The sequence below is a fragment of the Anomaloglossus baeobatrachus genome, chromosome 9 (assembly GCF_048569485.1).
Source record: "Anomaloglossus baeobatrachus isolate aAnoBae1 chromosome 9, aAnoBae1.hap1, whole genome shotgun sequence".
In the NCBI taxonomy this organism is placed as follows: Eukaryota; Metazoa; Chordata; class Amphibia; order Anura; family Aromobatidae; genus Anomaloglossus; species Anomaloglossus baeobatrachus.
Window position 1 is genome coordinate 59572042 of NC_134361.1, and position 144179 is coordinate 59716220.

At 46.6% G+C, this 144179-nt stretch overlaps 1 protein-coding gene and 1 long non-coding RNA gene across 3 annotated transcripts; one reads left to right on the forward strand and one right to left on the reverse strand.

Annotated features, from left to right (window-relative positions):
- The first annotated feature begins 1270 nt into the window (after nucleotides 1-1270).
- On the forward strand, nucleotides 1271-94593 carry HPRT1 (hypoxanthine phosphoribosyltransferase 1). 2 transcript variants are annotated; one of them, XM_075323732.1, is made up of 9 exons: nucleotides 1271-1386; nucleotides 12779-12885; nucleotides 26135-26318; nucleotides 28234-28299; nucleotides 37661-37678; nucleotides 40850-40932; nucleotides 48219-48265; nucleotides 51156-51232; nucleotides 94397-94593. In XM_075323732.1, the coding sequence occupies exons 1-9, from the start codon at nucleotides 1366-1368 to the stop codon at nucleotides 94457-94459; spliced, it is 666 nt and encodes a 221-aa protein (XP_075179847.1). In that variant the 5' UTR covers nucleotides 1271-1365; the 3' UTR covers nucleotides 94460-94593. The 2 variants fall into 2 exon arrangements, with proteins under 2 accessions (XP_075179847.1, XP_075179848.1); XM_075323733.1 differs by lacking the exon at nucleotides 94397-94593 and adding an exon at nucleotides 69870-71092 and having other exon boundaries at nucleotides 1274-1386.
- LOC142251181 (uncharacterized) lies at nucleotides 92263-98501 on the reverse strand. The gene is made up of 3 exons (XR_012725293.1): nucleotides 98415-98501; nucleotides 94827-95022; nucleotides 92263-92397 (listed from the first exon to the last, which is right to left on the reverse strand). It is a non-coding gene; the product is annotated as an uncharacterized LOC142251181 (long non-coding RNA).
- Between the last annotated feature and the right edge of the window lie 45678 nt (nucleotides 98502-144179).

Below are 144179 nucleotides of genomic sequence, written 5' to 3' on the forward strand. Positions count from 1 at the left end.
ACAGCTATTCACAGCTATACCCATGCACACACACAGCTATTCACAGCTAATACACAGCCAATACACAGCTATACCCATGCACACACACAGCTAATACACAGCTATACCCATGCACACACACAGCTAATACACAGCTATACCCATGCACACACACAGCTAATACACAGCTATACCCATGCACACACACACAGCTAATACACAGCTATACCCATGCGCACACACAGCTAATACACAGCTATACCCATGCACACACACACAGCTAATACACAGCTATACCCATGCACACACACAGCTAATACACAGCTATACCCATGCACACACACACAGCTAATACACAGCTATACCCATGCACACACACAGCTAATACACAGCTATACCCATGCACACACACAGCTAATACACAGCTATACCCATGCACACACACAGCTAATACACAGCTATACCCATGCACACACACAGCTAATACACAGCTATACCCATGCACACACACACAGCTAATACACAGCTATACCCATGCGCACACACAGCTAATACACAGCTATACCCATGCACACACACACAGCTAATACACAGCTATACCCATGCACACACACAGCTAATACACAGCTATACCCATGCACACACAGCTAATACACAGCTATACCCATGCACACACACACAGCTAATACACAGCTATACCCATGCACACACACAGCTAATACACAGCTATACCCATGCACACACACACAGCTAATACACAGCTATACCCATGCACACACACAGCTAATACACAGCTATACCCATGCACACACACAGCTAATACACAGCTATACCCATGCACACACACAGCTATACACAGCTAATGCACAGCTATACCCATGCACACACATAGCTAATACACAGCTAACACACAGCTAATACACAGCTATACACAGCTAAACCCATGCACACACATAGCTAACACACAGCTATACACAGCTAATACACAGCTATACACAGCTAATACACAGCTATATCCATGCACACACACAGCTAATACACAGCTATACCCAGCTAATACACAGCTAATACACAGCTATACACAGCTAAACCCATGCACACACATAGCTAACACACAGCTATACACAGCTAACACACAGCTAATACACAGCTATACACAGCTAATACACAGCTAATACACAGCTATATCCATGCACAAACACAGCTAATACACAGCTTATACACAGCTAATACACAGTGTGTATATGTGCACTGTGTGATCCTCCCGGCCTCTGCCCTGTGCTCCTCCTCCCGGGCGGCCCCGGCCATGTGTGTCTGCAGGCTGCGGCCTGTGAGCAGTGAGCGCGGGGCAGTCACACGCAGCCTGACGCGGCCGGAGCAGCAGACATGGCGAGCCCCTGTGTGGTGGTGAGTCAGGCCGGGCCCGGTGCTCGGCTCCCGGGGACTCCGGTCCTGGTAACGGTTCTGCTCGTGTCTGGAGGGGAAGGAGACACCGGGCGGGGACAGGACGCACCGGGAGCCTCCATGCAGCAGCAGCAGCGCGGGCTGTGACATCAGGCGCCATGGCAACTGCCGGCGCCTCAGCTTCACCTGCTGCACGGGGCGCTATGTCGCGATATGGGGTGGGAGAACGAAGTGTTTTGGGGACGCCCGCAGAGCTGTGTCACCAGGAGAATGCAAGCTGTGATATATAGAAGAGAGTCATTTTGTATCGTGATAGAAGCTGGTAATGTCAGATAATGTGTGACCAGGGACTATCGCTAGTAATGAAGGGGTTGGTTAGAAGTGTGTGTCCTGCCAATTCCCTGCCATAAGGAAGATTAATGAGAGGTTTACAACTATCGGGGCATGTCATGATAAAAAGAGGATAAGACTTTTGTAACTGGAGATATCGGGAAAATATCGTGATAGAGGGAGTAGGTTACAATGGTCGGGGAGCGTTTAGGTTTATTTGTATTGGAAGTCCGTGTTTGGCAGGAGAACAACCAGTGTCAGGTGTGCGGCTGTATCGCGACATAGAGGGTTGGGATATGTGAGCAGTTTGTAGTGTTATATATACAGGGGATTATGGAGAAGCTGTGACCGGAGCCCATACAATGTGTTGGGGCGTAACAGGGACCAAAGCGCGTGTCATGACTGGAGCACGTGCTGCGAGAATGAGGCCTGCCATGATGAGGATGCTCACTAGATGGCGCCACTGTGCTCCTGGGACGCTATACTAGCAGAAGCGTTACCTAGGTCTATGGGGTCTTTCCATGTCTACACTGATCCCGGGGGCTGAATGTGGAACAATCTGGTCATCGACCTGCAGGATCCCGCATGTCTGGGAAAGATGAGTAAGGCTGGTTTCACACTACGTCTTTTTAACATCCGTTGAAAACGTTTTTTTAACGGAAGTACGGATCCTGTGCAAATCCGTTTTGTGTTTAATGCATTTTCAATGGACTCACGTCCACTTCCGTTTGCATTCCTTTGCGTCCGTTAGACGCAGGATCCGTCATTTTGCGTTAATTTAACATCTTTCAAAAACGCAACATGTAGCGTTTTTTGGCTTTGTCAAATTAACGTATGTCACAGGTCGTTCAGTTGCGTTATAACAGGATCCTGATTCTGTACTGAGCATGCCCGGTACAGGGTCTGGGTCTGCCTCTCTCTCTCTCTCTCTCTCTCTCTCTCTCTCTCTCTCTCTCTCTCTCTCTCTCTCTCTCTCTCTCTCTCTCTCTCTCTCTCTCTCTCTCTCTCTCTCTCTCTCCTTCCTTGTTTGCCCCCCCCCCCCCGTGGCGCGCGCCCTCTTCCTTGTTTGCCCCCCCTTCCTGTGGCGTGCGCCCTCTTCTTCCTTGTTTGCCCCCCCCCCCCCCCCCGTGGCGTGCGCCCTCTTCTTCCATGTGAGCCACCTGTGCCGTGTGCCCTCCTTCGTGTGCGGCCCTCGTCTTCTCTGGGCACCCCCCGGGCCGTGTGCCCTCTCTTACGGGTGCGCCTCCTAGGTCCTATGCTGTGTGCCTCCCTCTATCATGTGTAACCCCTGGGCCCTGTGCAAAAAATACATATAGCAAAATAAAAAAATGTATCCACTGCTCCAGTCCATTTTTTGGGTTGTCTCCTCTGATCAGACATAGCAGGTATGTGCCATCTTCTCGTACTGCACACATCACTTTGGTGATGATTATGGAGAGGTGGTGGTCTCTGTACAGCCGAGCACTTCTCCTTAGCCCTCTATACATTATACTGATTATATATATATATATATATATATATATATATATATATATATATATATATATATATTATGGGCCTATTGTCATGGAGAAGTAGCTTTGACTCCCGGAACCTCCAGTTAGTATGTCTCCATTCATTCTGATTTGGCGGAGCGGGGTGACAACTAATATCACTGCGATTACACATTGCTATCCAGCTCTCCTAGACTCGTGAGTGGCTTATTTGAGGTGACATACTGGTGAGCATCAATACACTATTATGTCTTTAAAGGGATTTCTGAGGAATCTACACCAACTTGCATGATCGCTAGGACCCCACTGCTTCCATAATTGGCGGTCTCTTGAAACTGTCTGAGCAGACCGGTGGCTGAGCAGTTTTGCTGCCCCTATGGGACTTAGGGAGACAGCCGAACGCCATACTTACCTGTCTACATCATTCCTATAGACTTATAATGGAGAAGTTAAACAGTACGCTTCACTGCCACAGCATTCAACAGTGGATATGGGACCTTAGGTGGGAAGTGGGGGTCTCAGTGATCAAACACGTATCCTGCGGATACAGTCATATGAAAAAGTTTGGGCACCCCTATTAATGTTAACCTTTTTTCTTTAGAACAATTTGGGTTTTGCAGCAGCTATTTCAGTTTCATATATCTAATAACTGATGGACTGAGTAATATTTCTGGATTGAAATGAGGTTTATTGTACTAACAGAAAATGTGCAATCCGCATTTAAACAAAGTTTGACAGGTGCATAAGTATGGGCACCTCAACATAAAAGGGACATTAATATTTTGTAGATCCTCCTTTTGCAAAAATCACAGCCTCTAGTCGCTTCCTGTAGCTTCTAATGAGATCCTGGATGAAGGTATATTTGACCATTACTGTTTACAAAACAATTCCAGTTCAGTTAAGTTTGATGGTCGCAGAGCATGGACAGCACACTTCAAATCATCCCATAGATGTTCAATGATATTCAGGTCTGGGGACTGGGATGGCCATTCCAGAACATTGGAATTGTTCCTCTGCATGAATGCCTGAGTAGATTTGGAGCGGTGTTTTAAATCATTGTCTTGCTGAAATATCCATTCCCTGTGTAACTTCAACTTCATCACTGATTCTTGCACATTATTGTCAAGAATCTGCTGATACTGAGTTGAATCCATGCGACCCTCAACTGTAACAAGATTCCCGGTGCCGGCATTGGCCACACAGCCCCAAAGCATGATGGAATCTCCACCAAAATTTACTGTGGGTAGCAAGTGCTTTTCTTGGAATGCTGTGTTTATTTGCCTCAATGCATAACGCCTTTTTGTATGACCAAACAACTCAATCTTTGTTTCATCAGTCCACAGGACCTTCTTCCAAAATGTAACTGGCTTGTCCAAATGTGCTTTTGCATACCTCAGGCGACTGTTTGTGGCGTGCTTGCAGAAATGGCTTCTTTCGCATCACTCTCCCATACAGCTTCTCTTTGTGCAATGTGCTCTGTATTGTTGACCGATGCACATTGACACCATCTGCAGCAAGATGATGCTGCAGGTCTTTGGAGGTGGTCTGTGGATTGTCCTTGACTGTTCTCACCATTCTTCTTCTCTGCCTTTCTGATATTTTTCTTGGCCTGCCACTTCTGGGCTTAACAAGAACTGTACCTGTGTTCTTCCATTTCCTTATTATGTTCCTCACAGTGGAAACTGACAGTTTAAATCTCTGAGACAACTTTTTGTATCCTTCCCCTGAACAACTATGTTGAATAATCTTTGTTTTCAGATCATTTGAGAGTTGTTTTGAGGAGCCAATGATGCCACTCTTCATAGGAGATTCAAATAGGAGAACAACTTGCAAGTGGCCACCTTAAATACCTTTTCTCATGATTGGATACACCTGCCTATGAAGTTCAAAAGTCAATGAGGTTACAAAACCAATTTAGTGCTTTAGTAAGTCAGTAAAAAGTAATTAGGAGTGTTCAAATCATGAAATTGATAAGGGTGCCCATACTTATGCACCTGTCAAATTTAGTTTAAATGCGGATTGCACATTTTCTGTTAGTACAATACACCTCATTTCAATACAGAAATATTACTCAGTCCATCAGTTATTAGATATATGAAACTAAAATAGCTGTTGCAAAAACCCAAATTGTTATAAAGAAAAAAGGTTAACATTAATAGGGGTGCCCAAACTTATTCATATGACTGTAGCTAAGGTATGATTCTGAAAGCAATGTGTCATCAGAAAATAATCTAGTGTTTTACGCTAATTTTTTATATACTGTACTTCATTTTTCATATATCTATTTAAAAATAAATCACATCTTGTTCTTTACAGAAGATGTTTCAGGAGTCTCATTATCATCACATACAGGATTACAATAGATAAACTACATACTAAGGCAGCACAGAGGTTAGCTCTGTTACTTTGCAGCACTGGGGTCAAATCTCACCAAAGACAATATCTGCAGAGATTCTGTTCTCCTTTTTGTTTTTGTGGGTTTCCTCTCACACTGCAAAGACATATTAATAGGGGAAGTAAATTGTGAGCCTCAACGGGAAGTAGTGCTCTAATTTTAGGCCTAGTGTGAGAATTGCAAGATTTATTTATTTAAATACAGATATGAAAAACAAAAATTTTGTTAAATAGAAAAAAAATTGAAATAGTAGGTAATTTTGTGATGGCACATAGCTGGAGAAAACCGCAGGAGGCAGAGGTAGTAAGTCCACGACCACCTCTAAACACCGCTGGTGCCAAACATTTGACGTTCATTGAATTTTATTTGAATGTCATCTCTGAAGATGAAGTGTGGGAGTTGCCGCCACTGGTTGTGAGCTCCCAGCATTCTCACATAGTGATAAACGAGCACTACCATGCACGGGTGCTTGTAGTGAGTAGTTGGATACTCAGACGGGCAAAACTCGTGTACCGAATATAATGGAAGTCAATAAGGAATTCGAGCATTGACTTCCATTATACTCGGTAGACAAGTCGTGCCCATCCACGCGTTCGGCTGCTGGTTACGAGTACCGAGCACCCGAGCATGGTAGTGCCTGCTCATCACTAGTTACGAGTACCGAGCACCCGAGCATGGTAGTGCTCGCTCATCACTAGTTACGAGTATTGAGCACCCGAGCATGGTAGTGCCCGCTCATCACTAGTGACCAGTACCAAGCATTTGTAGTGCCCGCTCATCACTAGTTACGAGTACTGAGCACCCAAGCATGGTAGTGTTCGCTCATCACTAGTGACCAGTACCGAGCATGGTAGTGCCCGCTCATCACTAGTTACCAGTACCGAGCATGGTAGTGCTCGCTCATCACTAGTTACCAGTACCGAGCATGGTAGTGCCCGCTCATCACTAGTGACCAGTACCGAGCATGGTAGTGTTCGCTCATCACTAGTGACCAGTACCGAGCATGGTAGTGTTCGCTCATCACTAGTGACCAGTATCGAGCATGGTAGTGCTCGCTCATCACTAGTTACCAGTACCGAGCATGGTAGTGCCCGCTCATCACTAGTTACCAGTACCGAGCATGGTAGTGCCCGCTCATCACTAGTTACCAGTACCGAGCATGGTAGTGCCCGCTCATCACTAGTTACCAGTACCGAGCATGGTAGTGCCCGCTCATCACTAGTTACCAGTACCGAGCATGGTAGTGCTCGCTCATCACTAGTTACCAGTACCAAGCATTTGTAATGCCCGCTCATCACCAGTTATAAGTACTGAGCACCTGAGCATGGTAGTGCTCGCTCATCACTAGTTACGAGTATTGAGCACCCGAGCATGGTAGTGCCCGCTCATCACTAGTGACCAGTACCAAGCATTTGTAGTGCCCGCTCATCACTAGTTACGAGTACTGAGCACCCAAGCATGGTAGTGTTCGCTCATCACTAGTGACCAGTACCGAGCATGGTAGTGCCCGCTCATCACTAGTTACCAGTACCGAGCATGGTAGTGCTCGCTCATCACTAGTTACCAGTACCGAGCATGGTAGTGCCCGCTCATCACTAGTGACCAGTACCGAGCATGGTAGTGTTCGCTCATCACTAGTGACCAGTACCGAGCATGGTAGTGTTCGCTCATCACTAGTGACCAGTACCGAGCATGGTAGTGCTCGCTCATCACTAGTTACCAGTACCGAGCATGGTAGTGCCCGCTCATCACTAGTTACCAGTACCGAGCATGGTAGTGCCCGCTCATCACTAGTTACCAGTACCGAGCATGGTAGTGCTCGCTCATCACTAGTTACCAGTACCGAGCATGGTAGTGCCCGCTCATCACTAGTTACCAGTACCGAGCATGGTAGTGCTCGCTCATCACTAGTTACCAGTACCAAGCATTTGTAATGCCCGCTCATCACCAGTTATAAGTACTGAGCACCTGAGCATGGTAGTGTTCGCTCATCACTAGTTACGAGCACCTGAGCATGGTAGTGCTCGCTCATCACCACTCTTCAGCTTATGATGTGGTCAGTTTTTCTGTGCCCGTCATCTGATGTCCGTAGGTCTCTGTACCTGCGCTGTGCACTAATAGTCCTGGCTCTGGTGAATGCACTCTGCAGTTTGCACTCTCCTTTCCGTACTCTGGTGTTGTACACGGTTCTGCTTTTCTCAAAGCCGTCTCAATTACTCGTGTGTGACTACTGAGCCTGTGCTGTAGGTCCCATGAAAGCTATTTTATGCCTTGAAGAACATGCCGTTCATGTTGTGGACATCAGAGCGGGTCTCCTGACCGGCGGCGGGGGCCCAGCAGTGGGGGGATACTCTGCAGTGCGCACTCAATGGGATATTCTCTATTTATGGAGCACAGGATATACAGATACACATCGTGTGTAACTGGGTTCCTGGAACTGCAGTGTCTCCTATATCAGACCTGTGTGACTGTCCTGCGGCTGCCTTGACTGATTGGTTTTGTTAGTTTTAACTCCTTCCTGCCCCAGTACATGTCACTATGTGTGTCAGGGTGCTTTCACACATCCGGATTTTTGCTCTGCGGCACAATACGGCGTTCTGCAGAAAAACCGCAACCGGCTTTTATAACGCCGGTTGCGGTTTTTTTTTGCATAGACTTACATTAGTGCCGTATTGTGCCGCAGGGGCTTGCCTTCGGTCCGGTTTTGGCCGCATGCGGCAGATTTAGCCGATGCGGCGGCCGGATCGAACGTCCCCTGCAACGTTTTTTGCTCCGGCAAAAAACACCGCATTGCGCCGCATCCGGCCGCTGCGGCGCATTTTTCAATGCATACCTATGGAGGCCGGATGCGGCGCGATGCGGAAAAAAAACGCATCCGGTCGCCGCATGCAGTTTTTTCCACTGCGCATGCTCAGTAGCATGCCGCAACCGGAAAAAACCGGACGGGCCGCATGTAAAAACTTATGCAAAGGATGCGGTGTTTTCGCCGCATCCGTTGCATAGTTTTCACAGCCGGATTGAGCCGCAGGGCTCAAACCGGATGTGTGAAAGTAGCCTAAACGTGCAGTGATTTGCACGGTAGTTGTGAGTGACTACTGCGGTGCAAAATCTGTGACCTCTTCTATTTAACCCCATAGACCTCAGACATGCCGCGTTATATTAGGCTGCTTTCACACATCAGGTTTTTGGCATCAGGCACGATACGGCAAAAAAAACTGATGCGACTGATCCGGCGAAAAAACGGATCAGTTGCATCAGTTTTTTTTCCATCAGTTCCTTCAGTGTTTTGACAGCTCCGGTGTGATACTGAGCATGCTCAGTTAAAAAAAAACGGATACGGCGACCGGATCCGTTTTTTTGCCAGCTTTGGCGTCCATAGGCTTCCATTATAAAACACGCCGTATGGCGCCAGATCCGGCGCAATCCGTTTTTTTTGCCGGACACAAAAACGTTCACTTCAACGTTTCAGCCGGCTGCCGGCAAAAAACGGATGAAACGCAAGGCCATCAGGCACAATCCGGCACTAATCAAAGTCTATGGGGGAAAAAACAGATCCGGCGGCAACAGACGCCGGATCCGTTTTTTCATGTTTTTGCCGGATTGTGCCTGATGGCAAAAAACTGATGTGTGAAAGCGGCCTTAGTAGTATAGTATAGTATAGTATAGTATATAGTAGTGTTAGCTCTCAGAATGAGAGGAGGGTAATCAGTATTATGTCTGAGATGTTGTTAGTGAAGCTATAAGCAGGGCTACCTACTCTCCTATAATAAGGGGTGGCCTTCGGAACAACACGGGAGGACCCGACGCTATGGTCCTATACGTAGAGGGGGCTCCAAAATGCCGCTGTGGTTTACAGTTGGCACAAGGTGGTCCTGTGTGCCCAGGTGGTCAGCCATTGAAGGTGTTGGTGCCCGGGCTCTCCCGTAGGGTGTTTTTCGAGGAATTTCCTATATAGTAGGGGGCAGAGCATATGTGTAAAAATGTGTCATTTTTCACATGTTCCCACTGATTTATCAAGTACGAGTATAAAGCACCTCCACGCCCAGATCATCAATCACATTTGCTATCCTTGCATTGTGCAGTTCTTCCTTTCCTCTAGCCCTGTATTTCTGCTTTTTCCTATAAGCCATAAATTGACACTATTGTGTAGTAGACCATTCAGTATGTGGTGCGTGGTGCAGTGCCCCGTGCCACTTTCTCTCTGGGCTTAGCCCTCTGACAGCTCTACCCGCGCTGGGGCTGAGTTCTCTCGTTTTATTAGTTTGTTCTGTTCCTAATCACTCGGGAGGCGCTCGGTGAAGGTGCTTTGCTGTAGGTATGGAAACTTTCAAGGTTGCATATTTCCCAGAACTTGTCGCAGTGCCCTTGAGAAGAATGGCACGTGATAAAACAAACTTTATATACTGTAGAGACAGAGCTGAGACATTTTAGAAGGTAAGATGTAAGAAAGTGGAGACCATGTAAAGTTAGAGAGCGGGGTCAAGAAAGTCACCAGCGCTGTGCAGAGTCCAAACCTCCTCTGCTATTCACATCATCACAGAAACTGAATGCTAAGTGTTTCATTGCATGGATTTCTACGGCCAAGCAGCTACATGGAAGCCTTACATCACCAAGCACAATGCTAAACATCAGACAGTGGTGTAATTCCGCAGCCACTGGACTCCAGACAGTGGAAATGTGTTCTCTGGAGTGATGGATCACAGTTCTCGGTCACTCCAGCTCTATTCACCACCCAGCACCGCCTCCTCCTGCTTGATTGGCAGCCTCTACGAGGGCTGCTGATAAGTCTTTGGCTTTGTAATCTTTTTGTTTCTATGGTAACGAATGTTCCATCACATGAAAGCCTTATGTGTCTAATATAGGTTTTCAAAATTTTGTGTTTGTTACTTATGGCAACAGTGTTCTATGCACGCGGGAAAACAACATGGTGGAGTCTAATGCGATATTCACAGCTGAGAGCAGAGAAGTGGTAAAATTCTTGTTTCTGCAAGGAAAGTCCGCAAAGGATATTCATGGTGATGTGTCGCAGACATTGCGGGATCAATGCCCTTCATATTCCACAGTTAAGAACAGCGTTGTCAAATTTAAAACCGGCAACTTCAGCACCAATGATGATGACCAAGAGTGATTGTTCTTCCGGGGATCGTCTGCTGTGCACAACCTCATACTAGAGAATCGACAAATTTCAGCTAAAGCAATAACAGACATCATGGGGATTTCCCATGAACGTGTTTGTGTCATTATCCATGAACATTTGGACATGAGGAAGAGATCTGCAAAGTGGGTCCCAAAGTTTTTGACAACAGATCAGAGAAGCATGCGAGTGAAAACTTCCCGGGCCATTTGTCAGCGTTTCCAGACTGATAAGAACTCCCTGGATCGACTGGTCACTATGGATGAGACCTGGATTTATTTATATGACCCTGAAAACAAGGCGCAGTCAAGAGTGGAGGCACAGTGGTTCTTCTCGTCCAAAGAAGTTCAGGGTGCAGGGTGATGGCGTCTGTTCTGGGATAAGGAGCGAGTGCTGCTAGTGGACTACCTTCAAAAGGGTTCCACCATTAATGCAAAGTATTACATTGAACTTTAGGACCAATTGAAGGCAGCTCTGAAGGCCAAAAGGTGCGGCAAGGTGTCAAAAGGAATCTTGTTCCTGCAAGACAACGCCTCCGCTCACACTGCACAAGCAACCACGGCAAAAACTGGCAGAGCTGGGCTTCCAGCTGGTTGACCACCCACTTTATTCACCAGATCTAGCTCCCTCCGACTGTCATCTAGATGTTTCCAAACCTGAAGAAACACCTCAAGGGTACCAAATTTCACACCATTTCTGATGCCATGGCAGCTACGGATGCCTGGTTTGAGGCACAACTGAAATCCTTCTTTTTGCTAGACTTACAGAACTTGGAATACCGATGTAAGAAGTGTGTTGTTGTCATCAGTGGAGAGTATGTGGAATAAATGTAAAGTTTCATCATCCTATCTCGTTTCTTTCTGGGTAAAGCCAAAGACTTTATCAGTTGCCCCTCATATATTGTGCCACTTCTAACTAAGGAACTGTCAGTCAAGCAGGAGGAGGCAATGCTGAGCTGTGAACAGAGCTGGAGTGACAGAGGCGGCTTCAGTTATGCAAATTCAAACTCTCATTTCTCACCAATGGAGGAATGGGCCGGCCATGTAAAGGTCTTGCTGGACTTGTCTTTGAAGGCAAATATGAATAGTTTATTTAGGGGGTGAAATCCTGCTGACACATTCTCCTGACTTTTGATTTTGCCATGAAGTAATAAAGCTGGGTGTCTATCCTAAGCATGGTGATTCTATATATTTTGCCATGTGTTGTAAGGTAAAACAAAATGCATACTGTAAGGGTATGATCACAGCTCAATACAAATCTATGATAACCTCGTTCTGGCCTTGTTCTTGCTCTCATAGACTTTTATTGAGCGCTTGTGACGTAACTTCTGACTTTCAGCCAGTCAGAAGTTACCAGCACAAGATGGCAGTGCGGGACAGGAGTGGAGTTGGTAAAAGGTGAAACCGCCAAAGAGTGAGTAGAATACCTTGGGCAGAGGGCTTAGATTTAAAGCACCACTCCGGCCCTGAAAAATAACCCCAAAAAATCTAAAGCTAGAATTGTACTTTTTCACGCATTTTTAAGACCAGACCTGCTCAAATAGTACTGGGGGGGGAAGGGGGGGACGTAAAGAGCAAAATCCAGTTGGGGTATGTTCACACCACAAGAGACTTTTTTAGAATAAATATATTTATAGCTAAAAAATCAACCTACTTGTGTTTCATAGTCAGTATCTGGTGTCCATATTACAGCTTGTTTTACAACCTTCTGTCTATTATGTCCGTAAACGATAGAGGATGTGGACGGATTCCTGCCTAACTGCTTTCTTAGCTCAAGTCCAGTTTACCATCCGTTATTTAAGACCGACTGGTTGCTATTGACGTGCCGTCCTGGAGCGATGATTAGATTGTTAGAAGTTTTCTAACAATGCTCGCTCATGAAGTAATAAAGCCTTCTGATAATGAAGACGCTTTTGGCAAAGTTCTGCAACATGCCTAGACGTATATGACATTTGCACGCGTTTCAGTATCCGCTGCACCCGCCAGAACGTGGAGGTTTATCGCCAGGATTACTTATTCAAATATATGTTCTTCTCTTCTGCAGCTTGCTGATGATGAACAAGGATACGACCTTGACCTGTTCTGTATTCCTAAGCATTATGCAGCGGATTTGGAAAAGGTCTACATTCCCCACGGATTAATAATGGACAGGTAGGTTGCAATACTTGCCGTGTTTTTAGAGTGTCTTAAAGGGAACCTGTCACCAGATGTTTATAATACTCACCTAATAGATGGGTGTCTCCGTTCTCCAAGGCCGCGCCTCCTCTTTTTCAGCCATCTTTGTGCTCCTTCTGACGCTAGCGTGGATGACGCGTTCTAAGTCATCTACACTAGCCGACATTGAGGTCCCGCGCAGGCGCACTACAATACTTCGATCTGCTCTTCTCGGGGCAGATAAAAATGCGCCTGCGCAGGACCTCAATGTCGGCTAGTGTAGATGACTTAGAACGCGTCATCCACGCTAGCTTCAGATGGCCGAAAGAGGAGACGTGGACCCGGAGGACGGAGACGCCCATCCGACCAGTCTGCAACTCACCGACCATTAGGTGAGTATTATAAACATCCGGTGACAGGTTCCCTGTAAGCCATGTTAAAGATTTTGTGATCTGCATGCAGAATGTTATAGAACAGGAGGAGCTGATCAGATCTACATACATTTTTATAGGAAACGTTTTAGTAAAACTTACATTTTATTGAAGTCCCAGGTGTTTTGAGTCCAGTGGGTAGACTTTGTATGACTTTGCATCAGGGCTGTGGAGTCGGTAAGCCAAACCTTCGACTCCGACTCCGACTCCGACTCCTCAAATTCTCTTGCACCGACTCAGACTCCGGCTCCGACTCCGACTCCGGCTCCTACATATATTGCTTATAGTTAGGTGAAAAATTTATTGTAGTACATGAATATGTGTATGTGAACATTAGACATTTAATAATTTTTACGATACAATAATCAAGATATTTGGATAGAACATAAAATATATTTATTGGATACAACTTTAGAACACAAAAAACTGTAATAAATTGTAAATATGTAATACACTATGTAATATACAGTAGATTACATATATATCTTGTGTGTGTATATACACTGTGTATATATATATAATATTACATATTTACAATTTATTAGTTTTTTGTGTTCTAAAGTTGTATCCAATAAATATTTTATGTTCTATCCAAATATCTTGATTATTGTATCATAAAAACAATTAAATGTCTGATGTTCACATTATACTACAATAAATTTTTCACTTAAATATAAGCATTATACTAAATGTTATTATTTAGTAAAATATTCAGCACATTCTGCATTGCCCTGTCCCCAATTTATTATATATTTTAGGAGTCGGAGTCGGTGCATTTTATACCGACTCCAACTCCGACTCCACCAAAATGAGCTCCGACTCCGACTCCGACTCCACGACTCCGACTCCACAGCCCTGCTTTGCATGCAGGGGGACCGCCCACTGGACTCCTATGTATACAGACAACCGGGATTTCAATGAATAATATAGAAGTTAGAGTGAATCTTCTTCAGCAAATCTATATCATTCTGCTCCGCTTCTCCTTCTTAAAAACATGCTGTCCAAAGTTCAGATTGAATGCACAATGTACCAAGTTCCCTTTTAAACTAGGAGGTACCAGGGTAGCCTTTGTGCCCCTGCTATCTCCCTAACTATCCACCAGAAGTTGTGAGCCATTCCTGCTGCCTCTTCTATATAATATAGTGATATATTGGTGCTTATGGCTTTTAACACTAGAAGTCCCAGAAATTTCGAGCTCCCCCTGAAGTCCCGAAAGAGGGTCAAATGACCCTCAGTCCAAACTGAATAGAACTAACTAGAAACTAAATGGCTAAACTCAATGGAAAACAACAACCTCCTGTGGTGCGACAATAATGGCCTTCATTACAGAACAAAAGACGGTGATTATAGGATGTTAGCTAAAATCCTTCAGGTCATTCGACCCGTCTCTGGGTTCCAAAGGTAGAAATGTTAAATGACCCCTCTCTGGGACTTCTAGTGTTAAGGAGGTAGTCGGCCCCGGTGGTTTGTCCATCCCTGTTTCTGGCAGATCTTCAGACCAGATTAGTACAATGTGTTTATTCAAGGTATGCATGAGTTCTCGCCCCCTCCTCCCACCTTGTCCAGTACCTAAGAAGGAAACCTGTCAAGACTGTTTATTTCTGTACAGAATCCTGTGTAGCAGCTAAATGAGTATGTGTTACCATTGTGGCCAGTTCTTCCAGCCCCATCCATGCCTCGTATTCTAAGAAAGACTGATGGCACAATCTATCTTTCTAATGGGAACAGGTGCAAGCTGAATATGAAACATAGTAACATAAAGGAGGCAGTTGCACTCTGCAAAGCTAAGATTGGGGAACAATGAGTATGGGAATATAGACATTCATTCCTGCTATGAAAAAACATGTAATAATTGAGATACTTGGCACACAAAAATGGCCAGATTTTATGTGAGCCCAACAGCCGACGGCAAGGCAACCTCATTTTTGTTGGGTACCTATCAAACTAATGCCTCTTTTTGGGTTAAAAAAAAACCCTACAATTTATGAGCGGACAGGAACCTGCAAATGGAGACTTAATTGCCTGAGGCTGAAGAGTAGGAGCGCTCAATCAGAATTCTCCATTTGCAGGTTCCTGTCTGATGTTTCATGTTCAGCTTGCACCTGTTCACATTAGAAAGGTAGGTTTTGCCATCAATATTTTTCTTAGATTACAGGGTCATACGTTCTGATTGAGCACTCCTGTTCTTCATCCTCAGGCAATTTTAATTCTCTATTTGCAGGTTCCTGTCCGCCCATAAATTGTAGGGTTTTTTTTTTTTAACCCAAAGAGGGGCATTAGTTTTATAGGGACCCAACAAAAATGAGGTCGCCTTGCCTCTGGTTGTTGGGTTCTCACAAAATTTGGTCAATTTTGTGTGCTAAGTATCTCAATTTATACATACAATCTATTCCTAGCAGTAATGCATGTCTATATTCCCATATTCATTGTTACACATATCTTACACTGCAGTGGGCAACGGTCTCCTATTTCTTTTTCGCTCCTAATTGGGAGACCCAGACAATTGGGTGTATAGCTATTGCCTCCGGAGGCCACACAAAGTATTACACTTAAAAGTGTAAGGCCCCTCCCCTTCTGGCTATACACCCCCAGTGGGATCACTGGCTCACCAGTTTTGTGCTTTGTGCGAAGGAGGCAACACATCCACGCATAGCTCCACTGTTTAGTCAGCAGCAGCTGCTGACTATGTCGGATGGAAGAAAAGAGGGCCCATACAGGGCTCCCAGCATGCTCCCTTCTCACCCCACTTCATGTCGGAGGTGTTTGTTAAGGTTGAGGTACCCATTGCGGGTACGGAGGCTGGAGCCCACATGCTGCTTCCTTCCCCATCCCTTTTTACAGGGCTCTGGGTGAAGTGGGATTCTATCGGTCTCCAGGCACTGAGACCGTGCTCCATCCACAGCCCCTGGTATCTGCTGGACATGGAGCGGAGTATCTTCAGGGACATGGCCCTGCTACATGGAGGTACTCTGTGTCCCTGTGGGGACCGCGCAGACACACGGCAGCACTGCTGGGTGTGTTAGTGCGCCAGGGACAGCGGCGCTGTCCGCACTAGTGCCATCGCACACCACAGCGTTGCTGGGTGTGTTAGTGTATTGGGTGACTACTGCGCTAACCGCCGCTGCCATTTTTATTTAAGGCGCCGCTGGGATTTGTGGTGCGCCGGGGACTTCCGCGCCGGCCAGCACTGATATGCCGGCCGCGCTTATTAACTCGAGTCCCCGGCTTCTGGGCCTAGTCTCCCTTCGTTACCGCCCACAGGCCTGACAGTCAGGGTAGGGGCGTGACGCTGCATAGCACAGCAGCGCTGAGAGCTGGAGTATGTTTTGCATACTCCACCCCTCTCACTGTGTGCACTGTGAAACCGGATTCCCGCACTTTCTCAGGCACGCCCACGGCTTCCTTCTCTACAAGGACGCCGGCAGCCATTAGTGTCAGTTTCTGTACGATACAGAGACAAGTGTGGAAGACCCTGGCATTCTGTTAGTCACACAATCGCTGCAACAGGCGTTAAGCAGCACCTGTGGTGCTAACCCCACTAGTGCAGAAGTGCACTTATAGATATGCTTGTACTATATACATTGCACTGTTTGGTCGCACGTTGTATATACCCTCCTGGATTGTGCGGAGGAGTTATCAGCATATTCTCTGTGTAAAACAAAGGTGCAGAACCACATGTTTTTCTATGCAGCCGGTACAGCATGTACGGCTATACGGCCGGCAGGTTACATAGACCCCCATTATATCCAACTCAGCCGGAGTCTCTGCTAATGGCCAGAGGATGAGGACGGTGTCTGCAGTATTTACTGACAGATTTTCTGAGACTATGGCTATGATACTAGAAGCCTAGCAGTCCGGACATGTCTCTCACAACATGGGCACTGTTGAATCATTGATCCATGGCCCCCCTCAGTGTGAACAACTAACAGCTCCGGGAATGTCACACGCATCCCAGAGTCACGGCTCTGCACAGACGTCAGTCCCCGACAGCCTAAGCGGGCTCACTATGAGCGGCCCTCGGTTTCATCAGGGTCCTAGCAGAAGGACTCTCTGTGTAATGAGGCGGAAGTAGCGGCTCAGGATTCTGATCCTGAGACCGCTCTCAATCTGGATACACCTAATGGTGACGCCATAGTGAATAATCTTATAGCGTCCATCAATAGAATGTTGGTTATTTCTCACCCAGCTCCTCCAGTGGAGGAGTCAGCTTCACGTATTTTTCTGGACCACTCTGCCTTCAGAGAGGCAGTCCAGGAACACCACACTTATCCAGATATGCGCTTCTCCAAACGGCTTAGGATACACGTTATCCCTGCCCCCTGACGTGGTCAAGGACTGGACCCAGTGTCCCAAGCGGCATCCTCCAATCTCCAGGCTTGTAGCTAGATCCATAGTTGCAGTGGGAGATGGAGCTGCACTTAAAGATGCCACTGACAGACAGATGGATCTCTGGTCTAAATCCATCTATGAGACTGTCGGCGCACCGTTGGCTCCAGCATTCTCACCCTTGGGGCACTCCAAGCTATTTCAGCTTGTCTTACACAGATTGACACGGTTACACGTACATCTGTGCCGCGGGTGGCATCCTTAACCTCTCAAATGTCTGCATTTGTTTCTTACGCGATTCAGGTTGCCCTAGACTCTGCGAACCGTACGGCAGTAGCCTCCGCTGCTCCGTGTTTTTAAGCAGAGCCTGGTCTGCTCGTTAAGTGAATGGAAGGCAGATTCTGCTTCCAAAAAAGGTTGCTTAACCAGTTGCCTTTTTCTGCTGACCGACTGTTTGGTGAGCGTTTGGATGTAACCATTAAACAGTCCAGGGGTAAGGATTCATCCTTTCCTCAGCCCGGACACAACAAACCCCAACAGAGCAGGAGGCAGTCGTGGTTTCGGTCTTTTCGAGGCTCGGGCAGGTCCCATTTTTCCTCGTCCAATGTGGACTCAAAAGGATCAGAGGAGCTCAGATTCTTGGCGGGCTCAGTCACGCCCAAAAAAGAGACAGTCTGAAAACCCGCTTCCAAGGCGGCTTCCTCATGACTTGCGGCCTCCTCTCTCCGCATCCTCGGTCGGTAGCAGGCTCACCCGCCTTGGCGATATTTAGCTGCCATAGGTCAATGACCGTTGGGTGTGAGACATTCTGTCTCACGGGTACAGGATAGAGCTCACTTCTCGTCCTCCAACTCGATTCTTCAGAACTTCTCCACCTCCCGGCCGAGCCGCTGCTCTTCTGCAAACAGGGTGCACTCTATAGGCAGAAAGAGTGATGACCCCCGTTCCTCTTCAGGAACAAGGTCACGGTTTTTACCCCAAATTATTTGCGGTGCCTATAAGAACGGGCCGTTCCGTCCCGTTCTGGATCTAAAACTGCTCAGCAAGCTCGTGGACACCAGGCGGTTCCGGATGGAATCCCTCCGCCATGTCATCGCCTCAATGTCCCAAGGAGATTTCCTAGCATCATTAGGCATCAAGGATGCTTATCCACACGTGCCGATTGATCCAGAGCACTAGCGTTTCTACGCTTCGTTATAGGAGACGAACACCTTCTGTTCGTAGCTCTACCTTCCGGCTAGCGACAGTCCCACTGGTCTTCGCCAAGGTCAGGGCAGCAGTAGTCACAGTCCTGCACTCTCAGGGTCACTCTGTGATCCCATATTTAGACGATCTACTTGTCAAGGCACTCTCTTAGGAAACATGCCGACACTGCCCGAACGTTGCGCTGGAGACTCTCTAGAGTTTTGGGTGGATCATCAACTTTTTGAAGTCAGATCCGACCCCGACCCTATCGCTAACATATCTAGGCATGGAGTTTCATACTCTCTCAGCGATAGTGAAGCTTCCGCTAGACAAACAGCATTCACTACGGGCTGCAATCTCTTCTTTAAGAACCAGTCGCACACATTGAGACGCCTCATGCACTTCCTACGTAAGATGGTAGCAATGGAGGCAGTTCTTTTCGCGCAGTTTCATCTGCGTCCACTACAATGTGACATTCTCCGCCAATGGGACGGGGAGTCGACCTCCCTCAACAGAGTCGTCTTTCTTTCTCAGGCGGCCAAGGAATCTCTACGGTGGTGGCTTCTTCCCACCTCATGGTCAAAAAGAAGGTCCTTCCTATCCCCATCCTGGGCGATAGTTACGACAGACGCGAGTCTATCAGGGTGGGGAGCAGTTTTTCTCCACCACAGCGCTCAGGGTACGTGGACTCAGCAAGAGTCCACCCTTCAGATCAATGTTCTTGAACACAGAGCAGTGTATCTTGCCCTACAAACCTTCCAACAGCAGCTGGACAGCAAGCAAATCCGACTTCAGTCGGACAACTCCACAGCGGTGGCATACATCAACCACCAAGGAAGAACGCGCAACCGGCAAGCCTTCCAGGAAGTCCGGCAGGTTCTGATGTGGGTGGAAGACACGGCATCCACCATATCCACAGTTCACATCCCAGGCGTGGAAAACTAGGAAGCTGACTTCCTAAGTCGCCGGGGTGTGGCCGAAAGGGTATGGTCTCTTCACCCGGACGGGTTTCGGGAGATCTGGCGCCGCTGACAGAGGCCGGACGTCGATCTAATGGCGTCACGGCACAACAACAATGTGCCAGCTTCATGGCACGGTTTCACAATCATCGAGCTCTGGCGGCAGACGCCTTAGTTCAGCATTGGTCGCAGTTCCAGCTACCTTATGTGCCACCTCTGGCATTGTTGCCCAGAGTGCTGCGCTAGATCAGGACCGACTGCGGCCGCGCCATCCTCGTCGCTACAGATTGGCCGAGGATGTTGTGGTTCCCGGTTCTGTGGTGCCTCACGGTAGGCTAACCGGGGGCACTACCAGACCAATCAGACTGGCTGTCTCAAGGGCCATTCTTCCATTTGAATTCTACGGCCCTCAACCTGATGGTGTGGCATTGAGTCCTGGAACCTAGTGTCGTCAGGATTACCTCAGGACGTGGTTGCCACCATGAGACAGGCTAGCATACCAACGTCCGCCAAGATTGACCACAGGACGTGGAAGATATTCTTATCTCGGTGCTCGGCGCAGGGTGTTTCTCCCTGGCCGGTTGCATCGTCTATGTTTCCTTCCTTCCTGCAATCTAGGTTGGAAAAAGGGTTGTCGCTCAGTTCCCTTTAGGGACAAGTCTCAGCGCTATCTGTATTTTTTCAGAAACGACTTCCTCAGGTACGCACGTTCCTACGGGGAGTTTGTCGTCTCAGCACTCCGTACAAGCGGCCGTTAGAGCCCTGGGATCTGAACAAGGTTCTAATTGCTCTCCAGATGCCGCCTTTCGAGCCTTTGAAAGAGGTCTCCCTTCCCGCTTTTCTCGGGAAGTGGCCTTCTAGTAACGGTCTCGTCTCTTAGGAGAGTTTCCGAGCTAGCAACGCTCTCATACAAATCTCCCTTCCTGGTCCTTCACCAGGACAGGGTAGTTCTGCGTCCGATTCCGGAATTTCTCCCTAAGGTGGTATCCCACTTTCATATCAATCAGGATATCACCTCACCTTCTTTGTGTCCTCGTCCAGTCCATCAATTTCAGAAGGATTTGCATCTGTTGGTTCTGGTGAGAGCACTCAGGTTCTACTTCCCGCATGGCGCTCCTGCGCCACCCGGATGCACTCTTTGTCCTTGTCGCTGGTCGGCGTAAACAGTCGCAAGCTTCTGAATCCACCCTGGCTCGGGGGATCGAGGAACCAATTCTTGAAACCTACAGTTCTACTGGGCTTCTGGTTCTCTCAAGGCTGAAGGCCCATTCTACCAGAGCCGTGGGTGCATCCTGGGCATTACGGCACCAGGCTACGGCTCAGCAGGTGTGTCAGGCACCTACCTGATTGAGTCTGCATACTTTTACCAAGCATTTTCAGGTGCATACCTACGCTTCGGCAGACGCCAGCCTAGGTAGATAAGTCCTTCAGGCGGCGATTGCCCACCTGTAGGAAAGGGCTGTTTGACGGCCCTATCACGAGGTATTCTTTTACCCACCCAGGGACTGCTTTTGGACGTCCCAATTGTCTGGGTCTCCCAATTAGGAGCGAAAAAGAAGAAGGGAATTTTGTTTACTTACCGTAAATTCCTTTTCTTCTAGCTCCAATTGGGAGACCCAGCACCCGCCCTGTTTTCTCGGGGTTTTTCTGTTTTTTTCGGGTACACATGTTGTTCATGTGGTATGGTTCAGTTCTCCGATGTTTCCTCGGATTGAATTGGTCTTTAAACCAGTTATTGGCTTTCCTCCTTCTTGCTTTGGCACTAAAACTGGTGAGCCAGTGATCCCACTGGGGGTGTATAGCCAGAAGGGGAGGGGCCTTACACTTTTAAGTGTAATACTTTGTGTGGCCTCCGGAGGCAATAGCTATACACCCAATTGTCTGGGTCTCCCAATTGGAGCTAGAAGAAAAGGAATTTACGGTAAGTAAACAAAATTCCCTTCTTGTTACATCCACTCCCCGGCCAGAATTATGGCACAGACATATGGGGGTTATCAGGGAGAATGATAACCCTGTTTTGTAAATGAGCAATGTGATCAGCCAAAAGTCAGGATGCTAAATCCCCTGTTAGCGAGCTAATTGTGTAGGTGGTGGGCAGAAGTAACGGCTGGCGGCCACACATTGTGTTGTATGGCACCATTGAATGAATGGGCTGCCATGTAAAGTGGCATCGTTCCAATCTACCTAGCATTGCCCACACTGGTTATGGCTGCTGTATTCAGAGTCTCCAGTACAATTATGTGCATTGGGCCTTACATTAAAATGAAAGCGAGCAAGGAACATTTTTGCAGCAAGCCCATAAAGGATGTAAAAATCAGGTAAATACTTTATTCCAAAAGATATTAAAAAAAAGTCCACATACAAATAGTAAGTCAGACTGAGAAGAAAAAAATTATCTGCAAGGAGTGAAAATAAGACACATTTCAGCTACGCCTTCACAGATGAAGACAGTCTCTGTGAAGAAGGCGTAGCCGAAACGCGTCTCATTTTCACTCCTTGCACATAATTTTTCCCCTTCGTCTGACTTACTATATGTATGTGGATTTTTTTAATATCTTTTGGAATAAAGTATTTACCTGATTTTTACATCCTCTGCAGGCTCGCTGGAAAATTTTCCTTGGTGTCTTTCATATCAAGTGTGGCTGGAGCTCCTGCCTCTTTTATCTGTTTCTGACCCTTTAATGGGGAGGATGGCATACATCATGGACATTTACTAGCGGTAAGCTGGCAATTCCTGTTTTTTCATTACGGTAAAATGATGCCATCTCATTCTTGTAGTGTGAGTGAGTCATTGCACATTTAGACAAAAGGAGAGATAAGTACCGTAATTTTATTTTTAGCCGTAATTGCTTTTCTCATTATAATCCATTTTCTTTGCATTCTGCACACTTTCTCTGGAATATAAAGCAGCGCATTTGGGTAAAACTGTGGAGAGTGCAATGCCTGATCTGATTACATTGTAATGTACTAATCAGGGGAGCAGCAGGAATTAAAGGGGTGTTTCACTACTCTGCAATAGCGGACACATCTCTGTAACACTGATAGGGAAGGCTTTTTCTAAATACTTTGTGTTGCCAATTCTGCCTGTGAGTGACGCAATGGTGGTCTGCTCATCCCCACTGCGTGACTCCTCCGGGCTCCATGACCTGTGAGATCCGGTGATGTCGCATCAACTTCCATCTCTGTAAAACTTTCCCTATCAGTTTTACAGAGATGTGGTATATTGTAGAGCAGTGGACCACCCCTGAGAGAGAGTGAGAGAGTGAAAAAACAAAAAAACAAACAAACACACACAACCGGATCCGGGTACTGGTTGGACTCTGATCGGAACCTTGAACCGTACGGATCCGGATTTTTCAGATCCGGGTCCGCTCAACACTACTGGTGACATGTCATCCTTAAAACCCATCACTTTCTTACAAGTAGCTGTTGCATTTCTGTAGTAAGATTTCAGAGGGATCTTTTGGCCTATAAGTCTCCTGAGGCTGCACTGAACATATAAGAATGTTTTCTGATCTCCTGCTTAGTGGAAAATGAATGATTTTCCTGCGCGCACATCTCTATTCGGTGAACGTTGCTGCTCGGCTCGTATATGATGTGATGACATGGATGCGCTTTGTGATATTGTGCAGAACGCCGCCGTCATGTGCTCTTCCTGTTTGTGTGACCCTCATCTGTGCTGTACATTAGGAGGTTTCCATATCTTGTGTTACACTGGAGCTTCCTCACTGACTCTTTGCTGTGCAGGCCATCAGACTGGATATGACGAGAGCTGTGGATGGGATTTATGTGACGGTGGATGCTGCTGCTGTTTCTCGATTTGCATTTAAATGTTTTACAGTTATATTTACATAAAATTAAACCTATATTTAGTGCAATATATTAAAGGGCTTTTCTCCTCTTTTGTTCAGAAGCACAGCGCTACTCCGCCTTACAGCTTTCCTCTTGCCAAGAGGTGGTGTACGGGTACGCTCACACCGGCAGAACATCCAATGATTCTCTCATACAGGAAAATTGTATGCTATAAGTAAATGACATTCGGCTCAAACTCTGCAGGGAGCGTGACCCGGGCGTCATTCACTGTGAACCCATTCTATTGCATGTGAAAATAGGAGCACAGGTGCGGAGAAGATGGAGAGTTTAATCTCTGCTTGACGTAACAAATAACGTTTCATTATACTCCCCTATGGGGCGGTTCAGTCCACTGGGGTTGATCCGGCACCTCCTCTCTGCTTGCTTTGTGTGAATGATGCATCCTATGTCATCCACACACTGTCTTCCATTGCACTCCTGTGCAGGCGAACTTTTGTATGCCCTGCCAAGGACAGCTGAAAGTCCTGTATTGAGCTTGCGCTGAGAAAGACCAAAGAGCGCCCGCGCATGCGAAACTACAGCACTTCGCTCTGTTTACGGCAGAGTAGAGAGAAGTACGCCTGCTCAGGTGCTCAATGGGGGACACAGTGTGGATAACGAAGGATGTCATTCACATGAAGCAAGAAGAGAAGGCGGCAAATCAACACCGTCGGACCGGACCGCCCCATTGGTGAGTATAATAAATGCTATTTTTTATGTTATGTAGAGTGGATTGGGGATATACATATATATATATATATATATATATATATATATATATATATATATATATATATATATATATATATATATATATATATATATATATATTACAGCTTTCTAGTATGCTGTAACAGAGGGCTCACTTATGGTGGCCGCACTTTACGTGGGAAAAACCTGGAGACAAGTTCCTTTTTAAGGATAAAAAAATTGTTTAAAAGAACTAAGGGGTACTTTGCACACTACGACATCGCAGGTGCGATGTTGGTGGGGTCATGTCGAAAGTGACGCACTTCCTGCGTCGCTCTCGACATCGTAGTGTGTAAATCCTAGATGATACGATTAACGAGCGCAAAAAAGTCATAATCGTATCATCGGTGTAGCGCCGGCGAATTCCATAATTACACTGACGCGACGGTCCGATGTTGTTCCTCGCTCCAGCGGCAGCACACATCGCTGTGTGTGAAGCCGCAGGAGCGAGGAACTTCTACCTGCGTCACCGCGGCTCCCGTCGGCTATGCAGAAGGAAGGAGGTGGGCGGGATGTTTACATCCTGCTCATCTCCGCCCCTCCGCTCCTATTGGCCGCCTGCTGTGTGACGTCGCAGTGACGCTGCACAACCCGCCCCCTTAATAAGGAGGCGGTTCGCCGGCCAGAGCGATGTCGCACGGCAGGTGAGTGTATGTGAAGCTGCCGTAGCGATAATGTTCGCTACGGCAGCTATCACAATGATATCGCAGCTGCGACGGGGGCGGGGACTATCGCTCTCGGCATCGCAGCATCGGCCTGTGATGTCGTAGCGTGCAAAGTAACCCTAAGAGTCCTAGTGCTAGTGATTGATACTTTTAATGGCTAACAGAAAAGATGGTAATATATAGCAAGCTTTCGAGACTACTCAGGTCTCTTCATCAGGCCAAGTATAACACAAATTCTGAAGAGTCACATATTTATACACAACAGGATATAGAATGGAGCAGTAAATAAGACAATTTATGTGTAGCAGAACTATCAGTATGGCAAGAGGACAAACTGTTGTGGCAGTAAATATTGCAGCAGTTCATAGATAAGGAGTGTAAAAGTTTTATTGACCTCTCATTGAGGTCTTATCCAGAGTTGTGATGCCCCCCGATGGTCTGAGGAACACATTTCTTAATTGATGTAAAAAGACATAAATCCATGTGACACATTCATTCCTGCTCCGAATGTGTCAAAGGTCAGAATTTTTTTTTTTATCTCTCCTGGCTAACACAGTACAAAGATATATATTTTTCCTTTTAAAGATTGATTTTTGCAAATCTGTTTACAGGACCCGGTCCAGGGCAACATCAGTGATCTGTGACTATCGGGCAGGAGCCCTGAGAAGCGGCTCTCCTCTCTCACCATCAGCGGCTCTTATTTTGGTTAGTCGTCCTGGTGTGACATGACATGTGCTTCACACGCCAATAGTGACAGCACACTAATCAAAATAAAAGCCGCTGACACTGTACGATAGAAGACAGTTCTCACAGCTCCCGTCTAGTATCCACAGATTACTGCCACACAACTCTTCTTGTGGACATTGTGTAGCTGCTCTGATGGAGATGATTAGCTGCAGTCACTGAGGAATTTGTCACAATGTTGGAAGTTTCCCTTTACTTGATATGTATTTGTATGTGCTGTCATCATGGAAATGTTCCTTATTTTGTTTTAAAGTTTCCTCTTACATTCCTTTAAAAGAACCTGTATAAAATTGCTTGTATACATGTTTTTTTGTCTCCTTCTCCCCTTGCCCAGGACTGAAAGATTAGCTCGAGACATAATGAAAGATATGGGGGGTCACCACATAGTTGCACTCTGCGTTTTAAAGGGTGGATACAAGTTCTTTGCAGATCTTCTTGACTACATCAAGGCACTGAATAGAAACAGCGACCGATCGATCCCCATGACTGTAGACTTCATTAGATTGAAAAGTTACTGTGTAAGTAACGACAAGGGCCTCGTGGTGGCAGCGCCATCTAGTGAGCAAAAAGCTAATTACAAGATTATAAAACAAATGGCAAGTATAAATTTACAATGTCTAAGGCCCTGTGCGCACACTGCGTTTTTTGCCGTGGTTTTTACTGCAGAATTGGTGCGGTTTTTGTTCATAAGCTTCAAGCAGTCCTTCCCCAGCAAAGTCTATGAGAAATCCAAAATGCTGTGCGCACACTGCGTTTTTTTTTTTTTTCCTTACAGGTTTTGCTGCAGAATTTCTGCAGCAAAAAGTAATAGCATGTCACTTATTTTCTGCGTTTTTCGTTTAAAAAACCACAGGGACGATACCATAGACAAAAACACCAAAAACGCTCCAAACTGCGGTAAAACCGCATGCTTTTTTGGTGCGGTTTTTCCACAGGTTGGTGCGTTTTTCTCTGGAGAAACAATTTTGCAGTGTGCGCACATAGCTTTACTATTGGGTGCTTTACATCTGCAACATCGCTAATGATATATCGTTGGAGTCACGCCGTTAGTGACGCACGTCCGGCGTCGTTAGCGACATCGCAGCGTGTGACACAAAGGAGCAACGATCGCAAAAACGTCAAAAATCGTTGATCGTTGACACGTCGCTCCTTTTCATATCGTCGTTGGTGCGTCGTTCCTGCGGCATCACACATCGCTATGTGTGACACCGCAAGAACCACGAACATCTCCTTACCTGCGTCCACCGGAAATGCGGAAGGAAGGAGGTGGGCGGGATGTTCTTGCCGCTCATCTCCGCCCCTCCTCTGCTATTGGGCGGCCGCTTAGTGACGCCGCTATGACGCCGAATGCACCTCCCCCTTGAAGAAGAGATTGTTCGGCTGTCACAGCGACGTCACTGAAAAGGTATGTGCGTGTGACGCTGCCGTAGCGATAATGTTCACTATGGCAGTGATCACCAAATGTCGCACGAACGACGGGGGCGGGTGCTATCGCGCACGCTATCGCTAGCGATGTCGCAGCGTGTAAAGCACCCTTATGTCTATCTGTGAATGCTGATATTCTTTCTTCTCAGTATGTTATTGTCATTTATTTTCATGCCTAATTATTCTGCATTGATGACTTGGATAACAAGGTCATTGCACTTGACTGATGTATGTGTTTAAGGCAATGCCATATTATTAAAGCGGTTGTCCCACTAAGTATGAATGAAAATGGTAGTGCACATATTGGCCATTGTGTTATTCACTGCTATGGGACTGCTGGAAGGGAGGTCAGTCCTATAGATGTGAATGGAGTTGTGTATCTCTATGCAGGTGCATTTGGCACTTATCGGCATCAATGGGGGTCCTAGCAGTCTTATTCTCACCAAACATACATTTATTTGTGGGACAACTTTTTTAAGGGCTTGTTTGCACGTACATGCTGAAATTTCAGCAGCGATTTAGCACATTTGCGCTTCAAATCGCTGCAGAAACACTGCGTAATGGATGCAGTGTTTCAGCAGAATAAATGCCGAATTCATGCGCTCGGGATGCTGCCCCTACCATAGACAGAGTGGGAGCTGCATCCAAAGCGCACAAATTAATTGACATGCTCCTTTTTTGTATGCATGGATTTGGGTTAAAATTTTACCACCCAAATCGCTGCGTTCAAAAAAGCAACATGCGCACGGATTATACACAATCTACATAGCTTGTGCTGGGGATGCAGGACGCATGCATTTAGGCTGCAGTGCAATACGCAGCGTAAATGCATGCAATTATGCAACATGCGCATGAGCCCTAAGATGGATAGCAGCCTGGTCTTTCAGAGGAAAACAGAATTGAACTTCCCTGTTTGAGTAGCCTTCATTGTCTCCTATTATGTGAAAGCCAAGTCTCAGTGTAATAATAAACCGGCTTCTATCAAATGGTTATTTATTTTTCTTACAGAATGATCAGTCTACAGGAGACATTAAAGTTATAGGTGGAGATGATCTTTCAACTTTGACCGGCAAGGTATGTGTTTATTTATGTTTGTTTTTTTAATACTGAAGAGTCCATTTAGTAGGAGCTTAGATTTCAGAAATGAGGTAGCGCAGTGTATTTTATTGCAAACTGCACAAAAAAACCTAATCAGCTCACATTTTGGGCTGTTCCTCCCCACTTGCTATGCACTGATTGATCTGGGCGGAGTGCTTAGTAAACCAGGTTTGCAAAACCATCGATGCAAGTGAAGCGACCCAGTCCGAGGATATCCATAAGACGTCACATTTATTGTTTGTGGTTAAAAAGCTTTACATCGATACATAAAAGCAGTCTCTGATCCTATCCCTAGAGGGGCAAAAACCTACACGTTTCAGCTACTGCGCCATACTCACGGTACTGTGTATTTTATTCACCATGTGAGTAGTCCCTTACACGAACAGCTGCTCTGTGTTACATATAATAAAGGCAGTATTCTATGTTTGTGTGAAAGTAGCTTAATGCATTAATTTTCTGCATTTCACAGTATTTATACACACACCAGATTTTGAACATTAGGGGGTATGATTGCACACTACAGATATACTGCACATTTCTTATATGAAGAAAAAACAAAAAGCCAGCACCAAATGTGCACTACAGCACTAAACATTCCAAACTGTACTTATTTTAAAAATTTTGAGATTTTTGGCAAAAAATTGCAATTTCTTGAGCTGCTTCGCCACGTCACGGCAAATCTCATTTGAAGCAGTCCTACACTAAAATATTTTTATAAAATGTGCCATACGGCCTCACATATGAATAGTAGAACTGCTCTCAGCAGCACTCACCTGGTCTATTTCAATCCCGTACCCATGACTGAGTCATGGCTGTGGGCGGGACAGGTCCAAGCAAATGCTGCATGAAGTAAATAGCCTGTGGACAAAGCCTGATGACTTAATGTGAACAGTCACCAACCGCCAAAATCTAGACAGATGGAATACATCCCATTTCTTATATGGACTATATATATATATATATATAATAATATAATATAAAAATTTATTTCTGTATCTATTTTGTTTATCGTTGCTATGAGAGACCCAGACATTGGGTGTATAGCTTCTGCCTCCGGAGGACACACAAAGTACTACACTCAAAAGTGTAGCTCCTCCCTCTGAGCTTATACACCCCCTGGAGAACCAGATCTAGCCAGTTCATTGCTTTGTGTTCAGGAGGCATACATCCACACATGCATTCTCATCTGATTTTTCATTTTTGGAAAGAGTTTGAAGAAAAGCGGGTCCAAGCCTGGACCCCCGGCATGTCCCTTCTCACCCCACTGTGTCGGCGGTGCTGTTAAGGTTGATTCCAAGGCTGGAGCCTTACATGCCGTGCTCCTTCACCATCCCTCTGGGCTCTGGCTTGAAGTGGGAGCCAGCACGGTTCTCCATGCTTGGCAGGAGACCGGTCTCCATCCGCGGCCCTTCAGGATCCTGCTGGACCGGAGCACTCGCTCCCAGGGACTTGGAACCCTGCGTCTCAGCAAGCTAAGTACCTGAGACGTTTATATATGGGGGTCCCTTGTACTTTATTGTTGGGGAGAGTGTGCTGAGTGTTTTTTGTGACATTTCCGGCGGGTTCTCTGGCTGTCGCCTGAGAACCGCGCCGATGGTGCCTGCGCGCCGGCCGCACCGCTCAAATTTAAGCCCAGGCTTCGCCGGAGGCCTACTTTCGGTTTCACTGCCCTCGCATGTCATTCATGCAGAGGGACAGTGCGACCCCGCCCAGCGGCCGTTCTACATAGTGGAGAGACACTCCTCACTGAGTTCATGTCTCCTCCCCTGTAGGTCTCTATGGCCCTCCAGATCCCGCTCTCAGAGTGAGTCCCGCCCCCTCTCTTCACTCCGGCGCCATTTTCTCAGCGTTCTTCCCTGCGATCAGCGCTGGCTGCAGCATCCCTGCTGAGGTGCTTGGGAGTCCGGGCTTTGGGATCTGGAGGGCACACAAACCGCTCCAGCGGTCTGGTAAGCCACAACCTCCGGTTGTAGACCTTCTGATATACTCTCTAGGGGTCATTCTGGCAGAGCCCCCACTTCAGCAGCATGTCTCACATGAGGAGCAAGGCTCCAAAGCTGTATTCAGTATGCACTGCATGTAAGCTCCTACTGCCTGAACCGAGCACCTATCCACATTGTGATGCCTGCTCTAACCTGACGATGCCTCAGCCTGGAATCGCCCCCCCAGTGGTCTCTCAGGCTGCTCCTGTCCCTGTGGCTGAACCCCCGACTTGGGTAGAATCCTTTTCTAGGTCTATCTCCCAGTCTTTTGCCGACTCCATGGGACAGCTGTCCAGGACTTTGCTGAACCTGCATCAGCCCCCTTCACAGGGTGCCTCTGCTGCTAGGGCTCTCTCAGCGGAGCTCACAGAGGATTCATCATCTGGTCCCAGACCCCGTCCTCCTAAAAGGAGACGTAGGGCTCCCTCTCCTTCCTCGTCCCGCGGCTCTGATTCAGGAGCTGACTCGCAGGACGAGGAGGATGCCTTTACAGGGGGCTCGGAGGCTAACTCCATGTGCCCCATTGATCTGTCTGAAAGTGACTCAGATGTTAGTGATTTGATTGCGTCCATTAATTCTGTACTGGATCTCAATCCGCCAGTATCAGAGGAGCAACCCTCTCTGGCAGAAAAGCACCAGTTTACCTCGCCTAAGAGGACAAAGAGTGTGTTCTTTAACCACTCCAGTTTTCAGGCCGCTGTGACCAAACCTAGGGCCTGTCCTGACAAACGCTTCCCAAAGCGTGGTTCTGATGACCGGTTTCCATTTCCACCTGAGGTGGTCAAGGAGTGGGCTCATTCACCAAAGGTAGACCCTCCGGTGTCTAGACTCTCAGCCCGGACCGTTGTATCAGTGGCTGATGGCACCTCACTTAAGGATTCCACTGACCGCCAGGTTGACCTTCTGGCCAAATCTGTATATGAGGCGGCAGGGGCCTCGTTCTCCCCAACTTTTGCAGCAGTGTGGGCTCTCAAAGCCATCTCTGCTTCTCTAGAGGAGATGCATTCCCTCACCAGGGAATCTATGCCCGAAATGGTTGCTTTAACTTCCCAAGCTTCAGCTTTTTCATCTTATGCCATGTCTGCCATGCTGGAGGCTTCTCACCGCACTGCGGTGGCTTCGGCTAATTCCCTCGCTATCCGCAGGATATTGTGGCTTCGAGAGTGGAAGGCAGATGCTTCTTCAAAGAAGTACCTTGCTGGACTCCATTTTGCTGGGTCCAGGCTGTTCGGTGAACAGCTGGATGAAATTATTAAGGAGGCTACTGGCGGGAAGAGTACTTCCATGCCACAAACCAAAACCAGGAAACCTATCCAGGGTAGGAATCAGTCGAGGTTTCGTTCCTTTCGTTCCTCCAACTGGTCGTCCTCTAAGCCCTCGGCCTCGTCCACTAACTCAGCCAAGGACCAAAAATCCAGCTGGCGCACAAAAGCGCGTCCACAGAAGACCACAGGAGCTGCTGCCACTAACGCAGCCTCCTCTTGACTATCTGTCCGCGCCAGCAACGTCCTTAGTCGGTGGCAGGCTCTCCCACTTTGGCGACGTGTGGTTTCAACACGTCTCCGATCAGTGGGTGCGGGATATCATCTCCCACGGCTACAGGATAGAATTCTCTTCCAGCCCGCCAAACAGTTTTTTTCTGTCAACTCCCCCCTGCTCCAAGGCCGCCGCCTTCTCTCAGGCCGTGGCATCCTTGCAGGCCAACGGAGTAGTAGTACCGGTTCCCGTCCGGGAACGGTTCAGAGGTTTCTACTCAAATCTCTTCCTAGTCCCCAAAAAGGACGGTTCCTTCCGGCCCATCCTGGATCTCAAGCTTCTCAACAAGCATGTTCAGGTGCGGCATTTTCGCATGGAGTCTCTGCGGTCAGTCATTGCCTCAATGACCCAAGGGGATTTCCTGGCATCCATCGACATCAGAGATGCCTATCTGCATGTTCCAATTGCAGTTTCACACCAGCGTTAGCTACGTTTTGCAATCGGAGAGGAACATTTCCAATTCGTGGCTCTCCCCTTCGGGTTAGCCACGGCCCCTCGAGTATTCACCAAGGTCATGGCAGCAGTGGTTGCGGTTCTGCACCTCCAGGGGTTGGCAGTGATTCCTTACCTGGACGACCTTCTAGTCAAGGCTTCATCCAGCGCAGACTGTCAGCGGAGTGTCTCGCTCACTCTCGCCACTCTAGCCCATATTCGGGTGGCTTGTCAATCTGCCCAAATCCACTCTGACTCCGACCCAGAGGCTCACCTACCTAGGGATGCAGTTCGAGACTGCCAGCACTTGTGAAGCTGCCCTTAGTCAAACAGATGTCCCTCCAACTGGCGGTGCGCTCTCTGCTGAGGCCCCGCCGTTATTCCATCAGGCACCTGATGCAGGTGCTAGGTCAGATGGTGGTGTCAATGGAGGCTGTTCCCTTTGCCCAGTTCCATCTGCGTCCTCTACAGCTGGACATTCTCCGCTGTTGGGACAAGCGGCCTTACTCCTTGCACAGGCTAGTGGCTCTGTCGCCACAGACCAGGAGCTCTCTTCAGTGGTGGCTTTGGCCCCTCTCTCTGTCTCAGGGGCGCTCCTTCCTGGCCCCGTCCTGGGTGATCCTCACCACGGATGCCAGTCTATCCGGCTGGGGAGCGGTATGTCTCCACCACCGAGCGCCGGGCACTTGGACTCCGTCCGAGTCAGCCCTCTCGATCAATGTGCTGGAAACCAGAGCTGTGCTTCTAGCTCTCCTAGCCTTTCACCACCTGTTGGCGGGCAAGCACATCCGAGTCCAGTCAGACAACGCGACAGCGGTTGCCTACATCAATCACCAAGGCGGGACACGCAGCCGCCTGGCAATGTTGGAGGTTCAACGCATCCTTCAATGGACGGAGGACTCCAAGTCCACCATATCCGCAGTCCACATCCCAGGCGTGGAAAACTGGGAAGCAGATTATCTCAGCCGTCAAACCGTGGACAGTGGCGAGTGGTCCCTGCATCCGGCAGTGTTTCAGTCAATCTGCCGCAAGTGGGGCACTCCGGAAGTGGACCTAGTGGCATCCCGTCACAACAACAAGGTTCCGGTTTACGTGGCTCGCTCCCACGATCCTCAGGCCTTTGCAGCGGAGGCTCTGGTTCAAGACTGGTCCCAGTTTCGTCTGTCCTACGTGTTTCCCCCTCTAGCTCTCTTGCCCAGAGTTCTGCGCAAGATCAGAATGGAGGGCCGTCGAGTCATCCTCATTGCGCCGGACTGGCCCAGGCGAGCTTGGTACCCAGACTTGCTCCATCTGTCCGTAGAGGTGCCGTGGCATTTTCCGGACCGTCCAGACCTTCTCTCACAAGGTCCGTTTTCCCGCTAGAATTCTGCGGCTCTCAGGTTGACGGCGTGGCTCTTGAGTCCTGGATCTTGACGGCTTCTGGTATCCCCCCTGAAGTCATCTCCACTATGACTCGGGCCCGTAAGTCTTCCTCTGCCAAGATCTATCACAGGATTTGGAAGATTTTCCTGTCCTGGTGTCGCTCTTCCAGCCATTCTCCTTGGCCTTTTTCCTTGCTGACCCTTCTGTCTTTTCTACAGTCCGATCTGCAGCTAGGACTATCCCTCAACTCTCTCAAGGGACAAGTCTCAGCTTTGTCAGTTCTGTTCCAGCGGCGTATCGCCCGGCTGGCTCAGGTCCGCACCTTCATGCACGGTGCGTCTCACATCATCCCGCCTTACCGGCGGCCCTTGGATCCCTGGGACCTCAATTTGGTTCTCACGGTTTTGCTGAAACCCCCCTTTGAGCCTCTTAGGGAGGTTTCTTTGTTTCGTCTTTCACAGAAGGTGGTCTTTCTAGTGGCCATAACTTCCCTCAGGAGAGTCTCTGATTTAGCTGCGCTCTCTTCGGAGTCACCTTTTTTGGTTTTTCATCAAGACAAGGTGGTTCTCCGTCCGACTCCGGACTTTCTCCCTAAGGTGGTTTCTTATTTATCTCAATCTCATAGAAATGAATGGATAGATATCAAGTGTCTGACTGCCAGGGGTCACACCACTTTATCAGAAAAGGGGCCCTAAATCTCCCTATCTGAATGAAACAGCATTTGAGTAAAGGCCGCTTTAGACACTGCGATATCGGTACCGATATCGCCATCGTGCGTATTCGCCCCCATCTGTTGTGCAACACGGGCAAATCGCTGCCCGTGTCGCACAACATCGCCCGGACCCGTCACACTACTTACCTTCCCTGTGACGTCGCTGTGACCGGCGAACTGCCTCCTTTCTAAGGGGCCGGTTCATTCAGCGTCACAGCAACGTCACTGCAGCGTCACAGAACCGCCGCCCAATAGAAGCGGAGGGGCGGAGATGAGCGGGACGAACATCCCGCCCACCTCCTTCCTTCCGCATTGTGGCCAGGAGGCAGGTAAGGAGAGCTTCCTCGTTCCTGCGGTGTCACACGGAGCGATGTGTGCTGCCGCAGGAACGAGGAACAACTTCGTTACTGCTGCAGTAACGATATTTGAGAATGGACCCCCATGTCGCCGATGAGCGATTTTGCACGTTTTTGCGACGATGCAAAATCGCTCATAGGTGTCACACGCAACGGTATCGCTACAGCGGCCGGATGTGCGTCACAAAATCTGTGACCCCAACGAGATCGCTGTAGCAATCTCGTAGCGTGTAAAGCCCGCTTAAGTGCATCGCCTCCTCATTCAATGTCTTTAAGAATGCCAGGGACAGCCGAGTATAGCGCTTTGCTATCCTCATCAGTCCCATAGACTCTATAATTGAGCAGCCTTCCAGAATGTGCACTGGCCATTCAGTCAATGAGTGAGTCTCTTTGATATCTCACAATATTAGTAATAGCTAGGTAACCCAGCAAAATTAACACGCCTAAAATATAACTTTTAATATGGTATGCATAAAAAGGACTAACAACACTTATGGTGCAAAATGCACATAAAAATTGTCACTATCTGTGATGTCCTGTAATTGTGTTGGTAGGGATATTCACTCACAGGAGGACAATATTAAAAGACAGCAGCAGACAGACCCTAATCCCAATGAGCTGGATAGGGAATGAAAGAGGAACAATCTCACCAGTCTTCTGGTTACTTATGGACGAACGTTCCTCCCCAATGATCAGATGATGGAGCTAGCCAAAGGCTAAAAGCGATCCCCTGGTTCCACCAGGTATTCAAAGGATCCACTTATAATCAGCTCCGGTATACATATGGAAGGGATTTCTCTCTCTCAACGCGTTTCATCATATATCCTCAGGAGAGTGGAGTAACAAATCCACATAGAGTATTCCGTGTAAATTAGTTTACTTGCATTTATTTGTTTTTAGTTTTTATCGTGTTTTTGATGCTACTGTTTTGTCTCTTTTTGGTTTGTCAAGCTGTAAACAAAACTGCTTTGTTTTTGATACCTCCTGGTATTTGGCTTGGAGAAAACTGTATGGGTTTCCGCATTGGAAATGGACTAAAAATGCATTTGCATTTTTTACCTGCGGATTTTTTGCATCTAATGCAAGCCTGAGAAAAAAATCAAGACTTAGGGGTACTTTGCACGCTGCGACATCGCTAGCCGATTGTAGCGATGCCGAGCGCAATAGTCCCCGCGCCCGTCGCAGATGTGATATCTTTCGATAGCTGCCGTAGAGAGCATTATCGCTACAGCAGCTTCACATGGACTTACCTGCCCTGCGACGTCGCTCTGGCCGGCGACCCGCCTCCTTCCTAAGGGGACGGGTCGTGCGGCGTCACAGCGACGTCAGACGGCAGGCGCCCACCTCCTTCATTCCGCATTGCAGGCGGGACGCAGGTAAGGAGATGTTCCTCGCTCCTGCGGCTTCATACACAGCGATGTGTGCTGCCGCAGGAACGAGGAACAACATCGTACCTGTCGCTGCAGCGAAATTATGGAAATGACCGACACTACACAGATCACCGATTTTCGACGCTTTTGCGATTGTTTATCGGTGCTTCTAGGCTTTACACGTTGTGACATCGTTACTGGCACCGGATGTGCGTCACTTTCGATCACCTTAACCAGGACATTACCCTACCTTCCTTTTGTCCGGCTGCTGTTCATCGCTTTGAAAAAGCGTTGCATACTCTGGATCTGGTGCGGGCGCTCCGGATCTATGTGTCTCGCACCGCTGCTCTTAGGCGGGGCACCTCTCTTTCTGTGCTAACCACAAGTCGGCGTAAGGGCTTCTCTGCTTCAAAGCCGACCTTAGCCCGTTGGATTAGGTCAACCATTTCGGATGCCTACCAGTGTTCTCAGGTGACTCTCCCGCCGGGGATCAAGGCACACTCGACCAGAGCTGTCGGTGCCTCTTGGGCTTTCAGGCACCAGGCTATGGCTCAGCAAGTCTGTCAGGCTGCCACTTGGACTAGCCTGCATACCTTTTCAAAGCACTACCAAGTGCATGCTCATGCTTCGGCAGATGCGAGCTTGGGCAGACGCATCCTTCAGGCGGCTGTCGCCCACTTGTGAAGTTAGGCCCCGCCTACTTCTCAGTTTTTCTGTTTATTCCCACCCATGGACTGCTTTGAGACGTCCCAATGTCTGGGTCTCCCATAGGAACGATAAAGAAAAAGAGAATTTTGTTTACTTACCGTAAATTCTTTTTCTAATAGTTCCGTATTGGGAGACCCAGCACCCTCCCTGTTGCCTCTTGGCAGTTTCTTGTTCTGCGTGTTATCATCGGCTGTTGTCGTAGACAGAGGCTCCGGTTGTTCCGGTTCTTGCTCTGTTTTTACTTGTGGGTGGCTATTCTCCTTCAGCTTTTGCACTAAACTGGCTAGATCTGGTTCTCCAGGGGGTTTTTAAGCTCAGAGGGAGGACCTACACTTTTGAGTGTAGTACTTTGTGTGTCCTCCGGAGGCAGAAGCTATACACCCAATGTCTGGGTCTCCCAATACGGAACTATAAGAAAAAGAATTTACGGTAAGTAAACAAAATTCTCTTTTTTTAAATGCTGCTTTTAGGAAGATAAATTTTAAGAAAAAAATTCCCTTGACCCTTTTAGAATGTTTTATTTTCCTTTTGTGTAAAAAATAACATTGGGCAGACTTTGTTCTCCAGGAGAATCCTGAAGTACGATTGTGCACAAACTTTGTAATTTTTTTTTTTTTGGAAACTTTAGAAATAAGGAATTGGACTAAAATTTCTGGATAAGGAAAACTGCGCCTACATTGTGAAATTAAAGAAAACAAACTAAGTGAAGTTACCTTTATAAAAAAAAAAGTCTTAAAGTCAATATTAAGAGAAATTTTACTCCAGAAAAAAAGGTGCAAAGGCTTTGATGAATTTGGGCCTTCGTGTGTGTATCTGCTATATTACTATATTACGATTTACTTGAATTAAGTGTTTTACACATCTTTTCTTTTTTTGCAGAATGTGTTAATTGTTGAGGTGAGTTCACATTAAATCTCATTGTACTTCTCAAAGAAAGCTTTATTAGCTACATAATATTAATGGCTCTGGATTAGCAAGACCTACTAGGATCTGGTGCTTTGTGGGGGGCAGAGATCAAATATGATCATCTAAGGGCCTTGGTTACATGTTCCCTAAAGTCTTCACATGCTGCCAGTTAGAAAATACTAAAGATGCTCGTTATAGGCGCCGAACAAGTTGATGTACATTTCTAAGGCTATGTGCCCACGCTGCGGAAAATGCGCGGATTTTGCCGCGGATTTCTCGCGGAAAAGCTGCGGATTTTCCAGAATTCTGCAGCACAGCTACTCCCTAGCCATTTCTATGGCATTTGGGAAATGCTGTGCCCACGCTGCGGATTTTTCCGCAGCGGAAATCGTGCGGATTTTCGTGCGGAAAAATCTGCAGCATGTCAATTATTGTTGCAGATTTTGCCTATTCAATTAAATTAAAAAAAAAAAAAAAAAAAAAAAAAAACAACGCAAAATCCGCGTCAAATCCGCATCTATGAAAAGGTGCGGATTCCAGGGGAAAGCTGCGGATTTTGATGCAGAAAAATCTGCAGATACAGAGTCCCGTGGGCACATAGCCTTATTGTTCTCTTGGATGTGTCAGTCATTATTAATCAGGTGTATGGAATGTATAGAACACAAATAGTACTGTAGATAGTATACTAAACTATAGGCTGTAATATAAAATAAAGGCAAATTCTCTTATTTCCAAATAAAGGGACTACGACAATCTCTTGGGCCCTCAAACTTCTTCTCTAATGTGACAAATAATTATTTAATAAGTAATAAGGCATCTTGTAGTGATCTCTCCATGCCAGGTCATGTCAGAAACTACAGTGCCTACAAGTAGTATTCAACCCCCTGCAGATTTAGCAGGTTTACACATTCGGAATTAACTTGGCATTGTGACATTTGGGACTGTAGATCAGCCTGGAAGTGTGAAATGCAGCAAAAAATAATGTTATTTATTTTTTTATTTCTTTTTTTTTTTAAATTGTGAAAAGTTTATTCAGAGGGTCATTTATTATTCAACCCCTCAAACCACCAGAATTCTGTTTGGTTCCCCTAAAGTATTAAGAAGTATTTCAGGCACAAAGAACAATGAGCTTCACATGTTTGGATTAATTATCTCTTTTTCCAGCCTTTTCTGACTAATTAAGACCCTCCCCAAACTTGTGAACAGCACTCATACTTGGTCAACATGGGAAAGACAAAGGAGCATTCCAAGGCCATCAGAGACAAGATCGTGGAGGGTCACAAGGCTTGGCAAGGGGTACAAAACCCTTTCCAAGGAGTTGGGCCTACCTGTCTCCACTGTTGGGAGCATCATCCGGAAGTGGAAGGCTTATGGAACTACTGTTAGCCTTCCACTGCCTGGACAGCATTTGAAAGTTTCCACCCGTGCCGAGGCCAGGCTTGTCCGAAGAGTCAAGGCTAACCCAAGGACAACAAGGAAGGATCTCCGGGAAGATCTCATGGCAGTGGGGAGCTTGGTTTCAGTCAATACCATAAGTAACGTACTCCACTGCAATGGTCTCCGTTCCAGACGAGCCCGTAAGGTACCTTTACTTTCAAAGCGTCATGTCAAGGCTCGTCTACAGTTTGCTCATGATCACTTGGAGGACTCTGAGACAGACTGGTTCAAGGTTCTCTGGTCTGACGAGACCAAGATCGAGATCTTTGGTGCCAACCACACACGTGACGTTTGGAGACTGGATGGCACTGCATACGACCCCAAGAATACCATCCCTACAGTCAAGCATGGTGGTGGCAGCATCATGCTGTGGGGCTGTTTCTCAGCCAAGGGGCCTGGCCATCTGGTCCGTATCTATGGGAAGATGGATAGCACGGCCTACCTGGAGATTTTGGCCAAGAACCTCCGCTCCTCCATCAAGGATCTTAAGATGGGTCGTCATTTCATCTTCCAACAAGACAACGACCCAAAGCACACAGCCAAGAAAACCAAGGCCTGGTTCAAGAGGGAAAAAAATCAAGGTGTTGCAGTGGCCTAGTCAGTCTCCTGACCTTAACCCAATTGAAAACTTGTGGAAGGAGCTCAAGATTAAAGTCCACATGACAAACCCAAAGAACCTAGATAACTTGGAGAAGATCTGCATGGAGGAGTGGGCCAAGATAACTGCAGAGACCTGTGCCGGCCTGATCAGGTCTTATAAAAGACGATTATTAGCTGTAATTGCAAACAAGGGTTATTCCACAAAATATTAAACCTAGGGGTTGAATAATAATTGACCCACACTTTTATGTTGAAAATTTATTAAAATTTAACTGAGCAACATAACTTGTTGGTTTGTAAGATTTATGCATCTGTTAATAAATCCTGCTCTTGTTTGAAGTTTGCAGGCTCTAACTTATTTGCATCTTATCAAACCTGCTAAATCTGCAGGGGGTTGAATACTACTTGTAGCCACTGTAGGTGCTGGAATGAATATGCTGTCATTAAAACTTTGTAACATTAAAGGGAATCTGTCACCAGTTTTGGGGCCTTTAAGCTGCGGCCACCACCAGTATGGTCTTATATACAGCATTCTAACATGCTGTATATAAGAGCCCAGGCTGCTGTATAGAACGTAAAAATCAATTTATAATATGTACCTAAACGGTTGCTGCGGTGGAGTTGGGTCATATGGGCGTCTCCGTTGCCGGCGCCTCCTCTTTCGGCCATCTTCGTCCTCATTTTGAAACCTGTGTGTGCGACTCGTCCTATGTCATACACACTCGCCGGTCCCGCGCAGGCGCACTACAATACTTTGATCTGCCCAGGACCTCAATGCCGGCTAGTGTGGATGATGTAGGACACGTCATGCACTCCGGCTTCAGAAGAAAGAGGCCAAAGATGGCTGAAAGAGGAGGCGCCGGCACCAGAGAACAGAGACGCCTAAATGACTCAACTCCACCGCAGCAGTCGTTTAGGTGAGTATTATAAAGTGATTTTTATGTTCTACACAGTGGCCTGGGCTCTTATATACACCATGTTAGGATGCTGTATATAAGAGCCCACTGGTGGTGGCTGCAGCTTATAGTCTCCATATCTGGTGACAGGTTCCCTTTAATAAGAGGAGCACCTATTGAATGGATACATATTTGCAAGGTGATTTAATTTTTTTTATGGTTCTTTTAGGACATCATTGATACGGGAAAAACCATGAAGACGTTACTAGCAATGCTGCAGAAGTACAATCCCAAGATGGTGAAAGTAGCCAGGTAACAATGAGAAGAGCTCTCAGGATTGATGGAGAATATTCCTCAATGCTTCTGCAAATATTATGGATAAAAGTAAACCTGTCCTGAAATTATTTTGTTAAAGTGAAGCTGTCATTTTATAAAAGTTTTTATATAGATCACTAGCGCTGGATAGTGTTGTAGACTGGTGCACGTCCAGGTCTTGAGACCCCCCATTGATTTGTCAGTGTTCTGCTCTGAAGTCTGCAGCTCACGGCATGACCTGCCCCACAGGTGTATGGGCTCCAAAGTCTATGGGTTCATACACCGCTCTGAGAGTGAATGTACAGACCTATAGACCTACTATGCAACCTGTACACTGCTCTGTGCGTGCAGCTGTGTACGTCAGATCAGTGGAGGTCTCGGGACCCGGACCTACACTCATCAAAAACCCTATGCAGTGCCTGTAATATATACATTTTTTTTCTTTCTTATAAATTGACAGTTACACTTGAAAGGGGTTTTCCCATGAACAAAGTAAATTTTAACCAATACATCGTGTAATAATAATTTCCACATTTGGATGTGTTCCTGTGCTGAGATAATCTTTATATATGTGACCGTGCTGTGTAATGGCCGTGTCTGACCGTACAGGAACATGGTCTGATCATACCACAGCTCCTGGGCCGGGAAGGACACAAAAGAGTATAAAGAAATTACAGCACGGGATCGCAAATAATTTTTGAGGTAAAAGATTTTTTTTTAAAAAAACAGGCAGGGAAATGTATTCCCTTACAAGCTGTGCTATCTGTATATTCTCTTTTGCATCATCCCCGCCCCAGGAGCTGTGGTAGGATCAGACCATGTCCCTGTACGGTCAGACACTGCAATTACATAATACACAGTACATAGCAGGGACACATATATAAGATCTGAGCACAGGAGCACATCCAATGGTGTAAATTATTATTATTACAGTATCTATCTATCTAATGAACTTTAAAATTTAACTTTCTTTATCGTTCCTATGGGAGACCCAGACATTGGGTGTTTGTGTGTCCTCCGGAGGCAGAAGCTAAAGTACTACACTCAAAAGTGTAGCTCCTCCCTCTGAGCTTATACACCCCCTGGAGAACCAGATCTAGCCAGTTTATGGCTTTGTGTTCAGGAGGCATACATCCACACATGCATTCTCATCTGATTTTTCATTTTTGGAAAGAGTTTGAAGAAAAGCGGGTCCAAGCCTGGACCCCCGGCATGTCCCTTCTCACCCCATTGTGTCGGCGGTGCTGTTAAGGTTGATTCCAAGGCTGGAGCCTTACATGCCGCGCTCCTTCACCATCCCTCCTGGGCTCTGGCTTGAAGTGGGAGCCAGCACGGCTCTCCATGCTTGGCAGGAGACCGGTCTCCATCCGCAGCCCTTCAGGATCCTGCTGGACCGGAGCACCCATCCCCAGGGACTTGGAACCCTGCGTCTCAGCAAGCTAAGTACCTGAGATGTTTATATATGGGGGTCCCTTGTACTTTGTGGTGGGAGAGTGTGCTGAGTGATTTTTATGACATTTCCAGCGGGTTCTCTGGCTGTCGCCTGAGAACCGCGCCGATGGTGCCTGCGCGCCGGCCGCACCGCTCAAATTTAGGCCCCGGCCTCGCCGGAGGCCTACTTTCGGTTTCACTGCCCTCGCATGTCATTCATGCAGAGGGACAGCACGGCTCCGCCCAGCGGCCGTTCTGCACAGGGGAGGGACACTCCTCATTGGGTACATGTCTCCTCCCCTGTAAGTCTCTATGGCCCTCCAGATCCCGCTCTCAGAGTAGGTCCCGCCCCCTCTCTTCGCTCCGGCGCCATTTTCTCAGCGTTTTCTCTGCGATCAGCGCTGGCTGCAGCATCCCTGCTGAGGTGCTTGGGGGTCCGGGCTTCGGGATCTGGAGGGCACACAACACCGCTCCAGCGGTCTGGTAAGCCACAACCTCTGGTTGTGGACCTCTGTATATACTCTGTATATACTCTCTGGGGGTCATTCTGGCAGAGCCCCCACTCTAGCAGCATGTCTCAGACGAGGAGCAAGGCTCCAAAGCTGTATTATGTGTGCACTGCATGTAAGCTTCTACTGCCTGAACCGAGCACCTATCCACATTGTGATGCCTGCTCTAACCTGACGATGCCTCAGCCTGGAATCGCACCCCCAGTGGTCTCTCCGGCTGCTCCGGCTCCTGTGGCTGAACCCCCGGCTTGGGTAGAATCCTTTTCTAGGTCTATCTCCCAGTCTTTTGCCGACTCCATGGGACATCTGTCCAGGACTTTGCTGAACATGCATCAGCCCCCTTCACAGGGTGCCTCTGCTGCTAGGGCTCTCTCAGCGGAGCTCACAGAGGATTCCTCATCTGGTCCCAGACCCCGTCCTCCTAAAAGGAGACGCAGGGCTCCCTCTCCTTCCTCGTCTTGCGGCTCTGTTTCAGAACCTGACTCGCAGGACGAGGAGGATGCCTTTACAAAGGGTGTGTTCTTTAACCACTCCAGTTTTCAGGCCGCTGTGACCAAGCCTAGGGCCTGTCCTGACAAACGCTTCCCAAAGCGTAGTTCTGATGACCGTTTTCCCTTTCCACCTGAGGTGGTTAAGGAGTGGGCTCATTCACCAAAGGTAGACTCCCCGGTGTCTAGACTCTCAGCCCGGACCGTTGTATCAGTGGCTGATGGCACCTCTCTTAAGGATTCCACTGACCGCCAGGTTGACCTTCTGGCCAAATCTGTATATGAGGCGGCAGGGGCCTCGTTCTCCCCAACTTTTGCAGCAGTGTGGGCTTTCAAAGCCATCTCTGCTTCTCTGGAGGAGATGCATTCCCTCACCAGGGAATCTATGCCCGAACTGGTTACCTTAACTTCCCAAGCATCAGCTTTTTCATCCTATGCCATGTCTGCCATGCTGGAGGCTTCTCACCGCACTGCGGTGGCTTCGGCTAATTCCCTCGCTATCCGCACGATCTTGTGGCTTAGAGAGTGGAAGGCAGATGTCAACTCCCCCCTGCTCCAAGGCCGCCGCCTTCTCTCAGGCCGTGGCATCCTTGCAGGCCAACGGGGTAATTGTACCGGTTCCCGCCCGGGAATGGTTCAGAGGTTTCTACTCAAATCTCTTCCTAGTCCCCAAAAAGAACGGTTTCTTCCGGCCCATCCTGGATCTCAAGCTTCTCAACAAGCATGTTCAGGTGCGGCATTTTCGCATGGAGTCTCTGCGGTCAGTCATTGCCTCAATGACAGAAAGGGGATTTCCTGGCATCCATCGACATCAGAGATGCCTATCTGCATGTGCCAATTTCAGTTTCACACCAGCGTTGGCTACGTTTTGCAATCGGAGAGGAATATTTCCAATTCGTGGCTCTCCCCTTCGGGTTAGCCACGGCCCCTCGGGTATTCACCAAGGTCATGGCAGCAGTGGTTGCGGTTCTGCACCTCCAGGGGTTGGCAGTGATTCCTTACCTGGACGACCTTCTAGTCAAGGCTTCATCCAGCGCAGACTGTCAGCGGAGTGTCTCGCTCACTCTCGCCACTCTAGCCCAATTCGGGTGGCTTGTCAATCTGCCCAAATCCACTCTGACTCCGACCCAGAGGCTCACGTACCTAGGGATGCAGTTCGAGACTCTGCCAGCACTTGTGAAGTTGCCCTTAATCAAACAGCAGTCCCTCCAACTGGCGGTGCGCTCTCTGCTGAGGCCCCGCCGTTATTCCATCAGGCACCTGATGCAGGTGCTGGGTCAGATGGTGGTGTCAATGGAGGCTGTTCCTTTTGCCCAGTTCCATCTGCGGCCACTGCAGCTGGACATTCTCCGCTGTTGGGACAAGCGGCCTTCCTCCTTGCACAGGTTAGTGGCTCTGTCGCCACAGACCAGGAGCTCTCTTCAGTGGTGGCTTCGGCCCCTCTCTCTGTCTCAGGGGCGCTCCTTCCTGGCCCCGTCCTGGGTGATCCTCACCACGGATACCAGTCTATCCGGCTGGGGAGCGGTATGTCTCCACCACCGAGCGCAGGGCACCTGGACTCCGCCCGAGTCAGCCCTCTCGATCAATGTGCTGGAAACCAGAGCCGTGCTGCTGGCTCTCCTAGCTTTTCACCACCTATTGGCGGGCAAGCACATCCGAGTCCAGTCGGACAACGCGACCGGTTGCCTACATCAATCACCAAGGCGGGACACGCAGCCGCCTGGCAATGTTGGAGGTACAACGCATCCTTCAATGGACGGAGGACTCCAAGTCCACCACATCCGCAGTCCACATCCCAGGTGTGGAAAACTGGGAAGCAGATTATCTCAGCCGTCAAACCGTGGACAGTGGCGAGTGGTCCCTGCATCCGGCAGTGTTTCAGTCAATCTGCCGCAAGTGGGGCACTCCGGAAGTGGACCTAATGGCATCCCGTCACAACAACAAGGTTCCGGTTTACGTGGCTCGCTCCCACGATCCTCAGGCCTTCGCCGCGGACGCTCTGGTTCAAGACTGGTCCAAGTTTCGTCTGTCCTACGTGTTTCCCCCTCTAGCTCTCTTGCCCAGAGTTCTGCACAAGATCAGAATGGAGGGCCGTCGAGTCATCCTCATTGCTCCGGACTGGCCCAGGCGAGCTTGGTACCCAGACCTGCTCCATCTGTCCGTAGAGGTGCCGTGGCATCTTCCGGACCGTCCAGACCTTCTCTCACAAGGTCCGTTTTGCCGCCAGAATTCTGCGGCTCTCAGGTTGACGGCGTGGCTCTTGAGTCCTGGATCTTGACGGCTTCCGGTATCCCCCCTGAGGTCATCTCCACTATGACTCGGGCCCGTAAGTCTTCCTCTGCCAAGATCTATCACAGGACTTGGAAAATTTTCCTGTCCTGGTGTCGCTCTTCCGGCCATTCTCCTTGGCCTTTTTCCCTGCCGACCCTTCTGTCTTTTCTACAGTCCGGTCTGCAGCTGGGACTGTCCCTCAACTCTCTCAAGGGACAAGTCTCGGCTCTGTCAGTGCTGTTCCAGCGGCGTCTCGCCCGGCTGGCTCAGGTCCGCACCTTCATGCAAGGTGCGACTCACATCATTCCGCCTTACCGGCGGCCCTTGGATCCCTGGGACCTCAATTTGGTTCTCACGGTTTTGCAGAAACCCCCCTTTGAGCCTCTTAGGGAGGTTTCTTTGTTTCGTCTTTCACAGAAGGTGGTCTTTCTAGTGGCCATAACTTCCCTCAGGAGAGTCTCTGATTTGGCTGCACTCTCTTCGGAGTCACCTTTTTTGGTTTTTCATCAAGACAAGGTGGTTCTCCGTCCGACTCCGGACTTTCTCCCTAAGGTGGTTTCTCCTTTCCACCTTAACCAGGACATTACCCTACCTTCCTTTTGCCCGGCTCCTGTTCATCGCTTTGAAAAAGCGTTGCATACTCTGGATCTGGTGCGGGCGCTCCGGATCTATGTGTCTCGCACCGCTGCTCTTAGGCGGGGCACCTCTCTTTTTGTGCTAACCACAGGTCGGCGTAAGGGCCTCTCTGCTTCTAAGCCGACCTTAGCCCGTTTGATTAGGTCGACCATTTCGGATGCCTACCAGTGTTCTCAGGTGCCTCTCCCGCCGGGGATCAAGGCACACTCGACCAGAGCTGTCGGTGCCTCTTGGGCTTTCAGGCACCAGGCTACGGCTCAGCAAGTCTGTCAGCCTGCCACTTGGACTAGCCTGCATACCTTTTCAAAGCACTATCAAGTGCATGCTCATGCTTCGGCAGATGCGAGCTTTGGCAGACGCATCCTTCAGGCGGCTGTCGCCCATTTGTGAAGTTAGGCTCCGCCTACTTCTTAGTTTTTCTGTTTATTCCCACCCATGGACTGCTTTGAGACGTCCCAATGTCTGGGTCTCCCATAGGAACGATAAAGAAAAAGAGAATTTTGTTTACTTACCGTAAATTCTTTTTCTTATAGTTCCGTATTGGGAGACCCAGCACCCTCCCTGTTGCCTGTTGGCAGTTTCTTGTTCCGCGTGTTATCACCGGCTGTTGTCGTGGACAGAGTCTCCGGTTGTTCCGGTTCTTGCTCTGTTTTTACTTGTGGGTGGCTATTCTCCTTCAGCTTTTGCACTAAACTGGCTAGATCTGGTTCTCCAGGGGGTGTATAAGCTCAGAGGGAGGAGCTACACTTTTCAGTGTAGTACTTTGTGTGTCCTCCGGAGGCAGAAGCTATACACCCAATGTCTGGGTCTCCCAATACGGAACTATAAGAAAAAGAATTTACGGTAAGTAAACAAAATTCTCTTTTTATTCATGGGGAAAACCTCTTTAAATAATTTTAATTTAAAAAGGGTACTTTCAAGTTTAGTAGTTATGATCTATCCATTGGATAGATAACTTCACGATCACTGAGGAGGCTATGACTTCTGTGACCCCACCCCCACCTCTCCCACATCCAAAGTTCTCAACAACCAGGGCTTTGAAGATTTTTATGGTGCATTCTGATGATCATATAAATCCGTCCAAGATCAGAACGTAATAATTGGACTGGTCATGACTCTCCCGACCCGCAGCCGTCAACGCTCGGGTTGGGAAATGCGCAGCCATTCCTAGCATTGCAGCCTGATCTATGATGGAGTTATTTTGATCGTCTGAATGCCCCTCTACTAGAACACCAGTCTGTTTCCTCTCCAGCCGCGGTCATGTGCAGTATACACCCTATTCGCAGTGATGGCGAACCTGTGGCACTCCAGCTGTTGCAAAACTACAATTACCATCATGTCTTCACAGCCAAAGCTTTTGCTTTGAATGGCCAGGCATTATGGGAATTGTAGTTTTGCAACAGCTGGAGTGCCACAGGTTCGCCATAGTGGATGGTACATGTAATTCTGTTTAGTGTGCAGTCTGCCCACATGACCATAATTGCTGCAGGAAAAGAAAGGGACTGTCAGGCATCGGAGCAGTGCCTAGGGAATTATCAGCTAAGTAATGCTTCTTTTTTTTTACTATTTTCAACCTCTATCATTTTGGATGCTCCTGGAAAACTCCTTTTTAACAAATACAAATTTGTATAAAATAGTTGATATTTTTGGCAGGTGCCAGCAGGAGGCGCACACTTGTTGTAAATGTAGCAGCCCAGAATTAACAGTTTGGGCCATACTGACAAAGTGCTGCAGTAACAGGTTTGCATATCTGTACTTTGCTTTGGCTTATAGAGATCTGACCATTCTGTGCATATAAATATGTTACTTCCCAGTGAAAATTTAGAATTTGGTACAAGTTTAGTAAATATTTCCTGTGTTTATCATTTAGATTCCAGTATCTCATAACAAGTTGGTTGTATTTTAATTAGTTATATATATATATATATTTTTATTTTTTTTTGCATAGCTTGCTTGTGAAGAGAACTCCCCGCAGTGTTGGCTATAGACCTGATTGTAAGTAGTTTTTGATTTTTATGAGACATTAAAGGGAACTTGTCACCAGATTTGTCCCTTTATAAGCTGCAACCACTACCAATGAGCCCTTATTATACACAGCATTCTAGACTACTAGACTCTCTTCCTTCCATCACTGTCCTCCTTCCTTCCATCACGGTCCTCCTTCCTTCCATCACTGTCCTCCTTCCTTCCATCACTGTCCTCCTTCCTAGCTCCATGTGGATGACACGTTGTACGTCATCCACACAGAGGTCTCCATTCCGCTCCTACACACTCTGATGTGCCCAGATCAAACTACTGAAATGAGCGGGGAAAGGTTAAAGATCAGTTGCACATGCGTACTACAAGGCGATACAAGAGATATATATATATATATATATACACTAGATGGTGGCCCGATTCTAACGCATCGGGTATTTTAAAATAAGACACACCAGACCATAAGATGCACCCTAGTTTTTGAGGAGGAAAATAGGAAAATAAAATTTTAAGCAAAAAATGTGGTCATGACACACTTATGGGGCGAGGAACTGCTGCTGACACGGTTATGGGGTAATGTCCTGCTCATATACTCCCCATGCTGCTCATATACTCCCCAGCCTGCTCATATACTCCCCATGCTGCTCATAATATACCCCTATCCTGCTCATATACCCCCATCATCCTGGTGTATGGCCGCATCCTGTGGCACATAAAAAAAAATAAACGTTCATACTCACCTTACCTCACCTCACTCCCTGCTCCTCTTACCGTCTATGTCAGCGGCAGCGCCGCTGAGTGGAGCCGTCCCCGTTCCCCTGCAGCATCGCGATGTCCTCTGGTCTGTGCCGGCGGCTGCGTGTGGACACGTGCGCACAGTGATGACGTCATCGCTGTGCGCGCCGCTAGTCTCCACGCAAGTCAGCTGACCAGCACAGACAGGAGGAGATCGTGGTGCTGCAGAGGAACGGTGAGTAATGTGTACTTATTCACTGCCCCCCGCACTGATGATGATGTGCGGGGGGCAGTGAATACAGCCGCACATGATCACTCCAGGCTGCAGTTGCCAGGGGTGATCATGCGGGCCGGCTGTTTATCCCTCGCCCATCACCCCGCCCACCTGTCAGTGCCTGCTTCAGCGCTGAGAGATGATGGTCGGGAGGATGGGCGTGCATATTAAATGAGCGGGTCCACGTGTTCACGGCAGGCGCTGCCACAGCCTGCTCATGCCCCCGATGACCCGCTCCACCGCAGCACCCTCATTCCCCACAGCCCTATATTCAGACCATAAGACAAACCCCCCACTTTCCCCCAACATTTGGGGGGAAAAAAAGTGCATCTTATAGTCCGAAAAATACTGTATATTATAATGTTGTGTTTAGTTGCCAAGTGTTTGTGTAGGGAGCTGTGAATGTTCTGGGTGTTGTCTGGGTGTGGGGGGTGTGTGAGAGCGGTGTTTGTGTGTTGCGTTGTTTGTGGAGCACTGTGTGTCTGCAGCGTTGTGTTAATGTTGTGGTGCTGTGTGTGTTGCGCGGTTTGTGTGGGGGTGTGTGTGTTTTGGGGTAGGTATGTTTTGTGCAGTTTGTATGTGTTGCGCGGTGTGTGCCGCGGTGTTTGTGTGTTGGGTGTTGTGTGTGTGTGCCGCGGTGTCTGTGTGTCTGTTGGGCGGTGTTTGTGGTTCCCAGTGTGTGTGTGGTGTGTTGTGCGGTGCGTGTGTGGCGGTGTGTGTGTTTTTTGGGGGGGAGGTGCGCACCCCCTATCGTGCTTCATCCCCCCCCCCCATTCTGCGCACCTCTCAGAGAGGACTATAATAGGAGGACTGTAATAGGAGGAGGAGTCTTGGGGAGAGAGGAGTATAATGGGAAGAGTAGTCCTGGGGAGAGAGTAGTATAATAGGAGTAGTAGTCCTGGAGGTGAGGAGTATAATAGGAGGAGTAGTCCTGGAGGTGAGGAGTATAATAGGAGTAGTCCTGGTGAGAGAGGAGTATAATGGGAGTAGTCGTCCTGGGGGGAGAGGAGTATAAAAGGTGGAGTAGTCCTAGGGTGAGGGGAGGATAATAGAGGGAGTAGTCCTGGGAGAAGAGAAGGATAATGGGGGGGTAGTCCTGGGGGAAGAGGAGGATTAATAGGGGGAGTAGTCCTGGGGGAAGAGGAGGATTAATAGGGGGAGTAGTCCTGGGGGGAGAGGAGTATAACAGGAGGAGTAGTCCTGGGAGAAGAGGAGGATAATAGGAGTAGTATTCCTGGGGGGAGAGGAGGATAATAGGAGTAGTCCTGGGGGGAGAGGAGGATAATAGTAGTCCTGGGGGGAGAGGAGGATAATGGGAGGAGTAGTCCTGGGGGGAGAGGAGGATAATAGAGTGAGTAGTGATGGGGGGAGAGGAGGATAATAGGAGGAGTAGTCCTGGGGGGAGAGGAGGATAATAGGAGTAGTCCTGGGGGGGGAGAGGAGGATAATAGGAGGAGTAGTCCTGGGGGGAGAGGAGTATAATGTATGACTATGACGATACCAAACGAAGTTGTTGTTTTTTTTTTGTTTTTTTTTAACATGGTGAAATAAAACAGGTTAATACACATTATGTGTGTAGATAATATTTACACACACATATGTCTCATTATATATATATATATATATATATATATATATATATATATGTGTATGTATGTATATATGTGTGTGTATGTATGTTTCCCTGTTTTATTTCACCATGTTAAAAAAAAAAAAAAACAACACAAAACAACTTAGTTTGTTATCGTCATAATCAAACAGGCCAGGAGAATTATGCTCGTGTGTGTGTCTGTATATACTATATGTAGATAGATATGTTTGATCTACTGTATTTAGTTTTTATTTTTTGTACCTGTTCCTCAGTTATTTAAACCATTGTTTTCTCATGTGACTTTCCAGTTGTAGGTTTTGAAGTGCCAGACAAGTTTGTTGTGGGATACGCATTAGACTACAATGAATACTTTAGAGACTTGAACGTAAGTATTTTACACTTTTCACAATGTATCCACCCTCAGTGACTAGCCAGTGATATTTGCTTACCTCTGTGGAGAAGTGCTAACTATCAGCATTTTGCAAGCCAAGATGGTCCGTGGCTGGTGTTCAGTGCCATAATGAGCAGCATTTGGAACATGCACTGGAGATACTGGAGCAGATTTTGTAATTCTTTCCTAGACTTGCTCTACATTAATCACAGTATCAGGAGACCTGTCATACATGTTCTTTATGTACATTACACCTTTCCCTTTTCCAGCGCGGACTGCGGTCCTGTATAACACTGTATTTCTTCGGCGCTCTATTGGGAGACCCAGACGATTGGGGTGTATAGCTACTGCCTCCGGAGGCCACACAAAGCATTACACTAAAAAGTGTAAGGCCCCTCCCCTTCTGGCTATACACCCCCCGTGGGATCACGGGCTGCTCAGTTTTCAAGCTTTGTGCGAAGGAGGCACACATCCATGCATAAGCTCCACTGTTTAGTCAGCAGTAGCTGCTGACTCTATCGGATGGAAGAAAAGAGGGCCCATACTAGGGCCCCCAGCATGCTCCCTTCTCACCCCACTTGTGGTTTGTAAGGTTGAGGTACCTATTGCTGGTACGGAGGCTGGAGCCCACATGCTGTTTTTCCTTCCCCATCCCCCTGAGGGGCTCTGAGGAAGTGGGATCTTTCCGGCCACCAAGCCCTGAGGCCGGGCTCCATCCACAGACCCATAGAACCTGCTGGATGTGGAGCGGGAGTGCCGTTCAGGGACAAGGCCCTGCAACTTTCAGGTACTCTGTGTCCCCGTATGGCAGGCCACGCACACTCCAGGCTTGCTGGGTGTGCTAGTGCGCCGGGGACTGTAGCGCTGTGCGCTGGGCTTATAGTCCCTGCAGATTACTGGGGGACTTTACGTGTGGGGACCGCCGCGACGACCGCCCCTGGAGCGGCGGCGCAGCTGCGACTTGTAGTGCTCCGGGGACGCGCCGACCGCGCTTTTACGGCGGCGGCGCTTCTAACTTTAGTCCCCGGCTTTTGCGGCCTAGCGCCGCTTCGTTCCCGCCCCCTCCCTGTCACTCAGGGAAAGGGAGAGACGCTGTTCTATAGCAGCGCCGAGGGCTGGAGCCTTATTTGCATCTCCAGCCCCCTTCACTAGACACAGTGGGCGCCGGGTTCCCGCTCTTGGTCTCGGGCACGCCCTCGGCCCGCCCCTCTCCTCTGGACGCCGGCAGCCATTCCGGCACGCAGAGCGGGAAAACGGAGACAAGCGCTGAGCTACCAGCACAGGATTCCGGCGCCACACACCCGCTTTGTGCGGGCGGTAAGCGGCAACTATGGAGGGGCCTTACAAAGTGCTGACCCACTAATGCCGAAGTGTCCTGTTGTACTTTTGTACGGTCGCTATTCAGGATGCAGACCTAGAAACAGCAGCAAAAGATCAGGGGTGCTAAAGCACAGACTCTATATGCTGCTTGTCTTGCATGTGCTGCAGTGTCATGTGTCCTTTATGCTTGTATGCTTTACATTGCACTGTAAGGGCTATTCTTGGCTGTCTACCCGCCTAGATGGCTAGACAGCGGCAGCAAACAGCAATGGTGCTAAGGCACAAGCTTTCAATGCTGCTTGGATTGCATGTACTGCAGAGTTTATTTTCATGCTTGTACATTCACTGCATGTCGCTATTCTTGGCTAATGCTCCTTGATGACTAGACAACAGCAGCAGAAAAGCAAGGGTGCTAAGGCACAAGCTTTCAATGCTGCTTGGATTGCATGTGCTGCAGTGGTTATTTTCATGCTTGTATGCTATACATTCACTGTATGTCGCTTTTCTTGGCTAATGCTCCTTGATGACTAGACAACGGCAGCAGAAAAGCAAAGGTGCCAAGGCACAGGCTTTCTATGCTCCTTGTACTGCATGTGCTGAAGTGTTTATTGTACTTCATGCTTGTATGCTATACATTGCACTGTACGGTCGCTATTCTTGGCTAATGCTCCTAGACAGCAACAAAAAAAAAAAAAAGCATGGGTGCCAAGGCACAGGCTTTCTATGCTGCTTGTACTGCATGCGATACTGTTCCAGGACCCCCAGTGTGCAATTACTCAACGGGGTCTCTGCTACAGGTGGCCAAAAGAACCACCTGTGATCCCTGTCCAGGGACAGGGACGGAGTTGCAGTTTCCGCTGATATATTGTCTGTGACTATGACTAACATCTTACAGACTTTGCAGTCCAGACAGACCTTGGGCAATGTTGATTCAATGCCCCTGGCCACCCTGATTTCGAAACAAATCATGGCTCCAGGACGGTCCCATGCATCCCAGGGTGCAGGCTCTGACACGGACGACAGTCCCAGACGGCCTAAGCGAGCTCCCTAAGAACGGCCCTCGACTTCATCACAGTACTCTCTGTATGATGAGGCAGACGTAGCTGTTCAGGACTCTGATCCTGAGTCCGCTCTCAATCCGGATACACCGGATGGTGACGCTATAGTGAATAATCTTATAGCGTCCATCAATGGAAGGTTGGGTATTTCTCCCTCAACTCCTCCAGTGGAGGGGTCAGCTTCACAGCAGAAGAAATACCTATTTCGGTATCTCAAGCGTATATTGAGTACTTTTCTGGTCACTCTGACTCCAGAGAAGCAGTCCAGGAACACCACGCTTATCCCGATAAGCGTTTCTCCAACCGTATTGAGGATACGCGTTGTCTCTTCCCCCCTGACGTGCTCAAGCGCTCCAAGGGTGGATCCCCTAATCTCCAGACTTGCGGCTAGATCTATAGTTGCAGTGGAAGATGGGACTTCACTTAAAGATGCCATTGACAGACAGATAGCCCTCTGGTTGAAATCTGTCTATGAAGCTATCGGCGGGTCGGTTGCCCCGGCATTCGCAGCCATAGAGGCACTCCAAGCTATTTCAGCTAGTATTGCGCAGAGGGACGCGGTCACATGTACATCTGGGCCGAAGTAGCGTCCTTAACCTCGCAATGTCGGCATTGCGACTCAAGCTGTTTATGCTGTCCTGGACTCTACGAGCCGTACGTCAGTGGCGTCCGCCAACTCCGTGTTGTTACGCTCCTAGTGTTAAGGGATTGGAGCAGATGCTGCTTCCACAAAAGTGCTTAACCAGATTGCCTTTATCTGGTGACAGACTGTTTCGTGAGCGGTTGGATTAAATCATTCAACTGTCCAAGGGTACGGATTCTTCCTTACCCCAGCTATCAAACAAGACCCATCAGGAGAAGGGACAGTCGAGGTTTCGGTCCTTCCCAGGCTCGGGCACGTCCCAATTGCCCTCGTCCAACAGGACTCAAAAGGCTCAGAGGGGCGCAGGTTCCTGGCGGGCTCAATCGCGCCCGGAGAAGGCAGCCGGAGGAACCGCTACCAAGGCGGTTTCCTCATGACTTTCAGCCCTCTCTCTCCGCGTCCGCGGTCGGTGGCAGACTCCCCCGCTTTAGCGACATTTAACTGCCACAGGTCAATGGCCGGTGGGTGAGAGACAGTTTGTCGCAAAAACTTCCTCACCGGCCGAGCCGAGGCTCTTCTGCAGGCAGTAGGAGTCGTAATCCCGGTTCCTCCTCAGGAACAAGAGACACTTTTTACCCCGATCTGGTCGGGGTGACAAAATAGGACGACTCCTTCCGTTCCGTTCTGGACCTTAAACTGCTCAACGAGCACGTGAAAACCAGGCGGTTCCGGATGGAATCCCTCCGCTCCGTCATTGCCTCAATGTCTCAAGGAGATTTCCTAGCATCAATAGACATCAGGATGCTTATCTCCACGTGCCGATTGCTCCAGAGCACCGGCGTTTGCTACGATTCGTTATTAAAGACGAGCATCTTCGGTTCGTAGCCCTACCCTTCGGTCTGGCGACAGCCCCACGGGTTTTCACCAAGTTCATGGCAGCAGTGGGACCACTCCCGCACTCTCAGGGTCACCCTGTGATCCCTTACTTAGACCATCTACTTGTCAAGGCACTCTTTTAAGAGGCATGCCAACACACCCTGAATATGGCGCTGGAGACTTCCCAGAGTTTCGGGTGGGTCCTCAACTTTTCAAAGTTAAACCCAATCGCTGGCATATATTAGCTTGGGGTTTCACACTCTCTCAGCGATGGTGAAGCTTCCACTGGACAAACAGCGGTCATTACAGACGGGGGTGCAGTCTCTCCTTCAAGGAGACACCTCATCCAGAGGCAGTCCCTTTCACGCAGTTTCATCTGCGTCCACTTCAATAGAACATTCTTCGCTAATGGGAGGGGAAGTCGATGTCCCTACGAACGTTCCCCTTTCTCAGACGATCAAGGACTCTCTTCAGAGGAGTCCACTCTTCAGATCAATTGTCTGGAGCTCTGGGCAGTGTATATTGCCCTGCAAGACTTCCTGCAGTGGCTGGAAGGCAAACAGATCCGAATTCAGTCGGACAATCCACAGCGGTGGCATACATCAACCACCAAGGCGGACTACGCAGTCGGCGAGCCTCCCAGGAAGTCCGCCGGATTCTGCTAGGGGTGGAAGACAGAGCATACACCATATCCGCAGTTCACATCCCGGGCGTAGAAAACTGGGAAGCAGACTTCCTCAGTCACCAGAGCGTGGACGCAGGAGAATGGTCTCTGCACCCGGACGGGTTTCACGAATCGGCACAACAGCAAGTTCCCGGTTTTCATGACGATCAAAGAGCTCTGGCGACAGGCATCTCACGGTCGGTCAACCGTGGGCACTACCAGACCGGCCAGACTTACTGTCCCAAGGGCCGTTTTTCCATCTGAATTCTACGGCCCTGAACCTACTGTGTGGCCATTGCGTCCTAGATCCTAGTGTCCTCAGGATTATCCCAAGGGGTCGTTGCCACCATGAGACAGGCTATGAAGCCCACGTCTGCTAAGATCTACCACGGAAGTGGAAGATTTTCTTTTAATGGTGCTCTGTACAAGGAGTGTCCCCCTGGCCATTGGCATTGCCTACTTTTCTTTCCTTCCTGCAATCTGGGTTGGAAAAGGGCTTGTCGCTCGGCTCCCTTAAAGGGCAAGTCTCGGCGCTATTGGTGTTTTTTCAGAAGCGTCTAGCACGACGTCCGCAGGTACGCACGTTCCTGCGGGGGGTCTGTCATATCGTCCCCCCGTACGAGCGGCCGTTAGATCCATGGGATCTGAACAGGGTACTAGTTGCTCTCCAGAAGCCGCCTTTCGAGTCTCTGACGGATGTTTCACTCTCTCGACTATCACAGAAAGTGGCCTTTCTGGTAGCGATCACGTCTCTTCGGAGAGTGTCTGAGCTAGCAGCGCTGTCATCCAAGGCTCCCTTCCTGGTGGTCCACCAGGACAAGGTAGTGCTGCGCCCCATTCAGGAGTTTCTCCCTAAGGTAGTATCCTCGTTTCATATTAATCAGGATATCTCCTTACCTTCCTTTTTGTCCTCATCCGGTTCACTGGTATGAAAAGGATTTACATTTGTTAGATCTGGTGAGAGCACTCAGAATCTACATTTCCCGCACGGCGCCCCTGCGCCGCTCTGATGCACTCTTTGTCCTTGTCGCTGGCCAGCGCAAGGGGTCGCAGGCTTCTAAAGCCACCCTGGCTCGATGGATCAAAGAACCAATTCTGGAAGCCTACCGTTCTGCGGGGCTTCCGGTTCCTTCAGGGCTGTAGGCCCATTCAACCAGAGCCGTGGGTGCGTCCTGGGCATTACGACACCAGGCTTCGGCTCAACAAGTGTGCCAGGCAGCTACCTGGTCGAGTTTGCACACTTTCACCAAACATTATCAGGTGCATACCTATGCTTCGGCGGACGCCAGCCTAGGTAGAAGAGTCCTGCAGGCGGCAGTGGCCTCCTCGTAGAGGAGGGCTGTCTTGCAGCTCTAACATGAGGTATTTTGTTACCCACCCAGGGACAGCTTTTGGACGTCCCAATCGTCTGGGTCTCCCAATAGAGCGCCGAAGAAGAAGGGAATTTTGTTACTTACCGTAAATTCCTTTTCTTCGGCGCTCCATTGGGAGACCCAGACGATTGGTGTATAGCTACTGCCTCCGGAGGCCACACAAAGCATTACACTAAAAAGTGTAAGGCCCCTCCCCTTCTGGCTATACACCCCCAGTGGGATCACTGGCTCACCAGTTTTCTGCTTTGTGCGAAGGAGGTCAGACATCCACGCATAGCTCCACTGTTTAGTCAGCAGTAGCTGCTGACTATATCGGATGGAAGAAAAGAGGGCCCATATAGGGCCCCCAGCATGCTCCCTTCTCACCCCGCTTGTGGTTTGTAAGGTTGAGGTACCTATTGCTGGTACGGCGGCTGGAGCCCACATGCTGTTTTCCTTCCCCATCCCCCTGAGGGGCTCTGAGGAAGTGGGATCTTACCGGCCCCAAAGCCCTGAGGCCGGGCTCCATCCACAGACCCATTGAACCTGCTGGATACGGAGCTGGGTACCGTTCAGGGACATGGCCCTGCACCATTCAGGTACTCTGTGTCCCCGTACACACAGGCACAGCACACTCCAGACTTGCTGGGTGTGCTAGTGCGCCGGGGACAGTAAAGGGTTACAGTCACTGCAGCCTAGCTGAGTGACTTTATGTATTGGGAACTACCGCGCCGGACGCTCCGGGAGCGGCGGCGCGGCTGGGACTTGTAGTGCGCCGGGGACTTAGCGCCGACCGCGCTTTTACGGCGGCGGCGCTTATAAATCCAGTCCCCGGCTTTTGCGGCCTAACTCCGCTTCGTTCCCGCCCCCACCCTGTCAATCAGGGTAGGGGAGAGACGCTGTACAATCAGCAGCGCCGAGGGCTGGAGCCTTATTTACATGCTCCAGCCCTCTCACTGGACACTGTGGGACGCCGGTTTCCCGCTCTGACTTGGGGGCACGCCCACGGCCCGCCCCTACCCACACGAGCTGGAGAAGGACGCCGGCAGCCATTCCTGCAGTCCGAGCTGAGAGATCGGACTCTGGGCAACCAGGCACAGGACTAGGGCGACCACACACCCGCTTATAGGCGGGCGGTAAGCGGCACCTGACGTGCTGACCCCACTAAATACCGCAGTTGTCCATTTGTATTTTATGCTTACACTGCATAGGTCGCTATTTTTGGCTATATGCCCTCTTAGATGGCGACACATCAGCAGCAGGAAAGCAGGGGTGCTAAGGCACAGGCTTTCTATGCTGCTTGTATTGCATGTACTGAAGTGTTCATGTGTATTTATGCTTGTATGCTATACACTGCACTGTACGGTCGCTAGTCTGGGCTATTTTCGCCTAGAATGACTAGACTACAGCAGCAGAAAAGCAAGGGTGCTGAGGCACAGGTTTTTTTCTATGCTGCTTGTATTGCAGGGGTTGCAGTGTTCATTTGTACTTATGCTTGTATGCTATACATTGCACTGTATGGTCGATATTCTGGGCTATATTCCCCTAGATGGCTAGTCTACAGCAGCAGAAAAGCAGGGGTGCCAAGGCACAGGCTTTCTATGCTGCTTGTATTGCATGTGCTGCAGTGTTCATTTGTACTTTATGCTTGTATGCTATACATTGCACTGTACGGTCGCCATTCTTGGCTCTATATCCTAGATGGCTAGCCGGCAGCAGCATATAAGCAACACAGGCTTTCGATGCTGTTTTTGCTGCATGTGATACTGTTCCACGGCACTGAACCCCATTGTGTGCAATGCTCCCCTGTAGCACTTGGTCAGCCGGGGTCTCTACTAGACGTGGCCAAAGGAACCACCTGTCAACCCTGTCCAAGGACAGGGATGGAGTTGCAATGGGATAGAGACTTGCAGTCCGGACAGGCCATGGGCAATCTGGATCATTGCTCCCTGGCCACCCTCATTTGGAATAAAATCGGTGCTCCGGGGGGGGGGTCCCAGGAGGCTCTCTGTATGATGAGGCAGACGTAGCTCATCAGGACTTTGATCCTGACACCGCTCTCAATCCGGATACACCGGATGGTGACGCCATAAGGAATGATCCTATAGCGTCCATCAATGGAATGTTGGATCTTTCTCCCTCAGCTCCCCCAGCGGAGGAGTCAGCTTCACAGCAGGAGAGAAGGGAATTTTGTTTACTTACCGTAAATTCCTTTTCTTCTAGCTCCAATTGGGAGACCCAGACAGTGGGTGTATAGCTACTGCCTCTGGAGGCCGCACAAAGAACTACACTTAAAAGTGTAAGGCCCCTCCCCTTCTGGCTATACACCCTCCCGTAGGAGTACGGATTCCTCAGTTTTAGTACCAAAGCAAGAAGGAGGAAAGCCAATAACAGTTTCAAAAACAAATTCAATCCGATAACAAGATCGGAGAACTTAAGAAACAACATGAACAACATGTGCACCCGAAAAACGAAACCCTAAGAACAAATAGGGCGGGTGCTGGGTCTCCCAATTGGAGCTAGAAGAAAAGGAATTTACGGTAAGTAAACAAAATTCCCTTCTTCTTTTTCGCTCCTAATTGGGAGACCCAGACAGTGGGACGGCCAAAAGCAGTCCCTGGGTGGGTAAAAAGATACCACATGAACGGGCTGTCAGACAGCCTCTTCCTACAGGTGGGCCACCGCCGCCTGAAGGACCTGTCTACCTAGGCTGGCATCTGCCGAAGCGTAGGTATGCACTTGATAGTGTTTGGTAAACGTGTGCAGACTCGACCAGGTAGCCGCCTGGCACACTTGCTGAGCCGTAGCCTGATGCCGCAATGCCCAGGACGCACCCACGGCTCTGGTAGAATGGGCCTTCAGTCCAGATGGAATCGGAAGCCCAGCAGAACGGTATGTGTGAAGAATTGGTTCCTTGATCCACCGCGCCAGGGTGGATTTGGAAGGTTGCGATCCCTTATGCTGACCAGCGACTAGGACAAAGAGCGCATCAGATCGGCGTAGAGACGCCGTGCGAGAAATGTAAATCCTGAGTGCTCTCACCAGGTCCAACAGATGTAAACCCTTTTCAAATTGGTGAACTGGATGCGGACACAAAGATGGCAAAGTGATATCCTGATTGAGATGAAAGGAAGAAACCACCTTGGGAGAAAACTCTGGAATTGGACGCAGTACTACCTTGTCTTGGTGAAACACCAGGAAGGGAGATTTGCAAGATAACGCCGCTAGCTCGGACACTCTTCGAAGAGACGTGACCGCCACAAGAAAAACTACCTTTTGTGAAAGCCGAGAAAGGGGAACCTCTTTCAAAGGCTCGAAAGGCGGCTTTTGGAGAGCAATGAGAACCTTGTTCAGATCCCAGGGTTCCAATGGCCGCTTGTAAGGAGGAACGATATGACAAACTCCTTGGAGAAACGTGCGTACTTTAGAAAGCCGTGCCAAGCGCTTCTGAAAGAATACGGATAGCGCGGAGACTTGACCCTTAAGCGAGCTAAGCGACAAACCTTTTTCCAACCCAGACTGCAGGAAGGAAAGAAAAATTGGCAATGCAAATGGCCAGGGAGAAAACCCTTGAGCCAAGCACCACGCTAAGAATATCTTCCACGTCCTGTGATAGATCTTAGCTGAGGATGGTTTCCTAGCCTGTCTCATTGTGGCAACAACTTCATGAGATAAACCTGAGGCCGCTAGGATCCAGGACTCAATGGCCACACAGTCAGGTTCAGGGCCGCAGAATTCAGATGGAAAAACGGCCCTTGAGACAGCAAATCTGGACGGTTTGGTAGTGTCCACGGTTGGCCTACCGTGAGATGCCACAGATCCGGGTACCACGACCTTCTTGGCCAATCTGGAGCGACGAGTATGGCTCGATGGCAGTCGGACTTGATTTTCCGGAGAACTCTGGGTAACAATGCTAGAGGTGGGAACACATAGGGGAGTCGGAATTGCGACCAATCCTGAACCAAGGCGTCTGCCGCCAGCGCTCGGTGATCGTGAGACCGTGCCATGAAAACTGGGACCTTGTTGTTGTGCCGTGACGCCATCAGATCGACGTCCGGCGTCCCCCAGCGGCAACAGATCTGCTGAAACACGTCCGGGTGAAGGGACCATTCTCCTGCGTCCATGCCCTGGCGACTGAGAAAGTCTGCTTCCCAGTTTTCCACGCCTGGGATGTGAACTGCGGATATGGTGGACGCTCTGCTTTCCACCCACGTCAAAATCCGCTGGACTTCTTGAAAAGCTTGGCGACTGCGTGTTCCCCCTTGGTGGTTGATGTACGCCACCGCCGTGGAATTGTCCGACTGAATCCGAATCTGCTTGCCTTCCAGCCATTGTTGGAAGGCTCGCAGGGCAAGATAGATTGCTCTGATTTCCAGAACATTGATCTGCAGGGTGGACTCTTCCTGAGTCCACGTCCCCTGAGCCCTGTGGTGGAGAAACACCGCTCCCCACCCTGATAGGCTCGCATCCGTCGTGACCACTGCCCAGGACGGGGGAAGGAACGACTTTCCCTGTGACAATGAGGTGGGGAGAAGCCACCAACGCAGAGAGTCCTTGGCAGTCTGAGAGAGGGAGACAGTCCTGTCGAGGGACGTCGATTTCCCATCCCATTGGCGTAGAATGTCCCATTGTAGAGGGCGCAGATGAAACTGCGCGAACGGGACTGCCTCCATTGCTGCTACCATCTTTCCTAGGAAATGCATGAGGCGCCTCAGTGAGTGCGACTGGCTCTGAAGGAGAGATTGCACTCCAGTCCGTAGCGAGCACTGCTTGTCCAGTGGAAGCCTCACTATCGCTGAGAGAGTATGAAACTCCATGCCAAGATAAGTCAGAGATTGGGTCGGGGTTAGATGAGACTTTGGAAAGTTGATAATCCACCCGAAACTCTGGAGAGTGTCTAGTGCCACCTTCAGACTGTGTTGGCATGCCTCTTGAGAGGGTGCCTTTATAAGCAGGTCGTCTAGATACGGGATGACCGAGTGACCCTGCGAGTGCAGAACAGCTACTACTGCTGCCATGACTTTGGTGAAGACCCGGGGGGCTGTTGCCAGACCGAAAGGTAACGCTACGAACTGTAGGTGTTCGTCGTGTATGACGAAGCGTAGGAAACGCTGATGCTCTGGTGCAATCGGCACGTGGAGATACGCATCTTTGATATCTATTGATGCTAGAAAATCTCCTTGAGACATTGAGGCTATGACGGAGCGTAGGGATTCCATCCGGAACCTCCTGACTTTTACGTGTCTGTTGAGCAACTTTAGATCCAGGACGGGTCGATACGATCCGTCCTTTTTTGGGACCACAAACAGATTGGAGTAAAAACCGTGACCTTGTTCCTGAAGAGGGACGGAGGTCACCACTCCTTCCGCCTTTAGAGCGGCCACCGCCTGCAACAGAGCATCGGCTCGGTCTGGTGGTGGAGAAGTTCTGAAGAAACGAGTTGGCGGACGAGAACTGAACTCTATCCTGTACCCGTGAGACAGAATATCCCTCACCCAACGGTCTTTGACGCGTGACAGCCAAATGTCGCCAAAGTGGGAAAGCCTCCCACCGACCGCGGGTGTGGGAATCGGGGACCGCAAGTCAGGAGGACGCCGTCTTGGCAACGGTTCCTCCGGCTGTCCTTTTTGGGCGTGACTGAGACCTCCAAGAATCTGAGCGTCTCTGGTCTTTTTGAGTCTTTTTTCCGGTGTCCCCTGACGAGGCGAATTGGGACCTGCCCGGTCCTCGAAAGGACCGATAACCAGACTGACCCTTCCTCTGTTGGGGTTTGTTTTGTCTGTGTTGCGGTAAGGATGAGTCCTTACCCTTGGAGTGTTTGATGATTTCATCCAAACGCTCTCCAAACAATCGGTCACGAGAAAAAGGCAAATTGGTTAAGCACTTCTTGGAATGAGAATCTGCTTTCCAATGTCTCAACCACAGGGCCCTACGCAAAACAACGGAGTTGGCTGACGCCACTGCCGTGCGGCTTGTAGCGTCAAGAACAGCATTAATCGCGTACGACGCGAATGCCGCCATTTGCGAGGTCAATGGTGCTACCTGCGGGGCAAATGCACGTGTGACTGAGTCGACTCGCGCAAGCCCGGCTGAGATAGCTTGGAGTGCCCATACGGCCGCAAAAGAAGGCGCTAATGACGCTCCAATCGCTTCATAGATGGATTTCAGCCAGAGCTCCATCTGCCTGTCAGTGGCATCTTTAAGTGCCGCTCCATCTTCAACTGCAACCAAGGATCTAGCTGCAAGCCTGGAAATTGGAGGATCCACCTTTGGACACTGGGTCCAGCCCTTGACCACCTCAGGGGGAAAAGGGTAGCGTGTATCTTTAAGCCGTTTAGGAAAACGCCTTTCAGGATAAGCGTGGGGTTTCTGGATTGCGTCTCTAAAGTCAGCGTGGTCCAGAAAAGTGCTTAATGTACGCTTAGGGAATCTGAAATGGATTCTCTCGTGCTGCGAAGCTGACTCCTCTACAAGAGGAGCTGGTGGGGAAATATTTAACATCTTATTGATGTTAAATATAAGATCATTAACTATGGCGTCACCATCTGGTGTATCTAGATTGAGAGCGGTCCCAGGATCAGAATCCTGATCAGTTACGTCCGCCTCATCACCCATAGATTCATCTCGCTGGGATCCTGACCATTGAGATGAATGTGAAGGCCCGTCATAGCGAGCCCGCTTAGGCTGCCCGGGGCCATCGTCCGAGTCAGAGTCTTCACCCTGAGGTGTATATGCCCGTCCCGGAGCTTGGAGCTGAGGGGGACCAGGGGGCAATGATTGCACAGTGTCCGTGGCCTGAAGTACAGGCCTAGCTCGCAATGTGTCAAGAATTTGTGACATAGTGAGAGACATTCTGTCAGCAAAAGCTGCAAACTCAGTTCCTGTCACCTGGACAGCATTCACAGGTGGTACACCCTGGGTCACGTCCAGCAGAGGTCCCGACTGTGCAGGCGCCGCAGGGGCCGAGCACTGCACACAATGGGGGTCCGTGGAGCCTGCCGGTAGAAAAGTCCCACATGCGGTGCAGGAAGCATATAATGTCTGTGCCTTGGCACCCTTGCGTTTTACGGACGACATGCTGCTGGCTCTCTGCAATGTGAGAGAGTCTATAGCCAAAGGGCGACCAGCGCTATGTAATACCAAGTACTTGTAGAAACAAAATACTAAGAATACTACTGGCACAAGAGGGGGTGAGCCCTGAGGGCTGCTTACCGCCCGCTGAATAGCGGGTAAGAGGCGCAGAATTCCTTGTCTGGGTCTCCCCGGCTCCCCTCTGCAGCTCAGCGTGTCAGCAGGAATGGCTGCCGGTGTCTGTGGAGAGGGGCGGTCCGTGGGAGTTCCCAAACAAAAGTGCGGGAAACAGTGTCCCTCTGTGCCTATTGTGAGGGCTGGAGTATGTAAAAACGACTCCAGCCCTCAGCGCTGATGCACTGACCAGCGTCCCGCCCCTCTCCTGACTGGCAGGTCTGGGGGCGGGAACGAACGGAAGCAGGCCGCAAAAGCCGGGGACTCGAGTTATCAGCGCGGCCGCCGTAAAAGCGCGGGCCGCGCTGAAGTCCCCGGCGCACCACAAGTGCCAGCCGCGCCGCAGTCCCAGCGGCCGGCGTGACCGTTCCCAGAAGTGGCCAGCGTCCCGCCCCTCTCCTGACTGGCAGGTCTGGGGGCGGGAACGAACGGAAGCAGGCCGCAAAAGCCGGGGACTCGAGTTATCAGCGCGGCCGCCGTAAAAGCGCGGGCCGCGCTGAAGTCCCCGGCGCACCACAAGTGCCAGCCGCGCCGCAGCCCCAGCGGCCGGCGCGACCGATTCCTAGAAGTGTGCCTGCTTCAGCGAAGCTGAATGAGGCCATGGCACAAGCGCCGTAGCGCTGATGTCCCCCGGCGCACTACAACACCCAGCATGCTGCGGTGTGAGCGCCAAATGCACGGGGACACAGAGTACCTTGAGGAAGCAGGGCCATGTCCCTGATGTACTCCGCTCCATCCAGCATCTTCTCCAGGGGCTGTAGATGGAGCACGGTCTCAGTGCCTGGAGACCAGTAAATCCCACTTCACCCAGAGCCCTGTAAAAAGGGATGGGGAAGGAATCAGCATGTGGGCTCCTGCCGCCGTACCCGCAATGGGTACCTCAACCTTACAAACACCTCCGACATACAGTGGGGTGAGAAGAGAGCATGCTGGGAGCCCTGTATGGGCCCTCTTTTCTTCCATCCGACATAGTCAGCAGCTGCTGCTGACTAAAAACAATGGAGCTATGCGTGCGTGTCTGACCTCCTGCGCACAAAGCTAAAACTGAGGAATCCGTACTCCTACGGGAGGGTGTATAGCCAGAAGGGGAGGGGCCTTACACTTTTAAGTGTAGTTCTTTGTGCGGCCTCCAGAGGCAGTAGCTATACACCCACTGTCTGGGTCTCCCAATTAGGAGCGAAAAAGAAAGTCCCATTTCAGTAGCTCAAACGTATATTGAGTATTTTTCTGGCCACGCTGACTTCAGAGAAGCAGTCCAGGAACACCACGCTTACCAGATAAGCGTTTTCTCCAAACGTATTAAGGATACACGTTATCCTTTTCCCCCTGACGTGGTCAAGCGCGGGACCCAGGGTCCAAAGGTGGATTCTCCAATCTCCAGGCTTGCGGCTAGAGCATAGTTGCAGTGGAGATGGGACTTCACTTAAAGATGCTAGACAGATGGACTCTGGTTGAAATCTGTCTATGAGGCTATCGGCGTGTCGGTTGCTCCGGCATTTACAGCCGTGTGGGCACCCTAAGCTTTTCAGCTGTTCTTGCACAGCTGGTCTTGAGCATATGTACATTTGTGCCGCAGGGGCGTCCGTAACCTCGCAATGTCTGCATTGCGACTTACCCTATTAATGCTGTCCTGGAAGGACAGTCGAGGTTTCGGTCCTTCCCAAGCTCGGGCAGGTCCCAATTGTCCTCGTCCAAAAGAGCTGAAAAGCCTCAGAGGGGCTCAGCTTCCGGGGGCTCAATCACGCCCAAGGAAGGCAGCCGGAGGAACCGCTACCAAGGCGGTCTCCTCATGACTCTCAGCTCTCTCATCTCTCCGCATCCGCGGTTGATGGCAGACTCGCTCGCCTTTGGCGACATTTAGCTGCCACAGGTCACAGACCGGTGGGTGAGGGACATTGTGCCCACGTGCACAGGACAGAGTTCTGTTCTCGTCCTCCGACTCGATTCTTCAGAACGTCCCCACCTCCCCACCGAGCCGATGCTCTTCTGCAGGCAGAAGGAGTGGTAATCCCTGTTCCTCTTCAGGAACAAGACACGGTTTTCCTCCAATCTGGTTGTGGTGCCAAAAAAGGACGGCTCTTTCCGTTCCGTTCTGGACCCAAAACTGCTCAACAAGCACGTGGAGGCCAGGCGGTTCCGGATGAAACCCTCCGCTCCGTCATTGCCTCAATGTCTCAAGGAAATTTCCTAGCATCAATAGACATCAAAGATGCTTATCTCCACGTGCCGATTGCTACAGAGCACCAACGTTTTCTACGTTTTGTGATAGGAGACGAACATCTCCAGTTCGTAGCTCTGCCATTTGGTCTGGCGACAGCCCCACGGGTGTTCACCAAGGTCATGGCGGCAGTGGTAGCAGTCTTGCACTCACAGGGACACTCTGTGATCCCTTACTTGGACGATCTACTTGTCAAGGCACCCTCTCAAGAGGCATGCCAACTCAGCCTGAATGTTGCGCTGGAGACTCTCCAGACGTTCGGGTGGATCATCAACTTCTCAAAGTCAAACCTGTCACCGACCCAATCACTAACGTATCTTGGCATGGAGTTTCATACCCTCTCAGCGCTAGTGAAGCTTCCGCTGGACAAGCAGCGGTCACTACAGACCGGGGTGCAGACTCTCCGTCACGGTCAGTCGCACTCCTTAAGACGCCTCATGCACTTCCTCGGGAAGATGGTGGCGGCAATGGAGGCGGTTCCGTTTGCGCAGTTTCATCTGCGTCCTCTTTATTGGGACATTCTCCGCCAATGGGACGGGAAGTCAACATCCCTGAACAGGAAAGTATCCCTTTCACAGACGGCCAAGGTCTCTCTGCAATGGTGGCCTCTTCCCACCTCATTATCACAGGGAAGATCCTTCCTACCACCGTCTTGGGCGGTAGTCACGACAGACGCGAGTCTGTCAGGGTGGGGAGCAGTGTTTCTCCACCACAGGGCTCAGGGTACGTGGACTCAGCAGGAGTCCACCCTTCAGATCAATGTTCTGGAAATCAGAGCAGTGTATCTTGCCCTACTAGCCTTCCAACAGTGGCTGGAAGGGAAGCAGATCCGAATTCAATCGGACAACTCCACAGCGGTGGCATACATCAATCACCAAGGTCGGCAAGCCTTCCAGGAAGTCCGGCGGATTATGATGTGGGCGGAAGCCACGGCCTCCACCATATCCGCAGTTCACATCCCCGGCGTAGAAAACTGGGAAGCAGACTTCCTCAGCCGCCAGGGCATGGACGCAGGGGAATGGTCCCTTCACCCGGACGTGTTTCAGGAAATCTGTAGCCGCTGGGGAAGGCCGGACGTCGACCTAATGGCGTCCAGGCACAACAACAAGGTCCCAACCTTCATAGCACGGTCCCGCGATCACAGAGCTCTGGCGGCAGACGCCTTAGTGCAAGATTGGTCGCAGTTCCGGCTCCCTTATGTGTTTCCACCTCTGGCACTCTTGCCCAGAGTGCTACGCAAGATCAGATCCGACTGCAGCCGCGTCATACTCGTCGCCCCAGACTGGCCAAGGAGGGCGTGGTATCCGGATCTGTGGCATCTCACGGTCGGCCAACCGTGGGCACTACCAGACCGACCAGACTTACTGTCCCAAGGGCCGTTTTTCCATCGGAATTCTGCGGCCCTGAACCTGACTGTGTGGCCATTGAGTCCTGGATCCTAGGGTCTTCAGGATTATCCCAAGGGGTCGTTGTCACCATGAGACAGGCTAGGAAGCCCACGTCCGCTAAGATCTACCACAGAACGTGGAGGATATTCTTATCCTGGTGCTCTGCTCAGGGAGTGTCTCCCTGGCCATTTGCATTGCCTACCTTTCTTTCTTTCCTGCAATCTGGGTTAGAAAAAGGTTTGTCGCTCGGCTCCCTTAAAGGGCAAGTCTCGGCGCTATCCGTCTTTTTTCAGAAGCGTCTAGCACGACTTCCTAAGGTGCGCACGTTCCTGCAGGGGGTTTGTCATATTGTACCCCCGTACAAGCGGCCGTTAGATCCATGGGATCTGAACAGGGTACTAGTTGCCCTCCAGAAGCCGCCCTTCGAGCCTCTGAGGGAGGTTTCACTTTCTAGACTATCACAGAAAGTGGCTTTTCTGGTAGCGATCACATCTCTTCGGAGAGTGTCTGAGCTAGCAGCGCTGTCTTCAAGGCTCCTTCCTGGTCTTCCACCAGGACAAGGTAGTGCTGCGCCCCATTCAGGAGTTTCTCCCGAAGGTGGTATCCTCTTTTCATCTTAATCAGGATATCTCTTTGCCTTCGTTTTGTCCTCATGCAGTTCATCGGTATGAGAAGGATTTACATTTGTTAGATCTGGTGAGAGCACTCAGAATCTACATTTCCCGCACGGCGCCCCTGCGCCGTTCGGATGCACTCTTTGTCCTTGTCGCTGGTCAGCGTAAAGGGTCGCAGGCTTCTAAGGCCACCCTGGCTCGATGGATCAAAGAACCAATTCTTGAAGCCTACCGTTCTGCTGGGCTTCCGGTTCCATCAGGGCTGAAGGCCCATTCTACCAGAGCCGTGGGTGCGTCCTGGGCATTGCGACACCAGGCTACGGCTCAACAGGTGTGCCAGGCAGCTACCTGGTCGAGTCTGCACACTTTCACCAAACATTATCAGGTGCATACCTATGCTTCGGCGGACGCCAGCCTAGGTAGAAGAGTCCTGCAGGCGGCAGTTGCCTCCCCGTAGGGGAGGGCTGTCTTCGCAGCTCTAACATGAGGTATTTCTTTACCCACCCAGGGACAGCTTTTGGACGTCCCAATCGTCTGGGTCTCCCAATGGAGCGCCAAAGAAGAAGGGAATTTTGTTACTTACCGTAAATTCCTTTTCTTCTAGCTCCTATTGGGAGACCCAGCACCCGCCCTGTTGTCCTTCGGGATTTTTGGGTTTTTTCGGGTACACATGTTGTTCATGTTGAACGGTTTTTCAGTTCTCCGATGTTACTCGGAGTGAATTTGTTTAACCAAGTTATTGGCTTTCCTCCTTCTTGCTTTTGCACTAAAACTGGTGAGCCAGTGATCCCACTGGGGGTGTATAGCCAGAAGGGGAGGGGCCTTACACTTTTTAGTGTAATGCTTTGTGTGGCCTCCGGAGGCAGTAGCTATACACCAATCGTCTGGGTCTCCCAATAGGAGCTAGAAGAAAAGGAATTTACGGTAAGTAACAAAATTCCCTTCTTCTTCTAGCTCTTATTGGGAGACCCAGCACCCGCCCTGTTGTCCTTCGGGATTTTTGGTTTGTTTGCGGGTACACATGTTGTTCATGTTGAACGGTTTTCAGTTCTCCGATGTTACTCGGAGTGAATTTGTTTAAACCAGTTATTGGCTTTCCTCCTTCTTGCTTTAGCACTAAAACTGAGCAGCCCGTGATCCCACGGGGGGTGTATAGCCAGAAGGGGAGGGGCCTTACACTTTTTAGTGTAATGCTTTGTGTGGCCTCCGGAGGCAGTAGCTATACACCCCAATCGTCTGGGTCTCCCAATAAGAGCTAGAAGAAAAGGAATTTACGGTAAGTAACAAAATTCCCTTCTTTCTTTCTATTTCAGCACATCTGTGTGATTAGTGAGGATGGAAAAGAGAAATACAAGGCATAGAAGATACTTGAAGCGTCAATCAGTTGTCAGCTCCTCAGGCTGGGATGGATTTCCTGACCTCATGCTCCTCAACATCATCCACATCACATATTAGACGCCTCACTGCATGAAAACAAGTATATCTTGTCTGTTCTTTCACCTTCAATATATACTGCTCATGGATGGGTCTCCATGCTATAGAGTGGGGTGTTCATAATCTTCAGAATATTTAGGATTTGCATTTCTTTCATTGATACGTAACACAGTTTCACTCAGGAGGTTGTAAGGAATAGTGCAAAAGGGGTATATCTGTCCATATCTTATAATCAGGCCGGTAAATTTCAGCAATGGAATTCACTATAGCAAATGTCACCCCCACCCCCCCCCTTTTTTTTTTTTCTGTACAGATGTCAAAACATCCTAAAATTAAAGTCTCATTTACACTGCTTGATTATCGTAAAGAAGTGTTCCTAGGAACTCTTGTTTCATGATTATCGCCCTGTCTAAACATAGTGCCAGTCATTCAAAGGATGAGCAAAACCTAGCTTGCCATGTGAAGTAATCTTTAAGCTTGTTTACAAGTCATCATTCTCGGCAGCACATGCAGCCGAGAACAGTGACAGTCTATGGGCACAAAAGGATTATCATTCTGTGCACATGGAGATGCAGTGTCACCTAGTCTTTAATTACTTTTCATGGAGTCATCGGAAATACACCATCAGATGGTCGGGGCCAAGAACATAATCGTACAGGTCTGCAAGAAAACTGTGTATATAGATTTTTTTTTGTGGGTAATGTCCATACTCATAGGTACTTTCCTTCCATGTAGCAAACTCGCTAATAACATAAATGACACTTTTTTTTTTTTTTTTTGATCCTTAACAAAATGGACAAGTTTATAAAACTAAACACATCATAGAAGATAAAAACCATCTGAGACCCCCCAACAATCAGAAGAACCCCAAGTCGCCTACGTTACTAATCTTCTGTGACCTCTGCTTCACTTATTGCCTATAGAGAGGTTTTCGAACACGCTCGTTCCATTTCCACTGATCACTTTAGATCCCCCATTCTTGGGATATAAGGTCATCTCTGTGGCAGACCTTCCAGCAATCGTGCATTTATCACCTATCCTATAGATTGGTAATAAATGTTTATTGGACAACCCCTTTTAATATGGTATATAACAATGGGTTTTTACATTTTTTTTTTTTTTTTATTAATTTGTAAGAAATTACTCTTAACGCCATTTCCAAATTACATATGAACAAACAATATGCAAGTTTTCTGACTGAGAAAGCTAAACTTGTCCCTGGTTTTTTTTTTTCTTTTTCCTTCTGTATATGGTATGAGTCTGTGTTATGTGGGTTACCCTATGAAAACAATTGCGTATTTGGATAAAATGTGTCAATTAGATTTGTGAATAGTACAAGCGGGCAGGTCTGGCTACTGAAAGCCCCAAGAACTTCCAAAATGTTTGGTATTAGAGGAATGCCCCCACTCAGGTCTCTGGAGAAGTGGCCGGACAGGCATAGCCATTTGTTCTCAATGTTACAAGGTTGGTTTTTTTTTGTTTTGGTTAAGTGTCCATCCACACAGGCCATATATATATATATAATATATGCTGGAGATTTTCCTCAGTGTACAGTTGTGCACTAAACTGTGCTGATATTCTTGTGAAAATGCCATTTACTTTGCATTGCAAATGCAGCATATAATGAAATCCTGCAGGTTTAGAATCCACACTATCTATTTTTCCTATCAACATGTCATTCTCAATACCGATATTGTAATACACTGGATTTCTCACTCGCATAAAGTCTCTCGTGTGGATGTACCCTTAGGCAAGATCCAATGATGCTGGGAAAACACAGATTTTCCACTGCGTCTGAGTGCAGAAAATCTGCTGCATGTTACAATGTGTAATTAAAAAAATCTCAGTAAATATGCAGCAAATGACATCTGCAGCGTAAAATTGCCAAGAGCTGTGGGTTTAAAGGGAATCTGTCAGGTCCAATATGCACCGAGAACCATGAGCAGTTCTGGGTGCATATTGCTAATCCCTGCCTAACCGTCCCTGTATACACTAGCCTAGATAGAGATCTATAGAAAAAGTATTTCTAAAGATCTTTTATCGTATGCTAATGAGCCAGGGCGTTTGTTCCCTGGTCAGTCGCCCCTCATTAGCATGTTAGTAAACCCATGTAGGCGTGCTATCATGCTAATGAATACGCAGCATCACAGGATGATATCTCCCCTCTCCGCTGCCATCGCGTCCGATGGGGGATTTCGGCTCAGTGCGCATGACGCCGGAGGTTCTGTCATATACACTATGAAGCCGGGTGTACGCGTCCTGGCTTCAAACTGAAGTAGTGACCCAAACTCCGGGGTCATGTGCACTGAGCCAAAATCCAGCAATGGCAGCAGAGAGGTGAGTGAGATCATCCTGTGACGTTGCGTATTTAGCATGTTAATACACCCCTGTGGGCGTGCTAACATGCTAATGGGGGCGACTGACCGGGGAACTAACACTCAGGGGACTAGGACTCTCGCTCATTAGCACATCATAAAGGATCTTTATAAATACTTTTTCGAAAGATCTCTTTATCTATGCTAGTGTATACAGGGACAGTTAGGCAGGGATTAGCAATATACACCCAGAACTGCTCATGGTGCTGGGTGCATATTGGACCTGACAGGTTCCTTTTAAGATTTGTAGCATGGCAATTTATGCTGCAAATGTAGGTCCAAATTTCACCCCTTGTAATGCAAGGGGTGAAATTTGCGGCTCCTCCGGACCATTTTCACTATAATATCTGCAGCAGTAAATACCACTGCCAGTATGGCAGTAAGTACGTTCTATAGAAATGTAACCCTACTCTTATAGGGAATCTGTCACCAGGTTTTTAACACCTAATCTGAAAGCAGCATAATGTAGGGACAGAGATCTTGATTACAGCAATGTGTCACTTTCTGGGCTGCTTAGTGTAGTTTTGATTAAAATTACTGATTAATCAACACTAGATTATCATTAGAGGACTACTTGGAGTGCTGCAGGTAGTCCAGCACATTCATGAGCTCTGCATAACTGCTAGATCTGTAGCAGATATTACAATGATTTTATCAAAATGACAGCAAACAGCTCAATAAGTGACACATCGCTGGAATCAGGGTCTCTGTCTCTACATTATGCTGCTCTCAGAGGGGGAGCAAAAACCTGGTGACAGATTCCCTTTAAGACCTGTCTAATTAGAATACCTTCAGTAAGTAGTGATACAGGAGTAAAGGACTGATGACTTATACCTGTATACTGTGTTCAAGTATAGGATTTATGATGCTAGACCTTAAGTAGACTTTTTTTTTTTTTTTTTTAAATGTAATTTATTTTTTTATATATATATATAAATAATTTTAGTTGTAATTTTCTGCTTATTAGAAAAACAGCAAATCCAGAAAGATCTTAGATTTGTGTATTTTGAAAACGACTCAAATGCGTTGTCAAAATGGTCCTCCAACTTAGTGCAAAAAATGTCTTCTCAGACTGTTGTAAAAGCCACGTGCTTTCTCTTTATTTTTACATATATTTAAAGAAAGTATTTATCTTTTGTCATGAGCAAGGTTGTGAATAAGCTGCTTGTAGGAAATGTTATCCTCATACAGACTGAATTAATTTTTTTTTAAATGATTTTGAAGAATTTTCAGTCTGATCACAAAGTAGATGTTTAATTCATTTTATGTAATCCTGCTGTCCATGACAAATAAAACCTGCAAAACCAGATTGTGTAAATCTTTTATTTTTTTTCATTGATTTGGAACATGAAGAAATTAAAATAAAAGACGCGTACCTATTAGACTGGCCAGTTGGAACTCTTAGGCTGCGTGCCCACGATCAGTGTTTGCAGCGGTTTGGACGTAGCATGCTTCAGCTGCTTCCAAAATGCTGCATTGTACAGTACAAGCACAGAGGATGTGATTTCTAGAAATCCCGTACCCACTGTGCTTGTTTTTTCCGCAGCAAACACTGACCTGCAGTGCGACTTTAAAGACCGCAGCATGTCAATTGTTTGCTGTGGTTTCGCATACATCCTCCGTAGGGAGAACACAAGCGAGAGACCGCAGCACCCCAAAACTTGATCATGGGTACAAGTAGCTGCAGTCACCAGCGGAGGAGACGCGCGGCCCCACAGGTCAGGACCTGCTGCGTCCAGAACACGGGGAGTCTTGATCCTGGGCACATACCCTTAGGCTAAGACCCCAGTTTGCGTTTTAGGTGCTTTTTAGGTCCGTTTTGAGAAGCACCTTTTTCATGCCAAAATGCATGCGTTTTGATTTCACAGCAAAGTCTATGGAAAATGGTGATTTTCAGACTGCACTTTGCGTTTTTAAACGCTGCGTTTAATTTGCATATTTTGTGGCAAAAACCATGCGTTCAAAGAAGCAGCATGTCAGTTGTTTTTGCCATTTTGGGTGCGTTTTACTAACATTGAAGTCAATGAGAAATGGCAAAAACCAAGATTCCTTTAAATTCCTGCGTTTTACCTGCTTTTTATGTTCAGAAAACATGCATTTTGGACTACCAAAACGCATGCTTTTTGCACATTAAAATAATGATTTCAAATGTCCCTTTACACACACACACACACAGACCGACAATTAAATTAAAAAAAAATGTATTGCTATTTTTGTAATAAATAGTATATTGCCGCTATAATTTTAGACAATATTTCTATTTTCTTTATTATTTCTAAAAATCTATATGTTCCTTTTTTTTCCCTCTTTTTTCCTTGTGTTTCACAGATTAAACTTTTTTAGCAGTGTCTTGATGTTCAAAATGCATCTGTCAAAACACAGGTGAAAAAGCGCTGAAAACGCATCTAAAAGGCGGTAAATATGCATGCGTTTTCAGCGCTAAATTTCTGAAAAAGGCAACTTTGGTCAAATCAATTAAGCCCAAAATGTGCGTTTAGAACTGCAAAGTAGGAGAACGCAAAGTGCGTTCTTAGCCTTAAAGAAGTTTTCCAGCCATCTACTATTGCTGAGCTATCCATGAGCAGCTGTTATTAAGCTCCGACAGCGGCCAGATGAAGGGAGCGTATCTGGAATACTCGACCGGAGCCGTTTGCTTATTGAACTATCCTAAAGAAAGGTCATCAGAAGCATATGAATGGACAACCCCTTTAAGTGAACTTTAGTGGGGGGGGGGTTCTCTGAAACCTCTACAAAACCTCCCAAAGACAGTACCTGTGCTATGTAAACCTAGTTCTCTGCACAGAACCTTTATCCGTTAGCCCGAGGTTCAGGCTTTACACCCTGCTGTCCACTAGCTTGTGTGCAGGAGATACTGTCTATACTGTACATCCCAGCTTGGTCTCTGAGTACACAAATCACATTTTTCTGCTCCTCCTGTTGCATATAATGCTGGTACTACTAGGACTGCAAATACAATGTGATAGATTCACTTCAAAGAATGGGCCCATGTTTCATCACCTGTAATAATTCAAGGATAGAGGTTTCCAGGATTTTCCCAAAGCATTTCTAAATTTTTATGGCTAAATTGCCAGCGACCTGTTTTTTTCTCTGCATCAATATTTGTGGTACCCACTGGGAACTGACCTTTGACCTCATCCAATGATCCTCAATAATACTGTAATCGGCCCCAGCTGAAATGCCTAATTCATAATATGTAGGACTGATTTTAATATGATGATCCTCCCAAATCATGGCCTCCACTTTACGACACTTTTTTTTTTTTCTGAAGATACTTTGACACTTTGTTCACCTTGAACGGGGGTCATATTTAGTTGATTCCCTACCCCATCTAAACTGCTTGGCCGAAAACTTAACTTGCTAAGTAGGAAGGTGCATCATCACCAGACAGCAATAGTCCTTTCAAGGATTTCTTTAATCTGTAATACTTGTATATTAGTAAGTGCCACAAAGCCATGTCACCAAAATATTTGATATCATGAAGTGAACAACCTGTTTTCATTCCCCAAGCTTGTACTCTCTTCCCGTGCTGTTCCAGCAGTGTAATCACTCGCTCTCCCAGGGGGCATTTGATGTGAGATTGCGACACCTGAACACATCAGCGCTGGCTTCCCTCTCCTTGCTTTCAAATATATCAAACATCAATAGGAAGCAATAGAGCAGCCGCAGCTCTGACTTTCTCTTGATGCTCCATCCATGTGAAGGAGAGTAAAGCCGGCGCATGTGACCAATAACCTCATGTGATGAGCCCCGGGAGAGTGAATGCAGACACCGCTGGAATGGCACTGGAGGGGAGTACATAATTTTAACAGGGGCAAAAATGGGAATGAGAAGGGATTGTTTAAGTAGTGGACAACCACTTAAAAGGGTTGTCCACTTTATTATAACAAATGTGTTGTGGACATGGCTTTGTGGCACTTATTAACACAACAGGTTCTACTACTGTACTTCCTCAGATTATACCGCTTGCTTCAATAACCATTACATATACCGTGCCTTGCGAAAGTATTCAACCTTTTCCCACATTTCAGGCTTCAAAAATAAAGATAAAAAAAATGTAAATTAATGGTGAAGAATCAACAAGTGGGACACAATTGTGAAGTTGAACAAAATTTGTTTATTTTAAACTTTTATAAATTGAAATACTATGTCCCAAGAATGACAAAAGTAGTTTAGGAGTGATACCTTTATAGGCTAACCAGAAAAATTATATTAGCAAGCTTTCACAGCACAAAGGCTCCTTCTTCAGGCGATTTCCCTAGTCCCAGACTAGTTCCCTGGATCAATACCCTGTCATAAAATCTAATATACATAACTGGTAATATTAAATTTTTCAAGAAAGGCGTCCAGGCTCTGCTTAAATGTTAGTAGTGAATCACTCATTACAACATCATGCGGCAGAGAGTTCCATAGTCTCACTGCTCGTACAGTAAAGAATCCTCGTCTGTGATTATGATTAAACCTTCTTTCCTCAAGACGTAGCGGATGCCCCCGTGTTCCAGTCGCAGGCCTAGGTGTAAAAAGATCTTTGGAAAGGTCTCTGTACTGTCCCCTCATATATTTATACATTGTGATTAGATCCCCCCCTAAGCCTTCGTTTTTCCAAACTAAATAACCCCAAGTTTAATAACCTGTCTTGGTATTGCAGCCCACCCATTCCTCTAATAATCTTGGTGGCTCTTCTCTGCACCCTCTCCAGTTCAGCTATGTCCTTCTTATATATCGGTGACCAGAATTGTACACAGTATTCTAAGTGCGGTCGCACTAGTGACTTGTACAGAGGTAGAACTATATTTTTTTCATGAACACTTATACCTCTCTTAATACATCCCATTATTTTATTAGCCCTGGCAGCAGCTGCCTGACACTGTCCACTAAAGTGAAGTTTACCATCCACCCATACACCCAAGTCTTTTTCTGTGTCTGTTTTACCCAGTGTTCTACAATTAAGTACATAATCATAAATGTTATTTCCTCTACCCAAGTGCATGACCTTACATTTATCTACATTAAACTTCAATTGCCACTTCTCAGCCCAATCCTCCAATTTACATAAATCTCCCTGTAATATAAAATTATCCTCCTCTGTATTGATTACCCTGCAGAGTTTAGCATCATCTGCAAATATTGAAATTCTACTCCGCATGCCCCCAACAAGGTCATTTATAAATATGTTGAAAAGAAGCGGGCCCAATACTGACCCCTGTGGTACCCCACTATGAACTGAGACCCAGTCCGAGTACGTACCATTAATAACCACCCTTTGTTTCCTATCACTGAGCCAGTTTTTAACCCAGTTACACATATTTTCCCCTATCCCCATTATTCTCATTTTATGTACCAACCTTTTGTGTGGCACCGTATCAAAAGCTTTTGAAAAGTCCATATACACAACATCCACTGCATTTCCCTGGTCCAGGCTTGAACTTACCTCTTCATAGAAGCTGATCAAATTAGTTTGACAGGATCGATCCCTCATAAACCCATGTTGATACTCTGTCATAAGGTTATTTTTCTTGAGATACTCCAGTATAGCATCTCTCAAGTATCAAAATTAAAGTGAGGGGATTAAAATTGTTCAACATTTTATTTAACATACACAACATAATACACATATACATTAACATAACATATTACAAAATAGATGTTTAATGCCAAATACAATTTTTTTCCAAAGCAAGTAAAGAAAAAAAAGGATCTAAATTATGCAGCAAAAATTGCCTGGAAATGGTTAATGCATGACAGTCTCAAATTTTCAATTGCGTTCCCTTAAAGGGAGCTTGTCAGCAGAAATTTTGCAATAAACCTAAAAGTTTCCCCTTCTGCAGCTCGTGGGTGCATTCTAGCAAGGTTTCTATTGTTATTTTGCCCCTTTTTAGACCAAAATAAATACTTTATAAAGTGGTACCTTTTCCTATGCAAATCTTGTTAATCGTACACGGGGCGGGCTGTCTGGTGTCCGTTATTCTGCCTCCTGCTGCTTTACGCCGTCCCCCATCGTTCAATTTCAGACTTCAGGACGCCGCTCAGTGCGCCTGAGGTCTCGCGCATGCGCCGTGCCACTCTAGCGGGACCGTGCACTGTGCAGTGTGACCGCTGGTGATGTGTTGCACAGGCGTGAGATTATGGGCGGAACTGTGATTTTCATCAGCAAGTACCCACCCATAATCTTGTGCCCGCGCTTTCCCCTCTGCCTCTACCGTTCTGCACAAGCTCTGGCCAGATAAACCCATGTCACCTCTTACCAAGATGGGAAAGAGGTGACGTGGGTTCATCTGGCCAGCGCTTGCGCAGAACGGTGGAGGCAGAGGGGAAAGCGCGGGCACGAGATTATGGGCGGGTACTCGCTGATGAAAATCACAGCACCGCCCATAATCTCACGCCTGCGCAACACGTCACCAGCAGTTGCACAGTCCCGCTAGAGTGGCACGGCGCATGCGCGAGACCTCGGGCGCACTGGGCAACATCCTGAAGTATGAAATTGAGCGATGGGGGACGGCATAAAGCAGCAGGAGGCAGAATAACGGACACCAGACAGCCCGCCCCGTGTACGATTAACAAGATTTGCATAGGAAAAGGTACCACTTTATAAAGTATTTATTTTGGTCTAAAAGGGGGCACAATAACAATGGGAACCTTGCTAGAATGCAGCCTAGGAGCTGCAGAAGGGGAATCTTTTAGGTTTAGTGCAAAATTACTGCTGACAAGTTCCTTTTAATAGATTAAAAAGAGGATACTATGTACCCTTTGCAGTCATCTGCGCCCCTTCTTTTGACAGGTCTGCTTTCACAAGAACCAGAGGTGTGTGGCGATAGCTGGAATAACAGGTAGATGGGAAGGTGCACTGAACTGGTACACTAAGGGTGCACTGAGTGCATCTACCTGGTTTGGACATAAGGGAAAACAAGTCGGTTGGAAAGTAAACTGAACATTTTGGCCATGGCAAGGGTGCACCGAGCACCTGTGCTTGGTCTGAACAGTCAATACACTGACACTTTTTGATGCTTTAACCGCACATCGTCCCCCTAACAATTCCAGGCACTCACAAATGAAGTGTTATTTGAGCAACAGTAAATGATGGTTTGTTATAGCAAGAACACATGATATAACCCTAATTTCATTAAAGGGATTTTGTCAGCACAGAATGACTGTTCAAACCAAGCACAGGCACTCGGTGCATCATGGCGGGGCCAAACAGTTAAGTGCATCTTCCCAAGTGATTGTTTTCCCTCTATTTTCATCTCATATCTTTAACAGTTTTGGCTTAATAGAGTCTGTGAGGAGACAGAAAACAAGTACGTAAAAGCTGCACTTGTTTTTAGCCACACCAAGGGTGCACCCAGCGCCTGTACTTAAGTTTGAACAGTCATTCTGTGCTAAGAGACTCCCTTTTCAGTGTCTTTCCTTTAGGGTGCGCTCACACGAACGTATGACTCGCACGGTTATCGGATCGCATCACTCGGCACGGCCGCACACTCTCCTGGAGCGTCTCAGCTGCATAGAAATACATGCAGCCGACCCACTCCTGTCAAAAGAGTATGCGGCCGTGCTGGGTGATGCAATCCGATAATAGTGCGAGTAATACGTTCGTGTGAGCGCACACTTATATACACATACATGAGCACAGGTTTATCTGTGAAGACTTTGGATGGACCGAAGATCTAGAGCTTAAAGAGGCCCAAAGAACATTCTGCCATATGTCCTAACAGTAGGAGAAATAGTAATGTCTGGTGTTTGGAGGATCCAGGAGCTTCTGTTATCCTGCATAATTGTATACAGCTTTCTTATATGGAGGGAGGTGTAGCATTACTAAAGCAGCAGTGTAACACTGGAGAGCCGCAGTGATCACACTCCAGTATTTACGTGCTGCTACAGCATCGCTACATACAAGTTACCCAGAGAAGGTCACACATACCAACAACGGAAACAACGGCTTTAGCTGACCTGACAATCCTGCCTTCATTGGTGGGGGATAGTCATCTACAAAAATATCTTTGTTTTCTGTTATTCACTGACTCATTATTGTGGTCACATTATATGGCCTATCATGCTGTTTACACTATGGGCAGTACGGATCTGAAAGTCATTAGTCCACACATGACAACCTGAGTCAATGTTAATACAACCAGAAGTGGCTTTTTGTTTTTTTTCCTTTAAAAAAAAATAAATGCAGTAGCAAGGAGGCAGATTAAGGCATTGAAATTTTAATTACAGAAAATCTTAAAATGTTTATATGGGTGATTAATGCACGACAACTAGAATCACTGCATGTCCTGCATCAAGATATTGCAAAAAAAAAAATGCCACTATAAGAAAAATGTGTGAATAATCTTAAACAGCAATTTTCGTTATTCTTTTATATAGATCAGCCTCTGCAAAGTCTCCTCTCCCAAACACTATGCTGCAGATGATCTGTTTGAATGCCCAGTTCATTCTTTTAGAAGCTCCTTTTAACTGCTGCTCAGCAAGATCTGCAAACTGTATTAGTCTCTCTTCCCCTCTCAGTACCACAGAGAAGCACACACAGGGAATCTCTCACACTGATTATATAAGAATATAAACTGGACGCTGAAACAGCACTGCAGCAAAGTGTAAAAGAAGGAAGCAAAATAAGGTAAATGAAGGTACATTACAAAAATTCATAACTTAGGCTAGGGCCCCACTTTGCGTTTATCTGCTTGCATTTCTAAACGCACCTTTTTGGCTTAATCGATTTGACCAAAGTTTCCTTTTTCAGAAATTTAGCACTGAAAACGCATGCGTAGTTACCGCGTTTTAGATGCGTTTTCAGCGCTTTTTACCTGCTTTTCCACCTGCGTTTTGATAGATGTGTTTTGAACATCATGACACTGCTAAATAAAGTTTAAATAGTCAAACTCAATGAAAAAATTGGAAAAAGAAAAATCTATATTTTTTGGAAAAATAATGAAAATAGATTAATTTAATAAAATTATAGCGGTAATATGATATTTAATGGAAAAATAGCAATAATTTAATAAAATTCTTATTTTTAATTATCGGACTATGTGTGTGTAAAGGGACATATTAAATAATTATTTTGATGTCCAAAAAGCATGCGTTTTTGAAGTCCAAAACGCATGTTTTCTGCACTGGAAAAGCAGGTAAAACGCAGGAATTTGCTGGAATCTTGGTTTTTGCCATTTCTCATAGACTTCAATGTTAGTAAAACGCACCCAAAATGGTAAAAACAATTGACATGCTGCTTCTTTGAACGCATGGTTTTTGCCACAAAATATCCAAATTAAACGCAGCGTATTAAAACGCAAAGTGGGGGCAGAAATTTCACAATTTCCATAGGATAACATGGAAAAACAATACGCAAGCCATTTGGCCATAAAACGCTGCTGCTCAAAACGCTGCAGAAACGCAGGTTAAAAACGCAAAGTTGGGCCCTAGCCTTAAGGTTGCTTTACACGGTACGACCGATTGTGCAATTTCACAATCGATCGTACCTGCCCCCGTCCTTTTTGCGTCACGGGCAAATCGCTGCCCGTGTCGCACAAAGTCGGTAACCCCCGTCACACGTACTTACCTCTCGTGCGACCACGCTGTGGGCGGCGAACGTCCACTTCCTGGAGTGGGAGGGACGTTCGGCGTCACAGCGACGTCACAAGTCATTGACTGACAGGTTACGCATCCTTCAGTGACCTGTATTCCCTCTGTAGGCACAATCATCAGACGGGGGAGTGTGCCCCTGATGATGTTTTGGGCTCCCACAACATCATTAGGTCACTGTGCAGGTGCAGTCATTGCAATGATGGAGCCTCGCAGGGAAGAGAGGTCACTAAAGGAGGACCGCAGTGTCAGGCAATGACCAGTGGGAAGCAGAGTACAGCAGAGCTGGTGCGTGCAGTGCCCAACCCAAGGCACACAAGAATTAAACTTCATAAAAAAATTACTCAATGTCCCAACAAAATACTAGAAAGGTATGAATGTTATAAGCACTACTTGTACCTTTTAGTTAGAGATTGACTTCTGACAGGTTCTCTAAGGCTGATCAATAAATGTATGAAATAGTTACTTTTAATGAAGAGTGGTCTCGACATATTAACTTGAAGATATTGAACTATTATCATATTGTTTGTCCAGCAAAGAATCTCTTTCCCTTCTCTACAGCATTTTGAGCTGCTTTAAAGATAGCAACCAAAATAGAAATTGGGTGCAGAATTAAATTTAGCATTTTGAATACTCCACGATTGATGCATCAGCTGTCCTGTAACAGCAGTCTCTTACCATCGGTGGAGTGGATATTACACGAAGCAGCAGAGTGTAACTTCTAGGGAATCTGTCACCAGGTTTTTCCTCCCCCCATTTGAGAGCAGCATAATGTAGAGACCCTGATTCCAGTGATGTGTCACTTACTGAGCGGTTTGCTGTCATTTTGATAAAATCAAGGTTTTCTCTGCTGCAGATCTAGCAGTTATACAGAGCTCATGAACATGCTGGACTACCTGGCAGCAGGGCAAGTAGTCCTGTAATGATAATCTACTGCTGATTAATCACTGATTTTATTAAAACTACACTAAGTAGCCCAGTAAGTGAAAAACCACTTGAATCAGGGTCTCTGCCCCTATGTTATGCTGCTCTCAGATTAGGTGGAAAAAACTCTGGCAACAGATTCTCTTTAACTCCATGAATAGATCGAGCAGCTCAGTCTTTAGCCTAATTCATATATTTGCAATACATGGGCAGCTGCAGGTCTCCTGGCTCTAACTCGACAACGTCATAGGCGTATATGAAGATACTGAGTTCAGATCAGGGTATCTGTGGCCAAGGACATGAGTAACGCTGCACTAAGTCAGGGGGCAGCAAGCTCCTAATTTGGATCTTAGAACTAAACTGGATACAATATAACCATGATACACAATATAGAAATCGTGTGCAGGCTAACCCTACAGCCTCGAAAGAACACGCTCTGAAAGCAAACATTCCCTTTGGGAATGGAAAGCGACTATACATTACACAGTATATGTGTAGTCAGAGGGCACCAGGTAAGATGGCTATACAGTCAGTCACTTTTCAGTCCCAGGATGGGGGTGTCACTTTAACGCCCAACATCTGGAGGACACCCGAGTGTAGGGAATGCAACTATATTGTAGCAACGTCTTTCAGTTCAGGCTGCCACAAGGTAAAATAGAGCAATACAGAACTTGAGCAAAGTATTCCTGCCCAGCGTCATTCACTCCTCTTATCCTGTCCATTACCCCGAGTAATAAGATGTAGTCATGTCATTGTGTCTCCTCCCCTTTCTATGTGTGAAAAGGGTTAACTGGTTCCAGAACAGGCAAAACAAAGATCCAGCACTCGTTTATATATTATATATATATATATTATTACAATGTAAGAGAATTGTTTTTTATTTTTTTTTTTTTTAATCTAGAAGACAAGTACTGAATCTCTTTTGTCTTGCTCTGGAACCAGTATGCAGTACCCATTAGCTGTTTGGGAAATTATTCCTAATGCTACATGAACGGTCTAAAAAGTAAACTTTGAAAAAGATAAGCAGAGAATTATTTTTTTTTCTTGCATTTTGTTACAAGGGATAGCCCTTCCTTCCCTTTCTGCATCCAGTTTATGTTCTTCCCTGCACAGAACAATAAGTTAACCCCCTCACATGTGCTGCTTTCTGGCCTTTAACCTCCACTCTATGCCCTTGACATATTGCAGTAAAGCTTACACCTGACCTCTCGTCCATCTTTTACCCCTTGACCCCAGTCTGACCAGTTCACACTTTTGATTATCTGCCGAGACTTGCAAGTTCCATCATTATAAGTCTGGGTTCACACAACCATATTTTCTCCATCAGAGAAAAATGGTCCGATTATGCTAATCCAACTGATCAGATGGAATCTTAATTTATAAAAGAAAAAAAATAATATTTTCCATCTACTATGTGAGTCGGGTGTTGTCCAATTTTTTTTCATGGACCCATTGACTTTAACGGTGGAGTGTAATCTGATTCTTGGAAGAAAATAATGCCTGCATTTTTTTTTGGGAGGGGGGGTTTGCGCAGACCACATGGTCCAAGGAAGAGGTCTCACATGCACTGCCTCATTGGATAACTGATCTGAGTACGATCCAATTTTTTTTTTTTTTTTTTATAGCACTCGGACCAAAAACACAGTAGTCTGCATAAGCCCTTACTACATGTAAATGCAGCAATGCTTTCTGTTAAAGTGACGGACTCAATACTATTCCATTCCATGGGGTCCATGCAGTGCTATCGTGTCTGTGGGTTTTGTCTGCCATTTCTTGCAGATTTATTTATTTTTTAATGTATTTGGTATAAATTCTTTTGTGCATTTCCCTGCATAACACAGCCAACAAAACAAAAAAAGAACCCACAATGTTTCAGCTTACTAGCAAACCTTCACCAGGCTTGATTAAGGTTACTTTCACATGCATTTTTTTTCTGCAGCCCAAACCCTTCTCTCTTGGGAGTAGAAATGCTATGTTCTAACGCATTGTTATTGCTGCTGCACCTTCTTCTTTTATGCATTACTGGTGATACATAACCCTTGTCATTGTTCTCTGTTTTGCTGTATTTGTTAGTTCTTTATACAAGAAATATTATTATCTTATGGTCGTTAGGAGACAGTTTGGGACTTCTTTTATAGGTCAGCTTTATTAATTTAAAGGGAACCTGTCACCAGATTTGGGGCCTATAAGCTGCGGCTACCACCAGTGAGCCCTTATATACAGCATTCTAATATGCTGTATATAGGAGCCCAGGCTGCTGTGTAGAACATAAAAATCACTTTATAATACTCACCTAAATGGTCATTGAGGTGCAGAATGGTCAGATGGGTGTCTCCGTTCACCGGGTATGACCACTCCTCTTTCGGCCATCTTTTTCCTCCTTCTTAAGCCTGTGTGCATGACGCATACTACGTCATGCACATGCGCTGGCATTGAGGTCATGCGCAGCCACAGTACAATACTTTGATCTGCCCTACTAAGGGCAGATCAAAGTGCGCCTGCAGCAGCAAATGCTCTGTTCCGGCACTGCTCAGTCTTCTGATCGTAGCTGCGGCCGGGTAGTGCACATCTGCCTCCCATTCTAATGAATAGGAGGTGGATGTACAGTACCCAGCCGCGGCCACTATCAGGAGACAGAGCAGTGCCGGAACGGAGCATTTGCTGCTGCTGCCAGCGGTGCTGATAGCAGCTGATCGGCGGAGGGGTGCAGGGTGTTGGACCCTGACCAATCAGCCATTGATGTAAAAGTAGTGGACAACCTCTTTAATACATGACCACTACAGGCATCAAATTGTGATGAGACTATTGCTGGGAGCTCAGGATGCGATCTGGCAGAATTTCCTCTGACCCTTCAGTGGATAAGAATATAAATAAAATTAAATCTAGGTTTTATTTTTAAGCAATGTTCCCAGTCCTAAGGCATACTCACTGATTCCCTGCCAATCCCATTCCAACACTGATAGTCAGTCTCTTATTTCCTCCTAGGGCAATGACGCCCTGACATGGAGACCTGTGGCGAGTAACTGACCCATACAAAGGGATGTCATCAGTGCAAAACAAAGCCGGGAACAGTAACTACAGGAGATCCACATGATGAAAATGCATTATTTTGAGCAACTTTACAAAATCTTTCTTTACTGGACAACCCATTTAAGACCTTTCTTCAATTACAATCATCTGCAAGATCATGTATTATGCCCCAAATCACAATACGCAAAGAACAAGAGTGGTCAATTATTTCATGTACTGAGATTTGAAGGTTGGTTGTCTCTGACATGAAGAGGCAGCTCAGAATGGTCTGTATCTCCTTGTTTCTACAAACCATGATGTGCTGCTACCTCTGTGCAGAGATGTTTTTTTTCCCCCAGCAACTGATGTCCCGATGCACCATCACCCTGTAAAACAAGATGAGGAAGAGTATGAATAAAAGACAACAGTAAGCCTGCGTCGCATGCGATTACCACTGTTACAAGTAAAATGAAAGGGAACCTGTCAGGTCCAATAAGTACCCAGAACCACGAGCAGTTCTGGGTGCATATTGCTATTCCCTGCCTAACTGTCCCTGTATACACTAGCATAGATAAAGAGAGCTTTAGAAAAAGTATTTCTAAAGATCTTTTACCGTATGCTGATGAACGAGGGGACTAGTCCCCTGGGCGTTAGTTCCCCGGCCAGTCGCCCCTCATTAGCATGTTAGTATGTCCCTGTGGGTGTGCTAACATGCTAATGAACTTGCAGCGTCACAGGATGATGTCACTCACCTCTCCGCTACAATTGCCGACCGATGCTGGATTTCAGCTCAGTGCACATGACCCCGGACTTTCGGTCATGCGCACTACTTCAGTTTGAAGCCAGGACGCGTACACCCAGCTTCATAGTGCGCATAACCGAAACTTCGGGGTCATGCACACAGACGAAATTCCCTGTTGGACATGATGGCGGCGGAGAGGTGATTGAGATCATCCTGTGACGCTGTATATTCATTAGCATGTTAGGATGCCCGCAGGGGCGTACAGACATGCTAATGAGGGTCAACTGGCCAAGAAACTAACGCCCAGGGGACTAGACCCCTCGCTCATTAGCATACGGTAATAGATCTTTATAAATACTTTTTTCTAAAGATCTTTTACTGTATGCTAATGAGCGATTTTTCTAAAGATCTCTTTATCTATGCTAGGGTATACAGGCAGGGATTAGTAATATGCACCCAGAACTGCTTGTAGTTCTGGGTACATATTGGACCTGACAGGTTTCCTTTAACTACTTTAATAAATTTATATAGTACTATAGTTATTTAGTTTGTTTTTTTTACAGAATCCGGATCCTAACCATAAAGACGCATCTTTCTATCACTAAAGTTTTGTGCTGACTGATAGTTCCCAAAAGAATCCAAATAGATTTTAGGAACTATGCCTGGCACCAGAGTGATCAGTCTGTGAATCAGACCAGATGGGAAAAATCTACAGCTATCTAAGGACATATCTCTACATTTTCATTTTCTAATAGACGATCAGTTCTTAAAACATAGGGGGCCATGAACATGTCCAACATAAAAACTGAAATATAGAAGATATAGTAGATATGCAGTACTGCACAAAAGTGTAAGGTAGGTATAAAAAAATGCTGCAAAGAATGCTTTCATAAGTAAGTGTTAATTTGTCTATTTTTAAGCAATAAATAAAAGAGAAATGTAAATCAAGTCAATATTTGGTGTGGTCGCCTGATTCTAGTTACTTGCACAAACTTTTTTTTTTTTTTTTGAAGGAACTCGGCAGGGAGGTTGTTCCAAACTTCTTGGAAAACTAACCACAAAGCTAATGTGTTGTGAATATAAAAATAAATGAAAGGCTTTCATTCTTAAAAGGGGTATTCCCAAAATAGTAAATTAGGGGATAACTTACTAATTGCTGGTACTCCCAGTAAGGCCGGTGTCCCACTTGCGATTGCCTTGCGTGTATCTCGCACGAGTTTCACGGTGATCACCCGTCACGGACTCACACTCTGCTCACAGGAGCGGGTTGGCTGCATAGAGATACATGCAACCGACCCGCTCCTGTGAGGAGAGTGTCAGTCCGTGCCGGGTGATGCACCGCGAGACTCACGCGAGGTACTCACAAGTGTGACACTGGCCTAACCCCCAACAACAGGGCTCAGCAGCTCCATCTTGAATGGAAGCAGCACTGCTTTTCCAATAAAGCAGGTTGAGCTTGTGCAACTCCATTCTAGATGGGGCCCTGCAGAGCCCAGCTCTCAGGACTGCGGGGAGTCCCAGTGGTCAGAACCCCAGTGAGCCACGTGGATAACTTATTATTTTGGAAATAACTTGTTAAAGAAGCAATGACAGATTTATTTCCGAACAAATCCCGCTGAATAATGATGGCTTATATTAGATCCATTAGATTTCTGTTTTGCTCCTTGGCACAGTAAGAACAATACTGCAGGTGACTCTATACTTGTTACAGAAAATACCTGAAACCACAACAGTAATGTGAACACAGCTTTAGAAATCGTGCCTGTTTTGAGGCCTTTCAACTCAACTAGGCTACATCTGACATCTGTTTAGCTCACCTTCCCTGCTAACCATTAGATGGCAGTATCTCTGGGATTTTCGTTATTACAAATGCAACATAACTATATCTATTTCCCCAAAGGTTTAAATAAATTACATAATAAAAAAAATACTAATATACTAGCAAGACATTGTGACTTCATGCACAGATTTTAAAAATATCCAACACTTGGTTTTAGGAGTTGCAAGTAAAGGTTATACGTCATTTAAGAAAAACAGTGTTTGCAAAAAATAAGCCCTACCCTGAAAATAAGCCCTAGCAGGAATTTTTGGTGTAAGGCTTAAATATAAGCCCTACCTGTGGTTCAATAATGAAGTGTCCATGCAGCTAAAAAAGTTAAAGAATACTGCAGGACACTTCATTATAGAAAGCAGACATCCCGAAAAGAAAGAAGACAGAAGACCCTGCAATCAAAATCACCAGACACTGAACCTGACGTGGAATCTGCTGTGGAACCCACACCCCCACACATCAGATTGCACACACCCACCACATCCAGCGATACTGACTGCTTCTGGCCAGCAGAGGAACCTGGGACGAAGTGCAGTGGAAGGACCTGCGGTCGAACGCATGGAGGACAAAGCGGTGGAACACATTGATGCGTTCCACCACAGGTCCTCGCGCTCCACTGCACTCTATCCCAGGATTCTCTGCCGGCCAGAAGGAATCGGTATCACCGGATGTGGTGTGTGTGTGCGCACGCTGATGTATGTCAACGTCGGCCATAAGCAAGGGAGGCCCGCTTGGAACATACCTGCTGGGTGCATCCAAATAATCCAAGAAGGAAGTTCCTCTCCTGCCTTTTACCTTGAACGTGTTTGAATAAAGAGGATTTTCGGCACAGTGGACGAGTGCGGTCTTTTTCCTTCCTGAATTATTTGGATTATTCCTTCTATGTTTATGAGCATCCCACAGCCAGTGGATACCATACATTGGAGCTAAACTCCCTGCAAACATGCGATACCGCAAGGTAATACCCAGTGGTGCGGGACGTTTCTTTTTATTTATGATACCTGCTGGGTGCGCCCGCCGAAGATCACAGGAGGACTTGGGAGCGATGCAGACACCCGGGGTCTGCTAAGTATGATTTTCATGAGAAGGTGACTATGCATTTTTTGGGGATAAACTTTCCCCCCAAGCGTGTTTATCCAAGAATAAGCCCTACCCCAAAAATAAGCCGTAGTTCATTTTTCGCGGCAAAAAAAAAAGACTAGGTGTCTTATTTTCGGGGAAATACGGTATTGCAGACATTTTGTCAGAAACGTTTGAATGCATTTTAGATGCCATAATATCCTCTCTTCCGCAAAAAACCTGGAGCAATGTATATCCTTATAGCTTTGGAGGTTTACATGTTGATACTTTGTAGCAAACATGGAGATTAGAATAGAAATCCTTTTGGTCTCACTGTAGCAATTAGATACTTGATTATTCTAGTTATAATCCTTTGTATTTTCTCAGTCAGGATGGTTATCATTACCATGTTTTCTCCACATAAAGCAGCAATTGATCTGATCATTTTACCGCTGAGGTTAAAAGCAAAATCACACACAGTCACTTGTGATCACGATGCACATTTCTGGTCTGCCCCATAATGATACACAGATTTCAATAAAACCAACTGTACAATGGTCTGAAACGGCTTGTCCAATACTTCCTTAGTATTTTTCCAACTCATATGACAACATTGACATGGCCAATTAATCACATTATAAACTTTTTTTTTTCTTTCTCATTTTATTTTGGGGGGAAACGAAAAAAAAAACAAACAAAAAAACTGTAAAACTTCACAAATGAACCAGATCAAAGTTACATGAGAGCATAGAAATACTAGAAGGGCATAAAACACCTATAGATTGCAAACAGAGCGTTAAAAGCAATCTTTAACATATGTTAACAAAAGACGACTAAATGGGTCTATAATGCAGTGAGACGCTTCATTATTATTACAGTACACTCCTATCATGCTATATGGCATCACCATTAATTCCAAGATAAGGGAAGAGTTATGGAGATTTCTGATCCCTCTATACCACTGAAACAACACGCAAAGAGGACCTGTTTTTAATCTTAGACACTGTCACTGTTAATGTAGTCATGTACTTGTCACGATGAATCCTTGCAATATTTCAAGAAAACATACTTTTAAAGTCTGGAGATTATGGGCCTGAAGCCTCTACATGAATCAGGAGCTCTGGAAGAGTTGCATGCACCTCGCCACAAATATGACTCCAGTCCCTGCTGGAGTAAAATTTGTGGCGTGTATGCCGCCGCTCATATATTTGATGAGCGGAGGTCACCAGGCCCCAATTCCAGCACTAAGACGCTAAAGGCAGCAAAAAAATCTTAGCGCAACCTCCAGTTGAGACAATATTGCAGTACTTTTCAAAGCTTTTTATGCCAGAATACTGATGTAAAAGTTTTGTTGACTCAGGGCCTAAACGTCTAGGATGACTAGTCCAAGGCAGGTCTCCAGCAGCTTCTCCCTGTCCCACTCCTCTAAAGTGACAGGTCTCTCCTTATTTACACAAAGAGAGACACGTCAGTAAAGGAGAGAGGGCAACCAGTCTTGGACTAGACTTCCAAAACACAGAATCCCCAGCTGAATAGTATGTTTTAGACTCTGAGATTAATAACGTTATCTTCATGTTAAAAATGGCCACTGAGGCATGTGCAGTGCTGTGGTATTTCTGAAACAAGCTCTTCCTACCTTTCTCTGTAAAGGGCCCATTATTAGGGATAGTGTGAATGGGTTGGCATGACCTGGTCCAGCAGTCAAGTTAGTTATCTGTTACCGTTGGGCTGTAGTGAACCACCTCCTGTCAGCACCCGCGGCTCTTCTTTTGATTAGCCGGCCTTATGTGGTGTCTCATGCTGCAATGCTGATATCATACCAAGCTGGGTAAGGGCCGTTTCACACATCAGGCATTTCGCCGGATTACCAGATCTGGCACACTCCAGTACAGCGTTAATACTGTACAATGGCATCGCGGCAAGCTCCGGTCACATGCTCCAGTCACATGACAGAATGTGTGCCGGATCCGGTAAAATGCCAGATGTGTGAAACGGCCCTACAAGAATGACGTCAGGTAGAGACGGCTCCAATCTAACGGTCACAGCTTAGTGACGTGGCTGCTAGACAGGGTCCTGTAAACTGATCTGCACCATCTCTATTCATCATCAGTGGCGCTGGTACATCCCACACAGATGGAAAGGCAAAGGAGGCTTGATTCAGACTTACCACAGGGTTCCACATGCCTTTGCAGACAAAATTTTGAACAAAAAGAAAAGAAAGCATCAATCTCAGATATGGAAGGAAGAGCAGTAGTGTGATGTCAGTAGGTTTAGTGCCTATACATTAGACATGAGGGAGGCGCAGTAAAGAAGGGCTGAACAGTTCTATGGCACCAGGTATGTCCACTCCAGTAAATCAATATTGGCCAGTTAACCATTTTTTTTTTTTTCTGCATCTATAAAAGTTCTCATTGTTGTGACAGTATATTTAAATACATGAGTGTATTTATTGGCATCGTCTAACTGGGTCCCATGTTCCAAAGGTGTTTGTCCAGTGAAAGCATGCGGACGTTGTACAGTTGAATAAAACACTGGATCATAATTTGATTGCTGGTATTTATTAAACAGGTATTCTCACCTCACAGATTATCATTAAATCTATCCCTGATACTAAATGAGTCTGATTTGAAAATACTATGATTTCTCTATGCCTCATTCTGGAGTTATAAATGTCAGGTCCCTTTCTTTGCTCATTTACAGACTCCCTTGTATCAGCCATTGCTCCATTGCTGCAGTTGTGGCTGTTTCTGTACATGCTGCTGCCTTGTTTCTGCAGAGCTTGGCCACGTTCTCAGAATCGCACTTCTCCGCTCTGTCCTCCATAGAAGTAATGGAGTACATTTGCTGTGTGGTAGGTGCCTTCCATCGTGATGCTGCAAGTAAAGCTGGGGTTACATAAGCGTATAATAGGTCCTATTCTCATCCAGAAAAGTGGAATGATTTTATTGTCAATTGTCATCTATGTGATTTCTGTTTTTTCCACTTAGCAGCTGTTAAAGGGGCTGTCCACTTCTAGGACAACCCCTTATGATTCCACGTTTCCCCTCGGTAAAATAATAAAGACTACACTCACGTCCCATACCGGTGCCATTCCAGAAGGACGGCAGCTTGCAGTGCCAGGGCTCACAAAGGGTTGTGACGTCATGCAAGCCTCATGTCCAATCAGCGCCGGCTTCCTTCTAACCACCTTCAGACTAAACGAGTTATCGTAATCAGCAGGAAGTGAGCGCATCTTACAAAATTGTAATCTGTAAAATTTGGATGCCATGCTGATGGTCCATATGGCAACGGATTTTTTTCTCGCCTTGTACTGATTTCAGAGTCAAATCGCAGCATGCTGAACACAGCTGAGAAAAAATAACGCAGATCTGCACTGCCTCATTGAATAGCATTGATCCAAATACAATCCATTGTGCATCACAATACCTCTTGCCCATCACATAGTGGGAAGCCGTAGAAGGGTGTAAAAGAACAAAATATTACAGGAATGGAATAGGTTTGATTTGTAAAAATCATGACTTTGTGAAAAACATTATGGGGAGATGAGAATATCCCATTGATAATGACCTGTCAGCTATCCTAAGAAAGTAAATATTGCTGAGCATAGTTTCTCAGAACTCTAAATTGTGTAGTTCCTCGGTTATTCCTCCTGGAAAATGATACATATATTGACCACTGGCACTTGTCAGTAGGATGTCTGTACACTAAGGCCCTGTGCCCATGCTGCGTATTTTGACGCAGATTTTCAGAAATCTGCATGTACATTGTGAAGCCAGCAAAGTCTATGAGAATTCAGAAGTGCTGTGCCCACGTTGAGTATTTTTCCATTGCGTATTTGGTGCAGATTTATTTTTTCCTGCACCAAATACACAAGGGAAAAATAAGCAATGTGGGCCCTTCACTTCTGAATTCTCATAGACTTTGCTGGTTTCATAATGGACATGCACATTTTGCTGCAGATTTCTGAAAATACGCATCAAAACTACAAAGCGTAGGCAATGGGCCTTACACCGTCCAGTCATTGTCAGTGCTGATCAGTGTCAGGCTGGGTTCCCGCGACTGTATTTTGTCCAAGAAAAACGGTTTGATTATGCTGAAAAGACTCTGATTAGACCCTGATCAGATTGGGAGCGTTTTTCTCGGAGGTGGAAAGTAAACGTGTAAAAATAATCAAAATAAACGTTTTTCCACCTTCATTCTGTCAGTCCATGAAAATCCGAACGTGGTCCGATTGTCGGAGGCAAATCGTGCATGCTGTAATTTTTTTTCCTTGGACCACCGAGGTAAAAACCGAACATGTGCACTGCCTCGTTGAATAACACTGGTTCAAGGGCAATTTGACTTTTTGATAGATAGCACTCAAACAGAAAACAATTGCCTGCATGAGCCCTTAGGATGTACACGGACACACCTTAGTGGAAAGGGTAATACAGACATCCAGTTGTTACTTTATTTATGCATTTCCAAGAGGAATAATAGAGAATCGGCGCAACACAAAGCTTAAAAAAAAATATGGCTGTATTACTTCATAGGAAATAAAGGGAATTCACTAACACATTCTCTAAAACAAACTTTTTTTTTTTGGGTGGAGGGATGCAGTTTTCAGTATGGCAGTTTTTCTAGCTCATGGAAGTCTATGGGAGAACATATGACATAAATCAGCATCAAATATATGACAAGTTGCAATAATTGCCGCATCAGAAGAAAACATCATTTGTTTAACTACACTGTGTAAATCCTAGAAATTAAAAAAAAAAGGATGTGAATACTCTCTTATCTGATTTGATACAGTTGTGCTCATGTACTCTATAAAATGTATACTTTTCAGTTATATTAATTAATCTCCTGTCTCTAATACATTGCCTTGGACAGATTTTGCCATCTGCACTACAGCTGCATCTCCCGTTTCTCCCCATCAACGTGAACCAAGCATAGATCTGTGATAATGTCCTACGTGATCTGTTCTGGCTGTACCAGCATGTGATTGTTGTGCCCAGTGATTGACTGTAGTGGTCCATATGCCTGTCTATACCTGAATATGAAGCATGGACACCGGCAGGATGACTTGAGCAGGGTTGGAGTGGCAGGTACAGAACCATACATTTATTTTTTTAGTTTACAATATTAAATTAAAAATAAATAAATGGTGGATAACCCAGTTAAATTGTGTGCACTTGTGATTTAACGTAGTAAACAGATCAATATTTGCAAAATAATCAAACATGCCTTATTGCCTCCAGTTGATACACAAAACCAAAAAGGTTTTTTTTTTTTTTATTTATTTACTTTTTTCAATACTTACAGTTCAGTTTTGGTGACCTCATATTTATTCCTGTCCCATTACACCTTGGGACAGGGTACTTATTAGCTTGTTTCTCTGGTATTTTCATGCGGAGGAGTTTGTGTAAGAGTTACACAGCATCTCAAACAGATCAGGGTTGAGAAATGAAGAGTCGACTTACTGTAATCAGGACGTCACACCGACATCAGCGCCAGCTCTGCAACAACATTTGTAAAGTGTGGTTAGTCTGGGGCTGGAACAATATTCTGTATACACCATTACCTCTCACAATTCCAACACAGCCAATAATATAAAGAAACACACAGACACTAAAAGGACATTTTTTTTCTATATATGTAATCAAATATTTTATTACATCAAACACCGACCACAAAATCCTTTATTCTCAGTTGTCACAGCCCAAGAATCGCTTATACGACTAGTAGGGGGATAGTGATGTCATGTCATATTTTATTTCTGTTCACTCAATGGGTTAATATTAACCCTTATGTGCCTTCTTACCTACATTAAATGAGTACTGAATTCTACAAGTACTGAATTCTACACAGTTATGATACTCATGATCAGCCATGTTACCCACAAACCACTTATCACACAAGGGGTGTAATCCGCATCTTCTAATTGTTTTTACCTTTCTGCCACATTTGTGACATTTCTCATCCATCTACATATTTGCTCCTATTCTTCACCACCAATTTTTCAAAATTTTAGAGAAAATCAAAACTCAAAATGACACCAACACAAAAGTGCATTTACGAACTTTTTATTCTACGATTATAGAACATTGTACAAAGAGATCAATTTTGGCTAGAGCCTGCCCCGCGCAGACATTTCACTTCTCAGATGCACGGGAGGTGTTTTCTTGGTCTTGCTGAAGAACAGTGCAGGACGAAGGGAACAGAACCAATTGGTTTCATCTGTGCACAGCAGAGAAGCATTAATATCCGCGCTGTGTAAGACCTGTGCAGACTGACCCCTCATGTCAAAAGTAAACAGCGATCTCGTACGCTCGTAGAAACTCATGCCTTCTAGTGCTGTCCTGCACAAAGAATCAGCAGCTCCTAACTGTATCTTCCACAATATAGACTGAAAAACTGCGGCCTGATCTTGCTCCCTAGTGTGACAAGCTAAATAGACGTTTGGAATAACGGTTAGCTATAAACATATGACTGGGTGCAATGTGTATGTGTGTGTGTATGTATATATATATGTATATATATATATATATATACACATAGTGTATATATATATATATATATATATATATATATATATATATACATACACATACACACACACACACACAATATATATATATATATGTGTCTGTGTGTATGTATGTGTGTGTGTGTGTATATATATACACATACACACACACATACATACACACAGACATACACTATATATGTATATATATATATATATATATATATATATAGTATATATACACGCGCGCACGCACACACACATGAAAAATAATGCCGACATTCACAAAAATGCAAAAAATAACATGTATATCTCACACCATACAAATTATATATCACACACACACATATATATATATATATATACCGTATATATTATATATATATTATATATATATACATATACACACATGCAAACATTAAATAATGCTGTCATCTATACCAAGCAAGAAAAAAAAAATAGTATATATTATAGACACACACATAAGTCTAACATTTTTTTCCAGCTTAGTGTGCATGACAGCATTAACTAATGTATATACATACACATATACTGTATATTCCACACTCACTGGGCTCCTTCCCCCAAAAAACAGTGTTTATACACACACACACATTCTCTTTTGGGGGAGGGGCTTGACGTGAAACACACAAAAACATTAAAAATATATATGTATATATATATGCACACACACACTCATTTGGGAGGGAAGGAGATTGATGTGGAAAACATAAATATATATATGTATACACATACACTCTTTTTTGGGGGAAGGGCTTGGTGTGAAACTACGCACAAACATTTTGTGTGTATATATATATATATATATATATATATATATATATATATATATATATATATATATATATACACACACACACACATACACACACACAATAAATAATAAATATTTAATGCTGTCATTAACATCGAGCAAGAAAAAAAAACATTCTGTATTTCTATAGACATATAGAACAGTGATGATTTCTTCCATCTCCTGGCCCTGCTGTCATTCACAGCAAACAAAATAAGTAACTAAATATTTAACTGATGCACAAAAAGAAAACCTTTGTTACTAGGCTGTATAAACAGATACTCCAAGGGACACAACAGTAACAATGTATACACATATCTTGGTACCTACACTACCTGTAAAAAATATACACATATATGTGTGGCCAGCAACACCCCCCCCCCAAACACACACACACATCGTCAGATGATCACCATAAGTTACTTATTTTGATTCCACCATAAACAAATAATATGAATAATGATATAAAGACAGGATTCAGACCGTGACACTTCATGTGAATAATTTATTGCACCATTTGCTGTGACTTTATTTAACAGAGATCAGGAAACATATTGTAACATTGTCACTTTTGTCCTAATAATAGGCTGAAGAAACAAATCCTAAAGCGCCTATTTACCAATATGAAGTCGTTAAAATAAATAAATAGTGCACTCTTGTCACCAGTGAGAAATAGGAATGTTTTTGGCACATGGAGCACCAGGTGACGGTGGGGATGGAGCCTTTGTCTGACCCTCCATACAGGCAGCGCCTCAGACCCCCACCCATCCCACTGGGGGGGCAGAAGCCACTGATAATGCTTCCCTAATACAAAGCCCCCACCTTCAGCCTCATACGCCCAGTCCTCCCAGTAATAATCCCCCCCTGGCCCCCACACGCCCAATCCTTCCAGTAATGCCCCCCCCCTTCCACCCCCAGTAATACCCCCCACCCCTGTACACCCAGTCCTCCAAGTGATACCCCCCACACGCCCAGTCCTCCCAGTAATACCCCCACCCCAGTGCACCCCGTCCTCCCAGTAATACCCCCCATTTATCCATCCCTCCTCCCTTCTTGCCCCCACCAGATGACTCTTCTTAACCTCTGTACAAAACAACAGCCGGAGGCCAGCGCAGATCTCCGCACAGGGCGAAACACAACAGGAAATAACTCAAAACTTTCAATAAAAAAAAAATATTTTTCTTCAAAAAGTTAAAAGTAAAAAAAAATATATATAAATTAAATTTTTTATTTATTTTTTTTTTCTCCATAAATGACAAGTGCCGTAAAGTGAGCCCAAAGTGCTGGCCCGGTCCGGCCGCGGTGAGCCGCCCGCGGGAGTGAGCTCCGGGCTCCGCACTGCGCGGCCGGCGGCTGCTCCCCGGGTAACGGTCGCTCCCTCTCCCCGCTCAGTGCCGGGCGGAGTCGGGGAGGCCGCCACAACACACCGGACACCACGGGAATTTTTCCTGAATTTTTTCCCGATTTTTCGGAGCGTAGAAGGCGGCTGCCGAGGACGGGAAACTACAAGGGAAGGCGCAAACCGCTCCGGCGAGTTATTCCCTGGGAAAAAAAAAATCCCTCCTTACCTCAGTCCAATCGAAAATGGCGCCGAAACCTAAAAAACTTCTTAAATTTCATTGTAGGGTTTTCGCGATGGATTGTGGGTAGAGAGCGCTGAGGAGGAAAAAATAGAGAAAGAAAGACTGAGAGGGGAACAGCGGAGGGCGGGGACGAGGGCGGGGCCAGCGTGCGGCGGGGCGGCTACCAGGGGGCGGGTGGGAGGGGAATAGGAGTGTGGTGCCATAACGACCTCATCCAGGGGGCGTGGCCAGTTGTATGGGCGGGGCCTGTGTGGTAACGCAGGCGCGCTAGGAGTTGGTTTCCAGTCGCGGCTCTCATAGGCGTTGTTTTGCTTTTTGTTATTACTACGGCAGAGCCATAACAAAGCGGCAGCGGCGGCGGCTGTGCGCACAGGAAAAGTCAGAGCAAGCCGGAGCAGAAGCGGAGCGCACCTCATACAGCCTGCACCGAGCCCCACAACTAATGGGCACGGCAAGGGGAACACGCTGCGTGCATGTACCCCACAAACACTACACAAATGGGAACACGTACCCCACAAACACTACACCAATGGGAACACGTACCCCACAAACACTACACCAATGGGAACATGTACCCCACAAACACTACACCAATGGGAACACGTACCCCACAAACACTACACCAATGGGAACATGTACCCCACAAACACTACACCAATGGGAACACGTACCCCACAAACACTACACCAATGGGAACACGTACCCCACAAACACTACACCAATGGGAACACGTACCCCACAAACACTACACCAATGGGAACACGTACCCCACAAACACTACACCAATGGGAATACGTACCCCACAAACACTACACCAATGGGGGACACGTACCCCAGAAACACTACACCAATGGGAACACACTGCGTGCCATGTACCCCACAAACACTACACCAATGGGGACACACTGCGTGCATGTACCCCACAAACACTACACCAATGGGGACACACTGCGTGCATGTACCCCACAAACACTACACCAATGGGGGACACGTACCCCAGAAACACTACACCAATGGGAATACGTACCTCACAAACACTACACAAATGGGGTACACATACCCCACAAACACTACACCAATGGAACCCCACAAACACTACACCAATGGGGACACGTACCCCACAAACACTACAGCAATGGGGGACACGTACCCCACAAACACTACACCAATGGGAACACACTCCATATACCCCACAAATGCGCCAATGTGAACACACTGCGTGCCCTGTACCCCACAAACACTACACCAATGGGGACACGTACCCCACAAACATTACACCAATGGGAACACGTACCCCACAAACACTACACCAATGGGAATACGTACCTCACAAACACTACACCAATGGGGGACACGTACCCCACAAACACTACACCAATGGAACCCCAGAAACACTACACCAATGGGGAGACGTACCCCAGAAACACTACAGCAATGGGGGACACGTACCTCACAAACGCTACACCAATGGGAACACGCACCCCACAAACACTACACCAATGGGAACACGTACCCCACAAACACTACACCAATGGAACCCCAGAAACACTACACCAATGGGGAGACGTACCCCAGAAACACTACAGCAATGGGAGACACGTACCCCACAAACACTACACCAATGGGAACACGCACCCCACAAACACTACACCAATGGGGACACGTACCCCACAAACACTACACCAATGGGGACACACTGCGTGCATGTACCCCACAAACACCACCAATGGGGACACACTGCATGCATGTACCCCACAAACACTACACCAATGGGGGACACGTACCCCAGAAACACTACACCAATGGGAATACGTACCTCACAAACACTACACAAATGGGGTACACGTAACCCACAAACACTACACCAATGGAACCCCACAAACACTACACCAATGGGGACACGTACCCCACAAACACTACAGCAATGGGGGACACGTTCCCCACAAACACTACACCAATGGGAACATGCCACATGCCATGTACCCCACAAACACTACACCAATGGGAACACACTCCATATACCCCACAAATACGCCAATGGGAACACACTGTGTGCCCTGTACCCCACAAACACTAGACCAATGGGGACACGTACCCCACAAACATTACACCAATGGGAACACATACCCCACAAACACTACACCAATGGCAATACGTACCTCACAAACACTACACCAATGGGGAGACGTACCCCAGAAACACTACAGCAATGGGGGACACGTACCTCACAAATGCTACACCAATGAGAACACGTACCCCAGAAACACTACAGCAATGGGGGACACGTACCCCACAAACGCTACACCGATGGGAACATGCCGCGTGCCATGTACCCCACAAACACTACACCAATGGGAACACACTCACTCCATATACCCCACAAATACGCCAATGGGAACACACTGTGTGTCCTGTACCCCACAAACACTACACCAATGAGGACACATACCCCACAAACACTACACCAATGGGAACATGTACCCCACAAACACTACACTAATGGGAACACACTGCGTGCCATGTCTCCCACAAACACTACACCAATGGGGACACGTACCCCACAAACACTACACTAATGGGAACATGCTGCGTGCCATGTACCCCACAAACACTACACCAATGGGAACACACTCCATATACCCCAGAAATACGCCAATGGGAACACACTGCGTGCCATGTACCCCACAAACACTATACAAATGGGAACACGTACCCCACAAACTACACCAATGGAGACACCCTCGCTCCATGTACCCCACAAACACTACACAAATGGGAATCTGTACCCCACAAACACTACACCAATGGGAACACGCTGTGTGTCATGTGCCCCACAAATACGCCAATGGGAACACGCCGCATGCCCTGTACCCCACAAACACTATGGCAATGGTAACACGCTGCGTGCCCTGTACCCCACAAACACTACAGTGTGTAATCTATGGTGTGTAATCTTTGCTAGCTAGTATCCAGTTTTTCCGTTCATCACTACTGCGTGTGATCAACAATTAGTTGACTGATTGCAAATGTCTTTGCCATTGCTCATCAGTGTGCGGACAGTATATATACCGTATATCTCTGTCATTAACTATTTGATTGCTGCATGTCCTGGACTGACTGTATATCCACTGTTCGTGTGTAGTGATGGCCGGACCAGGGCTGCAAAAATCCAGATCCGCACGGTTTCAAAAGTATCCGGGAAATAAAAAAAATAAGTAAAGGAAAAATAAAGCAAATGCGCTATACTTACTGAGTCTCCAGCATGGCTGTAACTGCTTTCGGGATGCTCATTTGCCTTCATGCATATGCACCTCTTCTCCAGCCCACCGGCAATTCTGGTGTCTATGATTGGTTGCTCCCCCAGCCTGTATGACAGCCTGACAGCAACCAATCACACACCTTGTTTTCGTTTCACTGTCATGGTATAAAAATAAATAAGTCGGCGTAGGATCCCTCCCCGTATTATGATACCCAGCACAGATAAAGCATGTGGCTACAGTCTGCAGCCCCCACTTTACGCTTATCTTGGCTGTATATCAAAATAAGATGAACCGCATGTGGTGCTTGTTTTTTAAATATTTAAATAAATAATAATTAAAAAAATGGCTTGCGGTCCACCCTAATATTGATAACCAGTCATGATAAAGCCCGACCGCTGGGGGCTGATATTCTCAGGCTGGGGAGACCCATGGATATTGGACCTCAGCAACCTAAAAATAGCAGCCTGTAGCCGCCCGTAATTGTTGCATCTATTAGATGCGACAATCCCAGAACTTTACCTGGGTCTTTCTGATTGCCCTTGTGCGGTGGCAATCAGGGTTAATGGTAACTCACAGCTGCCAATAAGCCTTAGATTAGTATTGGAAGCGTCTATGAGACCCCTCCATCACTAATCTGTAAGTGAAAAGAAATAAGCACAAACACCCAAAAAATCCTTTATTTGAAATAAAATACAATTTATTAACCCTCAAAACACTCAGGTCCGACGTACTCCACATGAGGCCATAGATCATGACCGCCTGCTGTGAGCTTCAGGCAGAGTATAAATGAGCTGCACGATCAGCGGTGACATCACTTAGATGTTTTGTGGTCACAGCTGGAGGTTCCCACAGTCCTCCACCTGTGATTGCAGGTAACCTGACCTCAGGTGACCCCAGTAAAGTCAGTGACCTCATCTAAGGTGAGGTCACTGACTTTACTGGTTCACAGACCTGCATCTCCTGGCACAAAACCGCAGGGGGTTTTGCCAAGGTATGCAGATTTGATGCTGAAATTTCAACAGTATATTCCTGCACCCAATCTATACCTTCTGGCAAAAAAAAAATGCATCGCTACCGCATGTGGTATGATACAGTAGTGATGCAATTTTTTTTGCCAGGAGGTCTAGATTGGGTGCAGGAATATGCTGTTGAAATTTCACCACCAAATTCGCATCTCTTGGCAGAAAAAAACAACAGGTTTCTTCCAGGAAATGCAGGTTTGAGAATTCAGTGACCTCACCTGAGGTGAGGTCACTGACTTTACTAAGGTCAGGTTGTCATGATGTATGTAGTTTTCTCCATCCCATATTTTTGTATAAGATGCCATGTGATGTATTTTACCTTCTCTCTGTATTTGCTGTAGTACTATGTCTTGTGATGTAAGTGACCATACCTTCCCCCAGCCTATATCATATTGCAATCAGGCTTCAGCAGTAGCTATTGTCATTGATTTGGTGGGGGTTGCATATATATATTGTTCTTATCAGCATGGGACTTCTCCAATCTACAACTTGGTAAACAGAACAGAGCCAGCAGTCTAAAGTCCATTCATGCATCAAATGGCCAGGGGGAGGTGTGCCCACCTAAGGGGCTGATCCCAGGAGAGAAGAACATGTTAGTTCAGTTAGTTGGAGCTCGGCTGGATAAGGACTAGGATATATAGCTGAGGCTGGATCCTGGGGTCTGTGTGTGTGGACTGTTACAGACTGGAGATACGCGGCCACGTGGGATTGTGTTTTGTTGTTCACCTGTTGGACTCAAGGAACTCATATAAGGACCATTGCCCTAATTCCCCTGGCATCGGAATACCAGGCGTTGCCCCTGGATCTTTTGTTTTCTGTTGTGGACTCCTTGCAGATTTGAAGGATTTATATTTATGTTTGCTGCTTTATCTTTGTGGTTCCAATAAAGCCCTTTGGATTGTTCCTTGGCCTGGCGTCCCTCACTGCTCTGTTGCATACCCCGTCACAAACTGGTTGGCAGCGGCGGGATCAGAGCAGAAGAAATGGAGGACAACGGCCAATCAACGTCTGAAACCAGAACCTCAGGATACAGGAACTGGACTGTGGTGAGCCTACAAACAAAGGCCCGTGAATTAGGTGTCGGCTACAAAGGACTCTCTAAGGAGCAACTAATTGAGGCATTGGAAAACGCTTGCCTGCAAGATGGCACTGAGGAATAATTTCCACAGCGAGGGGAGCAAAGACGGGAGCTGGAGGTAAATACCCAAAAAAGTCAATGGGTTGTGTGGTACGAGGAGGAGATGGCCTTGCTGGGAGAGGAGACCACCATATAATATAAGATGGAGGTCATGCGTGGAGCTAAAGAGAAGGAGCGCAGGATGGAGGAGATGGCATTGCTGGATAAGCAGCTCGCTGTGGAAGCCGCGAGAGGTTCCAGACAGACTGTAACCCCAGCACCCATCATGAGGGAACTTCCCAGGGTATCCCGCAAAGACTTCAAGCAGTTTAATGAGGCTGCTGGTGACATTGAGGGCTTCTTCCAGGACTTTGAGCATCAGTGTCGATTAATGGAAGTCCCAGAAAGGGAGGACGTCCGGCATCTGGTTGGGCTCTTAGAGGGTGGAGCTGCTGCAGCCTATAGAGCTATGGACCCTCGGTGGAACTGTGAGTATGCGGATATTAAACAGACTATTCTAGAACATTATGCTGTAACGCCAGACACTTACAGGACTCAGTTCCGTACTTTAGCATGTGATGAGGAAGTGTCCTTCAAGATGTATGCCCACAAACTCAAACATCTGTGGCATCGTTGGCTGGAGGCAGAGGAGGCCTTAACCTTGGAGACCGTCCTCCAGGTCCTCCTAAAAGAGCAGTTTTACTTCAAGTGCCCCGCTGAGATCCGGGAATGGGTGCGTGAAAGGAGTCCAGCCACTGTGGAGGAAGCTGCAGCTCTAGCTGATGAGGTGCTCACTATCAAGCCTCAATGGAACAAGCTGCTAGCAGAGGGAGCAAAAATGACCAGCTCCCCAACACCAGAGGTTCCTTGTCCTTCAGTGTCCAATGTTCCTAGACCTAGATCACCACCTCATGTGGATACCCGTGTGTACGTGCCTCCAGTTGTTTCTACCACATTTTTTGGAATACGACGAGGAGAGAAAGTAAAAGAGCGGAGATGTTATAGCTGTGGGCATCCCGGACATCTGCGGGCCACATGCCCATCTATCCAGTGGAGTCATCCTCCAAATCGACAACCACCTCCAGCACCTGAACCTCCCTATCAGTCACCAAGGTCTCCTACCTACTTCTCCAGAAGGCAAACTGGAAGGAGTGAGATGCAGCGCAGATGTTATCAATGTGGGCAGCCTGGTCATCTGCAAGCTTACTGTCCAGGTGTTCAGAGGCAGAACAGCTGCAGACCACCTTTGCCTGTCCATTATCTACAGACACCTTCAGCAGGAGAAGAGCTGGATTCAGGCCCTGATGATTTGCCAAGTGACCCTGATATGTTGACTTCCCTACCAAGAGTCTATGGAGTGCGAGCCACAGCCACGCGTTCTTATGATCTTCAGCATAAACATCTACAGGAGGTTGTGCTGGATGGCCAAAAAGTTGTTGGCTTTCGTGACACTGGGGCTTTTCTCACCATCGCAGATCCCCGAGTAATTCAACCAGAAGCAATTCAACAGGGACCAGGAATTGCCATTGAATTGGCTGGAGGTACTCAGAGATATATTCCAAGAGCGAGTGTGACCCTGGATTATGGCTTTGGGGCAAAACAATGCATAATCGGTGTGATGAGCGGCCTCCCTGCAGACATACTCCTAGGCAATGATGTGGGAGATATACAATGCCGATTTGTGGGTGCAGGAAGCAGAGTTTAAGTGAAGGAGGATATAAACTGGACCCGAACATTCAACCCTACATCTTCATCATACACTAAAGAAGATGGAGCCAACACCCAAAACGCAGATGGACTGTCCAGGCAAGAGGAGCCTTGAATCCTGTCAGCCATGCCTGCGTGTACTTAACTAGCGACCTGTAGAGGTCCCTAGTATGTACACAAGTTGGGAGGGGAAGGAATTGTCATGATGTATGTAGTTTTCTCCATCCCATATTTTTGTATAAGATGCCATGTGATGTATTTTACCTTCTCTCTGTATTTGCTGTAATACTATGTCTTGTGATGTAAGTGACCATACCTTCCCCCAGCCTGTATCATATTGCAATCAGGCTTCAGCAGTAGCTATTGTCATTGATTTGGTGGGGGTTGCATATATATATTGTTCTTATCAGCATGGGACTTCTCCAATCTACAACTTGGTAGACAGAACAGAGCCAGCAGTCTAAAGTCCATTCATGCATCAAATGGCCAGGGGGAGGTGTGCCCACCTAAGGGGCTGATCCCAGGAGAGAAGAACATGTTAGTTCAGTTAGTTGGAGCTCGGCTGGATAAGGACTAGGATATATAGCTGAGGCTGGATCCTGGGGTCTGTGTGTGTGGACTGTTACAGACTGGAGATACGCGGCCACGTGGGATTGTGTTTTGTTGTTCACCTGTTGGACTCAAGGAACTCATATAAGGACCATTGCCCTAATTCCCCTGGCATCGGAATACCAGGCATTGCCCCTGGATCTTTTGTTTTCTGTTGTGGACTCCTTGCAGATTTGAAGGATTTATATTTATGTTTGCTGCTTTATCTTTGTGGTTCCAATAAAGCCCTTTGGATTGTTCCTTGGCCTGGCGTCCCTCACTGCTCTGTTGCATACCCCGTCACACAGGTTACCTGCGATCACAGGTGGAGGGGAAATCATGTTCTATAGCCGCCCCCTGTCATTTCAGATGTAGCAGAGCTGGATTCATCTTGGGTCCTGGTATAGATTATGTCGGGCCTGGGTGTTTTGAGGGTTAATAAAGGGGTGGAAGAGTGTGTTTTTTGTATTTTATTTCAAATAAATTATTTTTTGGGTGTTTGCGTTTATATATTTTCACGTACAGATTAGTAATGGGGGGGTCTCATAGACGCCTTCCTTTACTAATGTAGGGCTTAGGGGCAGCTGTGGTCTGCCATTAACCCCTTATTACCCCAATTGCCACCGCACCAGGGCAATCGGGAAGAGCCGGGTAAAGTGCAGGGATTGTCACATCTAAATATAATGTATGCGACAATCCTGGGTGGCTGCAGGCTGCTATCTTTAAGCTGGGGGCCCCAATAAGCATGGGTCTCCCTAGCCTGAGAATACCAACCTCGAGCTGTCGGGCTTTATCATGGCTGGGAAACAAAACTGGTGGGTGACCGCAAGCCGTTTTGAAAAATTATTTATTTAAATGATAATTGTTTTAAAAAACCGCATGCCGTTCCTCTTATTTTGATACACAACCAAGATAAGTGCACGGCTGGGGGCTGCAGCCTGTAGCAGTATGATTTATCTGTGCAGGGTATCATAATATGGAGGGACCATACACCAATATATTTATTTATTTTCATACCACGACAGTGACCCGCAGACAGGGTCTGTGATTGCAAGCAGTGAGACGCTGTCACACAGGCTGGGGGCATGTCTGACTGCAGCCAATCACAGACGCCAGGACTGTAGGTGGGTGAGGAAAGCAGGGAGGTTAAATGAATGGCCCCAGAAAAAGAGTGAGAGGCCCGAAAGCAGTTACAGCCGCGCAGGAGCCTCGGTAAAGCCTGCTTTACACGTTACGATTAAGCATACAATATCGTATGCGATCATAACCGCCCCCATCGTATGTGTGGCACGTTCAATTTGTTGAACGTGTTGCACAAATGATTATTTGCTGTCACACATACTTACCCTTCCATACGACCTCGATGTAGGCGGCGAACGTCCACTTCCTGGAGTGAGAGGAACGTTCGGCATCACATCGACGTCACGCGGCAGCCGGCTAATAGAAGCGGAGGGGCGGAGATGAGCGGGACGTAAACATCCCATCACCTCCTTCCTTCCGCATTGCCGGCGGGAGCCGTGGGATGCAGATAAGCTGTGTTCATCGTTCCCGGGGTGTCACACACTGCGATGTGTGCTACCTCGGGAACATTGAACAACCTCACGTTCAATTTTTAGCAATTGAACGACGTGCATGCGATGAACGTTTTAACGTTCAATCGCAATTGCACGTAGCTGTCACACGCTACAATATAACTTACGATGCCGGATGTGCGTCACTTACGACGTGACCCCGCCGACACATTGTAAGATATATTGTAGCGTGTAAAGCCCGCTTAAGTATAGTGCGTTTGCAATATCCCCCTATCCCTTTCACCACCATTTTTATGCGCCAGATTCTGGTCCCTATAGACTTATATGGGGACCAGGATGCTGCCAGATGTCAGGGATCAATTCCTGGCTGGAACCGAGTTAGTCCTGTTGATCCTGGATATCTGCGAGTTCGACGATCACTATTCATGTGTATATCCATGCTCTGGGATCTGTGTCTTCTTGTGTACCTGTTTTGCTTGTCACGACCCTGCATGATTTACTGTGCAGGTCCTTGTGTCATCTAGGAACTACTGACCTAGGGTTTGGAAATCCACCTCAACAGGTATCATTTTATTGTTATACTAGGACTTTAAAGTCATACCACTAGCTTCAATAGCAAAATGATATTGACAGGGTCTCTTTACAAGGTGGGAGCAAACTAGCTCATGGTTGACATCATTCTTTTGGATGGAAATAGGAAAAAGATGGGCGTACAAAGTAAAGTTGGTCCTCTGGAGATTTTTGGTGTGTTCTTAGATACTGTATATACGGTACATAATTTTATTATCCAAGGTGTTAACAAATCTTATCAGCAATTCCAATTGAGTAAAAAATAGATTATTTATAAAAATCAGTGCAAAAGAATAGAAATAAAAAAAAAAAACTGGTTACTAATGTTGACTTCTACATTTTTCTATAGGAATATTTTTTTATAAATAGATTCATACTTGCCATTGTGCAGTTTGTCCTTTGATGTCCTCATGTTCTATAGATGTTTTCTGTGACAACAATGTTTGTTAATGTGATAATTACAACAGAACAGTGTACACAGAAAATAAAGCAGCGCCACAAGTTTTATAGGGAAGTCACCGATCATTTTTGTAAAGGCTTTTTGTCACTTCCTGAACTTTGTTTCACAATTTCTTGTATAAAAAAAACCCAATATGTTGCATAGTTTAATTGCTTATATATTTTTTTTTCTGACGCCTTCATTTTCTTTTATCTTTTTCCTAAAATATTTACAGACATTTCCAATTAAATGTATTATAATATAAAATTGTTTTTTTTCTTTATGTACTACAGTATATAGTCTGTTCTGTTATATTCTGTTAGCTACTGTATTTGAGTAAATATAGATGCAAAAAAAATGGAAATAAAATTTTTAAAATCCTATAGTGTCAAGTATAAGCACCATATGCAGAAAGACACATTGTTACACTTCTTGGCTGCGATCAGTGAGATTATTAATGGTTGCCTGAGGAATGTTCTGCTGCACTGAATGCACTTGGGCAAATCATCAAGATCCACTTGATCCCCCCCGACGAAGACACGCCGAAACGCGCGTAGGGTCTGGAGCTGGTGCCGCCACAGCTGACATTACTATGGCCTCAGGTAATTATCTTTAATATGATCTATGGATTCCAGTGATATTATTTACACTTTTACAATGATCTCTGTGCTTTGATCATCAGTATGATGTGGTTTTATACATCTTACTGAATCTGGACATACATATATATATAAATATATATATATATATACGGTATATATATATATATGTATATATATATATATGTATATATATATATATATATATATATATATAAAGTTATTTTAGGCATTATTTATAATCAGATATTGACTGCTACCTACTTATATTTTCATGAACTACTAATTTATGGAGTTTTAATATATTTATTGTTCAGCTAAATATTTATTTATTTTCACTGTTGCACTTTAATGGTTATTTGCGTTATTTGCACAATTGGTGCACACTTTATAGCTGTTAAAATAATATATTAATATCCTTGTGGATTTATTCCATTGCATATTGTTATTATTTAAATTATTTATTACACTACTTTGCACTTTACATTTACCGTATATGTAGCTGCCAATTAGCCCAATCTAATTACCGTAAATATATTTTTTACCTGGTACTATCATCCTGCGGTTTATATACTTGTTGCACCTTAAATAGTTTGTTTCATGATGTATATTGGTGCTTTATGATTATATGGTGCTATATCGCTGTGTCGGACCCATTTTCCTTTTTGTTGTCATTTTCCTTGCTATATTTTATACTATTCTCTTTTAATAATTGATTGATAAAACTATGGAATTTTTATTGTTGTTGTGGCTATTTCTTCTGTGAATCGGGTTTCAAGATCCACTGCTGGCAGCTGCCTATACAATTGCCGACCAATGACGTCCCAGATTGGCCAATTAATGACTTTTATTACCAGTCCCAGGTTTTTCAGTTCGACGGGAGGGAGTACAGAGATGCTGCAGGCCATGGTAGCACATTTAGGCTACCCAAGCACACAGATGAAGCACCATGTGGCCTGACATCATGTTGAAAAACGGCTCCTGGGACACATTGGAAAAGTGTCTGTACCACAGTTTTTATGATCAAACCAATGTAATACTGAGCTATTAGTGTACCTGTAGTAAAGACTTTAAGATACATCTATTGATATTATGCCACCTTACACCATAATCAGGAAAAGGCCTAGTGTGATGTTCGTCTTCCTGGCATTGCCCTTGTAGTCATCAGATCAATCTCTGGATATCATTGTATCCAAGACAAAAGCGAAATCATTGATGAAGATAACAGACCTCCATTCCAGCCTCCATTGCCATTTTGCTCTGCACCGTGATAGCCTTTGAGAGCGGTGGTGTGAGGTCAATTGATCACATGTAGATGAAGGTCGGGCTCCGTAGCCCAATGTCATGCAAACATCTTCTAAAGCTTTGAATAGACACTGTTTTACGGCTTAGCTTTTGTATGTGGTGTCCAATATCACTTGCAGGACAGATTGGCTCAACCATGAAACCAGTGGTACGGCCATTTCACAAAAGCACCCCAGGAACCATTTTTCAACTCGACAATGCCATACCACATATTACTTGTGCTACTGTGAGCAGTCTGCATGGCCTAAACGTGCTACCGTGGCCTGCAGTATCTCCGGACTTGCCTACTATTAAGGACATCTTAGACGTCGTTAGTAGGAAATTGCAAAAAGAGCTGCCAGCAGTTGATCTTGATGATTTGCTTCTACACATTCCTCAAACAACCATTAATAACCTCATTGATATAAGCCCAGGCGTGTATAAGTGCGTGTATTTCTATATGTGGTGCACATACTTGAGTTTCTTGCTTTTTATTTTTACTTTCTTCCCTTACAGATATTCTTAGAGTGGATGGAACAATACTTTTGTTAGATTTGCATTAAGAATGAATGTAGATGAAATATATCAAACAGAAGCGGTTTCTGCAACAAACTGTGCTCTGCCTTATAACCGAATAAACATGTCAGCTAAAGTCCTCCTCATGGAAAAAGTGATGGGTGCGCGTGGCATAGGAAAAGAAAATCCAGACCAATGTCCAAGGAGTAGAAAACCACGGCATACACCATCCAATATTCCAAGGTTCTTTATTTCATGGTGAAGTGCAGATAAAAATAGCGGGGAGAGAGCTGGGTGCAGGCCCCCTAAAGACGGACAACGTCCATTTCGCACCTCTTAGTGCTTAGTGCTTGGACCCGTCGAAGCACTAAGCGATGCGAAACGTCCGTCGGTCATCTTTAGGGGGCCTGCACCAAGCTCTCTCCCCGCTATTACAGCTGACATCCTTCGGTAGCGTCAACAATTGGTGCTAGCACTGATCATTGGCGTTTAACCCCTCTGATGCTGCTGTCAATACTGTCAGTGACATCGATCAACATAGCAGGAGGGAGTTCATTCTTTTCTCCTAATGGCACAACGCAATTGCGATTAAATTGTGCCAATTGTTTCCATGGTAACCTCAGGCTGAATTGTCACCCAAGTACGGTGGCCTGTGAGGTCCTGCCTTGAACAGGGTCTGACATGCCTCCTGCTTGTGTGCCAGACACTGATCTAATGCCTTGCAATGCGAATGAAAATTGATGTCTCATCCTTGGATTAGGTAAAAAAAAGATAAAAAAAAATTGTTTTAAAAAATTGTAAAAAAATAAACAAAAATCATAAAATAAAACACAAAAAAATAATAGATAACAATAAATACGTATATTTATGAAGAAAAAAAAAGTACACATATGTGGTATCACCGCCTTCAGAACGACCCACCCTATTAAACTGTCACACTAGTTCCAGTCTCTAAACTGAATTTATGATTGGATTCAACATCCTAGCAGCTGCCATGTGACCGCTGCGCCAATCAGTGACTGCATTGTACCAATGATACCAGCGTCTGAACAACCAGCAAATGACCGCAGAACAACATGTATATAGTTGATCAACCATCATTTAATAGGCTGAAATCTGCCTGGGTAAACACATCTTTAGGCCTCTGCCACATTCACGTGAAGTTCACGCACGTGCCGAGAGACACGTATTTCCCCTGCGTGTTGCGTGCAGGTAAGTACGTGTCTCTGGTACGTGCGGGCCACGTGTGTTCTACGTGTGCTATCCGCGATAGCACATGTAGAACCGGTAATTATCATACTCACCTGGTCCTTCCTGATGTCCGCGCTGCTGTCCGTGGTGCTGATCCTCGGGCTCCAGCCCTCCCGTCTCCCCGCTGCTGCTGCCAGGCAGTGAAGTGAATATTCTATGAGATTAATGAGCGGCGGTCGGCAGCAGCGGCAGAGACAGGAGGGCAGGAGAAGGTGAGTTAATGTTTTTTTTTCTTTTCACTCACACGTGTGTTTTCTCCGGCGCGTGTCACACGGGACCGCATCCACACTACACCCGTGTAGTACGGGTGCGGGCCGTGTGACACCCGTGCTGCCGGAGAAAAAACGGACATGTCAGCGCTTTGAAAAACGCACACACGTACAAACGCACACGGACACACGTTCCGTGTGGTTTTACGTGTGTGTGCCTGCTACCATAGGGTAGCATTGCTGTACATGTCTCCGTGCCGCCGGTACGTGTAAAAATTGACAAACACGTGCCGGCGGCACGGATGTGTGTCGCAGGCCTTACCTGCAAAATATCACTCCAAAGTGGCGGCCAGTAGGAGTCTTGCTTCCTTTTCACGTGCTGTCCTCTGTCTGTTGTAAAGTGTAATCTATAAGTACCAGCAGAGAAGCCAGGAAGTGTTAGGCCATGTTCATACAGGGCGTTTTTGCAGCTTTTTTTGTTTTTGCCTTGGTTTTATGGAAATCCATGCTAATAAATCTTTCCCTTCACAAGCCCTGTAAAGCCTATGAGATTCCAGAAATCTCACGCACATACACATAAAACACCTGCATTTTTTTCCCTGACTGTTTTGTCAACCACCTTGCTTTTTGCTCAGTTTTTGAAAGAATGAGCACGTCAATTCTTTTCACCGTTTTCGTAAAACCTCAGCAAAAAACGTGTGGCAAAACTGGCAAAGATGAGGTTTTGCTGCAGAAAAAAACCTGACCAAAAACGCAGTGTGTGAACATAGCCTTATAGGAAGTGAGGGCAGGTCATTGTCTGTCTTCTCTGTCAAACTGCATTAAGGGGTACTTTGCACGCTGCGACATCGCTAGCCGATGCTAGCGATGAAGAGCGCAAAAGTACCCACCCCCGTCGCACATGCGATATCTTGTGATAGCTGCCGTAGCGAACATTATCGCTACAGCAGCTTCACACGCACTTACCTGCCCTGCGACGTCGCTCTGGCCGGCGGCCCGCCCCCTTCCTAGGGGGGCAGGTCGTGCGGCGTCACAGCGACGTCACACGGCAGGCGGCAAATAGAACGGAGGGGTGGAGATGAGTGGGTTGTAAACATCCCGCCCACCTCCTTCCTTCCGCATAGCCGGTGGAGGCAGGTAAGGAGATGTTCCTCGCTCCTGCGGCTTCAAACACAGCGATGTCTGCTGCCGCAGGAACGAGGAACAACATCGTACCTGCGGTCGACCCGACATTATGGAAATGGCCGACGCTACACAGATCGCCGATTTACGACACTTTTGCGATCGTTTATCGGCGCATCTAGGCTTTACACGTTGCGACATCGTTACTGGCGCCGGATGTGCGTCACTTTCGATTTGACCCTGACGATATCGCAGTAGCGATGTCGCAATGTGCAAAGTACCCCTAAGGCATAACAAACAATCAGTATCTCAGTTCATGGGGTGCAACCCAGTTGACAATGGCAGGCACAAGGTATATTAGAAAGTAAGGCCTAAAGGCCCCGTCACACACAGAGATAAATCTTTGGCAGATCTGTGGTTGCAGTGAAATCATGGACATATTGTTCCATTTGTACACAGCCACAAACCTGGCACTGATTGTCCACAATATCACTGCAACCACAGATCTACCGCAGATTTATCTCCATGTGTGACAGGGCCTTAAGACACATGACATGAAAATCAGAGCGAGTGGAATGCGATAAAACATCGCATTCCACTCGGACAAATTTTAGCCTGTGTGTCAGCACACATGAGCAATTATTTTCTCAGCCCTAATCGCACCGAGAAAACAATCGCAGCATGCTGTGATTGTAATGTGATCCTAGTTTCCCTCGCACCCATTCAAGTCTATGGAGAGATTGAAAAATCACACTGCACTCGCAGTACACCGATGTACCGCGAGTGCAGGGCGAGAATGCAATAGCCGGCTACGGAGGAGAGAGGGAGAGAAAGCCCTCCCTCTCCTCTGCAGCGCCGGCCCGCCCCTCCTCAGAGCCGACCCTCCCCTCCTCAGAGCCGACCCTCCTTTCCTCAGAGCCGGCCCGCCTCCCGCAGCTGTGGTCTGATCACATGATTCGACCTCAGTCACAGTGACACTCGCATGACACTCGGCTCCTGCTGTACTGCCAGAGTGAGCCAAGTGTCATGCAAGGATCGCAGTAGATCCCTGTGTGGCCCCAGCCTAAGGGAAGTTCCAGCACTAATAGTTCCGATTTTTTCATGGACCAATAGATAGATTTGTATTGGTGACTTGATCCAAGACTCGGATCAAAATTGGTGACATCTCTGTAATTTTCTGCTGACCACTCTGTCCACAAAAATACATAGACATGTAAACAGGTCCACATACTAAATTGGCTATGAGTTCTACCAGTGAAAAACACAGAAAAATCCCTTTGGATTGGAAGACTTTACACTGTAAACACATTTTAAAAGTTGCCGAGAACATGCTCAAAACTTAACTAAATATCGAATGAAATTTGTGACACTCTTCATTTGGTGGACACCACAGATTTGGTTTGGGGTCTCTCTATAAGCTGCTTATCACCGTCAGAGAGTGTGGACTGCATAGTACTTCACTATATTGTATATTCACATGCCACATGGTTGGAGGGGAACAATGCCCATGAGTTTAAGGCCGTATTCACACATAGTGTAAATGCGGCATTTTTTTGCTGCTTTTTATCCACATACTTTATTTTCTGCAGCTGTCTACACCATAAAATTCATTAAAAATTCCATCTGATTATTGCATTTATTCTGTTTTTCCCTTCAAGGGATGTGTTTTTGGTACAGATTTGATTCTGCACTTAAAATGCAGCCATCTTTTATTTACATGCAATTTTTTATTACTTAGACAGTTAAATGCAGTATCTACACTACATGGGAACATGGCCTAAAGGGGACTGTACACGCAACGATATGTTGTCGGGGTCACGGAATTCGTGACGCCCGTCCGGCGTCGTTAGCGCCGTCGTTGCGTGTGACACCTATGAGCAAGTGTTCGATCAAAAATACTCACCTAATCGTTGATCGTTGACACGTTCATTTTCAAAAACTCGTTGCTGGTGCTGGACGCAGGTTGTTCGTCGGTCCCGAGGCAGCACACATTGCTACGTGTAACACCCACGAACAGCAGCGTTCCTGCATCCTTCGGCAATGAGGTGGGCGTGTCATTAATGCGGCTGGTCTCTGCTCCTCCGCTTCTATTGGTGGACTGCTGTGTGGCGTCGCTGTGACGGCACATGAACCTCCCCCTTAAAAAATAGGTTGTTCGCCGCCCACAGCAACGTTGCTAAGAAGGTAAGTACGTGTTACACGTCCTAGTGATATTGTGCGCCACGGACAGCGATTTGCCTGTGACGCACAAATGACAGGGGGCGGGTGCTTTCACGAGCGACATCGCTAGCGATGTCGCTTCATGTAAAGCAGCCTTTAGTCTTTTTTGGCAGATCTTTACAACTTATATCGTCTCTAGCACCATAGTAGTTTTGTGCATTAGTGAAGTGTAAATTGTAGACACCCCAAAATCTCTTTGAATTGTATTAATCAACCAAATATTGGGCTCTATTTACCCATACACCACCTTACTTCATGCTAATAGTCCCAAGAGGAACCTGCCCTACTCCAGGAGGCATTAATTCATCAGTGATCCTCTTTTCATTGGTAGCTATTAGAGATGGGCGAATAGTAACTATTAATGTTTAGATACCGCTTACTGAGTACTTTCCAGTATTTTTCTGCAAGAAAAATACTTGGGTTACCCATTGACTTGCATTAGGTTCGTTATTCGTGACAAATACCGGAATAGTACTTTGGGGTTCATTACGAATAATCCGAACACGAATATTTAAGACACTAGTGTGACGACATGGACTCTCATGGGTTAAAGTTTCTTAAAATTCAGCCAGACGTATTGTTCTACTGTGTGGTAACTCATGTTTGCTTAACTATTGTTTGGGACCAGACCCTGCGGAGCATTCATTGTATTGTAGTTGTGAATTGATAATGTAATTACCTTATGTAGCCATTGACTAGTTGGTGACTTGCTGACTCCATGTAGATATACTGAGTCTTTCTATGCACATCATTTAAATGAACATTGTCCATGCAGCTTGAAATTCATCCAATGGGAGAAGCAATGTTGTCCAACCAATCGATGAGGACGCAGTGTATCCTAAGGGAAGGTTATGGCTATAAAAGGGACTTCTTTAAGCCACCAGGGTTGATGAAGGTTGATGGATGCTGATGGATCCAGTCTAAGCTCTTTGGAGCTGACTAGAGGATCAGGATATCTTATGGCTTCAATCTAGGGACTCCGGTTCCGGTTGGAGACCATATCCACAGTCTAGGGATTTCGACTCTGGCTGCCAGGATTGTAACATCATATCAGGACTACCTAAGGAGGACACTCAGGTTGGGACAATCCGGTCACCTGGCTACAGACTTTACAGACCTCACACAGCTTCCTAAATCTGGTGCTATTCCTATCTCGGTGGGTGCCTGCCGAAAGCAGGGTGCTGCTGGATTGGAGTAAGCGGTCCTGGAAGCTAGGAGGCCCAGACATTCTAATCCCTGGTGAGCCAGCGGAAGGGTGAGACTCTGTTGCCTGTTACATTTGTGTTTTGCTGGTTATGTGTTATGTGCCGTTAATTGTTTGGGGATCCAATAAAGTCTAATTATTGTGGTTCCCTCACCCTGTGTTGTCTGAGTAGTGTTACACCCACGGTTAAGGAGGCCAGCGTTCAGTTGGGATGAGCCCTGAGCCACGCTGTCTTTCTAAAGGCGGCGGGTTTTAGTGGACGAGAGCACCCACTGAGCCCCGTGTCTCCATTTTATTCTCTCTTCTTGGAATTTAAACTTCTCTAGATGGTGGGAAAGTGGTGAAAAGATCTATGACAATTGCCCATTGTCCCTCCTGTTGTTATACATGACAGTCATATATAGACACCCCTCGTGTTTGTTAAAGGGAACCTGTCACCAGAAAAGGGGCCTATAAGCTGCAGCCACCACCACTGGGCTCTTATATACAGCATTCTATCATGCTGTATATAAGAGCCCAGGCCGCTGTGTAGAACATAAAAAAAACTTTATAATACTCACCTAGAAGGTTGCTCTGGTGCACAACAGTCGGATGGGTGTCGCTGTTCTCTGGGACCGGTGCCTCCTCTTTTGGCCATCTTGGTCTTCCTTTTTCTGAAGCCTGGGTGCATGACGCATGCTACGTCATACACACAGGCCGGTATTGAGGTCCTGCGCAGGTGCACTACAATACTTTGATCTTCTCTGAGCAGGGCAGATCAAAGTGCGCCTGCGCGGGACCTCAGTGCCGGCGAGTGTGGATGACGTAGGACACATCATGCACTCCGGCTTCAGAAGGCGGAAGACCAAGATGGACGAATGAGGAGGCGCCGGTCCCAGAGAACAGCGACACCCATCCGACTGTTGTGCACCGGAGCAACCTTCTAGGTGAGCATTATAAAGTGTTTTTTATGTTCTACACAGCGGCCTGGGCTCTTATATACAGCATGTTAGAATGCTGTATATAAGAGCCCACTGGTGGTGGCCACAGCTTATAGGCCCCAAACTGGTGACAGGTTCCCTTTAATATTTATTATTTGACTTCTACAATGTTGTATTTGCAAACAAACATGTTCACTCTTTCCAATAGCAGTGGAGCTCTGGATTTTAATCCAAACTATCTCCTAGGAATAGTACAAAATACGTAACAAAGTATCTGGAAAATTCTTCAACTTTTTCCTTTCTGTGTTTTTAATTTTTTTTTAAGTAAATCTAATGAAATAAAAGTTATTTTGTAGAGAAATATTGAGAACCTGCCTACATTCCATCATTACTGTCGGCTCAGCGTCCACATGTATCATCTAGTTTCATCAGATGAGTCACTAGTATGTAATCGGACATGTGACTGATGTTATTTTGCTTTTTTTTCACTTGGAAAAAAAAATGCACACATTGTATCTATGAGTTCACACATAATTTGGGTAGCTACAAAGTGTGTAGAGCAAAGCAACCAGGAAACTGCAAGCTATAAAAAGCAAGACAAGCCCAAACCACAATTAGCATATGACACAACCATTCTATCTTTCGTCTGTACAAACCAGATTCAGAGTTTTAAAATGTTAGTCTTTGTGCTTTGAGGACAGAAAAGACAGCTTTTCCTGTTTTTGTAACAAGTCATTTCGATATTTTCTATACCGAAGTCACCTGTGGTTAAGGGAGGAGCTTTTTTGGAGGCTTCCATCTAAAAACAGGGTGGGAGGATAGATTTGGGGTTTCATCACTTCTTTACATTTAACACAGGGAATCCTTATAACCATTAAGTTGCAGAGTAAGGCCTAAGCCACACGGCGAGAAAATCGGTGCAAGTGGAGTGCGATAAAACATCGCATTCCACTCGGACCAATTTTAACCTATGTGTCAGTGCACATGAGCGATTATTTTCTCAGCCCTAATCGGACCAAGAAAACAATCGCAGCATGCTGCGGGTGTAATGCGAGACTCTTTTCTCTCGCACCCATTCAAGTGAATGGGGCGAGAGAAAAATCGCACTGCACTCGCAGTACACTGGTGTACCGCGAGTGCAGAGCAAGAATCGCAATAGCCGGCTACGGAGGAGAGAGGGAGAGAAATCCCTCCTTCCCCTCCTCAGCGCTGGCCCGCCCCCCGCAGCTGAGGTCCACTCGCACAGTCGGACCTCAGTCGCAGGGATACTAGCATGACACTCGGCTCCTGCTGTGCCCGCACTAGTGTCCCGTGTGGCCTCGGCCTTATGAACAATATTCAATTTTGTTGAGTATCTTAGCTTGATTTGGGGGCCATTGTAGGTAAATGCAAAAAAGTAATGAAATATCAATAAACCTAAATTTTAGCCACAGGCCAATAAATACAAGTGAAACCATCTTATTTTTGTTTGTAATGTTGATACTTGCCGCTCTTGCATTCTTTTGGAAAAAACTGGAATAATGAATTCAGAAGTGCAGAAAGACCAAAACAAAAAATAAACTCCTAAAATTTAAAATGTATTCTATTAAGTACTAAAAATGAGAAATAGTCTCATAACAAACAACACTTACAAGAAAAAAACACAATGTGGTAATATACAGATAAGGGCAAGGAAGTCTGACCCAAATAGGCCATACTCTTACCATTACCTTGCCGCGGAGTTCGGCACCCTAATCCTGCGCATATGGCCATAGTACTTAATCGAATAAATTTAAAATTTTACCAGTTAATTTTTTGTTTTGGTCTTACATTCTTTTGCCATTTCCCTAACTTTTGCTCTGGTAGTTTGATCTTTGCTCTGTACCATTACCCTTATATTTATATCAGTGCTAATATTGCATGCCTTGTAAAAGGGGTAGCCCTGCACTGCTTCCCATCTTCCATGAAAATTGGTTAGATACACACCTCATTTAAAGAACAAGAGAAACTTCGAGTATATGTGCAAATTACAAAACTTTATTAGAGATCGCACACAGAGAATAAAATCACAAAGTAACATCTATCAAAAGAATCAAAAGAATTAAGGGGGAGTACGGAATGTGTGGTAACAAAGTGGGTAGTAAATCAATTCCCAATCCAATTCACCCCTCATCAATCCACAGTATACAGATGGATTAAATCCAAGAGGCAATCAGAAACCTATTCATAAATTTGTTGCAATGTGGAGACAAAGGGAGATGGGATAATATGTTATTGGATTATCATGTTAACTCACAAAAGATTCTAAAAGTACAAGTGCAGAGGACTAGACAAGGTCCCTAAATCACCATGCAATCCCCGAGCCAAAGGTATGGGGAAAGCATGATGATAAATTAGATATTGACCTCATAAGTATATAACGCTCCACAGTCTACTGAATAAAGTGCATAGATATTTTACTAGAAAAAATCAGTATCCACAAACAGTGACAACGCGGGTACTAGAGGAGCAAAGGTTAAAACACAGAGGCCCATAGTCATTACCTAAAGTGCTGGTGCAGTAAAGGAGAACAAAGGTCTAGTCCTGCATCAGTACAAATCACCCTTGGAGGAACACAGGATCACCACCAACGTGCGTTTCGCGGAGGTATTGTTGCTTTCTCAAGGAGGAAGATCCAATATATAACACACCTCATTTAACCCAATGTTGTTTTACAGTGAGAATATTTGCGGTTCCTAGCAGGTTCCTTCAAAAGAATTAAAATTGTAAATGTTTTCTGTCAAAGCTGACATGAAAAAGGCATCAGAAGACATTTATATTTTAATCAAATTTCTAGCCAAGGCCCATAGGCAGAATGCAGATTATTGGAGATGTACTTACATATACAGTATATCACAAAAGTGAGTACTCCCCTCACATTTTTGTAAATATATTATTACTGTATATCTTTTCAAGGGACACTACTGAAGATCTGACACTTTGATACTATGTAGAGTAGTCAGTGTACAGCTTGTATAACAGTGGAAATTTGGTGTGCCCTTTTCCAGACGCAAGTACAATTGAAGCCCTGACCGCCATCATTGCACTTCCAGGTCAGTGTGGTGTGAGCAGAATCAGTTTTTTATACTGCTGACATCACTCGCCGGAGCCACAGAGGTGCACACTGTATTGGTGGTAAGTTTTCCAGTGGAATCTGGGGGGTCATTTGAGGACATAGTTTGGGTAGCAAGATGGATAATTGAGAAGTGAAGTGAAGATGGGTGCTGATACAGAACGGGGAGGGGGGGGGTTTGAGGACACAGTTTGGGAAGTGAAGAAGGGGGATGGGTCCGGACAGTGGGGGGTGAGAATTCAGAAGCCTGCAGTCATCTACAGTCACTGCAGACTTTTATCACAAACCTGGACAAGCCCTTAAATTATAAAATAAAGCACAGTGGCCCAATCCTAACTGTGTGTCATATACTCACTGTAAGGATTCAGCTCTGCTTGCTGGTTCTAGCAGTCATCACATGGCCACTCCACTCATATGCGATTTCCATACTTACGGTAGCGTGACATGACATCTTGCTTTTCTTCCTACTTCTCTCTAGGAAGCAGGAGCTGTAGTTTTCCACTGAACATTGAGAAAATTATGAAAAGCAGCCCATCAGTACATGACTTTTAAGGTGCGTGCCCACGATCAGTGTTAGCAGCGTTTTGGATGTAGCGTCTTTTCGCTGTGTGCAAAACGCTGTGTTGTACAGTACAAGCACAATGGATTGTATTTATAGCAATCCCATGCCCACTGTGCGTGTACGGCCTGCAACGAAACCTGACCTGCGGTGCGCCTTTCCAAGCCACCAACATGTCAATTAAATTCTTTGCTCTGGAGTTGCAAGTGACCTTCATAGGGAGAACACAAGTGAGAGACCGCAGCGCACCAAACCCTGATTGTCAGCACGAGCAGCTGCGGTCTCTTGCGTTCTCTGCGGTCTCCTGCGTTCTCATGCAGTCTAAAAATGGAGAGGTCCCTCAAACCAATATTTGCCCAAAGGTTTCAGCCAACATTGATCTGGCCCTCCTCAGCCCCTCTTCCAGCCTGCTTCAGCAAATTCGCTGTTTGTGCATCTCCTATATTCCAATTACATACAGGCAATTTCTAAACTAGCCCCCTGTATTTAGGAGTAGTGAAATGTGATTGCTGGTGTTTAGCCAGGCTTGCGTTCTCATGGATCAGGTTATCCTGATCCACTTCTTCCGACAAGCCTATAACCTGCAGTAACCCTCAGTCTGATATAGCACTGCACAACCATATCTACCCTCACCTACTGCATATTCCAATCCCTTGTGGACTGTGAGCCCTCATGGGCAGGGTCTTCTCTCCTCCTGTAGACTGTGAGCCCTCGTGGGCAGGGTCCTCTCTCCTCCTGTAGACTGTGAGCCCTCGTGGGCAGGGTCCTCTCTCCTCCTGTAGACTGTGAACCCTCATGGGCAGGGTCCTCTTTCCTCCTGTAGACTGTGAGCCCTCATGGGCAGGGTCCTCTCTCCTCCTGTAGACTGTGAACCCTCGCAGGTAGGGTCCTCTTTCCTCCTGTAGACTGTGAACCCTCGCAGGCAGGGTCTTCTCTCCTCCTGTAGACTGTGAGCCATCGCGGGCAGGGTCCTCTCTCCTCCTGTAGACTGTGAGCCCTCGTGGGCAGGGTCCTCTCTCCTCCTGTAGACTGTGAACCCTCATGGGCAGGGTCCTCTTTCCTCCTGTAGACTGTGAGCCCTCATGGGCAGGGTCCTCTCTCCTCCTGTAGACTGTGAACCCTCGCAGGTAGGGTCCTCTTTCCTCCTGTAGACTGTGAACCCTCGCAGGCAGGGTCTTCTCTCCTCCTGTAGACTGTGAGCCCTCGCGGGCAGGGTCCTCTCTCCTCCTGTAGACTGTGAGCCCTCGTGGGCAGGGTCCTCTCTCCTCCTGTAGACTGTGAACCCTCATGGGCAGGGTCCTCTCTCCTCCTCCTGTAGACTGTGAGCCCTCATGGGCAGGGTTTTCTCTCCTCCTGTAGACTGTGAGCCCTCGCGGGCAGGGTCCTCTCTCCTCCTGTAGATTGTGAGCCCTCGTGGGCAGGGTCCTCTCTCCTCCTGTAGACTGTGAACCCTCATGGGCAGGGTCCTCTTTCCTCCTGTAGACTGTGAGCCCTCATGGGCAGGGTCCTCTCTCCTCCTGTAGACTGTGAACCCTCGCAGGCAGGGTCTTCTCTCCTCCTGTAGACTGTGAACCCTTGCGGGCAGGATCCTCTCTCCTCCTGTACCAGTCTGTGTCTTGTTTTGTTTATGATTATTGTACATGTCCCTTTTATGTATGCCCCTTTTCACATGTAAAGCGCCATAGAATAAATGGCGCTATAATAAAAATAATCCGCAATTGATTCCATTATACAGTATTTTTTGACAGTGTCCTAATAACGGGACATAAAAGGAAATTAATGCACAATAATAGATATAGGAGACATGCGACATATTAGCAACCAGCAGTATCCTTCAGTCTTCTCTTTCAAACAAACAAACTGAAGCCATTTCCTTCTTTTCACGGCGAGTCTCCACTTTGCTATTTCGCAGTAGGTTGTGTACTGTAATTATATCCTGTTTTCAGTTCTCATTCAGTTTTCTTTAAAATATGTTCTAAATATTCTGCTTTTGTAAGTCACAAACAACAAACAACCTAGCATAAAGCGGGGAAACTAATGAAAAGACTCATTATTATTGAAGTAACAGAAAATATGAGTGTGGCATAGATGTGGCTGTAACTGGCACTGACAATCTCAACATACGTGGCTGCAATCAGTACTATGGAAAGTTTTTTCTCCATAATTGCAGTCTGCCCAGCTTTGACCAGATTCAGAATTTCACCAGACTCAGCTCTTCTCCACTTCGGCTCCAAATTACTTAGTTGCCTTAGGCTAGGGCCATACGACGACGTGTTGTGCAACACAGAAATCTCAGTATTGCGACATTCCATATAATGGTTTCCTATGGTGTCATGTTGCAATCTGCAACCTCCTGCAACTGCGACACGGAATTGCAAATGTTTCCAAATGTGTTGGATTTTCTGCCAGAAGTTGCACGCAACTCGTTTGCCATAAACTTCAATGCAAGTAACATGGGACTGAGGCTAGTGTGCACTGCGACTGCTTTTTTTTCTACAGCAAAATCGCAGCTCTAAAATAGTTCCACAATGGAAGAAGTTTTTTGGTGAGTAACTTTTCTGAGAATGTTGCGTGAAACGTCTCAATATAGCCCCAGCCTCATAGTTACAGCAATTCCGAAATGGATTTTCAAAGTATCAAACCAGCTTCATCAGGTCTAAGAGATCTATACAATACTGTATGCAGTTTGTATTATGAAATCTGGTGATAGATCTGTGGCGCCCCTGAGGCTTCAGTCGCCACAGGGTATTGCACCCAATTTTGAGTGTAATGCTAAACCCAGATCCTGAGGGGGTCAGTACCGGTTCCACACACTCAAATACACACCAGGTTGCCCCTGTTCCCACTGGGGACTGGGCTAGGGTCAGGTAATAAAGGGGTTGCCTACAGAGTGGCATTTACAGGATGCCCTCACACACTAGCGTAGGACCTGGGAGGGGGGAGGAGCAGCCAGCAGGGGGAATCAGGAGCCAACACAACAGTTAGAGAGTTCTCCAGCAGGAGAGGAAAGGAGCAGACGTCTTTCCACTAGGGGTTCTTACCTAAAAATGAACACCAAGACTGTGTGACGGATAAAAAAGGCCACAACAGCCCCCGTTTATTAATACCAAACATAAACAATATACAAATATTTCAAACATTTCAAGCATCCATTGAAGAATATCCGAAAGGAGGGGGTAAGTGAAGGTTGACAAAACCATACAATGCAACACTGGCTCCACCACCTACCCTCAGCCACACCACACCGGTTCGAGGGCACCTAGCCAAATGTTGCCCACCCAATGTCCCGCTGAGACTCAACCCAGCAAGGACCCGAATCACCAATTACTTGCACCACCAGAGGTAACCCGCTCCTGCACTGGGTTCCCCCCTCTCTTTTGTGCAGACGCCACCTTCAGATACCCCCCTCCTTTCCGCTGCTGTTGCGACGAAATAACCAAGTCCTCGTCTTCAGATTTCCAACAGAGCAGGCCGGGCTGGAGATGATTCAGGACGCTGTCCAGGAAAGAAAGGACCATCCCTCACCCCTGACCTGACCTACATAGGACACCCCCCTCCCTGAGTGTCCAGGACCAATCCAGACCCCCTTTGCCCTAAATGACCCTACAACTCCACCATGTAATTTTAGTACTAAACTGCCTTGTCCCCATTAACCCTATGCTGACCCAGTGCCTAGCATCCCTCCTGGTCATGCTGCCCTCCCTTGAGTCCCTTTGGGGCAGCAGTACGGGCTGTTCCTCTGTTGCCGTGGGGAAAGTACAACTGCTCCCCTCGGAACCGGCGCCACACAGGGCGGCAAGACCCTAGGGAAGGTCATACTCTACGTTGGTTTTCCAGAATCTGCCTGTATGGGGAAAGTTTCAAGCTTCCCTGACCACACAGCACCCTAAAGCACAATGCCAGAGAGGATCCAGGACCTTGGATAACACCAGACCCCATAGTGGAACCGTGGCACCTGCATATAGGGACAAAAGTTCTACTTGTGAAAACCTGGGTCCCCAAGTAGCTTCAAGCCAGGGGATCCACTGCACAGGTGGTACAAGGAGGGAACCCACTGAACACCACACCGGACTGATCTCTGAAAGGATTCGGGTTCGACGGATCCCAGCACAGCAAGTGACTGGCATTACCCGGGTGAGCGGCACAACACAAAGAATGAGTAAACAACCTGGAACCGCAGCCATAGACTCTGTCTCTTGATTATTGGCACCGCCGTTCAGCGCTTTGGCGCCCGCCATTACTACTCCCCTCATCATCCTCCCCAGGGCCTGCTCCACCTGTGGGGAGCAATACCATCCATAGCTGCTATTACCATCCGCCCCAGAGGACAGCAACAGCAGCGGCGGCCGATTTCCTGGCCGCATACCACAGGTGGTGTCACGGCATTCATCCTACTACTAACCCAATCATCCTTCCCCAGCCATCTTCTGTACACCTCAGGGCAACGGAGCCAGGCTAGGCCGCCCGTGACAGCGACAGTCGACGGCCCGGCGACCAGTAGGTTAACCGCCTGCCCCGTGGGACGCTTCAGATCCACTTTAATAATGGCGAATTTATTAAAAACAAAACAAAAAAAATCTGCTTGTTTCTACTTTAATAAGGTGCATATTGAGACTGAACTTTTATAAAAAGCTGTATTTTTTCTCCAAGTTTAAATTCTGCTAAGTCAAAATACATTGCAAAATAACATTGTGCAACGGTGATACGCGTCGAGTGCTCCTTGAAAATGTAATCAGTTTCCTTATAACTTTGTACACTATGAATATACAAATTATTTTGCTGTCCATCCTCTTTAAAGAGGTTTTGGCCGATCATGCACATTAGATGAGTGCAGTCGCAATCTGTCAATTTTGATGGGAACGGTCGCCATCAAATGTGTAATATGTTTTGTTCTAAATGATATGTCAGGGGTGATAAAGCGGTGGTAAATATATATGGACAGGTGACTAGCTTGAGAGTTTGCAGTCTGGGGTTGGCCATACACATTAGACACGTCTGACAACTATCTAAAGTATATGGCTAGCATTGGGCAACATTCAGATTTTGCATCTGTAAAAGCTTGATTATTGATAAAAGGGATGGCTTAAAGGTAGGGATGAGTTGCCGACTCCCATCATTCAGTGAAAGGTGATGGTTCTTTGTGTTCTTGTTCACAGACAACACATCTAAGCACCCAAGAGGTCGCCTTGCCGTTGGCTGTTGGGCTCACATAAAACTGGCCATTTTTGTGTTCTAAGTATCTCAATTTTTACATGTTTTTCATAGCAGGAATGCATGTCTATATTCTCATACTCATTGTTCTACAAATCTTAGCTTTGCAGAGTGCAACTGTCTCCTTTTTGTTTCTATGTCTCATGTTCAGTTTGCTCCTGTTCACATTGGCAAGGTAGGATGTGCCATCAGTCTTTTTCTTAGATTATAGGGTAATGCCTTCTGATTTAGCACTCCTGCTCTTCAGCCTCAGGCAATTTTAATTCTCTATTTACATCTTCCTGTCCGCCCGTGAATTGTAGGATTTTTACCCCAAAGACAAGGATTAGTTTGTTAGGTACCCAACAATAAGAAGTCGCCTTGTCTTTGGCTGTTGGGCTCATATAAAAGTGGCCATTTTTGTGTGCCAAGTATCTCAATTTTTACATGCTTTTCATAGCATTAATGCATGTCTATATTCCCATATTCATTGTTCTACATATCTCAGCACTTCAGAGTGCAACGGTCTCCTTTTTGTTACTATGTCTCATGTTCAGTTTGCATTTGTTCACATTAGAAAGGTAGGGTGAGCCATCAGTTTCTTACATCCAAGCACCCGCGATACTCGGCAGAGCACCCCAATGCTCAATCGAGTATTGAGCAGTGGCGAGCACGCTCACTCATCACTACTTAGCTGTCATTACATTTTTTTCTCACTCCCTAAGATTTAACACCAGTGTGATCTACAAAAATATGCTTGAATAAAGTCTCTCATACACATTAGACTAATGTTGGGCAAACCAGCCAATAACAACAATTATAGTCTAATATGTATGAGAGCCTTGGAGAACTGATTGTTGGGGTGTTAATCATCGGAAATGTCCGATTTTAGGCTGCCGATTCTTTTGTTCTCCTGGAGATAATCTGCTGTCAGATGTGTCTGGTGGTGGCTGTCTTATAGAGAGCACAGGAGCTTTCTAATACACAGCTGAACGATTAATGCTGTGTATTAGAAAGATGGTCAAAATAGCTGCTGGCTGAACGATTGTCCGAACCATCTAATCTGAGGGGCTTTAAGGCCCCGTCACACGCTACGATTTATCTGACGATATGTCGTCGGGGTCACGGATTCCGTGACGCACATCCGGCATCGTTAGCGACGTCGTTGCGTGTGACACCTTCGTGCGACTCCGAACGATCGCAAATAGGGTGAAAATCGTTGATCGTTGAACACACGTCGTTCACTTTCAAAATATTGTTCATCGTTTGGAACGCAGCAGACATATTGCTACATTTGACACCCTGCCAACGACGAACAACATCAACACGACCGCCTTGGTCAAACAATATATCGCTGAATGATTTTGCGTCGCTTGTGAGATTGTTACTTGTGGCCGCTAATAAACGACCTATGAGCGATCTCGGCAAATTGTAACAACGATCTGGGCTTGTCACATCGCTAATGAGATCGTCAGATAAATCGTAGCCTGTAAAGCGGCCTTTAGACATCTAAATTGGGCACAAAAGCTCAGTAAAAAAAAAATAAAAAAATGTGTGAATAGCACCATTAGCTTGTATGGCTTGTCAGTGGGAAAATGACCCATGGATTCAATCAGGTATTTGTTTTTCTTTTAAAGGGAACCTGTCACCAGATTTGGCGACTACAAGCTGCAGCCACCACCAGTGAGCTCTTATATACAGCATTCTAGAATACTGTATATAAGAGCAGAGGAAGCAATGTACAACGTAAAAAAGACATTTATTATACTCATCTAGGGGGCGGTCTGGTCCGATGGGAGTCGCTGCTCTCTGGTTAGGCGCCTCCTCACTGCTGCAATGGTTGTCCTCCTTCTTCGCAGGCCCGTGTGGATGACGTGTCCTACGTTATCCACATAGGCCGGCATTGGGGTTCTGCGCAGGCGCATTTTGATCTGCACTGCTGAGGGCAGATCAAAGTATTGTAGTGCGCATGCATGGGTGTTCTTTGACCTTTTCTCGCACCTGTGCATTACAGTACTTTGATCTGCCCTCAGCCAGGCAGATCACAGTGCGCCTGCGCAGGACCGCAATGCTGGCCTGTGTGGATGACATAGGACTCATCAAGCACACTTGTCTGGGTAGAAGGAGGATGGTGATCATCTCATAGAGAAGGTGCCGGACTGGAGAGCAGCGACACCCATCGGACCGGACTGTCCCCCTTGGTGAGTATTATAAAGGTGTTTTTTACATTATACAGAGCAGCCTGGGCTCTTATATACATTATTCTAGAATGCTGTATATAAGGGCTTACTGGTGGTGGCTGCAGCTTACAGGGGCCAAATATGGTGATAGGTTCCCTTTAAATCTACTTTTTTCAATTCCCCATAAACATATTTTTATTTTCATATCACTATCTAAATGAAAAAAAATCCGTGTGACTGTAGACTGACGAATCATGGTAGAGTGTGATGCGATCACATGCTATTTGCATCATTGCGGTCACGTGCTGTCAATGTCCAGAACAGGAGATGCACAGGAGAGTTTAATCGACATGTGACCATAACTATGCAAAACGCTTCTCATGGGGAATACCGGGGAATCCTGACAGTGTGCCTATCACACTGTCACCATTTGGGAAAATTCCTTTGAATTCAGTGTTTGATGGCTTTGTGATATACTAAAATGCATGAAAGTGTTAACATACACCTATGTTGATATGTTCTATACGTTGCTTGTTTATTAAACTTGTTCATTATTACGTACTTGCATATTATTTCTTGAAACATAACATAATACGAAACAAAACCACGATATTTATATAAATAGAAAATAGGATAGAATGGAGAAAAGGGAAGTAAAGGGAGTGAGCTCTTAGTTCAAATGTTAAATTCCACTTTGCTCTAACTATATTTAGCTTGTGGTTAAGTGCTGGGCCGTTTGCATGGGTAAGCAAGGAGAAGGGGAGGCGTAATAGGACAGGAACGCGCAGACTTGGAGGGGAGTGTTTAATTAACAAGAGCCTGACACTGTCTTTACCGTACACAATATTATACACAGAGAAATATGGTTTCTTCTATTACACGGACGCTGTCAAATATGCAAAGAACATACTTCATAGATTACACAGCACAGTAATCAGCAGGAAACACAGAGTGGATACATAATTCACAGATAGTAAAACACTCTAGCAGCACATTTCCAGTAAGTATATTTAATTTGGATTCCAGTAAAGTTTACCGTTGATAACAAGAACTAGAGGGAAGACAAAGAGCCTATCTGTTCATTATTCATTAACCAAAGAGACAAATTTGTAAATATTCATTTACAGAAGACTTGTTCTCCGAATCATGTGTCATACAACCATTGTGAAGAGTGGTGGTAGCCCAAGGGGTTTTTCTACTATACCCTAATCCAAGAGCTGGTAAACTATTTAGTAAAAGTTCTAAAAGTCAGGAGCAAAAAGGGGATGCATGTTCTGGAGCCTCGTAATTATAGGGTAGAGGGGTTATGAATAGGGTTGCTCACTTTTGCTCATCTACGCACCACCACCACCACACACACAGGCCATTTATAAAGGGAAATGTGTAATGCTGCATCTGTCCTGTGGTGGCGCTGCTGGGAAAATAAACACTTTTATAGATTACTAGCTGCAGTACCCGACATTGCCCAGGATAGTAACTAAGTGTCTCTGTCTCTCTCCCACTCTCCCTCTGTCTCTCAGTCTCTCTGCCTCTCCCTGTCTGTCTCTCTAGCTCTCTGTCTCTCTCTATCCATCTCTCTGTCTGTCTCTATCTGTCTCTCTCTAGCCGTCAAAAGGAAACTGGAGAAAAAACAGGTTTTTTGCCGCGCTTGAAGACCACAGACATTGGTGTCAAACAGATGATTCTTTTTATTTCATTCCTACGCGTTTCGGAGACCCCAACTGTCTCCTTCTTCAGGGACAAGAACTCTCTCTAGCCGTCTCTTTCTGTCTCTGTCTTTCTGTCTCTGTCTCTTTCCCACTCTCTATCTCCCTCTCTGTCTGTCTCTCCCTGCCTGTCTCTCAGTCTCTCTGCCTCTCCCTGTCTGTCTCTCTAGCTCTCTGTCTCTCTCCATCCGTCTCTCTTTGTTTATCTCTCTCTATCTGTCTTTCTGCCTCTCCCTGTATGTCTCTCTAGCTCTCTGTCTCTCTCCATCCATCTCTGTCTTTCTTTGTTTCTCTCTCTCTATCCGTCTCTTTCTGTCGCTCTCTGTCTGTCTCTGTCTGTCGCTGTCTGTCTCTCTCTGTCTGTCTGTCTCTATGTGTCTCTGTCTGCGTCTGTCTCTGTATGTCTGTCTCTCCACCAAAATCATATTTCCTCACACGTAAGCTTCTTATACTAAGAATGTCCTTCGTTGCCTATAGCAACCAATCACAGCTCCTATTAATGACTTGTAGCTCCCAGCTCCATTGACTTTAATGTAAGCAGGTTTTTTGGTGAATAACCGTAAAGGGCAACAACTGACCCCTGGAGTAGGGAATGCAGGTACGGCCACAGATGCAGGCAGGGACAGTCTCTGGTGCAGACAGATGTTGCTTGGGTGGCTGATGCCCACTAGATGGCTGGTTCAGGCTGGAACGGAGTATGCCTGATAGGACAGATGTAGGAGGTACAGCTGGGACGGCAGGTACTGATGGATGCAGCAGGTACGGCAGGCTCAAGGATACAGGAACAGATTAGCAGGTACAGTACAGGTATAGACACAGGATACGGGAACGGGACCTGACAACTAGCAACGTGTTTCTAGCAATAGACTATGTTGCACAGACATCTCCCATAGGGCAGAATGCCTTAAATATGCCTTTAGTTAGGGCATGCTGGTCCATTAAAAGTACGTGCGTGCAAGCCTTAATTGTCTCCCAGAAGACCTGTTTGGCGTGTGCTGGCCCTGGGAGCCGGCAGCAGGGATTGGATCAGACTCCTGCGCTGCGCGGTTGGGAGGGTGAGTGTTCCGGGATTACAGTATTCCCCCACTTATGCTTCCTCTATTCCAGGCCTGAAAGGAATCTATTCAGGAGAAGAGGGGCATCTATATTCACCCTGGGTTCCCATGACCTCTCCTCATGACCAAAACCCTTCCAGTCTACCAAGAGAAGGGTATTATCTTTCACCTTTTTCATGGCAAAGATGGTCTTTACCTCAAAGACATCTTCCGCACTGACCAGTGAAGGCAGGGTACCACGATTCCTGAAGTAGTCTTAGGATGACAAGCTTGGGGAGAGACACATGGAATGAGTTGGTGACATGCAAGGATGCCGGAAGATGCAGCTTCTAGTAGACAACAGTGAACTGCTGGAGAACCTCAAAGGGACCAATAAAATTTAAACCCCGCTTGTAGGAAGGCATCTTGAGATGGACATATCTGAAAGAGAACTATACCTTGTCTCTTGGCCAAAACGCAGGAGGACTCAAACGTCTCCTATCCGCATGCCTTTTCATCCAAATGGAGGACTACTCAAGAGAGGCCTTGGTCTCCTCGCAGATTTCGAAGAAACCGTTGATGAGAGAATTGGCCACAGGATTGCCAGAGTTGGTAGCCTCAGGGAAAGGGATTTTGAGCTGCTTTCCATATACTATAAAGAATGGAGAATTAGGGGAGAACTCACTCATGGGATTATGATAGGAAAACTCTGCCCAGGGTAGAATCAGATGCCACCACTGAGCGGCTGGGGGAGTGAGTGTGCCGGCATCACAGGTCCTTCCCCTAAAAAAAGAGTTTGAGCAGCATGGACAACCGTTTATTGACTCTGCAACCTTGGTCTCTTATAATTACAAACTATGTCCCATAAGTTTTGAAACAATGGTTCATTGATCTCACAAAATCATTAGGAGTTTACTACCCATGTGCTGCTCCTTCTGATTAAATATACCCGGATAATGATGGCGCCTGCGCAGGGAAGACAGATCATTGCGAGAACAGGGGCTTGTCAACTAGAGAGGGGAGGCTGGCGGTGGGTGGGGAAAATGAAAAGATTACAGCAGATATCGAAATGCAGGCGCCACCCTGCTGCACTTGCACTTAAAACGTCTCAAAAATATTTTTCAAAAATTCCCCAACGAAATACAACAATCAAGGTATGAATGTAATAAACATGAAAGGAGCTTTAAACTTATGTCTTGAGTTAAGGGTCAAATATTCTGCTGACAGGTCCTTTTTAAATGATATTGACTTGAACATTTTGTTCACAACGTGTTTTTATCCCTAATTTTAGAAAACTCACTATTAATTATAAATGTCAGGAGATAACAGTGGACGACTTTGAATAAAGCACAAAAATATATTTTCCTGTAATTTCCAAACATGCAAATTTATAACAGATCACTAACAATAGACTAATGCAGATTTCAAAAAGGCTCACCCTTTAAGAGGACTAACATAACACAGCAGAGCTGAACTTTGTCTCATTACAAACACATCTGCAGCTGCAGCACGGCTCTCATAGGGCTGTCAGCTCAGCCGTACTCTCCTCCCTCCCCACTGGCTGCCTGTGAGATGGAAGCTGAAAAAGTGCTTTGCTGCAGTGCTGTGCCTGATTATAGATATGAAAAGAGAACTACAACTGCAGATGTGTTTGTAATGAGACAAAGCTCAGCTGTAATATACTGTGTTTAGTTATAATCACAGTTCTGCAGTGAGATCTGCAAAAAAAAAGACTATCAGTCATTACATGTCTCACACTGGGAATGCCCCCATTCATGTAAAATAAGCTCTGGAGGCAGATTTTCAGGTAGATCTATGTCCGGCCCATAGATCTTTACAGCTCATTTACAGAATAAAAAAAAGTGAATTTCTCTGGAAGTAGACATTATATTGCAGATATCAAGGTATCATTTTAGAATAAAAATATGATCTCCTTGCCCATGTAAATGACTTCTTCAAATCCTACCAAAGATTTTTTCATGGGGTTCAAATCAGGTGATTGTGACACCATCCTAGAATATTCTATAATTTGTTTTAATATCAAGCATTGATGGAGTTTAAGGTATGCTTGTCCTCTTAGAAGGCCCAATGATATTGAAACTTCAGCTTGCGCACAGCAGCCATTATGTCTTTCTTATGACTTCCTAATACATGCTGTTCTTCACATGTTGCAGTGTCCAGAAAGAAGAGAAACAGTTCTAGTGCATAATCGAGCCTCCACTGTGCTTTACTGTAGGCAGGATGTTCTTTTCAACATTTGCTTCAATCTTCTTCCAGACATAACACTGATGGATAAAAAAGTCCAAGTTTTGTTTAATTGATCAACAGAACAGAATCCTAAAACGTCTGTGGCCTTTTAAAACTGTATTCAACTTTTCTTGTGCTTTTGGGTTAGTAGAGGGTGATATCTTTATTCGGACATTAAAGACATTCAGCAGTTAGTATACCACTTACTGTCCAAACTGAAACCTCAATGCATGCTGCCTCCAATTTTTCTGCAGGTCTTTTGCAGTCACTTAGTGTTTTTGACCACCCACTTTCCCAGGAATCTGGTGCCAGCAGGTGACAACATCTGCTTTCTGCCATGTAGCTGGTATTCCTAAAACTTTAAACTTCCAAATGCTGCTTCCAACTGCATCTCTAGGAACATTCAATACCTTTGTGTCTTTTTCTATCTTTTTCCTTGTTTATGCAAGACGATTTATTCATTTTTGGACCATTGTTCTGGACAATCCAACAATATTAGTGAACAGGAGGCCATTGACCGTAAGGAATGGGCTAGGATTTCTCAGGAACTTTGCCAGAAGCTGATCTTTGACTATACATCGAATGCAATAGTCATTAGAAGTGGCATTTTGTGTTGAATTTGGAGAAACCACTTGTTATATTAGTTGTGACGAACTGTTCAATTTATTATTGCTTCATTGGTTTATTGCAAATACCAGAAAGTTATTAAATTGTGCTAATTAACCTACCCTATATACTTGAGTATAAGCTGACCCAAGTATAAGCCGAGGCACCTACGTTTTCCACAAAATACTGGGTAAACTTATTGACTCGAGTATAAGCCTAGGATTAGAAGATGCACCCTAAATTTAGAGATGGAAAATTGGAAAAAATAACTTTTAATGTTGGTGGGGGTTCGTCTTATAATCCTAGTGTCTTATATTACTCACCAGGGCAGCTCAGGTCGCTGAGTCGGTGATGCTGAGGGCTCAGAGGACGAAGGTGTCCATGGCTTAGGAGGGTCACAGGACGGAAAGTTGGCAATACTTATGGCTCGGGGGTGTTGCGGCTCAGAAGGGTTGGCGATACTGGGGGATCAGAGGTGTCGCGACGGGCGCATTGAGCCTGCCGGACGGCTGCAGCCTCCGTTGACCTGGCCGGCGGTTAACGAGATAGACTTCAACAAAATAGCCACAGAAGCGGCGTGTGTAGATTGAGATCTCAGCTTTCTGAGATCTCAATCTGCGCACGCACCACACCTGTGGCCATTTTCTTGAAGTCTATCGCGTCTACCGCCGGCTCAACGGAGCCGACAGCCTGCCGGCAGGTTCAATGGGGTTCACCGTCCGCAGGCTCAATGGTGCCCATCGCGACACTCCTTAGCCCCCAGTATCGTCGACCCTCCTGAGCCATGACACCACCGCAATACCCCTGAGCCACAGTATCGCTGACCCTCTGTCCTGTGACCTCTCTCCTCCGACCCGGTTAGCTTTATCCAGATTATAAGATGCACCCACATTTTCCCCCACGTTTTTAGGGCAAAAATGCGTCTTATAATCCAGAAGTGGGACCCTCACTCGAGTATAAGCTGAGGGGGACTTTTTCAGTATAAAAAATGTGCTGAAAAACTCAGTTTATACTCGAATATATACAATAATTGTTAATGGAGGTTGATTCAATTTGATTGCAACTGTATATAATGATATGATTCAACCTTAGTATAGATTTATTTTTCAAAAGTTGCATAGCAATTACACTAAATGGACAAAAGTATTGGAAAACGCCTCTTAATCGCTGATTTCAAATTTTTCATCCCTACAGTAGTATAAAATCCAGTCCTTCTCCTTTTACTAATGTGTGACAGAATGGCTCATTCTGAAGAGCTCACTGATACCAGCGCAGTCCTGTAATATGAAGACACCTGTTTAACAAGTCAGTTCATGATATTTTTTCCATCCTACATATTCCACGAATTTTCTGCTGATTCACATTTACAAGATACAAAGATATCTGATACTAATTGGAATGAAGAAATTGGCCTGCAGCCTTAAGAACATATGAGAGAGCATTATATAAACATGGAGCTGTTTCTGCAAGAGCTGAGCCCTGTGCAGTTATACTAAACCGTATTGCATCATCCTTAGAATGGGATGCGATATAAGCGCCTCCAGACGTAATGTGCCGGTGCCCCAACTCCCATGCATTTTCTCCATATATTGGGCTTCTTCATGTTATATTTGAAAACTTCTTTAAATTAATTACTTATCTGATTTATGGCACGCGGCAGAGGTGTAGCTGGCTGTTCAGCACAGGGGGAAAGAAACGCATCTGGATGGGCCTCTAACTAACATAATAGTGTCCATTACTGTGTCCCCGATATAGTAAAACACTCCCTTTGTGATCTGTATATGGTAAAATTGCCCCTAGACAATGTTATTGCCCTAGAAAGAAATAGCGCTCACATTTTGCCACTCGGAAAGTAATAATGCCCCCGTGCCGCTTTGGGAGGTATAATACACTGTATGCCCTATAATGTAATGCCTATTTAACATTTAATATCTGCTGTCCCCTGATGCCCAAACAACCCCCACACAGTATTATACCCCATAGCCCTCCCACGCACAGTATTATGGTCTTGACAGACCCTTACATAGTATGATGGACCCCACAGTCCCACATTCCCCAGGCAGCATGACCGCCTCCAAAGCCCCCCCCCCCCACACACACACACACAGTATGATAGCTTCCAAAGCCCCCTTCTCTATGATGGCCCCCACAATCCCTACACAGTATGATGGTGCCTACAGCCCCCACAGAGCATTGTGCCCTCCGAAGCCCCCGCACACACAGAGTAGAATAGCTTCCAAAGCCGCCTCCATATGATGGACCTTACAATCCCTATGCAATATGATGGTCCCTACAACCCCTACACAGCATGATGGCCTCCAAAGCCCCCCTCCCACACACACAGTATGATATCTTCCACAGCCCCCCCTTCATATGATGGACTTCACAATTCCAACAGTATTATGGCCTCTACAACCCTCATACAGCATGATGAACCTCACAGTCCCCATTATATGATTGCCCCCACACAGTATGATGGATCCCAAAATCCTCACACAGTATGATGGTCCCTACAGCCCCATACAGTATGATGAACCCCAGAGCCACCGCCTAGTATGATATCCGCACCATATGATCATCATCACACAGTATGATGGCCCTTAAGCCACTGTACAGTATGATGATTCCCACAGCCCCCACATAGTATGATGTCGCCACCATCTGTTCGTCCAATGACATCATCATTACGCTACCCGCGGCAGTACTCTGATGTCCTGTGCATGCGTGCTCCTGCCATTCTGTAGAGTCCACCAGCCTAAAGCAGCGTGCGGATGAGAGAATGGAGAATGGTGAGGAGGAGGCATTAAATATCTCTGCACTACTGCACATTTTAACTGTATCGGCTCTAGAACACACTTATATAATTATAAGTGGCGGTTGTTCTGGGTGGGCCCTACCGTGTTAGTAGGCCTGGGGCAACTTACCCTCTTTTCCCCAGAAGCTACATTACTAGTAACTGGATTAGAGATAGAATTATAGTGATAACTTGTAGGAAATGTTTCTATTGTATACATATCACTGTGTATAACCATCAATAAACAACCAGCAAGTCAGATTCCAAAAATACCAATACTTCTTTATTAGTAATTTAAAATTTACAATTCATAAAAACCCGAATGGACCACCCCAGATGACGGATGGTATTGATATGCGGAACCAACACCTATGACAATAATTTACCAGCTTATAACCTTAAATGTATAATTATATCAGGTCTAAACCAACTGTATGTGGCAAAGAATCATCAATACCTGTTTGTTAAATTATGGATATCAAATACCAAGTATTCACATGTGTAGAAAGTACATACAAAATAATCATTGATATCACAGGCAATATTACCAACAGGCAGCAAGTCCAATGCCGAGAACAGTGCGGCATCCCCTCACATTGACGCGCGTTTCGCAACAAGCGTGCTTCATCCAGGAGTTGTCCAGGAGTTTGTGGTATTGGTGTTGAACATCACTGTGTATCTAATATCAGAAAAATACAGAAGTGGTTAAAAAACACTTCTGTCTTCTCTCCTAGGTGCCTAGGAGTTGGATGATTGATCAGGGAGCCAGCTGAAATACTAATGTCATTCTTGTACATCTGGTAATCTTGGAATACTTTATCAATCATAATATAAATATGATTACGGATCTTGATTATAAGTACATTCATTGGCAAATCATGCACATTAAAAAAATAAAACTTTTTTTAAATATAATGCTACATTTATATAATTATAGATAGCAAAGTAAAAATTATTTACACTAATACCTATATTATGTAGTGTACATTATCACGGAGTTTCTTATTTTTTTAGCGACATGTGAATATTAATTATTATTAGTTATTTTCCAAGATTATTTTCTTTGTGCTTTTACTTAAAGGGGTTGTCCGACATAAACTCAAAAATTTTTGTTAAGCTAATCTGTGCTGTATTGTCATATAAAACACCCCTACATTGTTATTTTTTGTTTTCTAACTTTTGTTCCTCTTGAATTCTCCCTTTATTCTCTGCAGCTCTTTGTTTACATTCAGCTCCAGCAAACTGACCACTTCCTGTGCCACACCTCCCAGTCACAGCTGGCAACGCCCGGCCTCAGTGTCCAGCCTCGCCCCAGTGTCCAGCCCCGACCTCTGCCCACCCCCTGCACACACAGTCCCTGTCAGTATTCTGCCCAGCACTGACCTGTTATCACTACAGCATTGGAAATAACAGCCCCACATTGGGCTCTGCACTCCCCACCACATCGGGCTCTGCACTCCCCACCACATCGGGCTCTGCACACCACACACACATATGGCTCTGCACCACACACACATCGGACTCTGCACCGCACACACACACAGAGCTCTGCACTGCACACCACACACACATAGGGCTCTGCACCGCACACACACATAGGGCTCTGCACACCACACACACATAGGGCTCTGCACACCACACACACACATATGGCTCTGCACTGCACACACACATAGGACTCTGCACCGCACAAACATATAGGGCTCTGCACCGCACACACACACAGGGCTCTGCACACCACACACACATAGGGCTCTGCACCGCACACACACATAGGGCTCTGCACCGCACACACACATAGGGCTCTGCAACCACACACACATAGGGCTCTGCACACCACACACACACATATGGCTCTGCACTGCGCACACATAGGGCTCTGCACCGCGCACACACACAGGGCTCTGCACAACACACACACATAGGGCTCTGCAACCCCCCCCCACACACACACCCTCGGCGCTCTGTACCGACCAACCCACCATCATTCTGTACCGACCCCCATAGGGAACACATGTAGGGAATACATACTTTCCCCTCCTCGGTCCCCGCCGCTCCTGCACGTTCACACGCTGTTTGGTCTGGAGATATCAGAACAGTAGTGACGTCACCGATGTACTGAACTGTCAGACACAGACAGCGGGGCAGTGATGAGAAGCTGCGCTCCCTCTCATCAGTGCTTTCAAATATATCGGCATCTGTGATCTGTGATGCCGGTACATTTGAATGTGCGATCCTGAGCAGGGGGCCCGGTGCTGGCGCTGACACCACGGCAGCCACTGCCAGGCCCTTCCTCCAGGTCACGGGTCCCACAGCAGTTCCGGGGGAGGTTGCGGGGAGAGTACGGGTGCGGGGGAATGTGTGGGAGGGTGCAGGGAAGGGGGGCGGGGATCATCGCACTATACCGCCCAGCAAGCCGGCAACATGCTGTTTCCAGATTTGCATGTCAACATGGTCCTTCCCATGTTGACATGAAATAACTGGAAGCAGCAAAATCGCGCAGGAGCGGTCACATGACCACTCTGAGCCGGGGGAGAGGGGCTGACAGCAGGGCAGGTAAGTGCTCACTATCTACTTACCTGCCCCAATGTAGCCCAATAGGGAAATAATAAAAAAAAGTCAAAATAAGCCGGATAACCCCTTTAATCAGACCACAAAGGCAGAGGGAACATTAGAGGTGGACAACGCTTCAGGCTGTGTGCACACACTGCATTTTTGGATACAATAAATTAATGGATATATTTATTTAAATAGTTTAAAGCTTAAAAAAAGAGTAAAAATACCATAGATATGCAGGAAATATGTTTGATTTTAAACCAGAACAAGGCTGTCATGGGTGTGTCATGCGTGACAGACAATTATGTGGTTTCTAGCAATAGAAGATCACAGTGTTTGGCTACACAGAATGCTCCCTGACTTTCTATTGTTCCTGCTGTCAGTATTCATTGGTATAGGTAGCTTTCATGCTGGATTTTCATCTCTTACTCTTTTGGACCCAGCAGGAGCTCGACTTCCACCCAGCTGCTAATCATCAGTATTCTCTTGATGCTTCAATCCTCCCTTCTTCTTTGGACTGGTGCTGGTGATATTATTCAGTTAATTCTAGCTCTGGTTGCAAGCAGGTGGCTTGTACTCGTCTGTAGTATCACTGCTGAACTCGTTACATAGGTACATATTTACATAGGTTGAAAAAAGACCTAGGTCCATCTAGTTCAACCTTCCTCCACCAATTCTACATTTTGAACCTAAGTCACTTATAACCGACAATGTTCTGTGTACTGAGGAAATCATCCAGCCTTTTTTTAAAGGAGTTATAGTATCTGCCATTACTACCTCTTGTGGTCGGCATTCCACAATCTGACTGCTCTAACTGTAAAGAACTCTTTCTTATTTAGCTGCCGTAATCACTTTTCTTCCAGCGGCTAAATAGGAAAGGGTTCTTTACAGTTAGAGCAGCCTGAGTCATCTGTGGATAAGTCTCCCATGTGCCCCCCTTGTGTCTTACTTTAACATTTAGTGGTATTAATGAAGAGCTCATCCAACCCGTTGCCTATTTAGGGTCCAGCACTAGGGTCAGATACCCGGCTCGGCACATAGGTGTGGAACCTATCTAGGGAGGTGAGGGACCCCAGGGACCAGCTGCAGGTTTGGTCAGGGGTCACCATCTCCCCCTTTCCTAGACGCAGGGGTCCTCTTCCCTTTCCTGTCGCCGCTCGCTTCGTACTTCCCCGTACCTAGCGTGACAAAGGCTGGGAAGAGAAAATATGAAGGATTAGCTTCAATGTGTAACTTTGGATCTTACAAATACTTGGAGATGTGCTTGGTTTAACTCTGCTCCAATGAGTGGATCAGTAATCTATGGCTGACAGATGGGACTCCTGTGGTCTAGCTCCTCTTTTGATTAGCCGGCATGGCACAATGTCATCGTTGCAACTTGAACACACAACGACAGACAAGATCGGCTAAGCAAATGAGGAGCCACAGATGCTGGCAGATAGGAGCTACTTCTTGGGGCTCCCATCTAGTGGCCATGGATATCTGACCTGGCCACTGGGCCAGAGTCCTGCACATTTATTTGTTCATCTGTAGTAGATAGATGACTTATATTATTGGGCATGTTGGAAGGTTTGATAAAGGGTTGGACAGTTACTTAGCGCTATCTCCAAAAAGTAGCACTAGGTGGTTTTCTGTTCTTTACAAATGGTTTTCCAATGGAACATAGCCAGTATGTCTCCATACAAAGCTGGCCTTCTTCAGAAAAGTCAGTAGGCTCAAAGATGGAAATATGTTGGCCTCTTGACATATATACAGATAAAGCATTGTTCACATCTACATTGTGGTTTCATTTATTACATAAGTTACATCTCTAGGCTGGATCCATCATAAGACAAAGATCAGTTGCGACTGATGACCACATTGACTGTCACCGCCCTTGTAACAGACTTGTAACAGAATCTGGGCCAGAGTCTCTCTGTGCTGTCTGATCTGAGACCCATCACATTAAATGTATTCCCATTCCTTTGGTGCTGAAAGGGTTAATGTCAGTTTTACTTTCCAGCAGCTTCTGACTCCTGGCCTCAGGTGTTTCCGGTTGGTGACCACTCCTTTCCCTTATATATGGTCCCATCTCCCAGTAGAGGGGCCGGTTATTCTGATTCATTCTGAAATTAGGTTTCGAGGTGGAAGGAGCTGCTGGAACCCTTGTTGTGTGAAGTGGTGTAGGTTGCAGTCCTGGTGTCTGACTGCAACAGTAAAGTTGGGCTTTATCCATTGTTATTTTCCCTGTCTGTTGTACCTTCCTTTCATGTTGTTTTAGTGTAGAGTTGGGACTAGCGATCCTCACCTGCCAGCTTACTAGCCACGGTTATTGCAGGGCTTCTTAGAATTTTAGGTATCTTGCTCAGCGACAGGTGTAGAACCTTTATAGGGCTTGCTAGGAGTGCAGGTTGCAGCTGCATGTGAGTGCAGGAGGTGTCCCATCATCACTCTCCCTAGTGCCAGAGCCCACCATTGTTAAAGTGTCAACGGTGTACCCCTTGTTTGTTGTGGTGAAACCCCTGTTTGTTGTGTGTTTCAACCTTCCGTAAGTCCATACGTGACATTGACTTATCATGGGTTTATTTAGGTCCTGTTGAAGTGTCTGTCGTTTTGACAAGAAAAATAGCTCAAACTGTTTTTTTTTAAAGGGAAAATATGAAAAAATGTGATTTTCTGATGTTGATTATTCTGTTGATTTGAGCCGTCTTGATTTGTTGACTGCTAGTCGTCTGACCTTTGACCACCTATATTAGGACAACTTGAGCTGTCAGACACCACAGTCTGGGTTTTATAATGACATTAGGCTGCTTATATTTAGTTCATTGATAAATATTTTACACTAGAAGGTGGCCCGATTCTACGCATCGGGTATTCTAGAATTTACGTATTGTGTAACTCATGTATGATTTTTGTTATATATATATAGATGTTGTTGTGTGTAGTTACCAAGTGTTTGTGTAGGGTGCTGTACATGTTCTGGGTGTTGTCTGGGTGTGACGGGGGGTGAGAGCGGTGTTGTATGTGTGTTGCGTTGTTTGTGGAGCGCTGTGTGTCTGTCGCGTTGTGTGTGTGTGTGTGTTGCGCGGTTTGTGTGGGTGTGGTGTATTTTGGGGGGAGGTATGTTTTGTGCAATGTGTGTTGTGCGGTATGTGCGTATATTTATGTATGCCGCGGTGTTTGTGTGTTGGGTGTTGTGTGTGTGCGGCGTTGTCTGTGTGTGTGGGTGTCTGTGTAGGGCGGTGTTTGAGGTTCCCAGTGTGTGTGTGGTGTGTTGTGTGTGTGTGTGTTGGGGGGAGGTGTGCACCTCCCATCGTGCTCCATCCCCCATGCTGCGCATCCCCCATCGTGCCCCATCCCCCATGCTGCGCACCCCCCATCGTGCTCCATCCCCCATGCTGCCCAACCCCCATCGTGCTCCATCCCCTATGCTGCGCATTCCCCATCGTGCTCCATCCCCGATGCTGCGCACCCCCCATCGTGCTCCATCCCCCATGCTGCGCACTCCCCATCGTGCTCCATCCCCGATGCTGCGCACCCCCCATCGTGATCCATCCCCCATGCTGCGCACTCCCCATCGTGCTCCATCCCCCTTGCTGCGCACTCCCCATCGTGCTCCATCCTCCATGCTGCGCACTCCCCATCGTGCTCCATCCCCCATGCTGCGCACCCCCCATCGTGCTCCATCCCCCATGCTGCGCACCCCCCATCGTGCTCCATCCCCCATGCTGCGCACCCCCCATCGTGCTCCATCCCCCATGCTGCGCACCCCCCATCGTGCTCCATCCCCCATGCTGCGCACCCCCCATCGTGCTCCATCCCCCATGCTGCACACTCCCCATCGTGCTCCATCCCCCATGCTGCGCACTCCCCATCGTGCTCCATCCCCCATGCTGCGCACCCCCATCGTGCTCCATCCCCCATGCTGTGCACTCCCCATTGTGCTCCATCCTCCATGCTGCGCACTCCCCATCGTGCTTCTTTCCCCATGTTGCGCACCCCCCATCGTGCTCCATCCCCCATGCTGCGCACCCCCCATCGTGCTCCATCCCCCATGCTGCGCACCCCCCATCGTGCTCCATCCCCCATGCTGCGCACCCCCCATCGTGCTCCATCTCCCATGCTGCACACTCCCCATCGTGCACCATCCCCCATGCTGCGCACTCCCCATCGTGCTACATCCCCCATGCTGCGCACCCCCCATCGTGCTACATCCCCCATGCTGTGCACCCCATCGTGCTCCATCCC

Coding starts and splice junctions, on each gene's coding strand:
- HPRT1 (XM_075323732.1), top strand. CDS start 1,366: ATGGCGAGCCCCTGTGTGGTG. Junction 40,933..48,218: donor AAGATGGTGAAAGTAGCCAG/GTAACAATGAGA, acceptor TTTTTTGCATAG/CTTGCTTGTGAAGAGAACTC. Junction 48,266..51,155: donor TGTTGGCTATAGACCTGATT/GTAAGTAGTTTT, acceptor GTGACTTTCCAG/TTGTAGGTTTTGAAGTGCCA.